The 142,867-nt window shown below is 46.6% G+C and overlaps 6 protein-coding genes and 1 long non-coding RNA gene across 12 annotated transcripts; 4 read left to right on the top strand and 3 right to left on the bottom strand.

Annotated features, from left to right (window-relative positions):
- Window positions 1-47,472: 47,472 nt before the first annotated feature.
- LOC125522417 (tRNA threonylcarbamoyladenosine dehydratase) lies at window positions 47,473-54,326 on the bottom strand. 2 transcript variants are annotated; one of them, XM_048687481.1, is made up of 11 exons: window positions 54,146-54,326; window positions 53,962-54,032; window positions 53,612-53,690; window positions 52,927-53,074; window positions 52,420-52,632; window positions 51,815-51,949; window positions 51,561-51,692; window positions 51,173-51,388; window positions 48,597-48,718; window positions 48,055-48,112; window positions 47,473-47,938 (listed from the first exon to the last, which is right to left on the bottom strand). In XM_048687481.1, exons 1-11 carry the CDS (start codon window positions 54,247-54,249, stop codon window positions 47,828-47,830), a joined length of 1,389 nt encoding a protein of 462 aa, XP_048543438.1. In that variant the 5' UTR covers window positions 54,250-54,326; the 3' UTR covers window positions 47,473-47,827. The 2 variants fall into 2 exon arrangements, with proteins under 2 accessions (XP_048543438.1, XP_048543439.1); XM_048687482.1 differs by having other exon boundaries at window positions 52,927-53,015; window positions 54,146-54,318.
- An 891-nt stretch (window positions 54,327-55,217) lies between these two features.
- LOC125522424 (heme-binding-like protein At3g10130, chloroplastic) lies at window positions 55,218-57,722 on the top strand. 2 transcript variants are annotated; one of them, XM_048687488.1, is made up of 7 exons: window positions 55,218-55,569; window positions 55,674-55,744; window positions 55,873-55,974; window positions 56,080-56,184; window positions 56,360-56,495; window positions 57,279-57,388; window positions 57,508-57,722. In XM_048687488.1, exons 1-7 carry the CDS (start codon window positions 55,290-55,292, stop codon window positions 57,511-57,513), a joined length of 810 nt encoding a protein of 269 aa, XP_048543445.1. In that variant the 5' UTR covers window positions 55,218-55,289; the 3' UTR covers window positions 57,514-57,722. The 2 variants fall into 2 exon arrangements, with proteins under 2 accessions (XP_048543445.1, XP_048543444.1); XM_048687487.1 differs by having other exon boundaries at window positions 55,221-55,569; window positions 57,476-57,722.
- Window positions 57,723-84,984: 27,262 nt separating this feature from the next.
- On the top strand, window positions 84,985-91,786 carry LOC125522019 (putative F-box/LRR-repeat protein 23). Its single transcript, XM_048687086.1, has 2 exons — window positions 84,985-85,689; window positions 90,585-91,786. The coding sequence occupies exons 1-2, from the start codon at window positions 85,160-85,162 to the stop codon at window positions 91,180-91,182; spliced, it is 1,128 nt and encodes a 375-aa protein (XP_048543043.1). The 5' UTR covers window positions 84,985-85,159; the 3' UTR covers window positions 91,183-91,786.
- On the bottom strand, window positions 85,064-89,817 carry LOC125522020. The gene is made up of 2 exons (XR_007289599.1): window positions 88,488-89,817; window positions 85,064-85,837 (listed from the first exon to the last, which is right to left on the bottom strand). It is a non-coding gene; the product is annotated as an uncharacterized LOC125522020 (long non-coding RNA).
- Window positions 91,787-95,826: 4,040 nt separating the features above from the next.
- LOC125521045 (proline--tRNA ligase, cytoplasmic-like) lies at window positions 95,827-120,157 on the top strand. Of its 3 annotated transcripts, none has more exons than XM_048686101.1 (12): window positions 95,827-96,003; window positions 96,669-96,763; window positions 97,257-97,349; window positions 97,922-98,038; window positions 104,504-104,691; window positions 105,303-105,369; window positions 116,205-116,336; window positions 116,417-116,596; window positions 118,685-118,969; window positions 119,079-119,297; window positions 119,396-119,489; window positions 119,611-120,157. In XM_048686101.1, exons 2-12 carry the CDS (start codon window positions 96,719-96,721, stop codon window positions 119,673-119,675), a joined length of 1,485 nt encoding a protein of 494 aa, XP_048542058.1. In that variant the 5' UTR covers window positions 95,827-96,003; window positions 96,669-96,718; the 3' UTR covers window positions 119,676-120,157. The 3 variants fall into 3 exon arrangements, with proteins under 3 accessions (XP_048542058.1, XP_048542059.1, XP_048542057.1); XM_048686102.1 differs by having other exon boundaries at window positions 96,666-96,763; window positions 116,214-116,336; XM_048686100.1 differs by having other exon boundaries at window positions 96,666-96,763.
- Window positions 120,158-124,677: 4,520 nt separating this feature from the next.
- On the top strand, window positions 124,678-129,547 carry LOC125525547 (MACPF domain-containing protein At1g14780-like). 2 transcript variants are annotated; one of them, XM_048690557.1, is made up of 8 exons: window positions 124,678-125,260; window positions 125,883-126,124; window positions 127,650-127,851; window positions 127,949-128,035; window positions 128,112-128,295; window positions 128,415-128,584; window positions 128,660-128,724; window positions 128,813-129,547. In XM_048690557.1, the coding sequence occupies exons 1-8, from the start codon at window positions 125,075-125,077 to the stop codon at window positions 129,429-129,431; spliced, it is 1,755 nt and encodes a 584-aa protein (XP_048546514.1). In that variant the 5' UTR covers window positions 124,678-125,074; the 3' UTR covers window positions 129,432-129,547. The 2 variants fall into 2 exon arrangements, with proteins under 2 accessions (XP_048546514.1, XP_048546515.1); XM_048690558.1 differs by having other exon boundaries at window positions 124,680-125,260; window positions 127,952-128,035.
- A 68-nt stretch (window positions 129,548-129,615) lies between these two features.
- On the bottom strand, window positions 129,616-135,542 carry LOC125525546 (microtubule-associated protein 70-3). The gene is made up of 11 exons (XM_048690556.1): window positions 135,140-135,542; window positions 134,974-135,059; window positions 133,068-133,133; window positions 132,822-132,992; window positions 132,204-132,374; window positions 131,942-132,097; window positions 131,714-131,860; window positions 131,475-131,546; window positions 130,813-131,379; window positions 130,542-130,726; window positions 129,616-130,054 (listed from the first exon to the last, which is right to left on the bottom strand). The coding sequence occupies exons 1-11, from the start codon at window positions 135,300-135,302 to the stop codon at window positions 130,015-130,017; spliced, it is 1,824 nt and encodes a 607-aa protein (XP_048546513.1). The 5' UTR covers window positions 135,303-135,542; the 3' UTR covers window positions 129,616-130,014.
- Between the last annotated feature and the right edge of the window lie 7,325 nt (window positions 135,543-142,867).

The following is a 142,867-nucleotide window of genomic DNA, read 5'->3' as shown; positions in this document are numbered from 1 at the left end:
CCTAGGGTTTCCAACCCTAGGCGCAGGGGGAGGCCCAAGGGGGGCGCACCAGCCCACCAGGGGCTGGTTCCCTTCCCCACTTCAGCCCATGGGGCCCTTCGGGATAGGTGGCCCCACCCGGTGGACCCCCGAAACCCTTCCAGTGGTCCCGGTACAATACTGGTGACCCCCGAAACTTTCCTGATGGCCGAAACTGGACTTCCTATATATAATTCTTCACCTCCGGACCATTCTGGAACTCCTCGTGATGTCCGGGATCTCATCCGGGACCCCGAACAACTTTCGGGTTACCGCATACTAATATCTCAACAACCCTAGCGTCACCGAACCTTAAGTGTGTAGACCCTACGGGTTCGGGAGACACGCAGACATGACCGAGACGACTCTCCGGTCAATAACCAACAGCGGGATCTGGATACCCATGTTGGCTCCCACATGCTCCTCGATGATCTCATTGGATGAACCACGATGTCGAGGATTCAATCAATCCCGTATACAATTCCCTTTGGCAATCGGTACGTTACTTGCCCGAGACTAGATTGTCGGTATCCCAATACCTCGTTCAATCTCGTTACCGGCAAGTCACTTTACTCGTACCGTAATGCATGATCCCGTGACCAACCACTTGGTCACATTGAGCTCATCATGATGATGCATTGCTGAGTGGGCCCAGAGATACCTCTCCGTCATACGGAGTGACAAATCCCAGTCTCAATTCGTGCCAACCCAACAGACACTTTCGGAGATACCCGTAGTGCACCTTTATAGTCACCCAGTTACGTTGTGACGTTTGGCACACCCAAAGCACTCCTACGGTATCCGGGAGTTGCACAATCTCATGGTCTAAGGAAATGATACTTGACATTCGGAAAAGCTCTAGCAAACGAACTACACGATCTTTGAGCTATGCTTAGGATTGGGTCTTGTCCATCACATCATTCTCCTAATGATGTGATCCCGTTATCAATGACATCTAATGTCCATAGTCAGAAAACCATGACTATCTTTTGATCAACGAGCAAGTCAACTAGAGGCTCACTAGGGACGTGTTGTGGTCTATGTATTCACACATGTATTACGATTTTTGGATAACACAATTATAGCATAAACAATAGACAATTATCATGAACAAGGAAATATAATAATAACCATTTTATTATTGCCTCTAGGGCATATTTCCAAAGTCTCCCACTTGTACTAGAGTCAATAATCTAGTTACATTGTGATGAATCGAACACTCATAGAGTTCTGGTGTTGATCATGTTTTGCTCTAGGGAGAGGTTTAGTCAACGGATCTGCCACATTCAGGTTCGTATGTACTTTACAAATATCTATGTCTCCATTTTGAACACTTTCACGAATGGAGTTGAAGCGACGCTTGATATGCCGGTCTTCCTGTGAAACCTGGGCTCCTTGGCAAGGGCAATAGCTCCAGTGTTGTCACAGAAGAGAGTCATCGGGCCCGACGCATTGGGAATGACTCCTAGGTCGGTAATGAACTCCTTCACCCAGATTGCTTCTTTGCTGCCTCCGAGGCTGCCATGTACTCCGCTTCACATGTAGATCCCGCCACAACGCTTTGCTTGCAACTGCACCAGATTACTGCCCCACCATTCAAAATATACACGTATCCGGTTTGTGACTTAGAATCATCCAGATCTGTGTCGAAGCTAGCATCGACGTAACCCTTTACGATGAGCTCTTCGTCACCTCCATAAACGAGAAACATATCCTTAGTCCTCTTCAGGTACTTCAGGATATTCTTGACCGCTGTCTAGTGTTCCATGCCGGGATTACTTTGGTACCTTCCTACCAAACTCACGGCAAGGTTTACATCAGGTCTGGTACACAGCATAGCATACATGATAGACCCTATGGCCGAGGCATAGGGGATGACACTCATCTTTTCTCTATCTTCTACCATGGTCAGGCATTGAGCCGTGCTCAATGTCGTACCTTGCAATACAGGCAAGAACCCCTTCTTTGACTGATCCATATTGAACTTCTTCAATATCTTGTCAAGGTATACTCTGTGAAAGACCAATGAGGCGTCTCGATCTATCTCTATAGATCTTGATGCCTAATATGTAAGAAGCTTCTCCAAGATCCTTCATTGAAGAACACTTGTTCAAGTAGGCCTTTATGCTTTCCAGGAATTCTATATCATTTCCCATCAACAGTATGTCATCCACATACAATATGAGAAATGCTACAGAGCTCCCACTCACTTTCTTGTAAATGCAGGCTTCTCCATAAGTCTGCGTAAACCCAAACACTTTGATCATCTCATCAAAACGAATGTTCCAACTCCGAGATGCTTGCACCAGCCCATAGATCGAGCGTTGGAGCTTGCACACCTTGTCAGCATTCTTAGGATCGACAGAACCTTTCGGCTGCATCATATACAATTCTTCCTTAAGAAAATCATTAAGGAATGTCGTTTTGACGTCCATTTGCTGTATCTCATAATCATAGAATGCGGCAATTGCTAACATGATTTAGACAGACTTCAGCTTCGCTACGGGTGAGAAAGTCTCATCGTAGTCAACCCCTTGAACTTGTCGATAACCCTTAGCGACAAGCCGAGCTTTATAGATGGTTACATTACCATCCTGTCGGTGTACTAGAGTAGGGGTACCCTAGTATCCCGAACTTGTGCACGGGCAGTCGTAGCATCCCGCGGCAAGGCTTGCCGGGTGACCGCCAAGGCCCTCCGTGGTTCCTTTGGAGCCATTCAAGAACAAAGTATCCAAGTCAAGGAGACAAGACCCCGGCAAGAGGAGCTTGCCGGGAAGGCCAACCAAGGCAAGGCACTTAAGGAGACAAGACCCCGGTAAGAGGAGCTTGCCGGGAAGGCCAACCAAGGCATCTCAAGGAACTTGCCGCGACGTGCCACGCGTCCCGGCAAGGCTCGGTGAGCGACAAGCTCCCGGACGCGACAAGACAACGACCGCGGCAAGGCGCTTGCCGCGGCAAGCCACCACTCCGTGCCCGCGCTCCAGCACTTCCACCAACGTGTCGCTCTGGGACCCATCCAGGCGTACGTGGCGGGAGGCTGTGCAGCCAGCGGCGCGCGGTGGCAAGCGGCGCTGACAAGATTGCCATCGTGGCGAGCAGTGGCGTCCCTGACGGTCCCTTTTGCACTATTTAGGCGACGCTGACGGGCATTTAATGCCCTTGTCCCCTGCCGTCAGGGTTAGGTATGATACACTGTAGCAGGTAGTTGTACCAACCGCAACACCTTTCCATTTTTACCCTTGTCTACGTTGCCACCTGTCGGGGACCCCTTGTGCATATAAAAGGAGGCCCGTGCGCAACGTAGAGGGGGGAGGAAGAGAACTCTCACGCTCGGTCTCGTTAGCTGCTGGAGTGTACTGTAGCACTCCACGCTCCCGAGCAAGAACTCAATACAAACCACAAAGCAGGAGTAGGGTTTTACGCATCCGTGCGGCCCGAACCTGGGTAAACTGCTCGTGTGCTTCGCCTCGATCCGCTCTTCATGCGACCGCCGCCCCCGCCGAACCGAAAGGGACTCGGTCCGCCGGTCCCATAGGTGTTCGTGGATTAGTCCCCCGACATCTTTGGCGCGCCAGGTAGGGGCGTCGAGGTTGTGTGAACCAGATCCGGCGTTCATGCGAGTTAGATCTTCATCATCTTCATTGACATGCCGCCAAAGAAGAAGGCTCCGGAGGCGGCTGCTCCGTCCGCGCCGAACCCACCACCGCCGGAGCAAGCGGCTGATGGGGCAGACGCCGGCGGAAGAACGGGCGTCGACGAGGGAGCTCACGGTGCTGCCAGGTCCAAGGACAAAGCTGCGCTGCCCATCGGCGGCGTAGCCGGCTCCCACAACGACCGGGCGCACTCCAAGACCGCGGCGTCCGTACATGCACCGCGCCCATCTCAGGAAGCGCGGGACCGGCAGCGTCATGGTACTCACGGTACCATGCGTTTGCTGGACCAAGATCGAGCTGGCGGATCTCGGAGTGCTCAAGACCAGCATGCACGCCAACATGCTGGCATGAGCGAGGCACGGTCGCCTGGACGGGATACTGCTCCTTCTAACATAGTTAGAAGTCCGAGCATATCCCGCTCCTCGCACCGTTCGCCACCGCCACCCGCCACTCCAGCAGAAGCTTTGGCGCGAGCTCAACTGCTCCTGGAATACCCTCCAACGGCAGACAAGATCGACGACTGGAGGGCCACCATTCAGAGTCTCATCGGCTTCGCCAACGGCGACACTCAACGGCAGCCAAGCACGTCGCAGCCGCGGCAAGTCAGCCAGGCACGAGCCGGTGGTGACAAGACCGTTGGGGGTGCAACCACTGTGCACTCTCCGCCCCGAAGGCCAAGATCGCCGACTCACCGGATCCACCTCGACAGCGACTCCACCGCGTCATCTGATCCACGAGCTCGTCGCGATCAGCGCCAAGTTCTTCACGAACGATAGCAAGAAGACGCTCGTACTCGCATCAAGCGCCGAAGAGAAGCGCGACGTCAATCGGACCAGCGCGCTGGGCCCTCTGTCGACATGCATGCGCCAGGGGAACCAGGCGACTTGCCATACGCGGTAGGTTGCCCTGCGTTTACTCGTGAGCTGCGGCAAGTCCAGTGGCCCAGCACGAAGAATTTCAAGCCAGACGTACCAGAGAAGTACGATGGCAAGTCGCGTCCGTCGGAGTTCCTCAGCATCTACACCATTGCGGTGCAGGCTGCCGGGGGGCGGGACGACAAGATCCTTGCCAACTACTTCCCCCTGGTGCTCAAGCCCAACGTCAGGTCCTGGCTCATGCACTTGCCGGACAACTCCATATCCTCCTGGGCAGACCTATGCCATCAGTTTGTCGGCGCCTTTATAGGCGGCCACAAACCCCATGGCCAAGAGAGTGACCTTCATCTGCTCGCCCAGAAGGAAGGAGAGCCCCTGCGCAAGTACATTCAGAGATTCAGCCGTGTACAGCACAACATCCCAGATGTCCACCCTGCCGCGGTCATCAGCGCGTTCCATCAGAACGTGCGTAACCGCAGGATGCGGGAGGAGATGGCGATGTGCAAGATTAGAGACGTCAATGAGCTGTATGTCCTGGCCGACAAGTGTGCACATGCTGAGGAAGGGAGGAAACTCCCCGGAGAAAATACGGGAGCAGGAGGATCTGACAGCGAGGATGCTGCCCCGACAAAGAAAAACCGGCGGTGGAACAACAGGGAGAAGAAAGGCAAAGATGTGCTAGTCGTTGAGCAGTCCGGCAACGAAGGTGGCGCCAAGAAAGCCAAAGCTGGTAGCTCCGGCAAGGAGATTGCCGCATGCACCAACTGCCAGGCTGTGGCGGCCGCCGACAAGCAGGACGGCACCGACAAGCAGTACTGCAAGATCCACCGCACCAAGGGCCATGACCTCCAGAGCTGCAAGAAGGTCGAGCAGCTTGTCCAGCAGCAAAAGGCTGAATACGAGCGACGCGACAAGGAGAGGGCCCAAGGAGGCGCTGGAGAATCCGGAAAGAAGCGCGCCGGCCGGGGAGGACGCCGCGGCAAGGCCAAGCAGCGGCAAGGTGACAGACCTCCCCGCGGCCGCGACAAGGATGAAGACGACGACGACGACGACGAAGACATGGATGATGTCGAGACCAGTGAGCAGGAGTTCCAGAAAGCCACAAGGTCTTGTGCATTGACGGCGGCGCTTCTCTGCATACTTCGCACCGCCAACTCAAACAGTGGGTGCGGGAAGTCAATGCGGCGGAACCACCTATCGAGTCACCCAAGCTTCTGAAATGGTCCAGCACGCCTATCATCTTTGATATTGAGGACCACCCTGATCGCACAACTGCGGTCGGGTGCTTGCCGATGTTGGTTTCACCAACTATCCGCAACCTCAAGGTCACTAAGATGCTAGTTGACGGCGGGGCCGGCTTGAACCTGATCTCCTCCGCTGTACTCCAGAAACTCCAGATCCCTGACAGCGAGCTTGAAGAGACCGGCACATTCCAAGGAATCAACCCGGGAAGAAGCAAGCCGAAGGGGAAGGTCACGTTGCCAGTAACATTTGGCAGCGAGATGAACTTCAGGACTGAGAGGGTCACTTTTGACGTTGCCGATTTTTCATTGCCCTACAATGGGATACTCGGCCGTCCAGCACTCGCCAAGTTCATGGCAGCCTCTCACTACGCGTACAACATGCTGAAGATGCCAGGCCCGATGAGCGTCATCTCTGTCCCTGGCGACAAGAAGGATGCTCTTATCTGCGCCGATAAGATCTACCGAGAAGCGGCAGCCGCAACAGATCGCAAGTCACTTGCCGCTGAAGCTCCCGGGGAGAAGAAGAAGACCAAGTCCGGCAAGAGTTCTGATGCCCACTCCGGCAAGCGCACCTCTTCGGAGTGCTGCGCTGCCGTCGAGGACGCACCATCGAGCTCCACCGGCAAGTGTAAGAAGACAATGGCAGCTCCGCCAGAGACCAAGAAGGTGTCCGCCAAGGAGGACGGCACTGGTGGTACCTTCACCATCGGTGCCACTCTCGACTCTAAATAGGAAAGCGCGCTCATTGCTTTCTTGCGGGCGAATGTCGACGTGTTTGCGTGGCAACCGTCTGACATCCCCGGTGTTCCCAGGAAAGTAATTGAGCACCATCTTGCCATTTGTCCTCATGCGCGGCCCGCCAAGCAGAAGGTCAGGAAGCAAGCAGTGGAGCGCCAAGAATTCATCGCAGAAGAGATCAAGAAGTTGGAAGCAGCAGGCCTTGTCAGAGGAGTGCTCCATCCTACGTGGTTGGCCAATCCTGTAGTCGTGCGCAAGGCAAATGGGAAATGGAGACTTTGTATCGACTTTACCGATGTTAACAAAGCTTGTCCCAAAGACCCATTTCCTTTGCCGCGCATTGACCAGATTGTTGACTCCACGGCCAGATGTGACTTGCTTTCATTTCTTGACGCATACTCAGGATACCATCAGATCTTCATGGCAGAAGAGGATGAGGAGAAGACCGCATTTATCACTCCATGTGGCACGTACTGTTTCATACAGATGCCTTTCGGTTTAAAAAATGCTGGTTCAACATTTGCAAGAGTAGTCCATGTCGCTCTTGAGCCACAAATACACAGAAATGTGGAAGCCTACATGGATGACATAGTGGTCAAGAGCAAGGACAAGGCAACTCTGGTTCAAGATTTAGACGAGACCTTTGCAAATCTGCGCAAGATCAGTCTCAAGCTTAATCCCGAGAAGTGTGTGTTTGGAGTCCCCTCCGGCAAGCTTCTCGGGTTCTTCGTGTCTCAGCGGGGGATCAAAGCCAATCCCGACAAGATCAAGGCCATTGAGCAGATTGAAGCACTAAAGCGCGTCAAGGATGTACAAAGACTTGCCGGTTGCGTGGCTGCTCTCAGCAGGTTTATCTCTAGGTCTGCTGAGCGCGCCCTGCCATTTTTCAAAGTATTGAAAAAGGCAGGTCCAATGAAATGGACTCCGGAAGCGGAGGCTGCGCTGCAAGACTTGAAGAGATACCTGTCCTCCGCTCCAACACTTGTCGCACCTAAGCCACAAGAGAAGTTGCTGTTGTATATAGCGGCAACCAATCAAGTGGTTAGTGCTGCGTTAGTAGCAGAGAGGGAGGCAGATGACGAGCCAGCAACCACGGCAGGCGCATCCAGCGACAAGCAGGGGGCTTCCCCGAAAAGCTATGGTCCCGACAAGGATGGATCTGCGCAGACGCGCGAGGAGATGCAGAAGAGAATGGTATAGCGCCCAGTTTACTTTGTCAGTTCCCTTCTGCAGGGAGCTAGGTCAAGGTACTCTGGCGTTCAGAAATTGCTTTTCGGCCTTCTCATGGCCTCGAGAAAGCTGCGCCATTACTTCCAAGCACATGAGATCACAGTTGTCACTCGTTTTCCGCTGAAGAGGATACTACAGAATCCAGAAGTGACAGGCAGGATTGTTGAGTGGGCACTGGAACTATCAAGCTTTGGCCTCAAGTTTGAGAGTACTTCAACTATCCAAAGCAGAGCATTGGCAGAATTCATAGTAGAATGGACGCCAACACCAGATGAGGAAATTCCAGAAACGAGCATCCCCGTCAAGGAAGCAAGCAAAGAGTGGCTGATGTACTTTGATGGTGCCTTTTCGCTGCAAGGCGCCAGCGCTGGCGTGCTGCTTGTCGCACCCACCGGAGAGCACCTCAAGTACGTAGTCCAGATGCACTTTCCCAAGGAGCAAGCAACAAACAATACTGCAGAGTATGAAGGCTTGCTTGCCGGTCTCAGGATCGCGGCAGACCTTGGAATCAAGAAGCTCATTGTCAGGAGTGACTCGCAGCTTGTCGTCCGCCAAGTGAACAAGAGCTATCAGAGTCCGTTGATGGAAGCCTACGTCGACGAAGTGAGAAAGCTAGAAGAGCACTTTGATGGCCTACAGATGGAGCATGTTCCAAGAGCTCAGAACGCCATTGCCGATGGCCTATCAAAGTGCGCCGCACTTAAAATACCTGTGGAACCAGGGATCTTTGTGCTCAAGCTGACTCAACCGTCTGTAACGCCATCAACTGGACAGAGCAAGAAGAGGAAGTTGATTCCTGGTGACTATTTTCCGGCAGAGCTTCCCGAAGCCGCCGCCAAGAAGGTCCCCAAGATCAACGCCAAGAGCGCTGAGGAGCAGTCTGCTCTGGCAAGCCCAAGGGTTTGTTCCGTTGAAGCAGAAGCTCCCGACAAGTTTTGCTCCAGCAAGCTGGCCGGGGAACGTCAAGCTCCGGCAGAGCCACAGGTTCTCGCCGTAGAAGCGGATGTTCCCGCAGCAACAGATTTGCCTTTAATCCTTGTTGTCGAGCCACAAGCTCCAGCATGGGCACAGCAGATTGTTCGTTTCCTTCAGACAGGAGAACTTCCCGAAGAGCAAGAAGAAGCGTAAAGAGTAGCCCGGCAGTCAAGTATGTACCAGTTTGTCAACAAGACACTGTACAGAAGAAGACTCAACGGTGTGAAATTGAAGTGTATTCACCGGGAAGACGGACAAAAGCTGTTGGCAGAGATACATGGAGGCATATGTGGTCACCACATTGGCGCAAGAGCACTTGCCGGCAAAGCATTCCGGCAAGGTTTCTTTTGGCCGACAGCCCTCCACGATGCAACTGCACAAGTAACCAAGTGTGAAGCGTGCCAGTTCCATTCCAAGCAGATACACCAACCAGCTCAAGCTCTCCAGACGATCCCTTTATCCTGGCCATTTTCGGTCTGGGGGCTCGATATCCTCGGCCCCTTTCCCCGAGCAGTCGGGGGCTTTGAGTACTTGTACGTTGCACTCGACAAGTTCACAAAGTGGCCGGAAGTGGAACCAGTGAGAAAGGTGACAGCACAGTCAGCAGTCAAGTTCTTCAGGTCGATTGTTTGCCGCTTCGGGATCCCTAACAGGATAATCACCGAAAACGGTACGCAATTCACGAGCCGCACCTTCATGCAGTACGTCCAAGATCTTGGCGCCAAGGTCTGCTTCGCTTCTGTTGCTCACCCGAGAAGCAACGGTCAAGCGGAGAGGGCAAATGCTGAAGTGCTGCGTGGGCTCAAGACCAGAACTTTCGACAGGCTGCACAAGTGCGGAAGAAACTGGATCGAGGAGCTGCCGGTGGTTCTTTGGTCGATCAGGACGACGCCAAATCGAGCCACTGGCCAGACACCTTTCGCTCTAGTATATGGAGCAGAGGCAGTTCTCCCCACGGAACTCGTATACGGGTCACCTCGAGTGCTCGCTTATGATGAGCTTGAGCAAGAGCAGCTGCGACAAGATGACGCGCTGCTCCTTGAGGAAGACCGTCTTCAGGCCGTTGTGCGAGCTGCTCGCTACCAGCAAGCTTTGCGCCGCTACCATAGCCGCAAAGTTAATGCCAGAAGCATCGAGGAAGGCGACCTTGTTCTTCGGCGTGTTCAGTCCGCCAAGAATTCCAACAAGTTGACGCCGAAGTGGGAAGGCCCTTACCGGGTGAAATGAGTCACTAGGCCTGGCGCTGTCTGCCTTGAGACCGAAGATAGCATTCCGGTGAGCAATTCCTGGAACATTGAGCATCTTCGTAAGTTTTACCCGTAAGGCGCAGTTGCGGGAACCTGTTCCGGCAACCACCCTTTGTACAAGTCTTGCCGCTATTGCATGTAATCCTTTGTACAAAGCCGGGAGGCCCCCGTGCATAAGTAAAGCTCATGTGCTCCGCACATCTTGTCAATTTCATGCTTTCTATTTTTTGCATATGTGATCTGACACTTTGTGCAGCACCTACTCCCCGGTAAGCAATAAACGAGCCATAAGGCTCCATATCTTTATTTTCTCTTCTTTCTTTTTTTTAAGGAAAGGAAGGTTCCCTCGCCCACAAGTTTGCCGGGGGGGAAAGGAGAAGATAATAGTATGGACCAGGCGTCGTTCAAGAAAGTTTCACCTTATCGGGAAGCAAACAACAGAAAAGCTAAGTTGCCAAAGTTTGAGCAATTAGATTTTTTAAATTTTTTAAGTTATCTCCCTTGAACGACCGCACTTTGTATGGAAAACCTGTGCGCGGAGGAACCAACTCGTAGCTAGTTGCGCCCTTACTTTGTTTTGAGTCCGCTCAACAACTTAAGTGAGCTGCGACTAGTTGCGACAAGGTTTCTTGTCGGTAGCGGCACCGCCAGCAGGCTGCTGACGTTCCGCACTCAGCGCTCGCGGCTAAGGTACCTGCACCGGCAAGTTCCCTAAAAGCGTAGGGCAAAAACATACAAAGGGAGGAATCAAGTAAAGGGAATAACATTGCAATCATTACTCGGAATAGAGCTATATTACAAGATAGCTTGTCGTGGCTCTAACAGATTGTTTTCATAACATGACCAGCAGCGACAAGAAAAGAAGAAAACGGGTGGCCTAGTCTACGCAATCGCCCTCAATCCTCTTGATCCCGCTCACCTTGTCCACAATGGGTGCGACAAGGGTCTTGAGCGCCTCCAGATCAGCATCCGGCGGCAGGGTCTTGAGGACGTTGGTGAGGTTGAGACCCGGGTTGCGGAAGGCCACCTTCACCAACACCTTTTGAAGAGCTCCCGCGCAGATCTTGCGCGACTCGTCGGCCTGCTGCTTTGGGATCTTCTCCCGGAGCCGCTGGAGGGCCGTCGCCACGCCTTTGAAGAACAAGATGAGCTTGGCGCTGGGTTGGAGGTTCTCGTCGGAGGGATACCCGAGATCCTCCATCCCCAGCACTCTCCAACAGCGCCTTGTCGGCCTTGATCTCCTCCTTCAAGGCCACCTCCTGCTCCTTGGCGCCGTCCAGCGTCTTGGTCAAAGTGGTCAGCTTCAACTCAAGATCTACGTTGGAGTCCTTGGCGGCGCTAAGCTCTTCGCCACTCGCCTTGAGATCGGCCTCCAGCCTTGCCACCTTGGTCTCCAGCTCCTTCTTGGCGGCCTCGGCAGCTGCGACAGCATCCTCTGCTTGCTTAAGGGCTCCGCCGAATTTCAGCTCACGCGCGGCAAGCTCCTCCTCATGGCTATCGAGGTTAACCTTCCGCTGCGCCAGCTCGCCCTCCTGCGCAGACAGCTTCTCAGCGGCAAGCCGCTGTTGCTCTTCAACTTCGGCCTTCTCGAGGAAGAAGGCCTTCTGCTCTTCGGCGAGTTGCTCCCGCTCCTCTGCCAGGGACCGGAGAGTTTCCTGGTGGAGACCCCGAAGCTCCTCCGCGCGCTTCTTGATGTCTGCTCCCGCCTTCGCGACAAGCGCCTTGCCGGATTCCAGCTTGGCTTGCCGCGCGCGGTAGAGCGACAACAGCCTCTGCAGCAGCCGCTCCTCTTCAGGCTCGCTGCTGCTGCTGCTCGGCGCGTCAACCAGCGTCAGCCCAGCGGAGGCGAGCACCTCTCCGTCGAAGCTCTCTCCCTCGACCGGTGCCCTGGAGCTCGATGCCCAGGGGAGGTTGATGAAGACGCCATCGCCGGCCTTCAAGTAGACGCCTGGCTGGGGCTCTTCGGAGCCTGGCGCTGCGGCAGCGGCGGACGGGTCGGCGGTCGACGTAGCGCCTGGCGCTCATGCGGCCTCAGGGCCGTCAGTGCGATCGCCAGACCCCCCGCCTGCTTCTTCGGTGGCACCGGCGTCGTCGGCGGCAACCTCGGTCTCCATCGGCTCCGCAGCAGATGGGTCTGACGGCCGGAAAAGGGAGAAGAGTCAAGCCAATATCCAAAAAGAAGATCAAAAGAAGAAGAACCCAAGGGAAGTCTTGAAGCGAGAGGGTTACCTGTACCGGGTTCTGCAGCCGTGGTCCTCGCCGCCGGAGGGCCGCTGGTGCTGTCCCTTGCCGGAGAGCTCTCCCTTGCCGGAGACTTCTCCCTTGCCGGAGAACTCTCCCTTGCCGGAGGACTCTTCCTTGGCATTTCGGGGGTGGCCTCCGGGCGCTCCTGGTGGGGCTGCTCTGCTCCTATACAAACCAACAGTCACATATCAGCAAATACAGGGTATCCATGCATGCCTCACAGCGGAAAGCGAACCATATACTTACGCTGGGGGCTGCTCTGGAGAAAAGTCGCCGGGTCCGGCAAGGTTGTCCCGGACGCACCCCCTGCTGTCGCAGTGGGTTCGTCCTCGATGATAATCACCGGGACCTTGGCTCTCTTTGCTGCTCTCCGAGCCAGAGTCCTAAAAAGGAACAAGTTCAGGGTAAAGTAAATGAGATGCAAGACAAAACAACAAGAATTGAAGAACTGCAAGTACAACAAGAGAATCTTACTCTTCTTCTTCCTCGTCGGAGCTGAACGCGGAGAAGTCGAAGTCCGGCTCATGCCCGACGCGGGGAGGCGGAGGAGTAGTTTCCCTTGGCCGCTTGGCGGGAACAGTGGCGGTGGTCTGAGACGATCTAGCTCCGGCCGCCGCCGCGACGTGAGAAGCGGCAGGAGCAGAAGCGGTGGTCCGGCTGGACCCCGCTCCAGTTGCCGCAGCAGTGTGAGATGCTCCCGCGGCAACAGTGCTTGCCGCGGTGGAGCGTGTCGCGCGGCGCGGCGGCTATTCACTTGCCCGCTGCCCCGCTACGTCCCCGGCCTTGCGGAGACGCCTTCTTGCCGGAGATGGAGGCTCTGCTTGCGGCGAGCTGCCTGAAGATGAGGAGGAAGAGGAGTTGATCTCCAGCGAGCCGCTCGTATCCTTGGCGGGCTCGCTCGACTCAACGTTATGCCCGGCAAGCTCTTTCTCGCCGACGCGCTCCTCTCGCTCGGCACGGCTTGCCGCCTCTGCTGCCTCTGCCTCCTTCACGGTGAACCCAAATTCGCCCGCAGCTGCGGCTGCCGCCGCCTCTTCCAGCCTAGTGGCGATGCGTGTCATCTCCTCATCGGTGGTGTCGCGGGTGAGGCTATCCTTTTCATCAGAGCGGACCGCCACTTCTACCAAGCCGTCGAAGAACTCCTGCACGACGTCGTCTGCTGGCTCTTGCCAAGTTGGGACAATTCCATGCGAATCGCACAGCGGCATCATTGCACGGGTGCGGTCGAGCGAGGAGTTGTTGCACAGCGGAACGACACCCCCCGGCAACCTGAACACTTCGGGATGTTGAGGGTCGTACTTGAACAGCTCCTGGAGCATCACGTTGAGCTCCAGAACAGTGAGGTTGAAGTTGAGGCCCGGACGCAGCCTCATGATATCCGCCGCATTCTTGAATTCCCAGGCGGGTCTCCCCCGTTCCTGCAGAGGGGCGATGCGGCGACGAAGAAAATTTGCGCCAACGGCACCTACAGTGAGCCCGGCAAGCCTGAGGCGTAGGATCCTGGTGACGGCAATCTTCAGCCTATCATCTTCTAGGGCCACGTCACTCCAATCGCTGCCGCGTGCTACTGGGGTTTGGCGTCGGGCGGTAAACGGCTGCGGGTTCTCCTCGTCAATCCAGCACCAGTCTGCTCTCCATTCCTCCCACTTGCCGCGGAACTCTCCCTCCAGATAAGTGTCCTTCTTGCCGGCCCTTGAGATCCAGGCGATTCCGCCGGATAAAGGCTCTCCTCTCTCTACTCGGGGCATGAAGAAGTGGCGAAAAAGGGCTACATTGGGATGGACTCCGACAAAGTTTTCGCAGAGATGCGCGAAAACTGGCATGGTCAGAACGGCATTGGGGGTGAAATCAAGGAGGTGGAACCCGTAGGTGTTCATGATATCGCAGAACAACTCAGAGAAGGGCGGGCAGAGCCCGCAGTAGAAGAACAAGGCGAAGAAAGGATATCCGTTTGGAGCCGTTTTCCAAGCGGCGGCTGGAAGTACCTTCGTGCGCGGATGCGCTCGCGTCTCCGTCGACCAGAAGAGGTAGTAGTTCTCCCTCAGCTCCCTCGCGGCGAGCTTGGGGGGGAAGACTGCCCGCTCCTTTCGCAGCGCCGCAAGCCGCTGCGCCTCGGTCGACTTCACAACCTTCCCCTTGTCGGCTCTCGGAGCCATGGCGGAAGTGGTGGAGGAGGTCGACGGTGTTGGTGGTGTTGGTGGCGATGGGGGGCGGGGCGCTGCTCTCTTTCAGCTTTGGGAAGACGAGGGAGTGGCGGAGATTTCTGAGATTGGAGTAGCAACCGGCGAATGGGCGAACTACCCCTGTTTCCCCTGCTTATAAGGAGGGAGGGGGCGGACGTTCCGCATTTCCGAATAAAGAAACCACCCACGATCTCTCCCACGATGCCGCATTCAACGCGTGCCGTTCGGGGAGGGCGTGGTGGATACGGAGAGAGATACGGCGTAACCCAGGCCGCGCGTGCCCGTGCCCTGTTTTGGGCCTAGCCCAACAGCCCTCGGCACCGTGTATGGCCCAGGCCCGGGGGCTCCTGTCGGTGTACTAGAGTAGGGGTACCCTAGTATCCCGAACTTGTGCACGGGCAGTCGTAGCATCCCGCGGCAAGGCTTGCCGGGTGACCGCCAAGGCCCTCCGTGGTTCCTTTGGAGCCATTCAAGAACAAAGTATCCAAGTCAAGGAGACAAGACCCCGGCAAGAGGAGCTTGCCGGGAAGGCCAACCAAGGCAAGGCACTTAAGGAGACAAGACCCCGGTAAGAGGAGCTTGCCGGGAAGGCCAACCAAGGCATCTCAAGGAACTTGCCGCGACGCGCCACGCGTCCCGGCAAGGCCCGATGAGCGACAAGCTCCCGGACGCGACAAGACAACGACCGCGGCAAGGCGCTTGCTGCGGCAAGCCACCACTCCGTGCCCGCGCTCCAGCACTTCCACCAACGTGTCGCTCTGGGACCCATCCAGGCGTACGTGGCAGGAGGCTGTGTAGCCAGCGGCGCGCGGTGGCAAGCGGCGCTGACAAGATTGCCATCGTGGCGAGCAGTGGCGTCCCTAGCGGTCCCTTTTGCACTATTTAGGCGACGCAGACGGGCATTTAATGCCCTTGTCCCCTGCCGTCAGGGTTAGGTATGATACACTGTAGCAGGTAGTTGTACCAACCGCAACACCTTTCCATTTTTACCCTTGTCTACGTTGCCACCTGTCGTGGACCCCTTGTGCATATAAAAGGAGGCCCGTGCACAACGTAGAGGGGGGAGGAAGAGAACTCTCACGCTCGGTCTCGTTAGCTGCTGGAGTGTACTGTAGCACTCCACGCTCCCGAGCAAGAACTCAATACAAACCACAAAGCAGGAGTAGGGTTTTACGCATCCGTGCGGCCCGAACCTGGGTAAACTGCTCGTGTGCTTCGCCTCGATCCGCTCTTCGTGCGACCGCCGCACCCGCCGAACCGAAAGGGACTCGGCCCGCCGGTCCCATAGGTGTTCGTGGATTAGTCCCCCGACACATCTGCGTCTGTCTTCTTCTTAAAGATCCATTTATTTTCTATGGCTCGCCGATCAACGGGCAAGTCAGTCAAAGTCCATACTTCGTTTTCATACATGGATCCTATCTTAGATTTCATGGCTTCCAGCCATTTATCGGAATCTGGGCCCGCCCTCGCTTCTTCATAGTTCGAAGGTTTGATTTCCAAGACAGGGTTGCCGTACCACTCTGGTGCGGAACGTGTCCTTGTGGACCTACGAAGTTCAGTAGCAACTTGATCTGAAGTTTCATGATCATCATCATTAACTTCCTCTCTAGTCGGTGCACGCACCTCAGGAACATTTTCCTGAGTTGCGCCACTTTCCGGTTCAAGAGGTAATACTTCATCAAGTTCTACTTTCCTCCCACTTACTTCTTTCGAGAGAAACTATTTCTCTAGAAAGGATCCATTCTTGGCAACAAAGATCTTGCCTTCGGATCTGAGGTAGAAGGTATACCCAATAGTTTCTTTAGGGTATCCTATGAAGACGCATTTTTCTGATTTGGGTTCGAGCTTTTCAGGTTGAAGTTTCTTGCCATAAGCATCGCATCCCCAAACTTTTAGAAACGACAGCTTAGGTTTCTTCCCAAACCATAATTCATATGGTGTCGTCTCAACGGATTTCAACAGAGCCCTATTTAAAGTGAATGCGGCAGTCTCTAAAGCATAGCCCCAAAATGACAGCGGTAGATCGGTAAGAGACATCATAGATCGCACCATATCCAATAGAGTGCGATTACGACGTTCGGACACACCATTATGCTGAGGTGTTCCAGGCGGCGTGAGTTGTGAAACTATTCCACATTTCCTTAAGTGTGTGCCAAATTCGTGACTCAAGTATTCTCCCCCACGATCTGATCGCAAGAACTTGATTTTCCTGTCATGTTGATTATCAACCTCACTCTGAAATTCCTTGAACTTTTCAAAGGTCTCAAACTTGTGTTTCATTAAGTAGACATACCCATATCTACTCAAGTCATCAGTGAGGGTGAGAACATAATGATAGCCACCGCGAGCCTCAACACTCATTGGACCGCACACATCAGTATGTATGATTTCCAATAAGTTGGTTGCTCGCTCCATTGTTCCTGAGAACGGAGTCTTGGTCATTTTACCCATGAGGCATGGTTTGCACGTGTCAAATGATTCATAATCAAGAGACTCTAAAAGTCCATCTGCATGGAGCTTCTTCATGCGTTTGACACCTATGTGACCAAGGCGGCAGTGCCACAAGTATGTGGGACTATCGTTATCAACTTTACATCTTTTGGTATTCACACTATGAATATGTGTAACATTACGCTCGAGATTCATTAAGAATAAACCATTCACCAGTGGGGCATGACCATAAAACATATCTCTCATATAAATAGAACAACCATTATTCTCGGATTTAAATGAGTAGCCATCTCAAATTAAATGAGATCCTGATACAATGTTCATGCTCAAAGCTGGCACTAAATAACAATTATTGAGGTTTAAAACTAATCCCGTAGGTAAATGTAGAGGCAGCGTGCCGACGGCGATCACATCGACCTTGGAACCATTCCCGACGCGCATCGTCACCTCGTCCTTCGCCAGTCTCCGCTTATTCCGCAGCTCCTGCTTTGAGTTACAAATGTGAGCAACCGCACCGGTATCAAATACCCAGAAGCTACTATGAGTACTGGTAAGGTACACATCAATTACATGTATATCACATATACCTTTAGTGTTGACGGCCTTCTTGTCCGCTAAGTATTTGGGGCAGTTCCGCTTCCAGTGACCACTTCCCTTGCAATAAAAATACTCAGTCTCAGGCTTGGGTCCATTCTTTGACTTCTTCCCCGCAGCTTGCTTACCGGGCGCGGCAACTCCCTTGCCGTCCTTCTTGAAGTTCCTTTTACCCTTGCCTTTCTTGAACTTAGTGGTTTTATTCACCATCAACACTTGATGTTCCTTTTTGATTTCCACCTCCGCCGATTTCAGCATTGAATATACCTCAGGAATGGTCTTTTCCATCCCCTGCATATTGAAGTTCATCACAAAGCTCTTGTAGCTCGGTGGAAGCGACTGAAGGATTCTGTCAATGACCGCGTCATCCGGGAGATTAACTCCCAGCTGAGTCAAGCGGTTATGCAACCCAGACATTTTGAGTATGTGCTCACTGACAGAATTATTTTCCTCCATCTTACAACTGAAGAACTTGTCGGAGACTTCATATCTCTCGAACCGGGCATGAGCTTGGAAAACCATTTTTAGCTCTTCGAACATCTCATATGCTCCGTGTTGCTCAAAACGCTTTTGGAGCCCCGGTTCTAAGCTGTAAAGCATGCCGCACTGAACAAGGGAGTAATCATCAGCACGTGACTGCCAAGCATTCATAACGTCTTGGTTCTCTGGGATGGGTGCGTCACCTAGCGGTGCTTCTAGGACATAATCTTTCTTGGCAGCTATGAGGATGATCCTCAGGTTCCGGACCCAGTCCGTATAGTTGCTGCCATCATCTTTCAGCTTGGTTTTCTCTAGGAACGCGTTGAAGTTGAGGACAACATGGGCCATTTGATCTACAAGACATATTGTAAAGATTTTAGACTAAGTTTATGATAATTAAGTTCATCTAATCAAATTATTCAATGAACTCCCACTCAGATAGACATCCCTCTAGTCATCTAAGTGAAACATGATCCGAGTCAACTAGGCCGTGTCCGATCATCACGTGAGACGGACTAGTCAACATCGGTGAACATCTTCATGTTGATCGTATCTTCTATACGACTCATGCTTGACCTTTCGGTCTTCCGTGTTCCGAGGCCATGTTTGTACATGCTAGGCTCGTCAAGTCAACCTAAGTGTATTGCGTGTGTAAATCTGGCTTACACCCGTTGTATTCGAACGTTAGAATCTATCACACCCGATCATCACGTGGTGCTTCGAAACAACGAACCTTCTCAACGGTGCACAGTTAGGGGGAACACTTTCGTGAAATTATTACGAGGGATCATCTTATTTAAGCTACCGTCGTTCTAAGCAAATAAGATGTAAAACATGATAAACATCACATGCAATCAAATAGTGACATGATATGGCCAATATCATTTGCTCCTTTTGATCTCCATCTTCGGGGCTCCATGATCATCGTTGTCACCAGCATGACACCATGATCTCCATCATCATGATCTCCATCATCGTGTCTTCTTGAAGTTGTATCGTCATCTATTACTTCTACTACTATGGCTAATGCTTTAGCAATAAAGTAAAGTAATTACATGACGTTTATGTTGACACGCAGGTCATAAATAAATTAAGACAACTCCTATGGCTCCTGCCGGTTGTCAAACTCATCGACATGCAAGTCGTGATTCCTATTACAAGAACATGATCAATCTCATACATCACATATATCATTCATCACATCCTTTTGGACATATCACATCACACGGCACATGCTGCAAAAACAAGTTAGACGTCCTCTAATTGTTGTTGCAAGTTTTTACATGGCTGCTATAGGTTTCTAGCAAGAACATTTCTTACCTACGCCAAAACCACAACGTGATATGCCAATTTCTATTTACCCTTCATAAGGACCCTTTTCATCGAATCCGATCCGACTAAAGTGGGAGAGACAGACACCTGCTAGCCACCTTATGCAACTAGTGCATGTCAGTCGGTGGAACCAGTCTCACGTAAGCGTACGTGTAAGGTCGGTCCGGGCCGCTTCATCCCACGATGCCGCCGAATCAAGATAAGACTAGTAACGACAAGTAAATTGACAATATCGACGCCCACAACTGCTTTGTGTTCTACTCATGCATAGAAACTACACATAGACCTGGCTCATGATGCCACTGTTGGGGAACGTAGCAGAATTTTAAAATTTTCTACGCATCACCAAGATCAATCTATGGAGTCATCTAGCAACGAGGGAGAGGGGAGTGCATCTACATACCCTTGTAGGTCGCGAGCAGAAGCGTTCAAGAGAACGGGGTTGATGGAGTCGTACTCGTCGTGATCCAAATCACCGATGACCTAGCGCCGAACAGACAGCACCTCCGCGTTCAACACACGTATGGTTGGGAAGACGTCTCCTCCAACTTCATCTAGCAAGGGGGAAGGAGAGGTTGATGGAGATCCAGCAGCACGACGGCGTGGTGGTGGAAGCAACAGTGATCTCGGCAGGGCTTCGCCAAGCTTAGCGAGAAGGAGAGGTGTCACGGGAGGGAGAGGGAGGCGCCAAGGGCTAGGGTGCGGCTGCCCTCCCTCCCCCCACTATATATAGGACCCCTAGGGGGGCGGCCCTAGGAGATCCAATCTCTAAGGGGGGCGGCGGCCAAGGGGGGTGGCTTGCCCCCCAAGCCAAGTGGGGCGCCCCCACCCCTAGGGTTTCCAACCCTAGGCGCAGGGGGAGGCCCAAGGGGGGCGCACCAGCCCACCAGGGGATGGTTCCCTTCCCCACTTCAGCCCATGGGGCCCTCCGGGATAGGTGGCCCCACCCGGTGGACCCCCGGGACCCTTCTGGTGGTCCCGGTACAATACCGGTGACCCCCGAAACTTTCCCGATGGCCGAAACTGGACTTCCTATATATAATTCTTCACCTCCGAACCATTCCGGAACTCCTGGTGACGTCCGGGATCTCATCCGGGACCCCGAACAACTTTCTTGTTACCGCATACTAATATCTCAACAACCCTAGCGTCACCGAACCTTAAGTGTGTAGACCCTACGGGTTCGGGAGACACGCAAACATGACCGAGACGAATCTCCGGTCAATAACCAACAACGGGATCTGGATACCCATGTTGGCTCCCACATGCTCCTCGATGATCTCATCGGATGAACCGCGATGTCGAGGATTCAATCAATCCCGTATACAATTCCCTTTGTCAATCGGTACGTTACTTGCCCGAGACTCGATCGTCGGTATCCCAATACTGTTGGAAATATGCCCTAGAGGCAATAATAAATTAGTTATTATTATATATTTCATTATTCATGATAATCGTTTATTATCCATGCTAGAATTGTATCGATAGCAAACTCAGATACATGTGTGGATACATAGACAACACCATGTCCCTAGTAAGCCTCTAGTTGACTAGCTCGTTGATCAATAGATGGTTACGGTTTCCTAACCATGGACATTGGATGTCGTTGATAACGGGATCACATCATTAGGAGAATGATGTGATGGACAAGACCCAATCCTAAGCCTAGCACAAAGATCGTGTAGTTCGTTTGCTAAAACTTTTCTAATATCAAGTATCGTTTCCTTAGACCATGAGATTGTGCAACTCCCGGATACCGTAGGAGTGCTTTGGGTGTGCCAAACGTCACAACGTAACTGGGTGGCTATAAAGGTTCACTACATGTATCTCCGAAAGTGTCTGTTGGGTTGGCACGAATCGAGACTGGGATTTGTCACTCCATGTAACGGAGAGGTATCTCTGGGCCCACTCGGTAGGACATCATCATAATGTGCACAATGTGACCAAGGAGTTGATCACAGGATGATGTGTTACGGAACGAGTAAAGAGACTTGCCGGTAACAAGATTGAACAAGGTATCGGGATACCGACGATCGAATCTCGGGCAAGTATAATACCGCTAGACAAAGGGAATTGAATACGGGATTGATTAAGTCCTTGACATCGTGGTTCATCCGATGAGATCATCGTGGAACATGTGGGAGCCAACATGGGTATCCAGATCCCGTTGTTGGTTATTGACCGGAGAGTTGTCTCGGCCATGTCTGCATGACTCCCGAACCCGTAGGGTCTACACACTTAAGGTTCGATGACGCTAGGGTTATAGGGAAAGTATGTACGCGGTTACCGAATGTTGATCGGAGTCCCGGATGAGATCCCGGACGTCACGAGGAGTTCCGGAATGGTCCGGAGGTAAAGATTAATATATAGGAAGTATGGTTTTGGCCACCGGAAGTGTTCCGGGCATCACCGGTAGTGTACCGGGACCACCGGAGGGGTCCGGGGGTCCACCAGGTGGGGCCACCAGCCCCAGAGGCTTACATGGGCCAATAGTGGGAAGGGACCAGCCCCTAGGTGGGCTGGGGCGCCTCCCACCAAGGCCCAAGGCGTCCTCAAGGGGAGAGGGGGCAAACCCTAGGCGCAGATGGGCCCTAAGGCCCACCCTAGGTGCGCCCCCCTCTCTCTCCCCCTTGGCCGCCTCCCAGATGGGATCTGGGGGCTGCCGCCACCCCTAGGGAGGGAACCCTAGGTGGGGGCGCAGCCCCTCCCCTCCCCCTATATATACTTGAGCAAAGGGGCAGCCCAACACACGATTCAATCTCCCTGTTGGCGCAGCCCTACCCCTCTTCCTCCTCGTCTCTCGTAGTGCTTGGCGAAGCCTTGCTGGAGTCCCGCGCTCCTCCACCACCACCACGCCGTCGTGCTGCTGCTGGATGGAGTCTTCCCCAACCTCTCCTTCTCCCCTTGCTGGATCAAGGCATAGGAGACGTCACCGGGCTGTACGTGTGTTGAACGCGGAGGTGCCGGCCGTTCGGCACTAGGATCATCGGTGATTTGGATCACGACGAGTACGACTCCATCAACCCCATTCACTTGAACGCTTCCGCTTAGCGATCTACAAGGGTATGTAGATGCACTCTCCTTCCCTCGTTGCTAGATGACTCCATAGATTGATCTTGGTGATGCGTAGAAAATTTTAAAATTCTGCTACGTTCCCCAACAGTGGCATCATGAGCCAGGTCTATGTGTAGTTTCTATGCATGAGTAGAACACAAAGCAGTTGTGGGCATCGATATTGTCAATTTACTTGCCGTTACTAGTCTTATCTTGATTCAGCGGCATCGTGGGATGAAGCGTCCTGGACCGACCTTACACGTACTCTTACGTGAGACTGGTTCCACCGACTGACATGCACTAGTTGCATAAGGTGGCTAGCGGGTGTCCGTCTCTCCCACTTTAGTCGGATCGGATTCGATGAAAAGGGTTCTTATGAAGGGTAAATAGAAATTGGCATATCACATTGTGGTTTTCGCGTAGGTAAGAAACGTTCTTGCTAGAAACCTATAGCAGCCACGTAAAAACTTGCAACAACAATTAGAGGACGTCTAACTTGCTTTTGCAGCATATGCCTTGTAATGTGATATGGCCAAAAGGATGTGATGAATGATATATGTGATGTATGAGATTGATCATGTTCTTGTAATAGGAATCACGACTTGCATGTCGATGAGTATGACAACCGGCAGGAGCCATAGGAGTTGTCTTAATTTATTTATGACCTGCGTGTCAACTTAAATGTCATGTAATTACTTTACTTTATTGTTAAAGCGTTAGCCATAGTAGTAGAAGTAATAGATGACGAGACAACTTCAAGAAGACATGATGATGGAGATCATGATGATGGAGATCATGGTGTCATGCCGGTGACAACGATGATCATGGAGCCCCGAAGATGGAGATCGAGAGGAGCAAAATGATATTGGCCATATCATGTCACTATTTGATTGCATGTGATGTTTATCATGTTTTACATCTTATTTGCTTAGAACGACGGTAGCTTAAATAAGATGATCCCTCACTAAAATTTCAAGAAAAGTGTTCCCCCTAACTGTGCACCGTTGCGAAGGTTTGTCATTTCGAAGCACCACGTGATGATCGGGTGTGATAGATTCTAACGTTCGAATACAACGGGTGTAAGCCAGATTTACACAGCAAAAACACTTAGGTTGACTTGACGAGCCTAGCATGTACAGACATGGCCTAGGAACAGAAGACCGAAAGGTCGAGCATGAGTCGTATAGAAGATACGATCAACATGAAGATGTTCACCGATGTTGACTAGTCCGTCTCACGTGATGATCGGACACGGCCTAGTTGACTCGGATCATGTTTCACTTAGATGACTAGAGGGATGTCTATCTGAGTGGGAGTTCATTAGATGAACTCAATTATCATGAACATAGTCTAAATTGTCTTTGCAAATATGTTGTAGATAAATAGCTCACGTTGTAGCTCCCTGTTTCAATACGTTCCTAGAGAAATACCATGTTGTAAGCACTGATGCGGACTAGGTCCGTAGTCCGAGGAGTGTCCTCACTGCTACACAGAAGGCTTACATCTTTGATGCACCGCTCGATGTGCAAACCCCTACAACGTCGTCTGTGGATGTTGTGAACACCTGAAAGACACATCCTAATGACTACTTGATAGTTTAGTGCACCATACTTTACGGCTTAGAATCGGGATTCCAATGACGTTTTGAACACCATAGAACATATGAGATGTTCCAAGAGATGAAATTGGGATTTCAGGCTCATGCCCGTGTTGAGAGTTGTGAGACCTCTAGCAAGTTCTTTTGCCAACAAGATGGAGGAGAATAGCTCAGCTAGTGAACATGTGCTCAGATTGTCTGGGTGCTACAATCACTTAAATCAAGTGGGAGTTAAACTTCCAGATAAGATAGTGATTGATAGAGTTCTCTAGCCACTATCACTAAGCTACTAGATCTTCGTGATGAACTATGACATGCAAGGGATGGAGTTGATGCCGGAGCTGTTCGCGGTGCTTAAGACCGCAATAGGTAGAAATCAAGAAGGAGCATCAAGTGTTGATGGTTTAACAAGACCACCGGTTTCAAGAAGGGCAAGGGCTAGAAGGGAAACTTCATCGATGGCAAACCAGTTGCCGCTCCAGTGAAGGAACCCAAGGTTGAACCCAAACCCGAGACTAAATGCTTCTATTGTAAGGGGAACGGTCACTGGTAGCGGAATTACCCCAAATGCATGGTAGATAATAAGGCTGGCAACTTCAAAGTTTATACATGTCATTAATGTGTACCTCATTAGTACTCCTGGTAGCACTTGGGTATTGGATACCGGTTCAGTTACTATTATTGGTGACTTGAAGCAAAAGCTACGGACTAAACGGAGACTGGCTAAGGGCGAGGTGACGATGTGTGTTGGAAGTGTTTCCAAAGTTGATGAGATCACCATCGCACGCTCCATCTGCCTTCGGGATTAGTATTGAACCTAGATAAATGTTATCAGGTGTCTACGTTGAGCATTAATATGATTAGATCATGTTCATTGCAATACGGTCATTCATTTAAGTTAGAGAATAATGGTTATTCTGTTTACATGAATGATACCTTTCATGGTCATGCACCCTATGTGAATGGTTCATTGAATCTCGGTCGTGGTAATACACATGTTCACGCCAAAAGATGTAGAGTTAATAATGATAGTACCACTTTCTTGTGGCACTGCCGCTTAGGTCATATTGGCGTAAGATGCATGAAGAAACTCCATGTCGATGGATGTTTGGAGTCACTTGATTTTGGATCACTTGACACATGCGAGCCATGCCTCATGGGCAGGATGACTAAGACTCCGTTTTCAGGTACAATGAAATGGACAAGTGACTTGTTGGAAATCATGCATGTTGATGCGTGTGATCCAATGAGAATTGAAGCGTGCGGTGGATATCGCTATTTTCTCATCTTCACTGACGATTTGGGTAGATATAGGTATATCTACTTAATGAAGCACAAGTCTGAAACGTTTGAAAAGTTCAAGCGATTTCAGAGTGAAGTTAAGAATCATCATAACAATATGATCATGTTCCTACGATCTGATCAAAAGGGGATTTTCTGAGTTATGAGTTTGGCAAATCACTTAAGACATTGTGGAATTGTTTCACAGTTGAAGCCACCTGGAACACCACAGTTGTAATGGTGTGTCCGGACGTCGTAATCGAACCCTATGAGATATGGTGCGATCTATGATGTCTCTTACCAATCTACCGTTTTCATTTTGAGGTTATGCGTTAGAGACAGCTGCATTCACTTTAGATAGGACACCATCTAAGTCTGTTGAGACGATGTCGTATGAACATTGGTTTGGCAAGAAACCAAAGTTGTCGTTTCTTAATGTTTGGGGCTGCGATGCTTAAGGCTTCAACCAGAGAAGCCCAAACCCAAAGCGGACAAACACATCTTCATAGGATACCCAAAGGTGACAGTAGGGTATACCTTCTATCTCAGATCCGAGGGCAAATTGTTTGTCGCTAAGAACGGGTCCTTTCTCAAGAAGGAGTTTCTCTCAAAAGAATTGAGTGGGAGGAAGATAGAACTTGATGAGGTTGTCGAACCTTTACTTCAACCAGAGAGTGATGCAACACAGAAAGATGTTTTCTGTGGCGCCTACGTCTGTTGAATAGGAAGTTAATGATAGTGATCATGAAGCTTCGGATCAAGTTGCTATCGAACCTCGTAGGTCGACAAGGATATGTACTACTCCTGAGTGGTACGGTAATCCTGTCTTAGATATCATGTTGTTAGACAACAATGAACCTACGATCTATGGAGAAGCGATGGTGGGCCCGTATTCCGACAAATGGTTAGAAGCCATGAAATCCGAGATAGTATCCATATATCAGAACAAAGTATGGACTTTGGTGGACTTGCCCGATGATCGGCAAGCCATAGAGATAAATGGATCTTTAAGAAGAAGACGGACGTGGGCGGTAATGTTACCGTCTATGAAGCTCGACTTGTGGGAAAGAATCTTTTCACAAGTTCAAGGAGTTGACTACGATGAGAATTTCTCACCCGTAGCGATGCTTAAGTCCGTCGGAATCATGATAGCATTAGCTGTATTTTTCGATTATGAAATCTTACAGATGGATGTCAAAACAAGTTTTCTTACCAGTTTCCGTAAGAAAAGTTGTATGTGATACAATAAAAGGTTTTGTCGATCCTAAGGATGCTAAAAGGTATGCTGGCTCCAGCAATCCTTCTATGGACTAGAGCAAGCATCTCGGAATCGGAATATATGTTTTGATGGAGTGATCAAAGCTTTTAGGTTTATACAATGTTTGCTAGAAACTTGTATTTACAAGAAAGTGAGTGGGAGCACTACAACATTTCTGATAAGTATATGTGCATGACATATTGTTGATCCGAAATAATGTAGAATTTCTGGAAAGCATAAACGGTTGTTTGAAGAGTGTTTTTCAAAGGAAGACCTGGATAAAACTGCTTACATATTGGGCATCAAGATCTATAGAGATAGATCAAGACGCCTGATGATACTTTCAAAGAACGCACACCTTCACATGTTTTTGAAGGAGTTCAAAATAGATCAGTCAAAGAAGGGGTTCTTACCTGAGTTGTAAGGTGTGAAGTTGAGTAAGACTCAAAGCTTGACCACGACAGAAGAAAGAGGAAGGGCGAAGGTCGTCCCCTATGCTTTTGTCATAGGCTCTATACGGTATGCCATGCTGAAGTACCGCACCTGATGTGTGCCTTGCCACATGTCTGGCAAGAGGGTACAAAGGTGATCTAGGAGTAGATCACCAGATAGCGGTCAAAATTATCCTTAGAGGAATAAGGAAATGTTTCTCGGTTATGGAGGTGATAAAGAGTTCGACGTAAAGAGTTACGTCGATGCAAGCTTAACACCTATCTGGATAGCTCTGAGTAGAGATACCGGATACGTATAATGGAGCAACAATTTGGAATAGCTCCAAGTGGAACGTGGTAGCAGCATCTACGATATAAAGTTTTGCGAAATACATAGGGATCTGAATATGGCAAGACCCGTTGACTACAACCTCTCTCACAAGCATAACATAATCAAACTCAGAACTCATTGAGTGTTAATCACATAGTGATGTGAACTAGATTATTGAGTCTAGTAAACTCTTTGGATGTTGGTCACATGGCGATGTGACCTGTGAGTGTTAATCACATGGAGATGTGAACTAGATTATTGACTCTAGTGCAAGTGGGAGACTGTTGGAAATATGCCCTAGAGGCAATAATAAATTAGTTATTATTATATATTTCATTGTTCATGATAATCGTTTATTATCCATGCTAGAATTGTATCGATAGGAAACTAAGATACATGTGTGGATACATAGACAACACCATGTCCCTAGTAAGCCTCTAGTTGAATAGCTCGTTGATCAATAGATGGTTACGGTTTCCTAACCATGGACATTGGATGTCGTTGATAACGGGATCACATCATTAGGAGAATGATGTGATGGACAAGACCCAATCCTAAGCCTAGCACAAAGATCGTGTAGTTCGTTTGCTAAAGCTTTTCTAATATCAAGTATCATTTCCTTAGACCATGAGATTGTGCAACTCCCGGATACCGTAGGAGTGCTTTGGGTGTGCCAAACGTCACAACATAACTGGGTGGCTATAAAGGTTCACTACAGGTATCTCCGAAAGTGTCTGTTGGGTTGGCACGAATCGAGACTGGGATTTGTCACTCCGTGTAACGGAGAGGTATCTCTGGGCCCACTCGGTAGGACATCATCATAATGTGCACAATGTGACCAAGGAGTTGATCACGGGATGATGTGTTACGGAACGAGTAAAGAGACTTGCCGGTAACAAGATTGAACAAGGTATCGGGATACCGACGATCGAATCTCGGGCAAGTATAATACCGCTAGACAAAGAGAATTGAATACGGGATTGATTAAGTCCTTGACATCGTGGTTCATCCGATGAGATCATCGTGGAACATTTGGGAGGCAACATGGGTATCCAGATCCCGCTGTTGGTTATTGACCGTAGAGTTGTCTCGGCCATGTCTGCATGACTCCCGAACCCGTAGGGTCTACACACTTAAGGTTCGATGACGCTAGGGTTATAGGGAAAGTATGTACGCGGTTACCGAATGTTGTTCGGAGTCCCGGATGAGATCCCGGACGTCACGAGGAGTTCCGGAATGGTCCGGAGGTAAAGATTAATATATAGGAAGTATGGTTTTGGCCACCGGAAGTGTTCCGGGCATCACCGGTAGTGTACCGGGACCACCGGAGGGGTCCGGGGGTCCACCAGGTGGGGCCACCAGCCCCGGAGGCTTACATGGGCCAATAGTGGGAAGGGACCAGCCCCTAGGTGGGCTGGGGCGCCTCCCACCAAGGCCCAAGGCGTCCTCAAGGGGAGAGGGGGCAAACCCTAGGCGCAGATGGGCCCTAAGGCCCACCCTAGGTGCGCCCCCCTCTCTCTCCCCCTTGGCCGCCTCCCAGATGGGATCTGGGGGCTGCCGCCACCCCTAGGGAGGGAACCCTAGGTGGGGGCGCAGCCCCTCCCCTCCCCCTATATATACTTGAGAAAAGGGGCAGCCCAACACACGATTCAATCTCCCTGTTGGCGCAGCCCTACCCCTCTTCCTCCTCGTCTCTCGTAGTGCTTGGCGAAGCCTTTCTGGAGTCCCGCGCTCCTCCACCACCACCACGCCGTCGTGCTGCTGCTGGATGGAGTCTTCCCCAACCTCTCCTTCTCCCCTTGCTGGATCAAGGCATAGGAGACGTCACCGGGTTGTACGTGTGTTGAACGCGGAGGTGTCGTCCGTTCTGAAGGAAATATGCCCTAGAGGCAATAATAAAGTTATTATTTATTTCCTTATAATCATGATAAATGTTTATTATTCATGCTAGAATTGTATTAACCGGAAACATAATACATGTGTGAATACATAGACAAACAAAGTCACTAGTATGCCTCTACTTGACTAGCTCGTTAATCAAAGATGGTTATGTTTCCTAACCATGAACAATGAGTTGTTATTTGATTAATGGGATCACATCATTAAGAGAATGATCTGATTGACATGACCCATTCCATTAGCTTAGCACCCGATCGTTTAGTATGTTGCTATTGCTTTCTTCATGACTTATACATGTTCCTATAACTATGAGATTATGCAACTCCCGTTTACCGGAGGAACACTTTGGGTACTACCAAATGTCACAATGTAACTGGGTGATTATAAAGGAGTACTACAAGTGTCTCCAAAGGTACATGTTGGGTTGGCGTATTTCGAGATTAGGTTTTGTCACTCCAATTGTCGGAGAGGTATCTCTGGGCCCTCTCGGTAATGCACATCACTTAAGCCTTGCAAGCATTGCAACTAAATGAGTTAGTTGCGGAATGATGTATTACAGAACGAGTAAAGAGACTTGCCGGTAACGAGATTGAACTAGGTACTGGAATACTGACGATCGAATCTCGGGCAAGTAACATACCGATGACAAAGGGAACAACGTATGTTGTTATGCGGTTTGACCGATAAAGATCTTCGTAGAATATGTAGGAGCCAATATGGGCATCCAGGTCCCGCTATTGGTTATTGACCGGAGACATGTCTCGGTCATGTCTACATTGTTCTCGAACCCGTAGGGTCCGCACGCTTAAGGTTACGATGACAGATATATTATGAGTTTATGCATTTTGATGTACCGAAGGTTGTTCGGAGTCCCGGATGTGATCACGGACATGACGAGGAGTCTCGAAATGGTCGAGATGTAAAGATTGATATATTGGAAGCCTATGTTTGGATATCAGAAGTGTTCCGGGTGAAATCGGGATTTTACCGGAGTACCGGGAGGTTACCGGAACCCCCCGGGAGCTAAATGGGCCATGATGGGCCTTAGTGGAAAAGAGAAGAGGCAGCCCTACATGGGCTGCGCGCCTCCCCCTTCCCCTAGTCCTATTAGGACTAGGAGAGGTGGCCGGCCCCCTCTCTCTCTTTTCCCCCTCCGCGAATCCTATTCCAACTAGGATTGGGGGGGGGAATCCTACTCCCAGAGGGAGTAGGACTCTCCTGACGCACCCCTTGTGGCCGGCCAGCCTCCCCCCCTTTTGGTCCTTTATATACTGAGGTAGAGGCACCCTAGAACACACAAGTTGATCCACGTGAATACCTTAGCCGTGTGCGGTGCCCCCAGCCACCATAGTCCTTGATAATACTGTAGCAGAGTTTAGGCGAAGCCCTGCTGCTGTAGTGCATCAAGATCGTCACCACGCCGTCGTGCTGACGGAACTCTTCCCCGACACTTTGCTGGATCGGAGTCCGGGGATCGTCATCGAGCTGAACGTGTGCTCGAACTCGGAGGTGCCGTAGTTTCGGTACTTGATCGGTTGGATCGTGAAGACGTACGACTACTTCCTCTATGTTGCGTCAACGCTTCCGCAGTCGGTCTGCGTGGGTACGTAGACAACACTCTCCCATCTCGTTGCTATGCATCACATGATCTTGCGTGAGCGTAGGAAATTTTTTGAAATTACTACGAAACCCAACACGTTCGGCACTAGGATCATCGGTGATTTGGATCACGACGAGTACGACTCCATCAACCCCGTTCACTTGAACGCTTCCGCTTAGCGATCTACAAGGGTATGTAGATGCACTCTCCTTCCCTCGTTGCTAGATTACTCCATAGATTGATCTTGGTGATGCGTAGAAAATTTTGAATTTCTGCTACGTTCCCCAACAAATACCTCGTTCAATCTCGTTACCGGCAAGTCACTTTACTTGTACCGTAATGCATGATCCCATGACCAACCACTTGGTCACATTGAGCTCATTATGATGATGCATTGCCGAGTGGGCCTAGAGATACCTCTCCGTCATACAGAGTGACAAATCCCAGCCTCGATTCGTGCCAACCCAACAGACACTTTCGGAGATACCCGTAGTGCACCTTTATAGTCACCCAGTTATGTTGTGACGTTTGGCACACCCAAAGCACTCCTACGGTATCCGGGAGTTGCACAATCTCATGGTCTAAGGAAATGATACTTGACATTCGGAAAAGCTCTAGCAAACGAACTACACGATCTTTGAGCTATGCTTAGGATTGGGTCTTGTCCATCACATCATTCTCCTAATGATGTGATCCCGTTATCAATGGCATCTAATGTCCATAGTCAGAAAACCATGACTATCTTTTGATCAACGAGCAAGTCAACTAGAGGCTCACTAGGGACGTGTTGTGGTCTATGTATTCACACATGTATTACGATTTCCGGATAACACAATTATAGCATGAACAATAGACAATTATCATGAACAAGGAAATATAATAATAACCATTTTATTATTGCCTCTAGGGCATATTTCCAACAATCACTAGTTTAGTTTATAAAAGAAAACTATAAAAAAATGGAATTGAGTTTATCTCATACGCTTCATCTTTTTAATATCTTTCGTGAGTATGATGGAAAGGAAAATTGTGCTCAAGTGCTAGAAGAAGAAATCTATAAAATGTTTGGCACTAAATATTTAAATGATGAGCATGATTGCAATGTTGTTAGTATGAATTCCTTGAATATCCATGATGCTAATGATATGCAAAGCCACAAGCTTGGGGAAGCTATGCTTGATGAAGATGATATTTTTTGTCCCCCAAGTTTTGATGAGCAAATTTATTATGATGAAAGCATGCCTCCTATTTATGATGATTATATTGATGAAAGTAGATTTGGAGAGGTCATGACTTTATTTTGTGATAAATCCACTATTTTGGAAGAGGTTCCAATTGATTATGAGAACAAAGTTGCTATCTATGATGATTATTGTGATGACTTGTATGCCATAAAGAATAATGATATCCATGAAACTTGTCATCATGATTTTAGTTTTCAATTGGATTATGCCTCACATGATAATTATTTTGTTGAGCTTGCTCCCACTACTATTCATGAGAAGAAATTTGCTTGTGTGGAGAGTAATAAAATTTCTATGCTTGTAGATCATGAAAAGAATGCTTTAGGTGCTGGTTATATTGTTGAATTCATTCATGATGCTACTGAAAATTATTATGATGGAGGAACATATGCTTGTAGGAATTGCAATAATATCAAGTTTCCTCTCTATGTGCTTAAAATTTTGAAGTTTTGCTTGCTTTACCTTCCTATGCTAGTTGATTATTGCTCCCATAAGTTGTTTGCTCACAAAATCCCTATGCATAGGAAGTGGGTTAGACTTAAATGTGCTAGTCATATTCTTCATGATGCTCTCTTTATGTTTCAATTCTTATCCTTTATGTGAGCATCATTGAAATCATCATGCCTAGCTAGGGGCATTAAACGATAGCGCTTGTTGGGAGGCAACCCAATTTTATTTTAGTTCCTTGATTTTTGTTCCTGTTTAGTAATAAATAATCCATCTAGCCTCTGTTTAGATGCGGTTTTATGCTTTTAATTAGTGTTTGTGCCAAGTAGAATCTTTGGGAAGACTTGGGGAAAGTCTTGTTGATCTAGCTGTAAAAAACAGAAACTTTAGCGCTCACGAGAATTGCTGCCATTTTTATTTGGAGAGTGCTATTTAGTTAATTCTTTTTGAAGATGATTAATAGATAAATTACTCAGGTCCAGAAATTTAATTTAGAATTTTATGAGTTCCAGAAGTATACGTTTGATTCAGATTACTACAGACTGTTCTGTCTTTGACAGATTCTGTTTTTCATGTGTTGTTTACTTTTTTTGATGAATCTATGGCTAGTAAAATAGTTTATAAACCATAGAGAAGTTGGAATAAAGTAGGTTTAACACCAACATAAATAAATAATGAGTTCATTACAGTACCTCGAAGTGGTGATTTATTTTCTTATACTAACGGAGCTTACGAGTTTTCTGTTAAGTTTTGTGTTGTGAAATTTTCAAGTTTTGGGTAAGGATTCGATGGACTATGGAATAAGGAGTGGCAAGAGCCTAAGCTTGGGGATGCCCGAGGCACCCCAAGGTAATATTCAAGGATAACCAAGAGCCTAAGCTTGGGGATGCCCCGGAAGGCATCCCCTCTTTCGTCTTCGTTCATCGGTAACTTTACTTGGAGCTATATTTTTATTCGCCACATGATATGTGTTTTTCTTGAAGCGTCAATTTATTTTGTTAGGATTTGCTTGATGTTATTTAGAACAATGTTTTGCATCTTTTATTTCAATAAAAGTGGCACTAATAGCCTTTACTATGCCTATGTTACAAGTATACATGTTGCTGTTTGAAAACAGAAAGTTTACCGCTGTTGCAATAATTCTCTAGAAAATTCAGAATGTGATAAAATGTTGAAACCTTTTGAATATTAATTTCTGATAAATTTACTATAGTGGGAATTTTATTTCATAATTTTTGGAGCTAGGGAAGTATGGATGTTGCAGCATTCTTTACAGACTATCCTGTTTAGGCAGATTGCTGTTATGTTTGCATTGTTTGCATATGTTTACTTATTTAATGATTCTATTTGAGGATAGGAATATTAAATATGCAGAGGCATTTAGTATGCAATGTTGAATAATAATTTAAGGGATTTGCTACAGTAGAGTATGATAAGGTTTTTGCAATGGTTTATACTAACTTATCTCACGAGTTCTTGTTGAGTTTTGTATGGATGAAGCTTTTGAGATTTAGGGAGACCGTGATATGAGAGGAATTAAGGAGACACAAAAGCACAAGCTTGGGGATTCCCAAGGCATCCCAATATAATATTTCAAGAAGTCTCAAGCATCTAAGCTTGGGGATGCCCCGATTGGCATCCCACCTTTCTTCTTCAACAATTATCGGTTAGTATCGGTTGATCCTAAGTTTTTGCTTCTTCACATGATGTTTGCTATTCTTAGATGTTATTTTATTTTGCTTTGCTTGCTGTTTGAATAGAATACCAATATCTGAAATTATTAAATGTTAGATAGTCTTCACATAGTTGCATAATTATTCGACTACTCATTGATCTTCACTTATATCTTTCGGAGTAGTTTGTCATTTGCTCTAGTGCTTCACTTATATCTTTTAGAGCATGGTGGTAGTTTTATTTTGAAGAAATAGATGAACTCTCATGCTTCACTTATATTATTTTGAGAGTCTTAAATAACATGGTAATTTGCTTAAAATCCTAATATGCTAGGTATTCAAGAATAATAAAAATTCTCTTATGAGTGTGTTGAATACTAAGAGAAGTTTGATGCTTGATAATTGTTTTGAGATATGGAGATGGTGATATTACAGTCATGCTAGTTTAGTAGTTGTGAATTTAAAGAATACTTGTGTTAAACTTTGTGATTCCCGTAGCATGCACGTATGGTGAACCGTTATGTGACGAAGTCGGAGCATGATTTATTTATTGATTGTCTTCCTTATGAGTGGCGATCGGGGACGAGCGATGGTCTTTTCCTACCAATCTATCCCCCTAGGAGCATGCGTGTAGTACTTTGTTTCGATAACTAATAGATTTTTGCAATAAGTATGTGAGTTCTTTATGACTAATGTTGAGTCCATGGATTATACGCACTCCCACCCTTCCACCCTTGCTAGCCTCTCTAATACCGCGCAACTTTCGCCGGTACCATAAACCCACCATATACCTTCCTCAAAACAGCCACCATACCTACCTATTATGGCATTTCCATAACCATTCCGAGATATATTGCCATGCAATTTTCCACCGTTCCGGTTATTATGACACACTCCATCATTGTCATATTGCTTAGCATGATGATGTAGTTGACATTGTATTTGTGGCAAAGCCACCGTTTATAATTCTTTCATACTTGTCACTCTTGATTCATTGCATATCCCAGTACACCGCCGGAGGCATTCATATAGAGTCATCTTTGTTCTAGTATCGAGTTGTATCATCGAGTTGTAAATAAATAGAAGTGTGATGATCATCATTCAATAGAGCATTGTCCCAAAAAAAAGGCCAAATAAAAAAAGAAAGGCCAAATAAAAAAAATAAAAGGGACAATGCTACTATCCTTTTACCACACTTGTGCTTCAAAGTAGCACCATGATCTTCATGATAGAGAGTCTCCTATGTTGTCACTTTCATATACTAGTGGGAATCTTTTATTATAGAACTTGGCTTGTTATTCCAATGATGGGCTTCCTTAAAATGCCCTAGGTCTTCGTGAGCAAGCAAGTTGGATGCACACCCACTAGTTTCTTTTGTTGAGCTTTCATATACTTATAGATCTAGTGCATCCGTTGCATGGCAATCCCTACTCACTCACATTGATATCTATTAATGGGCATCTCCATAGCCCGTTGATACGCCTAGTTGATGTGAGACTATCTTCTCCCTTTTTGTCTTCTCCACAACCACCATTCTATTCCACCTATAGTGCTATATCCATGGCTCACGCTCATATATTGCGTGAAGATTGAAAAAGTTTGAGAACATCAAAAGTATGAAACAATTGCTTGGTTTGTCATCGGGGTTATGCATGATTTAAATATTTTGTGTGGTGAAGATGGAGCATAGACAGACTATATGATTTTGTAGGGATAGCTTTCTTTGGCCATGTTATTTTGAGAAGACATGATTGCTTAGTTAGTATGCTTGAAGTATTATTATTTTTATGTCAATATTAAACTTTTGTCTTGAATCTTATGGATCTGAATATTCATACCACAATTAAGAAGAATTACATTGAAATTATGCCAACTAGCATTCCACATCAAAAATTATCTTTTTTTATCATTTACCTACTCGAGGACGAGCAGGAATTAAGCTTGGGGATGCTTGATATGTCTCCAACGTATAATTTTTGATTGCTCCATGCTATATTATCTACTGTTTAGGCAATATTGGGCTTTATTATCCACTTTTATATTATTTGTAGGACAAACCTATTAACCGGAGGCTCAGTCCAGATTTGTTGTTTTATGCCTATTTCAGTGTTTTGAAGAAAAGGAATATCAGACGGAGTCGAAACGAACGAAATCAACTAGAGAAGTTATTTTTGGAAGGAAACACACCTGATGGACTTGAACCCCACATCAGAAGATACAGGAGCTGCCCACGAGGGTGGGGGCGCCCCCCTAGGGCGCGCCCCCTGCCTCGTGGGGCCCCCGTGGCTCCCCTGACGTGCTTCTTCTACCTATATAACTCCATATACCCTAAAACTCCCAGAATGCAGAATAGATCGGGAGTTCCGCCGCCAGAAGCCTCCGTATCCACCAAAAGTCAATCGGGACCCTGTTCCGGCACCCTGCCGGAGGGGGGAACCCTCACCGGTGGCCATCTTCATCATCCCGGCGCTCTCCATGACGAGGAGGGAGTAGTTCTCTCTCGGGGCTGAGGGTATGTACCAGTAGCTATGTGTTTGATCTCTCTCTCTTTCGTGTTCTTGAGATGATACGATCTTGATGTATCGCGAGCTTTGCTATTATAGTTGGATCTTATGTTTCTCCTCCCCCTCTTCTCTCTTGTAATGAATTGAGTTTCCCTTTTGAAGTTATCTTATCGGATTGAGTCTTTAAAGATCTGAGAGCACTTGATGTATGTCTTGCCGTGGATATCTATGGTGGCAATGGGATACCACGTGCCACTTGATGCATGTTAAGGTGATCAACTTGCGAGTTTCGTGACATTGGGAACTTATGCATAGGGGTTGGCACACGTTTTCGTCGTGATTCTCTGGTAGAAACTTTGGGGCACTCTTTGAGGTCCTTTGTGTTGGTTGAATAGATGAATCTGAGATTGTGTGATGCATATCGTATAATCATACCCATGGATACTTGAGGTGACATTGGAGTATCTAGGTGACATTAGGGTTTTGGTTGCTTTGTGTCTTAAGGTGTTATTCTAGTACGAACTCTAGGGCTGTTTGTGACACTTATAGCAATAGCCCAACGGATTGATTGGTAAAAATAACTTTGAGGTGGTTTCGTACCCTACCATAATCTTTTCGTTTGTTCTCCGCTATTAGTGACTTTGGAGTGACTCTTTGTTGCATGTTGAGGGATAGTTATGTGATCTAATTATGTTAGTATTGTTGAGGGAACTTACACTAGCGAAAGTATGAACTCTAGGCCTTGTTTCCACACATTGCAATACCGTTTATGCTCACTTTTATCACTTGCTACCTTACTGTTTTTATTATTTCAGATTACAAATACCTTTATCTACTATCCATATACCACTTATTTCACTATCTCTTCGTCGAACTAGTGCACCTATACAATTTACCATTGTATTGGGTGTGTTGGGGACACAAGAGACTCTTTGTTATTTGGTTGCAGGGTTGCTTGAGAGGGACCATCTTCATCCTACGCCTCCTACGGATTGATAAACCTTAGGTCATCCACTTGAGGGAAATTTGCTACTGTCCTACAAACCTCTATACTTGGAGGCCCAACAACGTTTATAAGAAGAAGGTTGTGTAGTAGACATCATGAACCCACCCCGCAACCACGCCCAGTACGCGCCCTGGGGCCAGCAAGGCGTTGGTTCTCCGTCGCCGCAGCCATGGGGATGCACACCCTCACCGGGCTACGCCGACGGGGACGCGCACGATTGGTTCAACCCCAACGTCACCTTCCCCCATGGACACCCGGCCCAACGGACGCCCTCGCCCGCCTTCTCCGGCATGCAGTACCCTCCATACAACTACTCACCGCCCGCCTACGCGTCCTCCCCGACGCCCCCTGACGGTGTCCTGAACTAGGGGGTACTCACCACATCATCTCCCGATCTGTTAGATTGGGCCGAGGACCCCATGGCCATATACTCATGGGCCAGTTCGGACAGCTGCCGCATACAAGGAAGATTCCACAAGACTTGGCGATCAAGACAAGGTCTCCTCCCCACCGGCGTATTCGGCTAGGACTCTTATTATCCTAGGCCTCTGGTGCATTATATAAACCGAGGCCAGACTAGTCGATAGATCATATACATACAATCATACCATAGGCTAGCTTTTAGGGTTTAGCCTCTCCGATCTCGTGGTAGATCAACTCTTGTACTACTCATATTATCAAGAATAAATCAAGCAGGACGTAGGGTTTTACCTCCATCAAGAAGGCCCGAACCTGGGTAAAACATCGTGCCCCCTGCCTCCTGTTACCATCCGGTCTAGACACACAGTTAGGGACCCCCTACCCGAGATCCGCCGGTTTTGACACCGACATTGGTGCTTTCATTGAGAGTTTCATTGTGTGTTCGGCAAAAGGTTGATGGCTCGCCTGCAGATCAACTGCGACTTCGGCACCTTCGTCACCAGCTCGACTAGTCACCTTGGTTTAACCAAGGACTGCGCCCTACCTCCGATCGTCATGTTCGGATGAGGGCCTTTATAAACATCAACTCCGATCTCTATCAAGATCATGGAGGAATCATCCTGGGAGCCCGGGGGCTCAAGGTCAACATTGCCCTCGGGCGACCGTGCTGTTTTTCTGAACAGCAAACTTGTGTCCGCCGCCACCGCCTCCTCAAGCGTCTTTTTAATGATCGCTTTGGTGGAATTGTGCGGAATTGAGTCTACAACAACCCTGGAAAATTTCGTCGAGTTCCGATGGAGGAATCTCTGGCAATCCACGATATACCGGAGCCCTGTCAAATCTGGACGGGAATCTGGATGAGTTTAGGGCGTGGTATCCAGCTTCTAGCTCGGACGTTCTTTGAAAGATCCAACCGTTGATCGTCTGCGGAATTCCTATATCTACCACCTCTTAAAATTTCAGCTCGATCCGACCGTCCGAACTCCGGGAACCTTCCAATTAGTGCATCACTTTTCGGATCTGTTTTCTGCGCGAAAATGAATGCGACCCGAGTTCATCTTTTTTATGAACAGGATTTCGGATATCCTTTTTAAAGGAAGTTTTGTATGGGGTATTGTGTTTTGTTCCCGAACACATCCCACTAACTTTAAGATCTTTTGAACATGATCTTCAACATCATGCTGGTGTCAAACCAGTCCGGCAATATTGCTCCACGGCTGCCGACCTGCGCTAGACACGTCGTCACTTTGTTGAGCCGAGCTCAACTTCTTCGGATCATCATCTCGGCAAGCCGAACAAGAGTCCGGCATCGCGAAGGATAAATCATCATCAACATCACCGCCCCACGGATTACACGGAGAGGGCATACCGGCATCGCCGCACGGTCGCTTCATCAAGCCGGCATCGACCACGTCACGACCTGCATCGGCAGGGCCGCACTATTGCTTCTTCAAGCTGGTGTCCATCACGCCGACCTACTTCGACTCATCAGCTGATATCGAGGCTTCGACATCTCGGCTGGACCAGGGGCTTCGCCATCTCTTTATCAACCTACTCCGGACACTTCGGCGTCACTAGCCAACCAGCTCCGTCACGTTAGCTGGACCGAGGGCTTTGCCTCGGCGAGCTAACCTTTGCCAGCATTGCCATGCCGTTATTTTATCGCCCATCAGGTAATGGATGTGCGGATCGTGTCCCAATTTTGGGAATCACCTTCCTTCGGATTGCTACAACAAATAAACCAGGTGCTATTAATCCTAATATTTTTTGCTTGTTTGGGTTCATTTTTCCCAAGGAATTATTACTCTGGCTTGTCCATCATATGTACACAGGTCTATCAAATGGTGGCCGCATTAACGACGGTCGCATGGTGGTTCAGTCAATCTCCGTACATAGTCTGGCAAATGCCGCATCCGGAACTCAGACCGACCTGTGAATTCAGGCTTTGCCACGCCTTTACCGCATCACGCCGACGCCCTGCATCGACATTGACTTCAGGGCCAGGCCATATTTCTTTTATTACTCACTTTGCATAAATTATTTATTATGCAACGATTTTTATTTTTTTACTATTATCTCCGGTTTGCATCACTTTTTGTGCACAGGAAAATGATCCGAGTTGGGCAGTATCGTAACTCGGCGTATTGACATACCACGCCACCTGGGCTAGGTGGGGGGCTTCGTCAACACTTCATTACCCCATGCCGGGGACTTCGGCATCACTCTGCCGGCCTGCATTGACCGTGCTATGTCACCACTTTGGCGTGTCGAGCTCTCCGCTCCGCCACCTCAGGACCGGCTTGGGGGATGGAACCTTGTACCGCATCAAGCTCGGACCACGTCGTTAATACCGAACACATTAACCAGCTAAGTTGCCTTCATGCTCCAAGTTTTAAATTTTTAACTTGTGTTCGGTTCGACCAAGCATTATACTTTTTTGGAAAAAAGTTGCTTGTAAAAAATTTCCTTGTCCAAACTTTGTTTGTGACGCATAAATTCAAATACCCAATTCATTTGGGGGCTTCCTTCATGAAGCTTTTCCTCTTGCATATGATTATACTTGTACGGCTTCGTTCCTTGTTCGTGTATTACGTCACAATATGCACCATATTGACTTAAGCGATTTGCAAGCTGGGTTGCCTCGCTCATGTGTTTACCCCTACGTTCCTGATTATTCGGCTAGGGAGTAAAGGGAGCACCTCTGCGATTGTCACGATCAGGTCATCCGAGCCGGACCTCAGACTGGGTGAAGCCGAAAGCTAGCGCTCTTATAGTTTTTAATGATGGTCGGCACACAACGGAACTCATGAGTACAAAAAATCTATTGCACAAGTCTCATAATAACAATGAGCACCGAAGAAAGGTATCGGTGGGGGTACTATTTTCTTCGAAGATACTTCTTACACTTTGTAGTAATATAGCATAAGTTCCCTGAGCGCGCTTTGTCTGTTACAGTCTTATGGCCTGATTGTCTGGTTATTGGAAACACCGTCGATATTCTCGATAGATGGAGTACATAACACTTTTCGGTCCTTGACCGAAGATGGAGAAGCCGACGGTCGGTTAAGACGCGTTTAAAGTTCGGTTGAATATAGATATGATATAAGTACTTCGGTACATGCAATCATTCTTTTACTCAAGTCACTTGAGGGCTCTTAAGTTTATTTGAGCCGTTTTATAATAAGTGTTCTTCTTCTTAATCGTTGCAAAGTTTTATTATTATTATTTATCACTCCTTTTTTTGACACGAGTGTGTGGTCACTAGCCGGGGAGCCTAATTTCTCTCTCAAAGCCGCTAGAGTTTAGTTTGCTAAGCTGGCCTAACGAGAAGTACTCCGCCTTCGGGATAGGAGGTTGAAGCCGTAGGCTGACCCGCTTGAAGTCTTGAGATAGGATGTGTCATGTTAAAGCACGACAGAAGCGCTTTTTTTTCTAAGGCCAATTTTCGGATTGGCACCGAACACTTGATCTTGTTCGGACGTCAAGTTTTTACTGACGTTTTTTGGTTTTCCAAGCTTGTGGCACTTTTAAACTATTTTTGTGTTTTCAGCACAAGTCTCGCAGTGCAACGCCAGACACCTTTAGAGATTCGGCAAAAACATTCTCGGATATTGCTATATATGCATCGGTTTCGAATTGTGTCTTCGGTCAATAGTTGGTTTGCCCGGCTCCTGCGCTTGCCTCCTACGTTCCGCTTTGTTCGGCTAGGTGTGCAAAGGGAGAACCACTGCGATTGTGCTTCCATCTTACATGATTAAGCACCTCAGTGGAGAAAAGCCGAAAACTGACTGTCACAATAAGCGTAAACTGGTCAGCGATCCGATGACGGTGTTAAATGACGGGCCATTCATAACAATGGCCGAAGTGTTTACGGCTTGACCTCGACTGTCGCCGAACACTACTGAGGGCTATTAACTGGCCTCCCAAACTAAATCCTCGATATTTTGCTCTTACATTCGAGCTGAGGTTTCATGATCATGCTTTGCATGACAACCCAAAGAAAGGAACCCATAGCGGGATTATTTTCTTTGGAAGACATTTCTTCTGTTAAATAGTAATGTAACATATCTCTCTGCGTACCTTTGTTTATAAAACCGTATGGCCAGTTTGTCTTGTTTGTTGTAAATCTTTGCCCCCATAAAGGCTTTATAAAGTAGGACAAACACTCCTCGGCTACTGGCTGAGGAGGTGGAAGCCGATGGTCGGTCAACAAAGTTTTGTACAATGCGGATCCGAGCGTTAATGACGTAAAGTACTTGGATACATAGAGTCATTACACATAATTTGTGATTTTACTATGGATATCGATCCTTAATTCGGCCACCCGTGCCCGTATTAAGGCTCGGGGGCTACTGGGCTTCAGGCTTATTATTTACAAATATTAAAGGGGCACATCGATCCCCTTATCTGGTGTTGCCACCCGACCAGTGTCTCGGGGGCTACTGCATTGCCTGTCTAATGCAGAAAATTTTAAGTGTAATACAATTTCCGAGGAGATTTTGATCCTCATGTTGGTCGGCCGCACCTAACCTGAGTCTCGAGGACTGAGCACGCCGCTTTTTGTGTCCCGAAGTATTCAGCCGAGCTAGGACTTGATCCTCAGACCGATTTTGCAAATCAACCTGAGTCTCAGCGGCTACTGGGATCAGCGGTCTTATGTCATCCTTCATGTGCATCTCGGGTTTTAGACCGATACCCACCTTGAGGGCTACTGGCTATATATCTCGGCAGAGAATAAATTGCACCAATCAAAAATATTGACAAAAATCGGCCCACATTCGGGGTGGTGCACCACCTCGGAAGTAGTCCGGCATAAAGCTCGGGCGCTAGTGGCTGGCTCCATAGAAGGCATTTCCGGCATTAAGCTCGGCTAAACTCCTTCAAACTTCTTTGAACCAAGGTGATTTACGACACCTCGGATACAGTCCGGCGTTGGAGCTCGGATACATAGTCCGGCGTTGGAGCTCGGATACAGTCCGGCGTTGGAGCTCGGATACATAGTCCGGCGTTGGAGCTCGGATACATAGTCCGGCGTTGGAGCTGGGAAGCGGTCCGACATTGGTGCTCGGCTGCAAAAGATACCTCGAATGTAGTTCGGCGTTGGAGCTCGGACGCAAGAGGACGCTGCCGCCCGGGAACAACTTCAAACCCGAGGTGTGGCATAAAAATAACAAGGCATTGATAAAGGCCGGAAACTTAAAGGGGCCCTCGGATACCCGACGTGTAAACTCGTCGAATGCATTTCGGTGATCCTCAAGATCGAAGATGAGAAGATTTGTTGAACCAGTTTTCAAGACCGACGACCGAAGATGAAGAACGGTTCGGAAGAATCGAGGAGCGTCCCTAACTTGAAGACCGGTTCAGGGGGCTACTGACGGTGTCCTGGACTAGGGGGTACTCACCACATCATCTCCCGATCTGTTAGATTGGGCCGAGGACCCCCATGGCCATATACTCATGGGCCAGTTCGGATAGCTGCCGCATACAAGGAAGATTCCACAAGACTTGGCGATCAAGACAAGGACTCCTCCCCACCGGCGTATTCGGCTAGGACTCTTGTTATCCTAGGCCTCTGGTGCATTATATAAACTGAGGCCAGGCTAGTCGATAGATCATATACATACAATCATACCATAGGCTAGCTTTTAGGGTGTAGCCTCTCCGATCTCGTGGTAGATCAACTCTTGTACTACTCATATCATCAAGAATAAATCAAGCAGGACGTAGGGTTTTACCTCCATCAAGAGGGCCCGAACCTGGGTAAAACATTGTGCCCCCTGCCTCCTGTTACCATCCGGCCTAGACGCACAGTTAGGGACCCCCTACCCGAGATCCGCCGGTTTTGACACCGACACCCCCTCTTCGTCGTGGTGCGCTACCCTTCTCGCACCTCGGCGACACCGACGAGACCGAGGCCGACATGGATGACATCATCGCGACAGGCTCGGCCACTGCCGCTGCGTCTCCCGGGTTCGCCACCCCGGACGACACCGTGGATCTGAGCAGCGGCATGGAAGGCGAGCTCGGCTACGTCTATGGCGAGGAGGAGCAGGAGGAGCAGGAGGAGGAGGACGAAGAGGAGGAGGAGGAGTCGGCGACTGTTTCGGCGAGGAGGAGCAAGAAGAACAAGCGGGCGGCCAGGTCCGGCGAGCCGCGCATCAAGTGGGCGTCCAAGAAGGAGGAATGCCTCGCCGAAGCATGGAAAGTCGTCTGCCTCGACCCGACCACCGGCACGAACTAGAGCATCGAGACGTACTGGGAGCGCATCAAGGCCGAGTTCAACGAGCGCAAGCTCGTCGACCCCTACTTCAAAGGCGTCTACATGCAGCGCAAGTCGAAGGCGATGGCAAACCATTGGGGGCGTATCCAGGGGGCGTGCAACAAATGGCATGGGATCGTCAAGGAGGTGGCGGCTCGCTTGGAGAGCGGCGCCAGCGTTGAGGATCAGGTATGTCACGCCGGTCTCCCGCCTCTCCTCGCCGTGCGCGCCCGCCAACTATTTGTTCCTCCGCGCAGTTGCTGCGCATGTTCGCCTTGTATCGGCAGGGCAACAACGACGCCGAATTCAAGTACCTCCACGTTTACAAACGCATAGACATGTGCGAGAAGTGGGCGGAAGTCCGGTGCACCCTCGACAAGGCCAAGGAGACCTACAAGCCGGACACGCCGACTATGGGAGCGTCAAAAGGGTGGCCGGACGGCAACAAAGGTGCCAAGAAGGGGAAACACGTCGACGCGGCCACTGCTCGAGTGCAGGAGTCCATCGAGCACTGCCTCGCCGACGCGCAAGCCCGGGCCGTCCTTCGTGAAGAGAAGACTGAGGCGCGGTGGTCGGCATTGATGTCGAGCAGCGCCATCAAGCTCGACCTACTCCGAACCAACGTCGCCGCGAAGAAGAGAAACACCGACCTGGCTTTCCTGCTGGGTGGGGCGGACATGCTGCAGAGCACCGACGAGGCGGTCAAAGCGTGGTACTTGGCGGAGCGGGGCCTCATCCTGAACCAGCTTCCGTCGACGACGACACCCACGCCGACGCCCACGCCAAGCCCGACTGATGAGGCTGCCGAGAACACCCGCAGCACAGAAGCCACGCCGACGCCGTCCAGCGCAGAGACCCCGCCAAGCCCGCGCATGCCGACTCCGCCGACACCGGAGGCAGCCCTCGCCGTCTGATGCGCACGTGCATCCTTTCTTTTTTTGTACGCCGAACTTGTGGCCGCGTGATCGCCGTATTTGTGGCGTCTATTTTATGAGCAAGAATGATCTATGTTTGAATTTGTCACGGCTGGGGGCGGTGCCTGGGGGCGTGGCTAGGAGCTAGGTCGCCCCAGGGACCAACCTAGCGCCGGTTCGCCCCAGGCCACTCTTTTTCGGCGCCCTGGGGGGCTGAATGGCTGGAGATGCTCTTAGCCTGACAAACAGTCGGTTCAATCTGATTCAGGCTCCAGTTCAGGTGCCTAATCAAATACGGTGTAGAACCTTATGGATTTGCTAGTTGTAGGTCGGTGCCTTTTTTTTTGGAACACATCTTTTTTTAACTGGTTTTTTCTTTTTCTTTAGCATAGCCTTTTTTAGAAACTTCTTTTCTTTGGCATAGCTAGGTTGGTGTTTGTTCTTTGGGCCAGGCATGCATGTGTTGAGTTTGGATTGGGACTCTGTCGTAGCGCACTATGCATCATGGTCACTGCCATGTGGACTCAATCCACATGTTAGCGGCATTATAGTATCACAATACTGCATAGGATCTCAACCTGTTGGGTTCTCTCTCTTTGAACTCTGCATGTGTGTATTTTTATGATGAACCATACATCCACTAACTATCATTCAAAACATAATATATTGGCCAAATACAAAACAACATATAATGTGCTTAAAAATGTCACGTATCTGATCTATATTTTTCTTGTAGCTTGATTTTCAATTAATAAAGCCCCAAACAATTGTTAACCAATGCGACAAGCAAATGGCAAAACAAGCAAATGAAGAAAAAAAAGTGTAGCTTGAGCCATCAATGTCATTTTCCACCAATGCGCCCATCATGACTCACGAGAACATGGAGGGGTGCATAGCTGAATTACGGTTATGCCCATGTTCGCTCCCGAGCCAACTTTGGACACGGGTGACATCTATATTCGCCGCCGAAAAGGGCCTCTACCCTCATGTCCTGGATTGAAAGGCACCGCACTATTGGCAGTTTGGCATACGAAATGATTAACCCTAGAACTAGAATGAGTACTTGACAATTGACTACTAGGAGAGGACATCATGAACAGACATCACACAAGGCGAACTCCCTCGTGCAACTCGTTGGTGCCCAGGGCACAAATCACACTCTCTCCAAGATGGGCCACTGAAGGCCTAGTCAGGAACCCTATCCCCTCTAGCACATGCCTGAGGGTAAGGACCGAATGGCTAGCAGGCCACGAGGTGGAGAGGAACGCCAATTTATCCAAATCCCTTGAACATTTACATTGCTGGACACTAATGAATCCAAGGACACTACTTGTTTTTCAACCCGTGATTTTTAGGGAGAGGTGTCATACAGCCATGGCCCAAACAAGACCTAAGCAAGGGTTAATGGAGGAGGGACCTCGACAAAGCCTCCATGGAGGGAGCAGCCACCACTGCCGGCCAATGGTTTCCCTCAATGCTAAGCACATCACTACGTTACCACAGGAACGACGAGGAAGACAAACAAGTCAAGTCCGACTGACAACGTCTATTACGACTATATATTGTGATTTCACAAAAATCAGCATGGCATGATATTTCAAACTATTTCCTTTCCCAAATAATAAGTGCCACACGTATGGCACGAAGCACTCCGGCCTTAACGCTTTTTACTACTAAACTTGCATTCCAAAGAGAAAAAACAAATCCTCCCAAAAAATTGAAACTTGCCATTCAAAAAGAAGTTGTCATGCTTGGCAACTAAAAGTTGCCATCCTCACATCACTAAACTTGCCATAAAAAAGATTCGGAGTTGCCATATATTCATGCCACACATGTAGCACTTATCAAGGTCCTTTCCTTTTTGTGTTCCTGAATTTTTAGAGTTTACTCTACGTTCTCTTGCTCTGCTTCTGCTCAAAGTTGTGAAAACCCAGTATTCTGCTCTCTCAAGTGCTTTTGTTAGAACCATTTCCTCAAGTATCGTACTGCCAAGGGTAGTTTTGCCACCGGTGACGGGCGATAGTTATATGGTTGTACACGTGATGAAAACTGAAATTAATTTTTTAGCTACAAATCAATGGTACTATACTTGTCAGCACAATTATAATGTTGCATTTTTGGAAAGGAGTGATGGCTCCATATGTCTCAAAGTGAAAAGGACCACATTGACTAGAATTAGACACACCTGACTTGGTCTTGGAAAAGGCTGCAGAGTGAAAGGGACTTTTCTATCGAGAAGAAAGATGGAAAGGAATATGGCCTTGGAAAATGAGTAGCACCGAACAAGACATTGTGTCGCCATGGCGAACCCAGCAGCTTTAGTGTTGATTGCAATCCCCTGTCGGACATCGTATGCTCAATATAATCTCTGTTTTGGTTTACATGAGATGATCTCAAACGCATCAAAAAATAACGGGGAGATGATTACAGGAGGATCCTTCCAGAGAAATCGAAACATAATCAACAAGTCCCATTTCTATGGCCAAAACAGAACTTCAGGAAAGTGTGCATCATCTACTTGCTCCTCGTCACCAGTACACAAAATCAGACCACGCAAAACTGAAACCTACCTGCCTTGTCCATGAGCATTCCACGGTTTATGACGGTATAGCAATCATAGAAATCCAATAACATTGGTGACCAGCTCATAAAGCAAACTCCGTTTCAGCTCGTTTCAGGACACGTGAAACCATGGCGTAGAATTCAGGTTCCTCATCTTTTATCTGATCAAGCGTCGTGGATTCATGTGCATCCGCCTGCAGGGAAAGAAAAGGTGAAGCGTAAGAACATGGTACTCCTTTTCCATCTTTGCCATATGCTTGCGCATTAACATCTGAATTCAAATGTCAGTTATCAAGTACACATGATTTACCTCACTGAACTTGAGAAGTATTAAGTTTGACACACCAGCAGGCTTTGATTTGTCCCACCTATAACAAAATAAAGCACCAAAGCAAAACAAAAAAACATGAATTTGTTTCAAAACGGCAGTTTTATTAACACATTAATAATGGAAAGTTAAGTATATAATAAGTTCATTTCCCATTCAGTAAGATTGCTATTGCACATTGATATCGAAATGATGTTGAAGACCATAAGATGGAAGCTTAACACAGAATGAAGTTGGAATAGCACTAAGTTAATGTTAGAAGTTAGCAGTTACAAGGTCATGAGCACGACTGGGCATAATAGTTCGCGGGATCAGCTTACAGTTCATCTCACTGTTCCACAAAACTACAAAAGTGTGTTTGTCATAGTCCACTTAAGTCATTAGCAAGTGGAATCTGCCTGTTACAGCATACCAAATTGTGTTTTTACTGTACCATGTCACTACATAAATACATAACTACCACGAAAACCATGATAATTGTCATGTAAAAGTAAAACCACACTATCAGTTACAGAGAAGCGTACCGAACAAGCATCAGTTCGTTGACAGATCTCCACATTTTCCGGCCAGTGTCCATGTTTTGGTCTCTAGCACTTCGGCCACGCCACAATTCTTTCACAATGTACATCACCTCTTCAGCATCAACCTTTTAACAGATAAAAATAATTTAAAATCTTTCAATGAGACGTCACAATCACATTTTCACAAGTGACGAGGACATCGCTACCATGGAAACAACCAATCAAGAAATGATTATAAAGCAAAGGCATATGATTAGGTGTTGTACAAGAAGTCCTCCCCCACATCCTGAACTCAGATTCAGACTGCACAGACATACCTGACTTCATACGTCTATAACTTTCACATCCTGACTCTGTATTAGGTAATCTTTTTTTGTTGGAATTACTTACCAACCCAATTGGACTCACATTCAAATTCATTCCAAGCATGACGGTATCGCAGAAACAGTCTGATGCAACAGCAGGATCGGAGTCAAAAGGTGTTGCTTCACCTCCACTTGGGCCCACGGGCCTTGTATGGCCTGGGGTACCCTTTGCCTTTGGCCAGCACCCCTTAGTCCATACAAGTAGATCAACCTCCCTAGTGTTTTGTTTCCTTAAAAGTAGTCATTGTTGCAACTTCTTGTACTTTCTTTGTGTCCAACGAACAGGCCAAGACTGCTATCAGAACCCCAACTTTATCATCTTTTTTAGATAATTGATCTTCATATATACTTAGAATATTTCGATTGCTTTTTATTGTAGTTCTTTCTTGTTCTTTGATTGCTTGCAGGGATTAGACCTTCGTGGTCAGAGCGTCAGGCTAACCTTACTTCCAACATTTTCAGTAACCTCCAGGAGATTGGTTTAGTTATTGCTAACACGCAAAGTCGTCACACGTTTGTAGTCGGAACGTCAATGGCGTTAGGATTCCTTCGATGAAATCACACTATCAATTGGTCAGCCACTGCGTATACTATTTTCCGCCCGGGTGTTCGCACAAGGTGTAGATGGATATGCAATGGGATCGATGGACAGTTCATTTTGCTGCGTGGCTGGCTAAAAGAAATTAACTCCAGCACGGTCCTTCACGTTTTCAAAAAGCTACTACTTCAGTTTACAAAGCTTGACGCGTCGTTTCATCGGCCGTGATAATTAACAGCAGTCTGCCATGGTACTCCTACTCGGCGTGATCGACGTCGTCTCACTTTTCTAGTCAGATTGTCAAAGTCGTTCTTCATCCAAATCGACATAGTGTGATTCTCATCAAAAGGTCACGAAAGAATTTGCCAAATAAATATCACGCTGAGTAGGAGTACCATGGCAGACTGTTGTCAATTATCACGGCCGGTGAAACAAAGCATCAAGCTTCATAAACTGAGATAGTAGCTTTTTCGAAACGCGAAGGACCGTGTCAGAGTTAATTTCTTGAGCCAACCACGGGGCGAAACGAAGCATCCTTCGATCCAATTTATATATGCCACGCACGGGCTCTCTCATTGCATATCCATCTACACCTCGTGCGAACACCAGAACGGAGAACAGTATCCGCTGTGGCCGACCAATCGACAGTTTGATTTTCATCGAAAGATCTCGAACGGCATTGACGATCCGATTACAAATATACAACGATGTTGCGCGTTAGCAATCACTAAATCAATCTCCTAGAGGTTACTGAAGATGTTGGAAGTACGGTCAGCCTGACCATGAAGGTCTAAACCCTGCAAGCAATCGAAAAACAAGCAAGAACTATAATAAAAAGCAATTTGAGTATTGCGACTTTGCGAGTATATATGAAGATCAATTATCTCAAAAAGATAACAAAGTTGGGGTTTGATTACGGTCTTGGCCTGGTCGTTGGACACACACAAAGTACACTAAGTTGCAGCGATGATTACTTTTAACAAAACAAAACACTACGAGGTTGATCTATTTATATAGGACTAAGGGGTGGCGGTCAAGGGGGTGGAAGCATGTCCCAAGGCATCAAAAACCCTACCGTAGGTCGTACAAGGCCCATGGGCCCAAGTGGAGTTCATGCAACACCTTTTGACTTAGATTTGACTCGGATTCTACTGCTGCATAGGACTGTTTTTGCAATAGCATCACGCTCAGAACTAATTTGAAGGTGAATCCAATAGGGTTAGTTAGTACACGAGATAGATTTCAAACAAAAAAAGATTCATCCAATTCGGAGTCCGGATGCGAAAGTTATAGACGTCTGCACAGTCCAAATCTAAGTCCAGGACTTGGGGGACTTTGTTCTAACTTTTCTTGGGCCAAAAGTGACGTGAGAGGACTTCAAAGAAATGTACTACCTCCATTGCAAACCATAAGGCGTAGTTTGAGTAAGCACAAGGATTAATAAGCTTATGGAACCAACAGAAAGAGAAGAGAACTGTGCTGCCCCTACTCAAGTACATAGGACATAGAGAAGAGAGATTATACCTAATTATCAGGGTACTACTTATATGCAAAGAAAATGTTGTAAATAAGGGCAAACACGCAAAAAACATCAATAAATGTCAATGCACATCATAATATGAAACTAGATGAAAGAAAATAGACCTCACAAACTGAAAAGGAGGGAGGAGTAATACCAAAACTTGCTCGGCTGACCCATATATCAGCTCCTCATGCTCAAGAAGACGATGGTGAAGAACGCGGTAATGATCCAAATCCAGGTTAACAATTGGTTCAGTTTGAAAATCTAACTGGGCAAGTTGAGTAACCACATAGGAGGCCATAACTTGACCAAATATTGCAGGGATAGTTCCCAGTACTGGGATAATGCGAACCCTGAATCCTGGCACAATCTGCATGAAGATGCATGCCATGTTATCAGTATTATCTGCACTTTTAATATATAGGCGACTAGATGATTTACAGAAATTTAATTAAATCATTGCCATGCATGCTAAGAAAATAAACACTACCGGTCAGTGAGGTAGCATCCTGGTGGCTGGTGCACACATAAAAGGAGCTGACCTGGTAATCTGATGGAGTTTCCTCTTCTTTCGAACCTTGAAAGGGAAGTAGCTTTGCCTTGGGTTTTTCCATTGAAAAAACTACTGGTATTCCCCCTTCAATTCCATGATCCTTCTTCAGCCGATACCGTACCTACAGAAAAGAAAATTGGAGCACCTTATTAACAATTAAAGCACATCCAAAGTGGATAACTTAGCAGCTTCAAAAGGGTCTGAATAGTTATTTTAGTCTTTAGAACTAGTTGTCAATATTACCGCCCGAGAAAGGGGATCATTGCTTGATTCTCTCAAATCCGCAACACGGATTCGGGTCGGGTCTGCTCGAGCTCCAGCTCCCATTGCAGAAAGTACCCTTAACCCTCTGCGTACGCAAGCCGCAAGGAGAGACACCTAAAGATCAATGTATCAACATCTCATGATAATGCACAAAGCATAATATCAAATTAGTTAAGTAGATGAAAACTGAGCCAAGTAACATTTTGCTAAAGAAATTGGGTTTAAAGTACCAAATAGGGCAACTTTGAGTTGATTAATCATTAGAATGCAGCGAGATCAGGAACATCCACCTTTGTGACCAATTTGTTTCCAGAATTAGTTAAGTAATTTGTGATTATCCTACTAGATCATTCCTTCATGAAACTGAAGGCAGTGTTGCGTGGGGGACTCTCAGTTATTTCCTCATGAAACTAAATACAGGAACACACACGCGTAGGATTTAGAGCATAACAACATGAAAAATATAACATACACCTGAATACTGAAGAAAAATGCAAAATGTGTGGAAGGCTAAAGCCAACTATCTAACAAAATAAATCAACATCAGGTTTGGTATCAGAATTATTTAAGTAATATTTGTTTACCTTAGTATCAATGTTATCTATGCAATCAAGAACAAAATCTGGCTGTCCAGAAAGAATTTCGTCCTCAGCTGACGAATCATACAACTGCACTCTTGCTTCTATTTGGCACTCTGGATATATCAATGAGAAATGCTTCTTGAGGCAATATGCTTTTGGGGTCCCCACATCCTCTCTGGTTGCCACAGCATGCCGATTTAGTGATGACAGTGAGACCTTTCAACATATCATAAGTTGCATGTTAATGTCCATCTATTTTGGATGTAGGATATTATTTGCAGAAACATAATGTAAGAATGCCCATTTCATACTACTACAAAAGCCTGATCAGCACTCAGTATGCTTCATAGAAATAAGTTATCACACATGTATCATGATTTTATATGAAACTGATGTGCATCTACTATATGGCATGATGATTCTCTGTGCTTCAAATGGAAATTTTAAAAGCTCTGAATATAAATGTATTAACAAAGAAACGACCCCAGGTTGACATCTGAAAACATATACCTGATCAAAATCTACTAGGAGCAACCTGCCAACTCCAGATCTGAGGAGCATGGAAGCAGCATGACTGCCAACTCCTCCAAGACCAATGACTACAACAAAAGATTCAGTAACTTTCTTCTGAGATTCGACTCCAAAAAATTGTATATTCCTAAAATATAAGAAGTAAACAGGTGTTGGTAACCACAATCAAAACATGAACACAATGAGTGTTTCAAAATGTTTGGGTACTAAAGTAGTCTGAAGATTAGGAAAGGTGGATCACAGATAGAGCATATATCTATAATGTACAAGGAATGGTAAGTTACAGACTATGTGCTGTGAGAATACATATCACTTTCTGCTCTGCTCACATTAATTTAGAAAGGTACAAGGTTGAATATATTGGCAGCAGGAGAAATAGCTCTTTCAGGGTTATATATTCATTCAGTTTTGCTAAAGCACATCTAGATGTGCCATAAGTATTGCACATCTAAGTCATATGTCATTGATCTTACATTAAGATTCGTGTGAATATTTTCTCTCTTTTTTCTTTTTCTCTTTATGCTTGATTCACTCACTTAGATGTGCAATAACAAGAGCACATCTAGATGTGCCCTAGACACACCCTATATTCATTATTAGCTATAACTCTAGCAACAATTGTGAGGAATTCATCAGCTGTGCAATATCAAGTAAGAATCTGAACCTTGTAAGCTGCTCAGCAACAACTTCATCAGAGAGAAGATCCGAGCTATCATGCAGACGTGCTCCCGGTCCAGTACTGCCTGCTCCCAACAAACGCTCTTTAAGACAAAAGTACTCGATAGAACAAGTTCAAAGTGAAATGCCGAAATATCGGAAACAAGTAACTATTCAGCACCCAATCACCACACAGACACAGCAACATAATTATTAATCTGTTCCTACGAGATACCCTAATAATATACTTGGTGCATCACTGGAGAGCTAAATGGACGCCTTAGATTCTCAGCAGTCTCTACAATTACTAGTTCACTATACATTATTCAACCAGAAAACCATTAACCAGAGGTTTACCAGCGTGCGGACCACCAGCACCGCCATTGGATTCCAGCAGCTTGCGCACGTAGCCCTCTCTCCGCTTCGCCCTGCCACCCAGCAACAGGAACAACAATGAAGCAACTGTTCGGCGGACGCTCCCCCGCAGCTCGCGGGGCCAGTCTGGGGTGGGGGTCGCGAGGAGGAGGGTTCGGTCGGTTACCTGGAGAGGAAGCTGAAGACGGCCGCGGTGGAGAGCGCGCCGAATGCGGCGCCGACGCCCGCGACGGCGGCGAGGAGGAGCAGCTGCCTCGCCCTCTCCTCCATGTCTCCGGCGCAGCCGCCTAGAACCCTAACCCCTGCTCGGACGATCAGAAGGTAGAGGAAAGTCTTGGAGGCGACCGAGCCGGCGCGGCCCGATACTACTGATCCGTCTGCAGTCTGCTTCGCGAGCAAACCTCCTTCCGGCCCGGCCCGGCCCGCTCAGTTCATGGGCTTGTTCCCTGTCTTTTCTTGTTCCCTGTCTAGGTTCTTATGGAGTATTGTGGGGTGCTCCTTGAATAGCTAAAGATCTCCTGTGTCTTTCCTTGATTTATGTCAGAATTGGTTGCCTAACTACATCGGCAAAAATAAAATAGTTGTTATGCTTGGTGTTGCTGCTTTGATATGGTCTATTTGAAAAACAAAAAATAAATCATGCTTTCAAGGTGTAAAGCCCAATGATCCTACCGATATTATTATGTCTGTTTGCTCCCTTCTCTATTCGTGGAAAATTTTACAGAAAAAAAGACTACAAAACACGCTACAGCTGGTCGCTAGAAGGATTGTCCAAGTGACTCGGGATGTCTTCAGGAGAGGATATAGGTGGGCGCCGTATGTAAGGAGAATCTGATGAAATCAGTTGCTGGAGGTGCTGATTTGAAAGGCTTGGATCGCTTCTGGCTATCACCCAAAAGAGTGGAAATTTCTGATGCTTGATGCTGGTTATAGCTAGGTTTTGTTCTATCGTCACCTACCTTTATTTTTGCTGTAGCTTTTGTTCCGCCGATCTGGCTCGATGTTATTTAGACAAGTATGCTAGTGCTGGTTGAGTTACTTGTGTGTCGTAGCATCCTGATGTGGTTTAGTGCTAGGGATGTAAAAAGTGTACTGCACCTTGCTTGTAAAAGACTTCATTTTCTTAATGAAAATGGGGTCATGTGGCCCCTCTCATCGAAAAAAAAGTTCATGGGCTTGTTTTAAGAAAACATTTTTATCCCTGGGCTCGCCTCGCCACGTGGCGAGGCGCATGCCACGGCCCCGCGCCCCCCTCCGGCGCCAGAGCTCCGGCTCATTACCACCACGCAGCGCCGCCCGAGACTGATCAAATGGCGTTCCCCTGCTTGCCCGCCGTGCGGCCGCCGCCGCGCGCCGTCCGAGCCCGAGGCGAGCGGCCCCGCGGCCGGCGGCCCGCGCTGACGGTCGTGGCCGCCGGAACCCGCACCAGCAGCGGCGCCGACGCCCGCGGGTCGCTGGTGCTGGCGCTCGTCTCGCAGGCCCTCGCCGCCTCACAGCGCCGCGCCGTCGACCTCGTCACCGAGGCCACCAAATACGCTCTCCCTTCCGGCCGCTTCGAGCCACGGACCCTCGAGGAGGCCCTCATGTCCGGTCAGTGCTCGCCGAAATTCCCTACCCGAGGAAACGCTCCATTTTGCCCAAAAAACTCTAGGGTTCTGGGACTTGCTTACTGAAATTCCCCCGTGCTTTCGCAGTTCCTGACCTCGAGACCGTCCCGTTCCGCGTCCTGAAGCGTGAGGAGGAGTACGAGATCAGACAAGTGGAGGTGATGCTTTGTTGTTATCCACCAAAGTGCTCTTCTATAGTACAGTAGCTAGGAACATGCGTCGAGGAAGCGCGGTCAGTCTTCATACTTAATGAGTGACGCCCTCTTCTGTTGTCAATTCTCGTCAGTCGTACTATGTCGCTGAGACAACGATGCCTGGAAGAACCGGGTTTGATTTCAACGGATCGTCTCAGTCGTTCAACGTGCTGGCGTCTTACTTATTCGGTAAGGTAATTCATATGTTTCCTTCCTTTGCTGTGTTGTGCTGTGAAAGGAATTCATTTGATTAAATGCTTCAACTGAAGGGAAATTTATGATGGTATGCTTCCTTTCAGAACACAAGGTCCGAACAAATGGAAATGACAACCCCTGTTTTTACTCGGAAGGAGGAAGTTCGCGGTGAAACGATGGACATGACCACCCCAGTTATAACAAAGAAGGCATGCTCTATATGACTTTCTCATGAGCCCATTCTTCTGAGTTCTGACTTGTCTCTATTTGCTCGATGAGCATTCGATGTGCTTACGAGTTAGCACGTTATTAAAAACTGATTGTTCAACAAAAATATTATTATAAACTGCCGAATTGAATTTTAACATATGTTGTCACCTGCAGTCAGCTGATGAAAATAAGTGGAAGATGTCTTTTGTGATGCCATCAAAATATGGCCCAGACTTGCCTCAGGCAAAAGACCCATCTGTGACTATCAAGGAGGTGCCCAGAAAAATTGTAGCGGTTGCGGCCTTTCCAGGTCCATCTGTTAACCTCTTTACTTCATTCCAACTTGCATTTTTGTTTCAAATATGAAAAGATGCATTCAATTGCTTTGACTTTTATCGAGCAACTATCTATTTAAATGTTGAAGCAAATTGGTGGTTATTGGCACAACCTTCATGTGTGACGTTAGTCCATTAAAGTTCACGTCCTGTCCTCATTTTCTTTGCTGAAAAAATGAGTAGAAAAAGCAGAGGGGATATTCCCTGAGTGCCTGCATTAGCACTGGCTGTACTATGTAAGCCATCGAAAATAACTAAGAAAGATCTGAATTGTAGCTGCTTCCTGAATCCTGAACTCTGAACATGTACCAAGTACTAGCACCAACATAATACACCTAATTTGGGTCTACTTCCATAATATCACAAATGAAACCTCCAAACCGTGTGAAGTTGTCTGTTCGAAAAGAGGACCACCTACTTTACCCTTCCATCTTAGCAGAGCATTGAATAAAGGTACACACAAATTCTATATCAGTACTCCATCTTTCAACTTATGTTCTTGATAGAGAAATATCAAAAGTTTCCAGCGGTATTATGAACCTAATTTTTTTTATCTCATTCTACTAATTGATGTAAGATATTCAAACTCTCAAATGTTTAGGAAATCATCATGTTTTCAAGGCAAGTTGTAGCAATGACCTATCTTCATTCCTTTTGTATTTTTGTATGTGTATGCCTAGTTATGAGCCCTATCTATATTGCAATCTTTATGCACCACACTAACAGTGATTTTTTAAAAATTCTGTATGTTGAAACAGGTTTGGTTACAGATGATGACATAAGCCAGAGGGAATCCAGGTTGCGGAAATCTCTCCAGAAAGATACCCAGTATCAACTGAAAGAGGATTCAGTGGTGGAAATTGCACAGGTAAAACTTGTTTCAGTGTCCTAGATAACAAGGATTGGTTCGTACTTTGATGTATAGATTAACAAACTGGTTTCGTTGAATTTGCAGTATAATCCCCCTTTCACACTTCCTTTTGCAAGGCGTAATGAAATAGCACTAGAGGTTGAGCGACTGGATAGAGCATCCTGATGTCCAAGATTAACAAATAAGTTGTTAAAATTTCAGGGTGTATGCAAATGTACATTGTCCTTAACATTCTCACTAGTGCAGTATGTATAGTATATGTATATATCTCATTTATATCACCTACATTGGCTAAGGGTAAAATATTATAGGTTAAACTTTGATTTCTTAATTTGTGGAATGAATGTATGATACTCCCTCTGTCCCATAATATAAGACGTTATTACATCCCATATGCGAGTATATTGGATGTAATAATGTCTTATATTATGGGACGGAAGGAGTAGCATTCATGTAGAAGACCGGTTTATGTGTCAAAGCTGAATTTCAGGCATTTTCACAACAATTTTTTTTAACCTGTTCCGAGCCTTTTACAGTTGACTCTGGTCCAGCAAAGTTTTCAGCTCCCCTGTTCTTTATATGGTTTTGTTTTTGACATTGATGAGTCGCTTTTTCCACTCACTGAAACAGTAGTTATTGTGGGCATGTTGACATTATCACTTTGTGACTTACGACCGATGGATCTATTCCAGGTGCATATGTGCTTTCCTTTTTCTGGACATGACAAATGCTATTATTCAGTTAAACTATATGGCTTGTCACTCACAGTACAGATTTATAGGTGACATTCCTCTAGAAGGGTCTTAGTTTTTTTTTACCCTGAAGCCGTACAACAATTGTTCTACGGTAATTTTTTATTAATTAAATAAATATGTACAAATTACAAGGGAAGAGCTCCCTGCTAAACTATCCTATTCCAGTTTTCTCCAACATGGGAAAGTAATGAATCACTTAAGCAAGAAAGACTTAGAGGCCTGAATCAATCCATTGCTCAAGAATGGCAATGTTCTTTGTCTTGGTTCTGTGCTTGACCTAAAAGGTCCTGTTTGAACTTGAAATTCCCAGCCTCCTTTGTTGGTGCTTCGTTTTGGAAAATCTTCCCATTTCTTTGCATCCAAATGTTCCAGCAGCTCATAATGACAACATCCATAGCAATTTGCATGGGGAATGCTTGCAGTAACAGAGTTACTTCATTAAAGACTGAGATCCCTCTTGATCTATTTGGAGCAATGAATTCCCAGCAAGATTGCGCAAAAGGACAGTCCCAAAAAAGATGGGAGTATGGTTTCCTCCATCTGCTCATTGCAAATTGCACAGTTGTAAGATTGCAGGAAGAAATTCTTTCTTTTGAGTAAGCTTCTTGTACTGACTCTGTCATAGAGGAGTAACCGAAAGAATATCGTGTGCCTGATTCTGCTAGCAGCTTACCACAATCCTTGAAACAATGCATTTGCTTTCGTTGGCCCCATGAGGTGCGTGTACATCCGTTTAACTGAAAATTGACCGGGCTTCCAAATGTAAGACCATTTGTCTTCAGAGTTATTGGGGGAAAGTTCAGTTTTGGCAGTAGATCATTGAACTGGTGATAAGCTGGGCCAGACAGAGGAGTGTGGAAGTTCTCTAGCAGCTCAGAGGTCTCTCTGAACTTGGCCAAAGAAGAAATTTCAGTTTTTGCAAATGAATGAAGTTCAGGGTATTGCTGAATCAGTGGAGTATCTTTGCCATTTATCTGTCCAGAAGTGAATAGTGTCTCCAGTTCCAGCAGTGCATGTTGCAGCAGATTTTGTACAAGGGGATGAGCTTTCCACCATGACGAGCCTTCCGTTCTGCCTTGAGGAGGAGAGGAGGTGTAATATGTCTCCCAGAGGAGTTTTACCCAAGGCAAGTTATACTTGTTGAAAAATTTGTGGAGGTTTTTAGCAGAAGAGCCTGATTATGCACAAGATATCAGTCACCCCTAATCCTCCATGTGTCTTTTGCTGGCAGACAACATCCCAAGCTATCATAGCAGCACCTTTTTCCTCAGAGCCAAACTTAAACTGCCAAGGATTTGTATTGCGGACAACATTAACACGTTTCGGTTTATGTTGTCTTGGTTTAGGTTTTGCGTCCAGCATTAATAGGGCTACCGCAATTGCTGTCTTCCAAGAATTCTTTAAACAGGAAAAGAAAAAGGAACATTCAGCTATTACAATTTAAGCTTGAATAAGTCCATCTACTATTTGAGTTCATAGTCGTAACATCACAAGCTAGACTTCAGTGAAAAAGCTGTATGCGAAGTTGGCTCATTTTGGGGGAGCGTGCTACAAAACTACCTTAAGAAATGAAAACCGACGAAAAAAGATGAGTTTACAAGAAATTGGTCACAAGTCTGGCTAAGGAAGTGTAGCAAGTTAGTAAGCCAAATACTTGCTCCGACCCAAAATGCAAGTATGTCTTTTTGATGGTACTTTTGACCGTTAGTTTGTATGCGAAAATGTTGTCTCATATAAGAATTTGTTACACGTTGTAAAAAATATATTTCATAATTTCAGTCAAAAAATCATCATTAACAAAAAAAATATTGATACCCTTATACAAAATCTGCTGCAACATGTATAACTGAATTTTCATATCATGAGTTCTGTTTTCTTTTTGAGAAAAATCGTTAATCTTTATTCAACAATGAGGTTTGTAGGAATTGCTACAGGATGATGCGGTTCAAGCAACCACACATGGCGACCAAAATCTAAAAGTTACGCGTGTCGGCAATTCTTTCTCCAGTGGCTGTCATCGAACCTGACTTCACAATTGGCACTCAAAGTGTCCAAAAAGCAGCAGAGGCTCACCGCACACGCAGCTCTATGCCGTCCGGCCTTCCCGTGACGGGGGCAAAAGCTAGCTCTCGTCCGCGCGCGTAGTCACGCACGTCGGGTCGGTCCATGCCTACCCATGCGTTGTCCGGGCCAGTGGCTACATAGCTCCCGATCGATCGTTCTGCTCACGAGCCCGCTTCCCCGGCTTTCCGCCGCTGGGTTCGTTCGCGCCGGTTGCACCCACCTTTCCCGTGTCCTCCCCGGCCTGCTTCTATCCCACTGTACCAGCCACAGCCAGCCGCATGCAACTTGTGTACGCACGTTGATCGTGATGCACTATTCTGCAATACTCCATCGATCAAGCTTAATAATTATACTAAGATCCATGCTGATTGTTGTCGTGATGGACGTCACGGCAGACTAGTTCCACTTTGGCCAATGTTGAGCCACCACCTCGTGCACGCGCGTACGTAGGTGGAGCTGTTAGGCCAGACTAATTACCTACCGCAAGACACTAATCACTCGTCTTGATGATTAGGTACGTCCCTCTATCGATATATAGTTCGCGGGACGATAAGACAGGAGGGTTGACATATGCATGTGAGCCTGTTAATCTTTTTCTTCCGCGAAAAACCTGTTAATCGATTTAGCACATGCATATGCATTGGCAACATGCCCTGCAACCCCAACGTCGTAACGACATCGCTGCGTGTAGTGCTTACAGTTTTGAATCGCGCCAGAACACAAGGCCCGGCAGGATCACGTACGAACACGTTGTGTGTTCATTATTATGTGGGATATTTGGACGTATGAACGTGGTTTTTAAGCGTCGCCCGGGGTAATAAGGAGATTAGGACAGGACAAAATGAAATGAAAGCATGCTGACGTGCTAGCTCCTTTGGTTTTGTTTAGCACTCTTTTCGCGTGCTTCTTTAGTCTCCTCTTTTCCTTTGAAAGATTCTTTGGTTTGCTTTCAAGGGTTGGGGGTGTTGAGGACGAAATTTTCACGTTAATTAACACATAATTAAAATTGTACTCTCTTCATTCAGAAATACTTATCATCAAAATGAATAAAAAAGAATGTATGTAGATGCATTTTAGTTCTAGATACATTCATTTTTGTTCATTTTGATGGCAAGTATTTTTGGACAAAGGTAGAAAAAGTACATAATTTGTTCTTTGAGTTTTTTGTTCTTTTGGTGGCACAGTATCGTGATGAATATCACACCAGAGTGCCAGACACTCTTTGTGTTTTGTTGTGATATCCAAACATATATTGATCCCCCCCCCTGTCATTTAGCTTCCTATATGATCTGAGAGTCGGGTTCGTGGGACCAGTGGACGGATTCTTTGGTGGAGCAATGCATCATCTCACTCATTGATGGCGGTGGATCTCGGCGGCATGGTGCTGTGGTGACTCGGCATCCGATGCGCGGAGATGGACTCGCGCATGAGGGTGTCGTGGTCTGGCGTCGTGGTGGCGTCGATGGCAGCTAGACCGTGCAAAATAGATGCAGCGGTACAACTCTGAAGATGGATTGGTGGCGGGTGGCTGCGGCAGTCTCATACCCGGCAGGCGTCCTGGTTGAGGAATGTGCCGGACCGGTGGGTGCCCCATACCCGGCAGACATCCTGGATGGGATCTCAGGTCTTAGATGTTAGGTTTGGCTGCGAGGTCTGTTTGGTATTAGGCCCAGACTATCAACATCCCTTCATCAATTGGATGGGAATAGCGACAGATGTTGCCTAAACGGTGGCTTTAGTCTTACTGTTGTATTACTTTGTAATGTCTTGTGTGAACAATTAATAAAATGACTGCAAGTATCGTCCAGATGCAGAGGTTATGTTTTATGGAGCTCGCGGGTTCCAAACCAGTCATGAACTGTCTGTCTGCAGATAGTAGCTCTTTTCATTAAATTGCAGAAGATATGATTATAGATCAATCAATTCCTTAAATATTGGTCCTGAAAGGGCGGCCAAGTTTCTGAACCATTGCTGAAAAGATGGAGACATAGTGCCTGTTCGACAACGGACCGCTCCAGCTATTCCGCTTCGCCCAGCGCTGAAATGTGGAGCCACGAAATGGCAGCTCCGTAAAAATGAACTGCACGCCGCTCCGCTGCACCACTTCAGCTCCGTGGAGTCGGAAGCGGGAGTGTTTCCGAACGGGCCCATAGTACGTTACTCTCGTCTTTTAGCAGAGTTGACAGTCACTTGGTTGGCATGCATGGCGGCATGTCTCCGAGGTAAACTGAACCATCACGATAACAGATGGCGTATGACAGTGCATGCTTACAAGTTACAAGCCAATGTCCCTTTTATGTGATTAAACTACGATAGATCTCCTTTTAATAACATTGCCTGACACAGACGCTAACCTGATAGAATTCCTGCAAAAAAGTTGTGGGCACAAATGAAGCAAATAAAGCAGCAGCTATAAAAGGACAGGCCATTTCCATGTCTACTTAGATATATGGGCGCAGCTAGTAACATGGAGGCACGGACACCACATAGATTAAAGTGCCATTGCCATGAAGGAGACCTGAATTTATGCCTGATCCATTCATTCTTATAACAAAAAGCAAGCAAGAAAAACAAGATAGCAGGCTGCAGGGTCCAAAGAAATGCATTCCGGTCAGCACCACTATGCCAGCATCGATCGGCCCATCGGCTGCATGCGCTGTACGCCACTTGTGTGTGGCTTCGGCCGGTGGCCACTAACTGAGGCAGGCGAAACCAGCTTCGAAGGGGAACGTAATTTGGCAGCCGGGAAAGAGGTGCTCGGAATCGAAGGTAAATTTCAGAGTAGAGCACGAGGTCCTCCGATTCAGGACGATGTCACCTGCCCCGTTACCGCGCTGGGTCCAGAAAGCCATGATCATAGTACGTGAATCTATGCTGCATGGAAATCGTTTAGCAGACGGATGGATGTCGTCGGCCGCAACGACGAAAACCGCCGGAGGAGCTGCAAGCGGGTAGCCACTGGCGAGGGAAGGTGGCCACTGGCTGGCTAGTGCGGGGCTGCCTTCAGGCCCATCTTCCAGATAGCGCCGTCCCTCGCTTTATCACTCTCCTGCAACGACTCACTGACGACATTTTCAGACCGGCCGTCGTTAAAGGCGCATACCGGCCGGATCGGTTCAGCCTGACAAAGCATCACCCTTTTTTTCAAATATTTTGGCATATATTTAAAAAATTGCATGTTCACGGAACGATCCATCGATCCATTTTTCCTGCCAGCTTGACTTGCACGCATCCATCTGCATGGCTTGATCTGCCAATCGGCTCGTGTTGCATGCGCTGACTCTGGATTCAAATTCTTTGAAACGGTCCACTGTAGTTTCAGAGATAAGCATATGACTCCCCCCGCAAAGGAAATAAAGAGAGAGATAAGCGCATGGTTAAATTAGTTGCGTGGAGAACTGAACTTCATGGGTTCATATGCCTGTGTGCATAAGCAAACTTATGGTGATCAACATTTCAACAACCACATGACACGAGGGTGTACGTGGTCATAGACTCCTCGTGGTTATCCGTAATACGTATAGTGTCTTCCCATCCATTGGCCGGGAACCCAAGTGTTTCGTCAACTTGTTGTAAATATAAAGGGAAATGCATGTGATTTCCGTCCGTAATATAGCGACGCCATGTGTTTGCCCGCACGTAGCTTCGCGGTTGGGTGGTTGGAACTGGAAATTTCCCTCCTCCTACAAATCAGGATTGTGAGGTGGGGTTGAGAGGAATATCTTCAATGTCGGGATGGAGCTAGTGATATTTGGGGGCTCTAAAAATTTAGGAGTTAAAAGGGCTATGGGGACGGGTGAAAGTGTGCTAAGGGTATCTCCAACGCAGCTCTTAAAATGGGCATATTATTTGTCCTGGACTCATCCACAGACACAGATACGAGAGCCGGTCAATATCTCTGTTTTTCTCTAAGAACGCCACACTCAAAATAATAATAGAAAATAGCATAATTCATCTGTAAAATAACATGCAAATATCCATAGTACAACAGCCGTTCAAATGTAAATGTTACGTCTAAGACAAACCCAATGTTTAACAAGTTTTTCGAATTCACCAGTTCCAAATTCAACGATACTCGAGTTAGAATCTACATTTCGTCCCACATAATGTGTCCCTTGAGCTTTATCCAGAAATGTATTCACATAAATGGCCTGCCTTCAGATTTGTGGTACAACACGATATCACGTCCAGGCTATGCAACATGATGATTAGAGCGAATTAATGAATTGACAAACACATGGAGCAACACTACTACAAAAATAGCTATAGCTAATATGGACATTAATGGCGCACCATCTATGTGGTGCTCACTGCTATATAGCAATGGCGCACCAGATATGGGTGCGCCATTAGTGACCATATTACTAATGGCTCACCTGGTGTGTGGTGCGCCATTACTAGTTTTGTGTAACACCCCGGATGTAACTTTCCCAATTTGTACTCCAACTCTTGCCGTTTCCGGCGTTAAGTTATTTTATTTTTTTGGGTTCGGGTCTTTGTCTCCGTGTGTTGTTGCCGTTGTCATGCATCTCATATCATGTCATCATGTGCATTTCATTTGCATACGTGTTCGTCTCATGCATTCGAGCTTTTTCCCCGTTGTCCGTTTTGCATTCCGGCGCTTTGTTCTCCTCCGGTGGTCATTTCTACCTTTCTTTCGTGTGTGGGGATTAAACATTTCCGGATTGGACCGAGACTTTCCAAGCGGCCTTGGTTTACTACCGGTAGACCGCCTGTCAAGTTTCGTATCATTTGGACTTCGTTTGATACTCCAACGGTTAACCGAGGGACCGAAAAGGCCTCGTGTGTGTTGCAGCCCAACACCCCTCCAATTTGACCCAAAACCCACCTAAGCCTTCTTCATCATCTAGAGCGTTCGATCACGATCGCGTGGCCGAAAACCGCACCTCATTTGGACTCTCCTAGCTCCATCTATGCCTATATATATATCTCCCCCCATTCGAATCACGGACGAAACCCTAGTTCCCCTCCTCCTCCAGCCGCCGGACAAAATCCGAACGGCCGGACGTGTCCGGATCCGCCGCCGCCGCCACGTGTCACGCCTCCATTGGATCCGCGCCGCCGCCCCACTTCGTCGCGCGCCGCCGGCCCGGGAGGCCCAGGTCGGGCCCCCGAGGCCCACGACCATCCGCCGCCGCGCAGCCCGCTCGCGCGCCGCCCATCGCGCTGCCGCCCACTCACCGTCCCGGCCGCCTTTTGCCCGCGCCGCCGTTCGCCGCCATCGCCGGCCGCCGCACCGCCACTAGTGCCTCGCCACGCCGCCGCAAGCGCCTCGTCGCACCACCGCCTCCCGCGGGCACCCGCTCCCGCGCATGCTCCGGCCGCCGCCCGACGCCTCCGTGCCGCCCTCCCCGCCGACGTCGCCGCCGGCCACCGGCGTCGCCTCCCCTCCGGTGAGGTTCGGGCCGAAGCTGGATCAGATCCACCAAGTCGGTGTACCAAACGCCCTTGCCCCGCCCGGATCCCTCCGTCCCGGGTCGAGCCCGTCCCGCGTTGACTTTTCGCGGAGGTTGTTTTTCTTCTAAGTCCTCGAAATTCCAGATCCAAGTGCGCATGTTCATAGCATCGTATCTTTGCATCCGTAGCTCCGATTCATGCATATAGCATATCAAAATGTTCATCTCAGAGAGTACATCATTTCATTTCATTGCATCATTTTCATTTGAGTTCATCTTGATGCCCGAAATGCTGTTAAAAGAGGACTACTTGAGATAATTGTCAGATCTGCTACTCCATTTAGCTTTTTGTCATTTTTGCCATGATTATTGTGTGCATGATATGCCCTGATGTTCTACATATGTTTTGTTAAGGGTTTTGTCATATTTCCAGAGGTGCAACCCATGTATTTTTGTGATGTGTGTGGTGACTAGCACAAACTTGCAAAGTGGTGCACTCGGTAATTCTGTTTTCAGGGACTTAGCAATTCCACTAAGTCCTTAATTTGTTTATCTCATATGGCCATATGTTCATGTTGTTTCCTAGTGATCCGTGCCTCTTTTGAGGATGATCAGTAAGGATGTTTTGTTAATATTGTAGTGCTCTATCCATCCATGTCTTTGTTTGCAATTATGGAGCAACCTAGCTTGAGTCAATCGAGCTCTACTTTTGCTACTTTGTGAATCTGGGCAGATTGTCAACTTGTTTGCAATTTTACCGATAATGTTGTAGTTGACCCGTGTATGCTATGCTATTGTTCTTGCCATGTATAGCTTGCATTTTGTGCCTTCTTGATGGGTGTATGCTTAGCTTATCATGACTTTCTTCGTAGTGAGTGCATCGAGCTCGTAAACATGCCTACTTGATATCTGTTTTCAGCATGCTCCAGTTTTCACTAAGTCTGTGATCTGATTATGTTTTTGCTATGTTCACATGTTTGCAATTGTATTTTCTGGTCTTTTTTGGCTCAAGGTCACTAAGGGACTTTTGTTAAGCTCTTTTAGTAGCTCCATGCCATGCTTTACTTTGCCATATTTAGGTCCTGTAGCATGTAGTTTTGTTGCTCCGAAGAGTGCTACCTGATCTGAAATTCCAGACAAGTGTTAATTTCACCAAGTCTGAGATCTGTTTGCCATATGCATTTTTGCCATACTTGTTTGAACCTGTTAATGGATGAATTGGCCGTAGCTCAGTGCTAGACTTTTGTTAAGCATCTTGAATGCATCCCTGCCATGTATTTTGTTGTCATGTTTGGGTGCCGTAGCATGTTCATTTCATTGCATTTAGATGGCTACTTGCTGTAAATCGCAGACCGGTGTCATATTTGAATCGCTTGCCATTTCCAAACCGTAACTCCGATTTCGGCGTTCTTTATATTGTTTTCAAGCGATTTCATCTCACCTTTACAGTGGCACACTTGGATTTCCAAGTTGAGGCCAGGTTCTTGCATTTCCTGTCATATCTTGCATATGCATCCCGCGTCGCATCCCGCATAGCATATCATCTTTGCATCATATTGTTTGAGTTGCACGTGGTTGATTGTGTCCTTGTTGCTTGTTTGTCTTGTTTGGATAGAGTCGGGAGACGAGTTCGCTAACGAGGAGCCCGTTGAGTTTGCTTTCGAGGATCCAGTCAACTCTGACAACTATGCAGGCAAGATGATCATACCCTCGAAATCGCTACTATCTTTGCTATGCTAGATTGCTCGCTCTTTTGCTATGCCAATGCTACGATGCCTACCACTTACTTTCAAGCCTCCCAAATTGCCATGTCAACCTCTAACCCACCTTGTCCTAGCAAACCGTTGATTGGCTATGTTACCGCTTTGCTCAGCCCCTCTTATAGCGTTGCTAGTTGCAGGTGAAGATCGAAGGTCGTTCCTTGTTGGAACATTTATTTACTTGTTGGGATATCATTATATTATCTTGTTATCTTAATGCATCTATATACTTGGTAAAGGATGGAAGGCTCGGCCTCTCGCCTAGTGTTTTGTTTCACTCTTGCCGCCCTAGTTTTCGTCATATCGGTGTTATGTTCCCGGATTTTGCGTTCCTTACGCGGTTGGGTTATAATGGGAACCCCTTGATAGTTCGCCTTGATTAAAGCTTTTTCAGCAATGCCCAACCTTGGTTTTACCATTTGCCACCTAGCCTCTTTTTCCCTTGGGTTTTCGGAGCCCAAGGGTCATCTTATTTAACCCCCCCCCCCGGGCCAGTGCTCCTCTGAGTGTTGGTCCAAACTCTCAGCCGCCGGTGGCTACCAGGGGCAACTCTGGGCTGGCCTACCGGAAGTTTGGACAATCTGAGTGTGCCCTGAGAAAGAGATATGTGCAGCTCCTATCGGGATTTGTCGGCACATTCGGGCGGTGTTGCTGGTCTTGTTTTAACCTGTCGAAGTGTCTTGAAGAACCGAGATACCGAGTCTGATCGGAACGTCTTGGGAGGAGGTCTATTCCTTCGTTGACCATGAGAGCTTGTCATGGGCTAAGTTGGGACTCCCCTGCAGGGATTTGAACTTTCGAAAGCCGTGCCCGCGGTTATGGGCATATGGGAATTTGTTTATGTCCGGTTGTAGATAACTTGAGCCTTAATTAATTAAAATGAATCAACTGAGTGTGTTACCGTGATGGCCTCTTCTCGGCGGAGTCTGGGAAGTGGACACGGTGTTGGAGTAATGTTTGCGCAGGTTGTTCTCTAGTTTCTCGTTCGCGCTTTGCCTCCTCTTCTCGCTCTCTTTTGCGAATAAGTTAGCCACCATATTTTGCTAGTCGCTTGCTGTAGCTCCACTTATATTTACCCTGCCTTACCTATAAGCTTAAATAGTTTTGATCGCAAGGGTGAGAGATTGCTGAGTCCCTGTGGCTCACAGATTACTATTACACCAGATGCAGGGCCTGATGATTCCGCTCCAGGAGACGCATTTGAGCTCAAGTGGGAGTTCGACGAGGACTCTCAACGATACTATGTTTCCTTTCCTGATGATCAGTAGTGGTGCCCTGTTGGGGGTGATCGGGACTGTGTCGCATGTTGGGTTATCTTTTATTTTGGCACCGTAGTCGGGCCATGAGTGTTTGGATGATGTAATGTTATTTATGTACTTGATTGACATGGCGAGTGTAAGCCAACTATGTTATCTCCCCTTTATGAATTATATTGCATGGGATGCTGTGAAGATTGCCTAACTTGTGACATATGCCTTTAATGCGATTATGCCTCTAAGTCGTGCCTCGACACGTGGGAGATATAGTCGCATCGAGGGTGTTACATTTTGTCCTGGCCCCACACCCCTTCCCAGACTTAGCAGTGGCGCACCAGGGGAAAGTGCGCCATTACTAGTTTTAACTAGTAATGCACACTAGTAAGAGATGCGCCATTGCTATCTATACGTATGGCGCACCCCTACCAGTGCGCCATTGCTATCACCCCTTATCCCCTTCCTCTAGTCACGTTCTCTCCCCTCCCCTTCCTCCTGACACACCCACCCACCTCCCTCGACATCGATCTAGATCGGAAAGCCCCGGCCACCTGCCTATTCCTCCCCCTCCCTCACACCAGATCCAGGGCAAAGGCAAAGCGAATAGGGCGGCTCCTTCAGTCGCGGCCTCTCCTTCCTCGAAGCCCACGGCCGAGAGCAGACGGAGGAGAGGAGAGAAAAGAAAGCTATCGTGCTCGCGCGACGATGACGACGACGACCTCCGCCGTGGCGACGATGAGCCCCCTCCGCGCCCTCCTCGTCCTCGCCGCCGTCCTCGCAGCGTGCCTCGGCTCCGCGGCGGCGGACCAGCCCGGGTAAGTGCCCCTTGTCCCCGCTCGTTTTCCCTCCCCCATCCGACCGATCGGGAGGCTGTATCTCGACCCCTCTCTCGCCTCACCTTGTGGGTGCAGATCCGTTGAGGGATACACCATCGCCGGCCGCATTAAGATCGATGGTCAGTGCCCTCTCCCCCGTGGTTCGAACTAGACGCATCTGGTAACTTCTGCGTGCGTGGGTAGGCGGGCGGGATCCAGCTTCGTGCTCTGCTCGAACCTGACCAATTTGGTAGAATTATCTCTGGGGCGCGTGATCCAAGTAGGGCCAAGTGTGTCGATGCTACTGATCTCCCTGCTGTACCACTATGCATCGCCGTTGCTTAGGCAGCATGCTTACAGGCACATCACAGCAACTAATTTTATCCAGCTTCATCTTTGAAATCTGAGCCGCGTTGGAGCTGTGCTGTGGCTACTGTTTGTTCATATGCTGCATCCTTTTGTTCTGAGTATCTAAATCAATCAACAGATGTAGGAACATGTTTATTTGTTCATATGCCATGCTTTTGGGTTAATTTGTCTGTCAAATTGATCCATTGGCCCGCTTGGTTCAATTTATCTGATGCCACAAGTGGCGTCATTTTTATTCGGTATGGATTGCCATTATAATGTACGTACTGTTGGGGAACGTTGCAGAAAACAAAAAAATTTCCTACGTTTTCACCAAGATCCATCTATGAGTTCATCTAGCAATGAGTGATCGGATGCCTCTACATACCTTTGTAGATCGCGAGTGGAAGCGTTCAAAGAACGGGGATGAGGGAGTCGTACTCGTCGTGATCCAAATCACCGAAGATCCTAGCGCCGAATGGACGGCACCTCCGCGTTCAACACACGTACGGTCAGCGTGACGTCTCCTCCTTCTTGATCCAGCAAGGGGGAAGGAGAGGTTGATAAAGATCCAGCAGCACGACGGCGTGGTGGTGGATGCAGCAGTCACCGCAGCAGGGCTTCGCCGAGCTTCTGCGAGAGGGAGAGGTGTAGCAGGGGAGAGGGAGGCGCCAAGACTTCAGGGTGCGGCTGCCCTCCCTCCCCCCTTTATATAGGCCCCCTAGGGGGGTGAGCCGGCCCTAGGAGATGGGATCTCCTAGGGGGGGCGACGGCCAAGGGGGTGGAATGCCCCCAAGGCAAGTGGAGGCGCCCCCTCCCCTAGGGTTCCCAACCCTAGGCGCATGGGGGGCCCAAGGGGGGGGCGCACCAGCCCACTATGGGCTGGTTCCCTCCCAAATTCAGCCCATGGGGCCCTCCAGGATGGGTGGCCCCACCCGGTGGACCCACGGGACCCTTCCGGTGGTCCCGGTACAATACCGTTGACCACCGAAACTCTCCCGATGGCCGAAACTGCACTTCCTATATATAATTCTTCACCTTCGGACCATTCCGGAACTCCTCGTGACGTCCGGGATCTCATCCGGGACTCCGAACAACTTTCGGGTTACTACATACTCATATCTCTACAACCCTAGCGTCACCGAACCTTAAGTGTGTAGACCCTACGGGTTCGGGAGACATGTAGACATGACCGAGACGACTCTCCGGTCAATAACCAACAGCGGGATCTGGATACCCATGTTGGCTCCCACATGCTCCTCGATGATCTCATCGGATGAACCACGATGTCGAGGATTCAAGCAATCCCGTATACAATTCCCTTTGTCAATCGGTACGTTACTTGCCCGAGATTCGATCGTCGGTATCCCAATACCTCGTTTAATCTCGTTACCGGCAAGTCACTTTACTCGTACCGTAATTCATGATCCCGTGACCAGACACTTGGTCACTTTGAGCTCATTATGATGATGCATTATCGAGTGGCCCCAGAGATACCTCTCCGTCATATGGAGTGACAAATCCCAGTCTTGATCCGTGTCAACCCAACAGACACTTTTGGAGATACCCGTAGTATACCTTTATAGTCACCCAGTTACGTTGTGACGTTTGGTACACCCAAAGCACTCCTACGGTATCCGGGAGTTACACGATCTCATGGTCTAAGGAAAAGATACTTGACATTGGAAAAACTCTAGCAAATGAACTATACGATCTTGTGCTATGTTTAGGATTGGGTCTTGTCCATCACATCATTCTCCTAATGATGTGATCTCGTTATCAATGACATCCAATGTCCATAGTCAGGAAACCATGACTATCTGTTGATCAACGAGCTAGTCAACTAGAGGCTTACTAGGGACATGTTGGTGTCTATGCATTCACACATGTATTACGATTTCCGGATAACACAATTATAGCATGAATAAAAGACAATTATCATGAACAAGGAAATATAATAATAATCCTTTTATTATTGCCTCTAGGGCATATTTCCAACAGTCTCCCACTTGCACTAGAGTCAATAATCTAGTTACATTGTGATGAATCGAACACCCATAGAGTTCTGGTGTTGATCATGTTTTTCCCTAGGGAGAGGTTTAGTCAACGGATCTGTGACATTCAGATCCGTATGTACTTTACAAATATCTATGTCTCCATCTTGAACATTTTCACGAATGGAGTTGAAGCGGCGCTTGATGTGCCTGGTCTTCTTGTGAAACCTGGGCTCCTTGGCAAGTGCAATAGCTCCAGTGTTGCCACAGAAGAGTTTGATCGGCCCCGACGCGTTGGGTATGACTCCTAGGTCGGTGATGAACTCCTTCACCCAAATTGCTTCATGCGCTGCCTCCGAGGCTGCCATGTACTCCGCTTCACATGTAGATCCCGCCACGACGCTCTGCTTGTAGCTGCACCAGCTTACTGCTCCACCATTCAACATATACACGTATCCGGTTTGTGACTTAGAGTCATCCAGATCTGTGTCGAAGCTAGCGTCGACGTAACCCTTTACGACGAGCTCTTCGTCACCTCCATAAACGACAAACATGTCCTTAGTCCTTTTCAGGTACTTCAGGATATTCTTGACCGTTGTCCAGTGTTCCTTGCCGGGATTACTTTGGTACCTTCCTACCAAACTTACGGCAAGGTTTACATCAGGCCTGGTACACAGCATGGCATACATAATAGACCCTATGGCTGAGGCATAGGGGATGACACTCATCTCTTCTATATCTTCTGCCGTGGTCGGACATTGAGCTGAGCTCAATTTCACACCTTGCAACACAGGCAAGAACCCCTTCTTAGACTGATCCATATTGAACTTCTTCAATATCTTATCAAGGTATGTGCTTTGTGAAAGACCTATGAGGCGTCTTGATCTATCTCTATAGATCTTGATGCCTAATATATAAGCAGCTTCTCCAAGGTCCTTCATTGAAAAACTTTTATTCAAGTAGGCCTTAATGCTGTCCAAAAGTTCTATATCATTTCCCATCAAAAGTATGTCATCTACATATAATATGAGAAATTCTACAGAGCTCCCACTCACTTTCTTGTAAACGCAGGCTTCTCCATAAGTCTGCATAAACCCAAACTCTTTGATCATCTCATCAAAGCGAATGTTCCAACTCCAAGATGCTTGCACCAGCCCATAAATCGAGCGTTGGAGCTTGCACACCTTGTCAGCATTCTTAGGATCGACAAAACCTTCCGGCTGCATCATATACAATTCTTCCTTAAGGAAACCATTAAGGAATGCCGTTTTGACATCCATTTGCCATATCTCATAATCATAGAATGCGGCAATTGCTAACATGATTCGGACGGACTTCAGCTTCGCTACGGGTGAGAAAGTCTCATCATAGTCAACCCCTTGAACTTGTCGATAACCCTTAGCGATAAGCCGAGCTTTATAGATGGTCACATTACCATCCGCGTTTGTCTTCTTCTTAAATATCCATTTATTTTCTATGGCTCGCCGATCATCGGGCAAGTCAGTCAAAGTCCATACTTCGTTTTCATACATGGATCCTATCTCGGATTTCATGGCTTCCAGCCATTTGTCGGAATCCGGGCCCGCCATCGCTTCTTCATAGTTTGAAGGTTCACCATTGTCTAACAACATGATTTCCAAGACAGGGTTGCCGTACCACTCTGGTGCGGAACGTGTCCTTGTGGACCTTCGAAGTTCAGTAGGAGCTTGATCAGAAGTATCTTGATCATCATCATTAACTTCCTCTCTAATTGGTGCAGGCACCACAGGAACATTTTCCTGAGCTGTGCTACTCTCTGCTTCAAGAGGCAGTACTTCATCAAGCTCTACTTTCCTCCCACTTACTTCTTTTGAGAGAAACTCCTTCTCTAGAAAGGATCCATTCTTGGCAACAAAGATCTTGCCTTCGGATCTGAGGTAGAAGGTATACCCAATAGTTTCTTTAGGGTATCCTATGAAGACGCATTTTTCTGACTTGGGTTCGAGCTTTTCAGGTTGAAGTTTCTTGACATAAGCATCGCATCCCCAAACTTTTAGAAACGACAGCTTAGGTTTCTTCCCAAACCACAATTCATACGGTGTCGTCTCAACGGATTTCGACGGTGCCCTATTTAAAGTGAATGCGGCAGTCTCTAAAGCATAGCCCCAAAATGATAGCGGTAAATCGGTAAGAGACATCATAGATCGCACCATATCTAATAGAGTGCAATTACGATGTTCGGACATACCATTACGCTGAGGTGTTCCAGGCGGCGTCAGTTGTGAAACTATTCCACATTTTCTTAAGTGTGTGCCAAATTTGTGACTCAAGTATTCTCCCCCACGATCTGATCGCAAGAACTTGATTTTCCTGTCACGTTGATTTTCAACCTCACTCTGAAATTCCTTAAACTTTTCAAAGGTCTTAGACTTATGTTTCATTAAGTAGACATACCCATATCTACTCAAGTCATCAGTGAGGGTGAGAACATAACAATAGCCACCGCGAGCCTCAACGCTCATTGGACCACACACATCAGTATGTATGATTTCCAATAAGTTGGTTGCTCGCTCCATTGTTCCTGAGAACGGAGTCTTGGTCATTTTACCCATGAGGCATGGTTCGCACGTGTCAAATGATTCGTAATCAAGAGACTCTAAAAGTCCATCTGCATGGAGCTTCTTCATGCGTTTGACACCTATGTGACCAAGGCGGCAGTGCCACAAGTATGTGGGACTATCATTATTAACCTTACATCTTTTTGTATTCACACTATGAATATGTGTAGCATTACGCTCGAGATTCATTAAGAATAAACCATTCACCATCGAAGCATGACCATATAACATATCTCTCATATAAATAGAACAACCATTATTCTCGGATTTAAATGAGTAGCCATCTCGAATTAAACGAGATCCTGATACAATGTTCATGCTCAAAGCTGGCACTAAATAACAATTATTGAGGTTTAAAACGAATCCCGTAGGTAAATGTAGAAGTAGCGTGCCGACAGCGATCACATCGACCTTGGAACCATTCCCGACGCGCATCGTCACCTCGTCCTTCGCCAGTCTCCGCTTATTCCGCAGCTCCTGCTTTGAGTTACAAATGTGAGCAACTGCACCGGTATCAAATACCCAGGAGCTACTACGAGTACTAGTAAGGTACACATCAATTACATGTATATCACATATACCTTTCGTGATGCCGGCCTTCTTGTCCGCTAAGTATTTGGGGCAGTTCCGCTTCCAGTGACCACTTCCCTTGCAATAAAAGCACTCAGTCTCGGGCTTGGGTCCATTCTTTGGCTTCTTCCCAGCAGCTTGCTTAACGGGCGCGGCAACTCCCTTGCTGTCCTTCTTGAAGTTCTTCTTACCCTTGCCTTTCTTGAACTTAGTGGTTTTATTCACCATCAACACTTGATGTTCCTTTTTGACTTCTACCTCTGCTGATTTCAGCATTGCAAATACTTCAGGAATGGTCTTTTCCATCCCCTGCATATTGAAGTTCATCACAAAGCTCTTGTAGCTCGGTGGAAGCGACTGAAGGATTCTGTCAATGACCGCGTCATCTGGAAGATTAACTCCCAGCTGAGTCAAGCGGTTATGTAACCCAGACATAGTGAGTATGTGCTCACTGACAGAACTGTTTTCCTCCATCTTACAGCTGAAGAACTTGTCGGAGACTTCATATCTCTCGACCCGGGCATGAGCTTGAAAAACCATTTTCAGCTCTTCGAACATCTCATATGCTCCGTGTCTCTCAAAACGCTTTTGGAGCCCCGGTTCTAAGCTGTAAAGCATGCCGCACTGAACGAGGGAGTAATCATCAGCACGTGTTTGCCAAGCGTTCATAACTTCTTGTTCTGCAGGGAGAGCAGGTGCTTCACCTAGCGGTGCTTGTAGGACATAATCTTTCTTGGCAGCTATGAGGATGATCCTCAGGTTCCGGACCCAGTCCGTATAGTTGCTGCCATCGTCTTTTAGCTTGGTTTTCTCTAGGAACGCGTTGAAGTTGAGGACAACGTTGGCCATTTGATCTACAATACATGTTGTAAAGATTTTAGACTAAGTTCATGATAATTAAGTTCATCTAATCAAATTATTCAATGAACTCCCACTCAGATAGACATCCCTCCAGTCATCTAAGTATAACATGATCCGAGTTAACTAGGCCATGTCCGATCATCACGTGAGACGGACTAGTCAACATCGGTGAACATCTTCATGTTGATCGTATCTTCTATACGACTCATGCGCGACCTTTCGATCTTCTGTGTTCCGAGGCCATGTCTGTACATGCTAGGCTCGTCAAGTCAACCTAAGTGTTTGCATGTGTAAATCTGTCTTACACCCGTTGTATGTGAACGTTGGAATCTATCACACCCGATCATCACGTGGTGCTTCGAAACAATGAACTGTCGCAACGGTGCACAGTTAGGGGGAACACTTTCTTGAAATTATTATGAGGGATCATCTTATTTACTACCGTCGTTCTAAGTAAACAAGATGCAAAAACATGATAAACATCACATGCAATCAAATAATAGTGACATGATATGGCCAGTATCATATAGCTTCCTTTGATCTCCATCTTGGGGCTTCATGATCATCTTGTCACCGGCATGACACCATGATCTCCATCATCGTGTCTCCATGAAGTTGCTCGCCAACTATTACTTCTACTACTATGGCTAACACGTTTAGCAATAAAGTAAAGTAATTTACATGGCGTTTCTCAATGACACGCAGGTCATACAAAAAATAAAGACAACTCCTATGGCTCCTGCCGGTTGTCATACTCATCGACATGCAAGTCGTGATTCCTATTACAAGAACATGATCTCATACATCACATATATCATTCATCATTCATCACAACTTTGGCCATATCACATCACAAAACACTTGCTGCAAAAACAAGTTAGACGTCCTCTAATTGTTGTTGCATGTTTTACGTGGCTGCAAGAGGGTTCTAGCAAGAACGTTTTCTTACCTACGTTAAAGCCACAACGTGATTTGTCAACTTCTATTTACCCTTCATAAGGACCCTTTTCGTCGAATCCGCTCCAACTAAAGTGGGAGAGACAGACACCCGCCAGCCACCTTATGCAACTAGTGCATGTCAGTCGGTGGAACCGGTCTCACGTAAGCGTACGTGTAAGGTTGGTCCGGGCCGCTTAATCCCACAATACCGCTGAAGCAAAATAAGACTAGTAGCGGCAAGAAAGTTGACAACATCTACGCCCACAACAAATTGTGTTCTACTCGTGCAAAGAGAACTACGCATAGACCTAGCTCATGATGCCACTGTTGGGGAACGTTGCAGAAAACAAAAAAAATTTCCTACGTTTTCACCAAGATCCATCTATGAGTTCATCTAGCAATGAGTGATCGGATGCCTCTACATACCTTTGTAGATCGCGAGTGGAAGCGTTCAAAGAACGGGGATGAGGGAGTCGTACTCGTCGTGATCCAAATCACCGGAGATCCTAGCGCCGAATGGACGGCACCTCCGCGTTCAACACACGTACGGTCAGCGTGACGTCTCCTCCTTCTTGATCCAGCAAGGGGGAAGGAGAGGTTGATAAAGATCCAGCAGCACGACGGTGTGGTGGTGGATGCAGCAGTCACCGCAGCAGGGCTTCGCCGAGCTTCTGCGAGAGGGAGAGGTGTAGCAGGGGAGAGGGAGGCGCCAAGACTTCAGGGTGCGGCTGCCCTCCCTCCCCCCTTTATATAGGCCCCCTAGGGGGGTGAGCCGGCCCTAGGAGATGGGATCTCCTAGGGGGGGCGACGGCCAAGGGGGTGGAATGCCCCCAAGGCAAGTGGAGGCGCCCCCTCCCCTAGGGTTCCCAACCCTAGGCGCATGGGGGGCCCAAGGGGGGGCGCACCAGCCCACTATGGGCTGGTTCCCTCCCAAATTCAGCCCATGGGGCCCTCCAGGATGGGTGGCCCCACCCGGTGGACCCACGGGACCCTTCCGGTGGTCCCGGTACAATACCGTTGACCACCGAAACTCTCCCGATGGCCGAAACTGCACTTCCTATATATAATTCTTCACCTTCGGACCATTCCGGAACTCCTCGTGACGTCCGGGATCTCATCCGGGACTCCGAACAACTTTCGGGTTACTACATACTCATATCTCTACAACCCTAGCGTCACCGAACCTTAAGTGTGTAGACCCTACGGGTTCGGGAGACATGTAGACATGACCGAGACGACTCTCCGGTCAATAACCAACAGCGGGATCTGGATACCCATGTTGGCTCCCACATGCTCCTCGATGATCTCATCGGATGAACCACGATGTCGAGGATTCAAGCAATCCCGTATACAATTCCCTTTGTCAATCGGTACGTTACTTGCCCGAGATTCGATCGTCGGTATCCCAATACCTCGTTTAATCTCGTTACCGGCAAGTCACTTTACTCGTACCGTAATGCATGATCCCGTGACCAGACACTTGGTCACTTTGAGCTCATTATGATGATGCATTACCGAGTGGGCCCAGAGATACCTCTCCGTCATACGGAGTGACATATCCCAGTCTTGATCCGTGTCAACCCAACAGACACTTTCGGAGATACCCGTAGTATACCTTTATAGTCACCCAGTTACGTTGTGACGTTTGGTATACCCAAAGCACTCCTACGGTATCCGGGAGTTACACGATCTCATGGTCTAAGGAAAAGATACTTGACATTGGAAAACTCTAGCAAACGAACTATACGATCTTGTGCTATGTTTAGGATTGGGTCTTGTCCATCACATCATTCTCGTAATGATGTGATCTCGTTATCAATGAGACATCCAATGTCCATAGTCAGGAAACCATGACTATCTGTTGATCAACGAGCTAGTCAACTAGAGGCTTACTAGGGACATGTTGGTGTCTATGCATTCACACATGTATTACGATTTCCGGATAACACAATTATAGCATGAATAAAAGACAATTATCATGAACAAGGAAATATAATAATAATCCTTTTATTATTGCCTCTAGGGCATATTTCCAACACGAAATTGTGGAGGGAGGATGGATCGGAGGTGCAGGAAGGGGAGGAGCTTAATAACTTTGTTTGGTCTTACTTTCAGGAACTGTTTTCTTCGGCCCAAGGAAACCGTACAGCCGAGCTGATTGAGAAAGTTCAGCCCCGTGTTACTCAGGCGATGAGATCTATCCTAGAAGCAGAAGTGACCGGGGAAGAGGTGAAGGCAGCTCTGGATCACATTGGCGATCTCAAGGCACCCGAACTGGACGGTATGCCTTCCATTGTTTACAAAAAACATTGGCACTTCATGGGGGATAAGGTAGTTGAGGAGGTGCTTGCGGTCTTGAACGGAGGTGCAATGCCAGAAGGGTGGAATGACACCGTGGTGGTCTTGATCCCTAAAGTAAAAAACCCTAGCAGGATCAAGGATCTAAGACCAATAAGTTTGTGTAACATGGTGTACAAACTGGTGTCCAAAGTGATCTCCAACCGGCTGAAGTTGGTGCTTCCGGATATCATATCTGACAATCAAAGTGCATTCGTTTCGGGTCGGTTGATTACGGACAATGTCCTTATTGCATATGAAATGTCACGCTTCTTGATGAATAAGAAGAAGGGGAAAGAGGGTATAGCAGCAGTAAAGGCGGATATGAGCAAAGCATATGATCACGTGGAGTGGAATTTCTTGAGGGCGATGCTTGTCAAGCTTGGATTTGGGGATCGCTGGATTGACTTGGTAATGAACTGTGTGAGTACGGTCAGATACCAGATTAGGATTAATGGAGCTCTCACGTCACAGTTTACCCCCTACAGAGGCTTTCGCCAAGGCGATCCAATTTCTCCCTACTTATTCGCCATTTGCGCGGAAGGATTATCTTCGCTGTTGCATGATGTCGAAGCCTCCGGAAAGGTGAGTGGGGTTAAGATCTGTTGGACTGCACCGGTTGTTTCACATCTTCTGTTTGCGGACGACTCGATGATGTTGTTGAAGGCCAAGCAAGAAGAGGCCCAAGCTTTGAGAGAGATCTTGGATTTGTATGAAAACTGCTCCGGACAGTGCATCAACCTAGAGAAATCAGCAATAATGTTCAGCCCCAACACGAGAAGTGAGGTGAAAACTGCTATGAAGGACGCCCTACATATTCAGAGTGAAAAATGGAATGAAAAGTACTTGGGGCTACCGGTTCACGTTGGGAAATCGCGGAAGAAGGCATTTGCTTTTGTCAAAGGGGCTATGACGGGTAGAGTCTATGGGTGGAAGGAGAAACTGATAGCTAAACCTGGGAAGGAGGCACTGGTCACTGCGGTTGCACAAGCAATTCCTACCTTTGCTATGTCTTGCTTTTACCTCACAAAGTCTTTTTGCGAAGAACTTAGCTCGCTCATATGCAACTATTGGTGGAGCCAACAGGACAAGGAGAACACTACACATTGGATTGGGTGGAAGATACTCAGATTGCCAAAGGCCTAGGGGGACTCGCTTTTCGCGACATGCATGGTTTCAACCTTGATATGCTGTCGAGACAGATTTGGAGGCTCATTCAATCTCCGGACTCGCTGTGTGCGCGTATCCTGAAAGCCAGATACTATCCGGGTTGTTCTCTCCTCGAGGCAAACCCTAGAGAGGGGATATCATACTCCTGGAGGAGCTTACTTCATGGCCTCAATCTGTTTCGTGAGGGATATATTTGGAGGATTGGAGATGGGACTAAGGTAAATATCTGGCCGGATCCGTGGCTTCCCCGCCCGTGGTCTAGAGGAGTCATCACACCACGTGGACATTGTCTGTTGGAGTGGGTCAGTGACCTAATCGATCCCGCTACCGGCTACTGGGACGAACAGCTCGTACGGGAGATCTTCTGGCCTGATGATGCAAAACATATTCTGCTTATTCCCCTTCGAGAAGGAGTTCAAGATTTTATTGCATGGCACTTTGACACGAAAAGTATCCACTCGGTTAAAAGTGCATATAAACTCCAAGTCCAGCTGGAGAGGATGAATAAGGATGGAGGAGCGGGAGGGAGCTCAGCCAATCCAGGGAACCTGAACGAGACCAAGGATGACTCATGGAGACGACTTTGGAAAATGCCATGCCCCCGTAACATCCAGATGTTCGCCTGGAGGGTAAAGCATGAGTCCCTTGCTCTTCGGACCAATGTTGCAAGGAGAGGTATCCCCATTGCAGATACGAAGTGCCTTTTCTGTGCACGGGCTGACGAAGACGGGGCTCATCTCTTCATCAAGTGCAAAGAGGTAAAAGGAGTATGGAGGGATCTTACTTTTGAAGGGGAACGTATCAAGATGGAGCAAATCGGGTCTGTGCATGCATCACTACTAGGGAAAACCCTAGTAGTAGTGCGGGTTTTGAGGCTAGCAGCAGCGCGGGTGGCCGCGCTACTAATAAGGCGCTACAGCTAACTTATAGTAGTAGCGCGGTCCTTACCCGCGCTACTACTGTTGACGATATCAGCAGCGCTTTTTATGAACGCGCTACTATTACTTAGCTGTAGCGATTTCGCAGTCCCTCGCTATTGCTATATCTTTCATCATTTTCCCCCCGTACCCCTTTCCCTTTCAGTTTCCCTTTCAGATACTAGATACTAGGTACTGCTAGTAGATATCAAATTCATAAACCATTACTGGGTAGTACTCCCTTCGTTCCAAATTACTCGTCGTGGTTTTAGTTCAAACCACGACGAGTAATTTGGAACGAAGGGAGTACTAGATAACAATTTAATGCATAGTCAACATGCATCCTCAAGCAGTACAAGGTCATATCAAACGATCATCATATGTAGTTCTAGATGATATCGACGACGATCATCATATGTAGTTCTAGATGATATAGCCACACACACATATGTAGTTCTAGATGATATAGCCACACACACATATGTAGTTCTAGATGATATCGAAGACAATCATCATCCTCAAGCCTGGGCGGTTGGTGTTCCTGATAGTAATTAGGATGGCCTGTCCACACGAAGATTCTTGCCATCGAGGAATTTCTTCCACCCAACCGAGTTTAAGTGTGTGCGACCGTCCGTGTCCACGCGGTAAGTACAGGTTGTGACGGAGCCCCTTGCAGTAAGGCGTAGTCCAGCTGAGCCTTCTTCATCAGGCTCGATACCATAACTCACAGATATGCTCTTTGCCAATTTCTGAATAAGAAAAACATTTCAATTAATAAATAGCCTCGCAAATAAGTACATATGGATTATCTACACTATTAATAGTTTCCTTAGATTCTACACTAATAAGCATGTGATCGAACTCTACACTAAAACATATCATCGACTAGATTCCACACAACATACCATATCATTGGACTGTACACTAAGTATTTCATCGGATAATTTGCATTTGTAAGTATAACATACCATATCATGTCGATCAACCATGGTATTTGTCAGGCGGGTCACGAATGGCACCCCGACAAAGTCAGCACGTGGCGGAATTATGTCCCACAGGTTGGACACCTCCTCCTCGCTCAGCCTTGTTCTTTGAGCTACGATGGCTTCATGAAGTGGGTCCTCATCATCTTCATCGAGTGGGTCCTCATTATCTTCATCATCTCTTCGTCATCTTCATCATCTTCCACCAGGTTGAGATAAATGACAGCCAGCTTGGGTCTTTCTGCTCTGAAGGAGAAGCTGATCAACTCACCACCAGTAAGACGCATGCGAGCGAGAAACGGGCCCATCCATCTCCTCCAATCTGCGACATATTGCGTCCTTTCTCGACCTCCATAGTGTACGGCCCCCCAGGAGCCTCAAATGTCACAGTGTCTCCTGTCAGCTTGTTGAATTTCAACCTCACATTGCATGGGACGATCTGTGTAAAATAAGCAAAATGACACAATGCAGTAATGCCAACACTAAAAATAAAATAGTTATTACATTTCATCTAATTTCTTACCGCCGCATGACGAAAACCCGGCTGGAAGTAGATGCCGAACAGCTTGCCAGTTGCAAGGCTGCTGGGCGCACCTTGACTTGCATAGTCGACATAGTGGTGGTGGTGGTGGCGCCATTTTTCCTAAAGCAATATGAGCAAAGGATTAACGATCCACTTCACAGGAAAGAAAAACAGTAGCATGAGATATTTTTGGTTCTTCCGCGAGAAGCAATTTGATGGACAATTATAATCCTAAGATCTAGTGACATATTAGATGACAAGGTACCACCTACATTTTGCCAAAAACTAACTAAATCAACTAAATGAAAATGTTCTAAATCAACTAAATGAAAATGGTGCATACTAAATCAACTAAATGAAAATGTTCTAAATCAACTAAATGAAAATGGTGCATACTAAATCAACTAAATGAACTAGCCTACTAAATCAACTAAATCAAAATGTTCTAAATCAACTAAATGAACTAGCCTACTAAATCAACTAAATCAAAATGTTCTAAATCAACTAAATGAACAGCCTACTAAATCAACTAAATCAAAATGTTCTAAATCAACTAAATCAACTAGCCTACTAAATCAACTAAATCAAAATGTTCTAAATCAACTAAATCAACTAGCCTACTAAATCAACTAAATAAAAATGTTCTAAATCAACTAGCCTACTAAAACAACTAAATCATATCAACTAAATCAAAATGTTGCATATGAACTAGCCTACTAAATAAAAATGTAGCAGGCAGGAGGGAGAAGGAGGGGCGACTCGAGGAGGGAGAAGAGAGTAGGATGGAGGAGGAAGGCGGAGCGAGGAGGGGCCGGCCAGCGGCGAGTGGAGAGGGAGGACGGAGGAGGAGGCTGGTACCGAGTCCAGCAAGGAGGAGGAGGTGACGGCGGCGCAGAGGGAGGAGGGGCGACGGGGGAGGACCGGCGCGGGGGATTGAGAGGGATCCGGTGAGTGTGTGACTGTGAGTGGATCGGATAGAGGAGATGAAATGGCTTAGCAGTAGCGCACTATAGAGAAAGACGCTGCTGCTAAACTACCTAGCAGCAGCGCCTTTCACAAAGAAGCGCTACTGCTATGTGTCAGCATGTAAAAATAGACTTAGTTCAATGTATCAAAAATACATTGATCATCAACTATCTTTTTGTGCACAATCTGATTTGTCAATATGAGTCCTCATCGATTTAGGAACAGGTGAAGACTCATATTGCAGCCACAAATTCTACACATAGAGTTCAATGAAGACCAAGTGTTTGTCAAAGTTTGAGAAGTAACATATTTAAGGTGGTAGAAACTCTCTTCACGAAAAGCAAGATGGGACTAAATTTTTATAGTAAACTTAGCAGTAGCGCTTATTGGCGAAATGCGCTGCTGCTATGCTACGTAGCAGTAGCTCCCGTCGTTATAACGCATTGCTGCTATAGCTAGCCTCGCGGCGGCCTCGTGGGAATTATAGCAGTAGCATGTCTTTGAGCTGGCGCGCTACTGCTATATTTATTTCAGCAGCGAGTTATTCTTGAGCTCGCTACTGCTAATTAGCAGTAGCGCCTTGTTTTAAAGCGCGCTGCTGATAAGATTCTGTGTATAGGTTTTTCTCTAGTAGTGAATGTTTGACTATCTTTGGGGGCTAGATGAGAAAAAACGTCTACACATTCTCATCTTCTGGTGGCTATGGTGGTCCAATAGAAATAAACTCTGGCAAGGAAAGCTGCCAACCTCGGCCCATGATATAGCGCGACAGACGAGGGCCAACGTGTTGGAGTACTGGGAGCTCTTCAGTCAACCAATCGCCAAACCGCAGCCGGACAAGTGGAGACCACCGAAGGGAGCAGGCTACAAGATCAATGTCGATGGATCCTTTGTGCCGGGCCAAGATCATGCAGGGTGGGGCGTCGCGGTGAGAACGACGGAAGGAACACTTGTTTGCGCCCGGGCAGGAAGACAGGAGCATGTCGCTGATGCTTTCGCTGCGGAGATAATGGCCATGTCACATGCTATCAGCACAGCAGCAGATCTGGGCATCGTTTCTGTTGAGCTGGAGACGGACTCGCAGCTTCTGGCCGAAGCTCTCGACATACATGCAGTGGACTCCTCGGCGTATTCTGCGGTTATTGAGGACATGAAGTACCGGCTCAAACTTTGGTTTTCCAATTTTACTATCAATGTTTATAGACGTGCTGCAAACTCCGTAGCCCACGAGTTGGCCAATGTTGGCCGTGAATGTAACCCAAACCGGTTCATGGAATGGGAGTCCGATGTACCTGCCGAGGTGGGCACTGCTGTCTTGGGCGATATGCCTAGGCTCAGTTAAGTAATAAAGCCTTGCTTTGCTCTAAAAAGAACTATTATGTTTTGTTTCGCAAAAAAAAAACTATTATGTTTTGAATGATAGTTAGCGCACAGGGTTTAATCCCAAAAATACACATATACATAGTGCAAAGTGAGAGACCTCAACAGGCTGAGGTCTTATGCGAAAGAAAAAGAAAAATCAAGGCACCGACCTACGCTTATCTCAGCCCATAAAAACAAAACTCGCCTCGTTAACGCTCCGCATCGCGATCCCGATGCAGCCGCCATCGCTCCACCCGCCGCCGCCGGCGGCAGCGGCCAGACCGCGGGGTCGGAAGGGACGAGCCAGCAGGAGGAGGGACCGGACGTGGCACGTCACGGTGTTCAACAACATGCCCGTGCCGTGGGACAGGGACTGGGCGGAGCTTCCCCAGGACGCGATCTCGTGCATCCTCCGTAAGCTGGACCAGGTGGAGCTCCTGCTCGGAGGCGCCGCGGCGGTGTGCCGCTCCTGGCGCCGCGTCGCGCGGCACGAGCCCGAGCTGTGGCGCTGCATCGACGCGCGCGACCTGCCGGCCGTTCCGCCCTTCGGCTGGCAGGCCGTCCGCACCAATCTTGTGCGCGCCGCCCTGCGGCTCAGCGCCGGCCAGTGCGAGGTCTTCGCCGCCGAGCTCTTCGACGATGACCTCTTCCTCTTCCTCGGCGAGCAGTAAGTCTCTCTTCTTGACCCGCTTTGTTGCAAAGGTCTCCTGTTCCTCTTCGTTCATTCAATTCAGTTGCTAAGCAGAATAAACTCAACCGAATTCGCACGGGAGACGTCACCCGGCGGATCGCAGCGGCCGCATCCGTCACCTTCCCTGCATGACACGTGTTTAACCGAGCTCGTGTACTGTCGTTCATCAAACGCGTTTCTGCAATGGTGGCCATGTTTCTGAAACATATACGGTGTCGCAATGATCTACGACTGGTCTATGTTTTGTAACAAAACCTCTATTGCAGAAAATTTCTACAACAAGGCCTCAGTTGCAAAAAAAAATAGGACATCGATAAGAACCAAACGTTCGGTCTGGTGGCCTCCCAGTCCGAACGAGGAGTTCGGTACGATAGGCAGCCCCCTACGAACCAAATCGTTCAGAAGGAGAGGCCTACCAAAAAAAAAGCCCGTAAGAACGAAAAAGCCTTACAGGCCTTTTCTCTGTAAAAAAACCTATAAGAACAAAAAAGCCCTATTTTTGCTATGACAAAATAGACATTGTTCGTTTGCACGAAAAAAAATGCCATGACCTTTTACCATGCTACAAAAAAGTTAACATGCTCATGAGTCCAGAATGTAAGTACAGTAAAATAGTATGGGAAATCTACTAAAAAGGTGTTCAACAATTTGCCATGTTCTGCACCAAACATATATGTTATGTTATACTCAAATTTACCATCTTTAAACATTTTCTACAAAATATGCCATGTTCCCATGGCAGCTAGCAGAAGTTCAACTAGAGATTTATTTCATGCATCAGCTTATATTAAAAGTAAAAAATGACATGGCAAAAATAGAGTAAAAATTGCCATGGCAAAAAAAGTAAAAATTGTCGTGCCATTAAAAGTAAAAACTTGCCATGGAAAAAAGACTAAAAAGCTCATGTCGCTTGTGTTGGCAGGCCAAAATAGGCCCATTTAGGTAAATAAAAAAACCCATCGAAAAAATGAAACCAACTAAAAAACTTTACAGTAAATATCACACAGAAATCTAGATAATTTGCCATGGCAAAAATGGTTTAATTTTTGCCATGGCAAAAATGTAGTACTTTTGCCATGGAAATAAATTAAAAAATATCATGGCTACGCAAGTATATTTAAGATGCTACATAGTAAAATTTGCCATGTTCTATAAAATGTAAATTTGCCATAATATTTAAATTTTAATTGCCATGCTCCTTACAATAAATTTTCCATGGCAACTAAAAATAAAAATTTGGAATGGCAACTTAAACTAAAAATTTGCCATATGAAAATAAAAAGTATTTTTGACATGGAAAAAATGGAGTTAAATTTGCCATGGAAAAAATGGAGTAAATTTTGCCATGTCCAAAAATGGATTAATTATTTCCATGGCAAAAATGGAGTACTTTTGCCATGGAAATAAATTAAAAATGCCATGGCTATACAAATATATTTACCGTGCTACATAGTTAAAATTGCGATGTTCTAGAAAATGTAAATTTGCCATAATATTTAAAACAAAACTTGCCATGCTCTTTACAATAAATTTGCCATGGCAATTTAAACTAAAAATTTCCGTGGCAACTTACACTAAAGTTTGCCGTGTGAATAAAAGTATTTTTGCCATGGCAAAAATGGAGTAAAATTTGCCAAAAAAGGGCATGACAGAAGATGTGGATGTTCTTAACTATTACTAAATTTGCCATGATTACGGAAAAATAATTTGCCATGGTCAATTACTAAATTTGCCATAGTCAATTAATAAAACTTGCCATGGTCAATAAACTAAATTCGCCATGGTCAATTACTAAACTTGCCATGGTCGGACTTAAAATTTGCCACGACCGATTAATAAAACTTGCCATGGTCAATAAACTAAATTGCCATGGTCGAAAAAGAACTTAAAAAGTTCACATGGTCAATTAATAAAACTTGCCATGGTCAATAAACTAAATTTTCCATGGTCGAAAAGGACTTAAAATTTGCCATGGTCAGTTAATAAAATTTGCCATGGTCATTAAGCTGAATTTTCCATGGCCAATTACTAAAATTTTCCACACTCAATTATTGAATTTGCCATGGTCGAAAAATAGTACTCAAAATTTGACAAATGGCAATAAACTAAATTTTCCATGGTAAGAAAAAACTTTAAAAAATGCCATGAACACTTTTTCCTTGAAAAAAAATGCTTTTATGGGACCATATGAATTTTCCATGGCAAATTTGCCATGTGAACACAAGTTAAGTTGCAGTTGTGTTGAACTGAACCTCAATTCAGAAAAATCATTTCTAACAAAAATACAGAAACAAAAAACAGGTTGTCTCAGAAAAATCGTTCTTAAAAATTAGGTACTGATAGCAATCTTACCATCTCACCAGACCAAGAACAGGCTATGGCAAAAATAATTGCCATCACTAGTGGAACAGAGCTATCTAAAAAATGACCAAATAATTGCCATGGGAAAACATCTTAAGTTGCCTCTAGCTAAAATAAACTCAAACTTGGAGATATCAGAGTACTAACAAGCAATACGACTGAAGAAACGCAAAAGATACTACTAGTGGAAAAATGGCAACAAAAATGGCCCTCCACGCACATCCATGGCTCTCTAGAGCTTCACATCTACCGGGTCGGATGATTTGTAGGAAAAGAATCTACACTAAAAGGAATTACAAAAATATGGTTCTTCTAGCTAAAATAAACTCAAACTTGGAGATAACAGAGTACAAGCAAGCAATGCGACTGAAGAAACATGGAAGATACAAGTAGCAGATAAAATGGGGACGCACCAACAACAGAAACGATGAGCTAGCCGCCCGCTCGATTCCCGCTCTACTGCAAGACTGCATGGCCAGCCATCACACAAGGCGCGCCTAGAGGCCGTGCGTCGCGCCATTCAATTGGTCGCCGCCGCGTACCCGTCCAGGCAGCCTCCCTCTCACGGTCATCTGAACCGGTGCAGCCCATTACGCCAGCCCGTCGCCATGTGGATATTATGAAGATTGAAATATACAAAATTTGCCATGTTGTGGAAACATAATGTGTAAGTGAATTTGCCATACAAACTATATATAAATTTGCCAAGTTATGAATGAATTCGATGAACTTCCTAGAGAATAATGCATAGTTGCCATGTCCATCATTTATTGAATAAAAAACTGATGGCAACTTTATTATAAAGTATTTTTGCCATGGCAATTAACATTACCAATGCATACGGTTCCAGCATCAATTTGGTATGTCACCATGTGGATATTAACATTACCGTCGCCATGTGGATATTAACATTACCAATTTGGTATGCTCTCCACTCTAAAATTTCTCCCTAATATGAAGTAGCCATATCATCTGAATATAAATTGCCATGTGCTATCTGAAGACGGAAAAATTCAGACAACAAAATGCACAGCAAAAAAGAGGATCCCGAGTAGGGGGGGGATGTCGCGGGCAAGCGTAGGGAGGCGGCGATGAGGCAGAGGAAGACACGCCGGGAGCCGGCCTGGCCCTGGGCGATGCCGCAGAAGGCGGAAGCGAGGTCCGCAAAGCCAGAATGGATCGGCGTGGTTGTGAGCCGCCGGCTTCAGGTGGGCGGTGGATGTGGTCGGCCGGCCGCCGGCCGAGGAGGCGTGCATCCTTGGTCGCCAAGCCTCGCGGAACGGTGCCGTCGCCTGGGCCGGCGAGACACTCGCCTCCCCTGACATGGGCCGGTGATGGCGCATGGGAGATGGGGTGCGAGCGGCAGGAGGCGCGGGAGACGACGAACATCACCTTGGGAGCGCGTGGGGGGAGGGGTGCAGGCAGGCTCGTAGTGGCCGCATCCAGCAGGGCGAACTTGGTCGCCGACGCCCCCTTCCTCGGTGTTCCAGCCGCGATAGCCGTTGCCGCATCGGGTCCTTCGCGTCGCGCCATCGCCGTCAGCGCAGCACCCGTCGCTGCTGCACCCAACGCCCTCACCGGTGCGAGCAGCTCCCCTGAGGATCAGCCCCCACTCCCGCCGTTGCAATCACTCAGAGTAAAAAGAGGACTGAGAGCAGGGATGAGATGAGTGGGGAGGAGAGAGCGGTGAAAGACGTGGGTGGGGTTCGTTCGGTCGATGGCCTGCTCAGCCCGAACGCTCGACAAAAATGACGTGGCAACCAGAAAAGCTTCAAGATGCGTGCATCTTATCCAACAGGTAAAAACGCATTCGGGCCGAAATCGCAGATTCCGAACGTTCGGCACTTATCTATTCCGAAAAAATAATTCTTTTTGCAACAAAATAGCCGATGCAAAAAATTTCTGTAACAAGACTTATGTTACAAAAGTAATTCCGCAACAAGACCTGTGTTTCAATAAGTGAGGCGTGCGCGACTGCTCGATTCAGTTGATTTGACAGCTCGTGACCCGGCTGATCTTTTCAGCCAGCGGACGCGTAGCATGCCCCAATTCGCATGTCAAATTTATGAGTAAATAGCTAAAAAACATCACAATTGCGCGTGTTGTATAAAAAACCACAATTTCGCTAAAGGTTTGTAAAAGAAACATAAATTGGCATGACAAATTTATGAGTAAATAGCTAAAAAACATCACAATTGCGCACGTTGTATATAAAAACCGCCATTTACTGAAAACATCAATTTTCGGTAATCCGCTTACCGATAACATGTATGCTCATTTGACCACGTTTTGACACGAAATCTGACAGGTGGGTCCCACTGTAAGGGCTGACTTGGCACCAAAATCTTCACACCATTAGTTTGCCGTTAAGCCAGATAAATGGCCCATCCATCAGCTTTTGATCCTCCCTCTCACGCAGTCCGTCGTAGCTGTCCATTTTACATTGTATAGAAACTGCGTTATTAATTCGGATTAGAGAGAGTAGCATTAATGTTAATACTATCTTGCAGGGCACCCTTACTAAAGAGGCTGTATCTCATCAAGTGTTATTACGTCTCAAAGGAAGTATTTGCAAAGGTTATGCGCAAGTTCCCTCTCCTTGAAGAGCTCGAGCTTTCTATGTGGTTTGGTAGCACGGAAATGCTCGAGATCGTCGCTGAAGCCTGCCCACGCCTGAAGCACTTCAGTCTCATAAAAAAAGATCGTTTTTACAAACCTGAAGATGATGGTAATGCTTTCGCGATTGCGAAGATGCACGAGCTACGTTCCTTGTATCTTGATAGCAACAGACTCACCAACAAAGGGCTGACAGTGATCCTTGATGGCTGCCCCCACCTAGAGCACCTTAACGTTTTTGAATGTAAGTATCTCAGGATGGATGATGATCTGCTGGAGAAGTGTTCTCGAGTTAACATGGATGGCCCTCGGTACTCTTTGCCATATCTGCCTTGCAGTTGCTGTTGGAGTCCTGACTATCCGAATCACGAGGATTATGAGGATTACCGCGAGGATTCTTATTACTACCTCGGTGATCACATCGATGACGATGATCTTGCAGAACACGAGAGGCTTCTTGACATCAAGGGCATGCGGAGGTACTTGCCCTAGTGAGAACGGGTTGTTTTGGTTGGAGTTCCCGCATACTGTACTCTTGCCGATGGAATGGTGGTTCGCTGCATCAATTTATTTCCACCACGGCTTTTCTTATCCACCTTTTTTCACCGAAGTTTGATGTCCATTTATTCTTTTCGGAAAAGGGAATACTCAGGCCTCTTCATCATGCGATGCACACAGGCAATTTGATGTCCAGTTTTATTGGAATATATGATTGTTCCCAATAAAAGGAGTGTCAACGATGTGCTTCGTCGTTTTGCTACTGCCAATTGTGCCATGTGAAGGATACCATCATGAAAATTGTACACGGAGGTTCAAGGTTGCTGGTTCTCAAGTTAAACTTCATTTGGTAGACATGGCGACAATCAGGCATTCGTCCATCCGTCCTTGCTCTTCCCCGTCTGAATCAGTGTGCTTTCTTACTTCCTGTACCTCTGGATAGATTTCTTTTATGATTGAAGCTTTGGTGTTCATGGCCTGATCCCGGGAATGCAACAAAGGCGGATCAATCTTAACGCAGTCCGTCGGTCAAATGCTTGTGCCAAGAACTCCTACTAGATGCTTAAAATAATTTGTGCATCCATGCATGTCAAAACTGTTTCCATGTATACTTTTGTCACATATAATGATGCTGAATGCCATGAATTTATATGCAGCGGAAATTACCACCAACATCTCTTTTTTCTTGATGATTGTGACATTCTTTTTCTTAGTGTATTTGTGCATTTAGGAAAGAAGCAAGGAAAAAGTATTTGTCTGGGCTGGCTATGTACGAGACATCAAACCGTCTCCCGGGTCCAAAGTTTCCATTTCCAGGCTTGATAGTCTTCAACTGAAAAAAGTAGGGCGAAGAACTAGTAAGAATTGTGCCTGCCATTCAATTCATGACGTGTGCATGATCTTGTGTAAAACAAAATTACCATCAGTATCTATATCACTCCTTGACCCGTCTCTTGAGGAACTGCATTTTGTGATTCATCCATGTCATCAGTGCCATTTCTATCTAAACTAGTTTTGTGTTTTGCCGGACCAGGATAAGAAATCAAACCAAACAAAGAACATTTCTCTGCTCACACTCTTGAATCTTCAAGGAAAACTTCCTACCAGCTTCTCATTTTCATGTAAAGGATCTGTCACATCTTGTACAACCTGCTTGCCTTCATATTTTTCTTCCTCTTTCTCAGTATCCCGAGCATTACCATCACTCAAGCATTTTTTTCCTAAGCAATGTCAGGGTGTGTTCGGTTGGTGCCTAAGCTTGCCTTGCTAAATATTTAGCTGCCAAAAAATAAGGTTATTCTAGCCTTTGTTTTGGGAAACATATCAAGAAAATTGAAGTAGAGAGGGCAAAAGAGCATTGGAATATCGAAAAATCGGCCACGATCTGAATAAAGACCAAGTTTTCTTGTTTTTTTTCGAGAGTACGCGAATTTGAGTTACAAGAAGACTACAACTTGTTGCAAAAAACGAGCGTAGTTCACACACCACACCAAGGCTAGTCCGAAGACAGCCACCACCAACAACACAACTACAAAGCAAAAATAGCTTGTCCAAAATCAGAGCAACATCGCCGCGTCTCGACCATCGCCGATGACCTCCGAAGACAACACCAACTCCGGGTGAACTTCCCTCGTCGACGTACCATCCACCCTTTGATGCCTAAAAGGAGGTGGCAAGTAAATGGAGGAACTTGATCAGTCCACAAAAGGCACTGTCTTGGATTCACCGGCGATGACGTACATTGCGCCACTGAAGATCGTCTTGGACAGCGGCGAGCGCAGGAAGCACCGCAACATAGAACCTCATGACCATGTCTTCAAGCGCAATGCTCCCAACAGAGTAACGACATAGAGGACGTCGCCATCACGCCGATTCGACTCCGAACCTAGGCTTTCGCCCAAAGACCGCTACCAATCCCAGGCGCGAGATATGGAGATGCCGACACACCTTGGCGACGCCTCCAAGGAGAAGAACGACACCCATGGGCACCGTCATCACTAGCACCGAACACGGGCAGGAATTTCTTCTGGATCGCCGCACACCTTCATCCCTGCCTCTCCGGATTGGGGCCACAGCATCCAAGTTGGCCACTCCGCCGCCGCAGCAGCACTTCGCCATCATAGCCGAGAAGTCGGTGTCCCTCCCAAGACCCGCACAGCCAGGAGCACACAACCATACCACCAGCACCTCCACGGCTGAGAACTCGCCGAGCTCCCTCCATGCCCGACCAAGGGATGCCGGACCACACACCAGCCAACTCCCGACAGACGACTGTGTCACGGCCCAACAGCCCAGATCGGACCCATCCGGCCCGCTCCACCACCTCCAGCACCCACGACCACGAAGACCAAGAGGGGCACCACGACGAAGGCGCGAGGGCCGCGACATGCTCGGCCGCCGCAAGCACAGCCTCTCCTGGCCGAGCACCACCACGCCACCACGGCCGAACCGTGCCGCCGCCGCCTTGACCCACCAAGTCCTGTGTCGTTGGCTCCAGGAGGGACCACCGCGTTGCGACCAACTCCTCCTGTGAGCCCCAGCCGCACACCTCCACCCCACTGTGAAGCTCTGCCGTGCGCCGTCACTCGAGCTCCAGATCTCGCAGCCAAAAACTCCACAACACCCACCACTGCGAGGGGCGTGCCCGACCAGCGCGAGCGCCAGATCCCACCGTCGTCGGCCGCCAACGGGCTTTGCCCACCGACGAGCGCCGACGGCGGCGAGAGGGGGTGAGGGAGAGGGGGCGGCGGTGGCGGCGTTTAGGGTTCCGCCCGAGCCGCCCCTGCGGGGCGACGCGGAGGCGAAAGGTAGGAAGGGGAGAAGTATTCAGTTAGTGAGAGCAGAAGTACCAAGTTTTCTTGTCATGACCAAAATATTGGTAGGATAGCCCTGCTAGAGTCCGAATATATGTCACATCACTCATCTCAGTATCTCAGGCTGACTTTGAAAAAACAGCCTCGCATGCGACATCTGCAAGTTGTTTGGTTGCCTGCATATGCACTTTCTGCATTAGGAGATCAACTTTGGCACGTTGTTTGATTGCCTGCATTAATTGTATCGTCGCATACAACTACATGTTGTTTGGTTGCCTCCATGAGGTATGATTAACAGCTAGCACTTGCACTTAGCACACAGGGTTAAGAGCTAGCAGAGGAAGGGGGAGAAGAAATGCAATGTGCGCCGGACCATGGCGACTGCGGTGGATAGTGGCCGTGGTGCCGGACCATGGCGACTGCGGTGGATAGTGGCCGTGGTGCCGGACCATGGCGACTATAGTGGATAGTGGCACGGCGAGTGACACCGTCGGTGAACTAGTTGCGGTGCTCGCGCAAAGACAGTGGACAGAGGAGGAGAATGCAATGCTCGTGCCATGGTATTGTTCATGAAAGGGGAAGGGTGTCGGCGTTGAGAGGGACGAATAGGAGGGCTCTGAGCAGAGGACAGAGGAGCTCGACATGGCGGCATGAGTGCACTAGACTGCTGTTCAAGGAGAGATGAAGCTACGGTCGTCGAAACCCAAAACTTACAACACAGATATCATGCGGAACTGCGAGATTAGGCTGCTGGTCAAAGGAAATTTCAAACGATCGATCGTGTGCGATGAATATGACAAAATTCGTCCAGAATAGCTCCAAACGGGAACACGAAATAAAGAATTTCCAGCCGACGAAACTACCAACCGATCGCTTGAATAGAACCGTAGCATCGAGGTGCATCTTTTTCGTGTAGAGCTTATCTCAAATCGGAGCACCGTTGTGTACAAAGGGACAAGGAAGAGAGAAGATTAGAGAGAAGCTTACTGGAGGTTGAAGAAGACCTCAGGTAATCACCTCGCATCCCTTCCTTATCCACTCATGCAAGGGCCCGCTCGTTTGCATTTGCCTCGGCCTGGCTCGCAAGAAACTGCCGATCTAAGTATTTCCAGCGAGGCAAGTCCAGAGGTGCTTTAATTTCATGCTATGCAGGCCCAACAATATATGCAGCCAACCAAACAGCCTGTTTCCTTCCCGCGCGGGTCTAGTTGGGCCTCATGCATGCAACCAAATATGCCCTAGGAGCGACGACCGATATTTACCAGATCTGCCAACACCATCTATCTTGCCAAGAAGAAAGAGGCCGGACAAGTAGGGTAATGCTGGTCCGTACGTCCCTTGCGTGACGGTTTCCGTGATTGGCGCTGTGGCGATCGGGAGGCGCTGTGGAGGCGACCCAGGTTCACTCGTCGGCACAGGCGGCAGCGTAGAGAATGTTACCGACCAGACCACAGCCATGCATGGTGATGGATCGCATCGACCGACCGACCTCCCGGGCTATCGATCAAGCCACGGGATCGGGGATCGCAGACGAGCACACCCCCGCCCCGCTCCCCGTCGACGCCATGTTCCCCGCCGGTCACCACCTCGATGGCATGGGAGGGAGTGGGACCCGTCGAAATCCCCTCGCACCCTGACTCCCTCGCCGGTCTCTCGCATGGCCTCGCATCGATCTCCACTCCTCTGCGTGGAGACGTCACCGTACGTCCACCGATGAGGTGGCGGCGCCGCCTACTGCCTCTTGAGTCTTGACTCTCCTGGTCTCCTGACAGGAATTATTTAGTCTTCTTTCTTTCCTTCTTTCTTTCTTTCTTTCCACCACCAACCGTTCCGATTTCTTATTCCTATTTCGGTTCAGTAGCGGACACGGAAGCGGGGCGATATATGCTTCGCGCTCTGCCCTGCAGCATCCTCCGCCCCCTTCCACCCTGAATCAGCAGCAACGCCCTGTCTCCACTCTCCACCTCCCCAGCCGCTACGTGTCCGAGCGCCGACGATCGAGGTGCGGATTACTTGGCTTTATGCCGTCAAATCACCGTGTTTTCTGCTATTTTGGTCGTTGGACCGGTGCTATTCTTTGTCTTTCTGCTCCTTTTCGTTGAGCTTTTTAAGCGGAAGAACTGAACCGAAACAATTCGGCGTATTAGGTTTTCTTCGTAATCATAGTTGTAGAAACAGAGCATGCAGAGTAACTGGACTAGAACATATGTAATACAGCTGGTGTTGAGAGGAGCTTACATCATGTCATCATCAGTACTAGTAACTACTCCCGAGCTGGTGTTGAGAGGAGCTTACATTCGGAGTAGTAAGCATAGGGGTAGGGGATGAAAAGCTGACCAGTTGCTGGTCATCATAAGCTTACAGTATTTTGTCAATGCAAACAAGCTCTAGGAGAAAACTTGCACTGACGATCTTTGTCCCGAGTATTATTCTGTTCTTTTTAACAAGCAGCCTTCAAGATAGTTACTACAAATATTATTAGGAATTTAGGATGGATATTTTGGGTCTGCACAAAGTCCAAACGAACATGATGGTGAAGTACTTTGCAATTTTTCATAATCGAGTCGCCGTCACTACATATACTACACATGTTTCCCCGGTTCTTCGTGAATTCTTCTGTCTTCTGAGCCAACTTAGTTGACATTTGTATTTCATCCCGTGCAGCAGCAGCAGCAGCATCTCAGGATCCATCCATATCCACTAGCAAACTGGGGACGATGGCGTTCAAGAAGGATGATAACTTCGGAGAATGGTACTCCGAGGTGTGTTTTCTTACCTTCTTTGGCCCTTGCCGTCTTGGTGAGGCTTGCCAAGTCGATTTGGGCTTAATACAAAGCGAAAGTGAAGTGTAATATAGGGGCCATGATTAAGGCGCTGAAAGAAGCCCCGGACAAGATTTGATATGATTAAGGCTCCGTTAATATCTGTTATGGTCGATAGCTTAAAATTTGTGACTTCGTCAACAAATACTACCGAGATTGGTTCACTTGCTTTTTTGGTGTTTTGTTACAGTTTTTCCTCTTGAATGCGACATATTACATTGGTTCACCTGTCGCCTTGATGTTGGTGCAGTCGTGCTCTCTGAATTATTCTTGGTTTAATACTCATTTTCTCATTTAGTTCGTTTTCTCGAAAGAGAAAAGGAAAACTTGATTTGCTGTGCACTAGTTGGATGATTCCAGATACCAAAATTCAGATAATATCCCGTTCTTGCTAGGGGGGTCTTATCTGAAGCTTTGTTGTTTCTTTGTGCAGGTTGTTGTTAACAGTGAAATTATTGAGTATCATGACATCTCTGGCTGTTATATTTTGAGGCCGTGGGCGATGGAGATCTGGGAATTGCTGAAAGTGAGTTTTATGCTATGAAATTCAGTTAATTGAGATGTTTTTTTATGGACTGTTAGTATTTTCCCTTCTTTGCAATTAAATACAAATATGCTTTGTTGCAAGTTTTGTAAATGTCATTTTCTGTGGTGATGAAAGAAAGGCATCTCTATATGTAGAGACTTATTTTTACTGCCATCTGAAGCTTGATTTGTCAAGCATATGCCTTGTCTTCTTTCTTTTTAATCATTATTATGGTGATAATTTGAACTTAATTTGTCCAGTTAACTTATCGACATTTGATATGCTGAGCTACAATCCCCCTTACGCACTTAGATATGTGATACCGTATTTATTTCAGCATTAGGAATATAAGTTTCACTTCTCTTCGTCAGTCTATGGCTGTATTGTATTCAACTTTTGTTGCATCAGCCTCTCTCATCAGTACCTTCTAACTCTGAATTATGTAGATTTATATCGTTGGCTGCACCGGAATCCTCATTGTTTGTTTCATATTATTTTATCTTATCAAGTGACATTGACATTATTATTATAGCCCCGTTTCTTTTAATAACCGATATGTAATTTTTGTGCAGGAATTCTTTGATGCAGAAATAAAAAAACTGAAGTTGAAATCTTATTATTTCCCTTTGTTCGTTACTGTGAATGTTGTGCAGAAGAAGAAGGACCACTTTGAGGACTTTGCTCCTGAGGTGTGCTTTTCTCTCTCGTCCCTTACATTCAGTTCTGTATTTTGCCAGTGACTTCATTTGAAGTGACTTTGTGCTACTCGCATATCCAACATTGAAGTGACTTCATTTGTACGATTAACAACTGAAAGAAAAATAATCTGTATGAAATGATGCATACATGATGCTGGAAAGTTAAATCGTTTTTTTCTTCTTCTTTTGGTGTGGACACTGCCCACAAGAAGTGTTTGGTTCAAATAGAATTTCTAAGGGGTACCAGAAAACCAGAGCTTTATGAATCATCTGAAGGATGCCACTGTTTCCTTTTTCTTCGGCTTTGCTAGAACTCATCTAGCTGAGTTTAGTTATGTCTCATTCACTTTTATAGCCATTGGATTGATACTATAAGATGCGTGTGTGCTGACGTGGTTTGTAGTACTATTTCTATTTGTTTTTGTTTTCAGGTGAATGATGTTAGAGTTATAATATAAGTCATGTACCCCTTTGTATTTATCCCGTTGTATAAGGGGTTTCCTGCATATGTTCCACACATGTACATGTATATATATATATCGGCCTATGGCCTCATGGGAATACAAGTTGCATATTCCTAACATGGTATTAGAGCTTTAGGTTTTTTTTTCCGCACGCGCAACTCGTGCTAAGATCCCATCGCGCCGCCGCGTTCTCTCTCTCCGGCTGCGCTGCTCCACACCGTCCGCCACTCCCGCCTAGGCGCCGCTGCTGCGCTTGGCTGCTGCCTTCCTGATCCGCTGCTGCGCTTGGACGCATCCATGCCCGACAGCCTTGTTGGTATGCGCGGGATTGTTGTTCGATCCGTGCGGGGCTTCATCCGATCGTGACTCGTGAGAACAGCTGGAGCTGCCCATCGTGACATGTGCTTCCCCGCATGCACGTGGTGTTCCTGCATGTGACGTGTGCCTAGCCAAGTTGTCCACTTGCTGCTGCTTTCCCACGTGATGATCTTGGTTCCAGCTCCTGTTTGATCTTCGCCCGCATCGCTCGAGGCTTCTTCAGGCTGCTCCCACGGCGCACTCCCGTGAAGGCCGCTACCTCCGCAGGCTCGACTCGGCTGCCCACTGTTTGGATTGATTCGTGCGGCCGCCGGATTCTGCCGTCACCCGCCGGATCTTGCCGGTCCCGTTCTATGCTGGCGCTGTTTTCCTCCAGGCTGGTGTCGCTCGGCTGAAGCTTTGCTTCGTTCTACTGCAAAAAAAAATGTCTGCTGCATCGGGCTATGTTGCTGTCTCTCGCTGTCCGGTGATCTTTGATGGTACTAACTACACCGAGTTTACTGGCTTCATGCGCATTCACATGCGTGGCATCCGTCTTTGGGGTGTTCTTTCTGGCGAGGTCTGTTGTCCGCCACGTCCAGTTCCTCCGGTGGCCCCTACTCCGCCAACTCCATCGGTTCTTCCTACGGATGCTAATCAGGCCGCCAAGGATGCGGCTAAGGTTGCTGATGAGGCTGCTGATCGTGCTTATGATGAGAGGGTTTTGGCTTATGAGGAGGCTCTTCAGACGTATCATGGTGCTCTGTCTGTTTACACCCAGTGGCTTGATGATGATGCTCGTGCTGCAGCTGTTCTCACTGCTAGTGTTCTGCCTCAGTTTGCTTCTGAATTTCTAGGTCTTTCTACTGTCTTTGAGATGTGGACCCGTCATCGTGAGCGCTATCAGCCCTCTGGTGATGCCTTATACCTCTCTGTGATCCGTCAGGAGCATGCTCTTCAGCAGGGTGACTCTACTGTTGATGACTTCTATGCACAGAGTTCTGCTATCTGGCGCCAGCTTGATTCTCTCCGTAGTGCTGGGTGTCGTACCTGCCCCTGTTGCCAGGCTGTCCAGGCCAATTTGGAGTTTCATCGCGTCTATGAGTTCTTGTCTCGGCTCCGTAAGGAGTTTGAGCCCCGGCGTGCTCAGTTGTTTGCTCGTGGCCGTATTTCTCTCATGGAGGCGCTTTCTGAGATTCGTGCTGAGGAGACTCGCTTACGTGGTGCTGGTTTGCTGGAGGTTCCCTCTGTGCTCGCTACTCGTGCTCCTACGCCACTTGCTCCACCGACCCCTTCTCGCTCGAGTGCTCCGCCGCTCTTGCCCACTCCTTCTGGAGGCTCAGGTCGCCCCCGTCCACATTGCGCCTATTGCAACAATGATGGTCATCTTGAGTCTCAGTGCTACACGAAGAAGAAACACCTGCGCAAGGCTCGATCATCATCTTCAGGGACTTCGTCATCTACCTCGACAGCTTCAGCCATTGCTTTGACTGAGCAGGATATTCTGAGACTTAAGCGTCTGCTCGCGGCTTCAGGTTCTTCCTCGACGGGTACTGCCGGTTCTATGACTGATGCTTCCCGCACTGAGCAATCACCCTCTACACAGTCAGGTACATCCCCATGGGTTCTGGACTCTGGAGCTTCTTTTCATATGTCTTCTCATTCTTCCACTTTGTCCTCTCTTCGATCATTGGATTCTCCTATTCATGTCTTCACTGCTGATGGTACTCCACTTTCTGTTGCTAGTAGAGGCAATCTTACTACTCCTTCTTATTCTGTTCCTGATGTTGCTCATGTTCCTCGACTTACCATGAATTTGTTTTCTGCTGGTCAACTTACGGATTCTGGTTGTCGCGTCATCCTTGACGTTGACTCTTGTTCTGTCCAGGACCGTCACACGCACACTCTGGTTGGGGCTGGCCCTCGCCGCCGTGATTCTCAGGGTCTTTGGGAGTTGGACTGGCTTCATGTTCCTTCTGCTGCCACCACCATCGCCAGTTCTTCCGCTTCTGTCGCCTCCGTCACTGGTTCCTTCCAGCAGTGGCATCATCGACTTGGTCATCTGTGTGGTTCTCGGTTGTCTTCTTTAGTTCGTCGAGGCCTTCTGGGGTCTGTCTCAGGAGATGTCTCTTTAGAGTGTCAGGGTTGTTGTCTTGGCAAGCAGATTCAGTTACCATATTCACATAGTGAGTCAGTGTCTAAGCGTCCTTTCGATTTAGTCCATTCTGATGTATGGGGTCCGGCCCCTTTCGCTTCGAAAGGTGGTCATAAATACTATATTATTTTCATAGATGATTTCTCTCGTTACACATGGCTTTATTTCATGACTTCTCGTTCTGAGGTGTTGTCTATTTATAAGCGTTTTGCTGCCATGGTTCATACTCAGTTCTCTTCACCCATTCGTGTTTTTCGTGCTGACTCCGCTGGCGAGTATATCTCTAAGATGTTGCGTGGTGTTCTTGCTGAGCACGGGACTCTCTCTCAATTCTCTTGTCCTGGTGCTCATGCTCAGAATGGTGTGGCTGAGCGAAAGCATCGACATCTTCTTGAGACGGCTCGTGCATTGATGATTGCTGCCTCTCTCCCGCATCATTTTTGGGCTGAGGCCGTCTCCACATCCACCTATCTTATCAATATACAGCCTTCCGCTGCTCTACAGGGTGGTGTTCCTTTTGAGCGACTTTTTGATCGTTCTCCCGATTATTCGATGCTTCGCTCGTTTGGTTGTGTTTGCTATGTTCTTCTTGCCCCTCGCGAACGCACCAAACTGACCGCTCAGTCTGTTGAGTGTGTCTTCTTAGGCTACAGTGATGAGCATAAGGGCTATCGTTGTTGGGATCCTATTGGTCGTCGGATGCGTATCTCTCGAGATGTGACTTTTGACGAGTCTCGTCCCTTCTACCCACGCCCATCTTCCTCGACTTTTTCAGTGCAGGATATCTCTTTCCTCACTTTTCCTGACTCACCTATCACCCCCGCCGAGACTGTACCTCTCCGTTCCACTTCCTCTCCTTCTCCACATCTAGTTGATTTGCAGCCACCATCCTCCCCGGTCTCCTCGCCTAGCATGTCACCGGGTTCTCCACCTTCATCTCCGGTGACTTCCTCCCCTGTCTCCTCTCCCAGCCTGTCACCAGATTCTACACCTTCATCTCCGGTGACTTCTTCGTCGCCACCCCCTGATTCTACCTTGCCGATTCCTCCTTCTATTATTCCATCTTTTCCTCAGCATTACACTCGTCGTCCACGACCAGTCGATGCCTCTGTGGATGGGTCGTCATCTTCCTCTCAGCCTACTTATGGCTTGCGTTCTCGTCCTCGTCCGCCTGTTGATCGCTTTGGATTTCCCACCGCTGGTGCTGCTGTTCTTGAGCCGACTTCTTACCGTCAGGCTGTTGTTCATCCTGAATGGCAGTTTGCGATGGCAGAGGAGATTGCTGCTCTTGAACGCACTAGTACCTGGGATCTTGTTTCTCTTCTTCCCGGAGTCCGTCCGATCACTTGTAAGTGGGTCTACAAGGTTAAGACTCGCTCCGATGGTTCTCTTGAGCGTCACAAAGCTCGTCTTGTGGCTCGTGGTTTTCAGCAGGAGCATGGTCGTGATTATGACGAGACTTTTGCTCCTGTGGCTCATATGACCACTGTTCGTACACTTCTTGCCGTTGCCTCTGCACGCCACTGGTCTATATCTCAGCTTGATGTTAAGAATGCCTTTCTTAATGGTGAGCTGCGTGAGGAGGTGTACATGCAGCCACCACCTGGGTATTCTGTTCCTGATGGCATGGTATGTCGTCTTCGTCGCTCTCTCTATGGCCTTAAGCAAGCCCCCCGCGCCTGGTTTGAGCGCTTTGCCTCTGTGATCACTGCTGCTGGTTTTTTAGCAAGTGCTCATGATCCAGCATTGTTTATTCACCTTTCTCCTCGTGGTCGGACTCTTCTTCTTCTTTATGTTGATGACATGATCATCACGGGGGATGACCCCGAGTATATTGCCTTTGTAAAGGCCCGTCTTAGTGAGCAGTTTCTTATGTCTGATCTTGGACCTCTTCGCTACTTTCTTGGGATTGAAGTCTCTTCTACCTCTGATGGCTTTTTTATATCCCAGGAAAAGTATATCCAGGATCTTCTTGCTCGTGCTGCTCTTACTGACGAGCGCGTTGTTGAGACTCCTATGGAGCTCAATGTTCACCTCCGTGCTACTGATGGTGATCCTCTCCCTGACCCGACGCGTTATCGTCATCTTGTTGGCAGTCTTGTCTATCTAGCTGTCACTTGTCCGGACATCTCTTATCTGGTTCATATTCTGAGTCAGTTTGTCTCTGCCCCCACCTCGGTTCACTATACTCATCTCCTTCGTGTTCTTCGATATCTTCGAGGCACGATCTCTCACCGTCTATTCTTTCCTCGCTCCAGTTCTTTACAGCTCCAGGCCTATTCGGATGCTACGTGGGCTAGTGATCCTTCCGATCGCCGTTCACTTTCTACTTACTGTGTTTTTCTTGGTGGTTCTCTCATTGCCTGGAAGACGAAGAAACAACTTGCAGTTTCCCGTTCGAGTGCCGAGGCTGAGTTGCGAGCAATGGCTCTTTTGACGGCAGAGGTGACTTGGTTACGGTGGTTACTTCAGGATTTTGGTGTTTCTGTCACTACACCGACTCTGCTTTTATCTGACAGTACATGTGCTATCAGCATTGCACGCGATCCTGTGAAGCATGAGCTCACCAAGCATATTGGTGTTGATGCTTTCTATGTGCGCGCTGCTGTGCAGGATCAGGTTATTGCTCTTCAGTATGTGCCTTCCAAGTTACAGTTGGCGGATTTCCTGACGAAGGCTCAGACTAGAGCACAACATGGCTTTTATCTCTCCAAACTCAGTGTTGTTCATCCACCATGAGTTTGAGGGGGGGGTGTTAGAGTTATAATATAAGTCATGTACCCCTTTGTATTTATCCCGTTGTATAAGGGGTTTCCTGCATATGTTCCACACCTGTACATGTATATATATATCGGCCTATGGCCTCATGGGAATACAAGTTGCATATTCCTAACAAATGAGACCAAATTATATCTCATCTAGATGAGTTCTAGGCACTCCCCTTTTTCTTTCTTTCTTCTTTTGGTTAAATGTGAGGTAACTGGACCTGAACCACTCATATTTATTTGTGAAATTTGGTGCACAAGTCTCATGAAGAAACTCCCTGAGCACCTTATTCCTTATGAAGCTGTTGTACTTAGGAAACGTTGTTGTTGTAAAGACAATTTAAATTCAACGAACTCGATAATATCCCTTTATAGAAGACCTTGAATGGATGATTAATGAAGAATGTGTCCTGTCAAGCTGTCAAAACTCCAAACTAGTTTGGTGCTGACTATGAGGCTTGTTTGCAACACGTGTCACTGCCTCTCAAGGAACTTCCACCAGAGTTCAGTCAGACCAATAAGATTGTGTAAATCAGTGGCTGCAAGCCTGTGATTGTTGGCAGCTGTCATTTTTTTTAACATTTTGTGTGTGGCTTTTAGTCCATCAGTGCTTCATAAATATGTTATTTCTTTAATTAAATGTGTGCGATGATCCTAAAAAGCCGTGTCATATTTTTATTAAGCTTCTATTTGATGCTTTATCCATTCTCTTATTGCCCTTTGGTCAGTTATGTAAAAAGGTAAGTACTAAGTAAACCATTAATTTGTTTTCCAGGTGGCATGGGTTACTAAAACAGGAAATTCTGAGCTGGAAGCTCCTATTGCAATCCGTCCCACGAGTGAGACGGCCATGTATCCATACTTCGCTAAATGGATAAGAAGCCATCGGAACTTACCTTTGAGATGCAACCAGTGGTGCAGCGTTGTTCGATGGGAGTGTAGCAATCCAATTCCTTTAATAAGGTAGCTCCTTGTTTGGTGCCTGGTGGCCTATTACGTTTGTGCACTTCTCCCATTCTGCTTATCTTCTGTAGTGCCTACAAGATTGCCATTATTGTCTTTTTAGTTATTACTAGTAATAGTGAATGCAAAATATTCATTTATGTGCGAATGAAATAAATACAATAGCAAAGTGGCTGCTGAAATATTAGTTGCCGGAGTACTAGGGCCAGGGACATCTGTTTCTTTGAATCATAGAATAGCTCTCTAGCAAATACTTTGTTGCCAACTCTGTTTTCTCGAATGTCAACATTTTGAACGAAAGGACCAAAGGAAGATTGGTAAATAAGACTCGTACAACTTGGACTTTCACAGAATTGTTTCAGCCCGGTTACTCTATAATTCCAACCTTATATGGTATCTACAACCACCAATCATATTGTTCTGCTACAATAGCTATCTGATGCTCGCTAACTCAAGAACTATGACAATTTTAAAAAAATCTTCAATATAGTGAAATATTGCAAATTCCATGCACCTTATGTTTCTACAAAGGCGCATGATGATGGCTGCATCCATTCGGACTTTTCTTACCCACATAAAATTCTCTAACATTCTGCAACTGTTCTACTCAGGAGCCGCGAATTTCTTTGGCAAGAAGGGCATACAGTTTTTGCAACTAAAGAGGAGTCAGATGAAGAGGTATTAACTACTTATTTATGTACTGTTTTAATATTGGTTTGTTATGAACTAGCGCTGGTTTACTGGGTTGGTTTTAACCCAATATGAATTATGAAGGGAACAAATGTAGCAACCAGACCTCAAACAGTCTGATCTCTGTGCTCAGGTGTCATCCCTGGATCAGTAATGCTGACACCACACAGTACTCGGAGGATTTATAACAGAGTAGCAATCACACACTTATTACATCGAGTGTCTCAATAGAGAACTTATTACAATAAATATGGCTTAAGGCCATCTAATAACTATAACAGCGGAAGGCTTGGAAGATAAGTGAGTCCATCAACTCCAACGGCATCACTGAGTATAGAACCACGACCTAAAACTCCTTAATCGTCATCTGAAAAGTCTGCAACATTAACGTTGCAGCCCGAAACGGGTCAGCACATGGAATATGCTGGCAAATTAACACATAGAAAGTAATGGAATGAAACAGCTATACTATATGCATATTTGGTTGGTGGAAATCTCTATGGTTACTGTTTTGTGAAAAGCCAATTTTTTCCTACTGCAAAAGAATAAATTTTATTTTACTATCATGGTAGTTGTTAAACATTGAGAATGGTTGACAGCATCCTCAATCCCAATTAAGCATCATCATTAAACAAACCCCAACAAAATTAATTTTTAGAGTAACATGTTGAGATTCACATGATAATCCAAGTACTAGATACTCAAGCTGTCCATAACCGGGGACACGGCTAACCATGATTAGTTTATACACTCTGCACAGGTTTGCGCACTTTTCCCCACAAGACTCGATCGCATTCGTTTGGTTTCTCGCACTACATGGTGTTTGAGAAACGGATGACCGAGACATAGTCTTTTAGAAGCGCTAGCACCTTACGATGGATAGACCGTTACACCTACTTTCCCCTACATCTGCTAGTCTACCCTGTAAGAGTTCGCACGACTTAATCAACTATGCTAGAGCCCATAATAGCTTGTGGCTGCACACTGAAGTTTCTAGTATGAAAAATCTCATGATCCCTTTGGGCCTGGGTGGCGGTCCATAAAGAAAAACAGGCAATCCTGGAATACCCAGGTACCTCAATTCACCCAGATGTGTGTTTAAGTTGCCACCTTAGATAAACCATTAATTAACAAACTCACATCTGTCATGGATATCACTCACCCAATCCATGTCTACTAGCATAGCATGGCAATAGTAAGCAAACGTAAAAGTAACTCCCAAAAGTTTAATAATACAACAGGTAATAGGTACTACCTCAACTACTTCCCATTCCACAATTTAATTAGATCCTAATCATGCAATGTTTGAGGATTGATCTAATGCACTAAAACCGGGTAGTAGGAGGTATGATCAAAGTGTTATTTGCCTTGCTGATGATCCGCGAAACCTAGAGATTCGAAGTAACAGGCGGCGCACTCCGGGTATTCTATCGCAGACAAACAAACAAGTATACAATAAGTATTCATCTAATGCACGGGTAAAACTCAAATAAGAGATCTAACCAGAAGGTTCAACTTAAGAACTCCGGTTTGCAAAAAGAATCAAATCAAACGAAGCAACGAAAGTCAAACGGCAAAAGAAACAAGCTTCGTTTACTATTCTGGATCTAGGGCAATTTTTACAGTGGAAAAAACTTGTTTAAGTTGGTTAAACGGGTAGAGGGTTTCGAGACGAAACTCCAGGCGCTTGAATCGCCTGATTCCGATAAACGAGCGAAAAGTTATATTAAAACGAAAATCGAATCAGGAATCGCGATCAGAAAAATCGCGGATTTAATCCGAGAAAAAGAAAAACGACGAATGTTCGCTAGAACGAACGGACGAACGCTCGCTAAATAAATAAACCGGAAAAACCGATCTATTTTAAAAAAACCGAAACTAAAAAAATAAAACCACGACCCCTTTTTTTCTCTCTTCTTTTTTTTACCTCGGGAGGCGGGTCGGCGGCGGCAGGCGCACGAATCGAGGCGCGGCTAGGGTTAGGGTTGGCGGCGGCTCTGGTGGGCTCGGGCGGCTCGGGCGGCGGCTATTTAAAGGCTGCCCCCGGGCGGAATCCCGCTCGGGTACGGCCCAAAGTCGGTTCGCGTTTTTTTTAATTATTCCGCGCAGAAAAACAAATAAAAGAAATATTAAACGGACTCCAAAAATCCCGAAATAAATTTTCCCGGGCTTCTAAAATCAAGCCGCACAAGGTGAACATTTATTTGGGGCCTAAATGCAATTTTGAAAAACGCACATTTTTCCTAAATTCAAATAAAATAACGAAAAACTTCGAAATAAATTCTTATTTGATTTTATTATTAAATCCTCAATATTTCTTTATTTTGGAAAAGTCATTTTATTTCCTTTCTCATATTTTGATAATAAAAATAATTGATGATAAAATAATTAAAATCAAATGATCCTATTCGCAAAATTTGAGAAAACTCAAATATGAAAATAACGAAATCCCCAACTCTCTCTGTGGGTCTTTGAGTTGCTTGGAATTTCTAGGATCAAAACCAAAAGCAAATAAATATGATATGCCATGATGATCTAGTGTATAACATTCCAAATTGAAAATTTGGGATGTTACAAACCTACCCCCCTTAAGATGAATCTTGCCCTCGAGATTCGGGTTGGCTAGAAAATAGGTGAGGGTGGTCCTTGAGCAAATCTTCCTCTCGCTCCCAGGTGGCTTCATCCTTCGTGTGGTGGCTCCATTGAACCTTGCAAAACTTGATAACCTTGTTGCGGGTGACTCGACTGGCATACTCTAGAATCTTAATTGGTTTCTCCTCATAGGTCAAATCGTTATCCAACTGAATTGCTTCCAATGGCACTGTGTCTCTCAAGGGTATGCCAGCCATCTCCACGTGGCACTTCTTCAACTGAGAAACGTGGAACACATCATGAACTCCTGACAATCCTTCAGGCAATTCCAACTTGTAGGCCACTTCTCCCATACGTTCCAATACTCAGTATGGTCCTACAAATCGTGGCGCTAACTTTCCTTTAACACCAAAGCGCTTTGTTCCCCGAAGTGGGGATACTCGAAAATAAGCTCTATCTCCAACTTCGTAAATTGTCTCCTTGCGTTTAGAATCTACATAACTCTTCTGTCTAGACTAGGCTATCTTGAGCCTATCGCGAATCAATTTCATCTTCTGTTCAGACTCCTTAATCAAGTCAGGTCCAAACAACTGGTGGTCTCCAACTTCATCCCACGTCAAGGGTGTCCTGCACCTCCTTCCGTACAAGGCTTCGAAAGGGGCCATCTTTAAACTGGATTGATAGCTGTTGTTGTAAGAGAACTCTGCATACGGCAAATTCTCGTACCAACTAGATCCATAATCTAGCGCACAAGCTCTCAGCATGTCCTCCAAAATCTGATTGACTCTCTCGGTCTGTCCATCTGTCTGTCGATGAAAAGTTGTGCTGAACTCTAGCCTGGTACCCAAAGTTTCGTGCAACTGATTCCAGAACTTTGAGATAAAATGGGTTCCTCTATCTGATACTATACTCCTCGGAACTCCATGTAAGCATACAATCCTGGTCATGTATATCTTTGCCAACTTAGCACTGGTGTAAGTGGTCTTTACCGGGATGAAATAAGCTACTTTCGTCAACCGATCAACTACAACCCAAATCGAGTCATAGCATGAACGAGTCCTGGGTAATCCCGTGATAAAATCCATGCCTAACTTATCCCACTTCCATTCGGGTATCGGCAATGGCTGTAGCAATCCTGCTGGCTTTTAATGCTCTGCCTTTACTCTCTGACATACATCACAAACTGCTACATACTCCGCAATATCTTTCTTTATTCCGGTCCACCAGAAAATCTCCTTCAAATCCAAATACATATTTCCTGGGTGAATCGAATACGGTGAATCATGTGCCTTTTGCAGAATCAACTTCCTGATCTCCAGGTCATTAGGCACATAAAAACGGTCTTCAAACCATAGGGTGTCGTGCTCATCCTCACGAAATCCTTTAGCCTTTCCTTCGCTCATTTTCTCCTTTATAGAGGCAATCTCCTTGTCAGTCTTCTGAGCTTCTCTGATTTTATCCATCAAAGTTGACTGAATCTCCAATGCTGCTACATAGCCTCTCGGAACTATTTCCAAACATAACTCTCGAAGATTTTCGACTAACTCCCTTGGTAATTCTCCCGTCATTAGGGTGTTGACGTGGCTCTTACGGCTTAATGCGTCAGCTACTACGTTAGCCTTTCCGGGATGGTAATGCAATCTCATATCATAATCCTTGATGAGCTCCAACCGTCTCCTTTGTCTGAGGTTTAACTCCTTCTGCGTGAAAATGTACTTCAAACTCTTGTGATCCGTGTACACCTCACAATGATTTTCAATGAGGAAATGTCTCCAAGTCTTCAGTGCATGCACTACGGCTGCTAACTCCAAATCATGCATGGCATAATTCAACTCGTGAGGTTTAAGCTGTCTTGAGGCATATGAAACAACTCTCCCTTCCTGCATAAGCACTGCTCCAAGTCCTCGACGTGAAGCGTCGCAGTACACCTCATAATCCTTGGTCTGGTCTGGCAAAATCAACACGGGTGAAGTAACCAAGCGTTTCTTCAACTCCTGGAAACTAGCCTCACACTCCTCAGTCCATATGAACTTGGTATCCTTTTTCAACAACTCCGTCATAGGCTTCGCAATCTTTGAGAAATTCTCAATGAATCTCCGATAGTATCCTGCGAGTCCAAGGAAACTCCGGATCTCTCCAACTGTGGTTGGTGCTTCCCACTTGGTCACAGTATCAACTTTAGTGGGATCTACTGATATACCTTCTCCGGATATAACGTGTCCAATCCTACTTCCTTCAACCAAAACTCACATTTGCTGAACTTGGCATACAACTGATGTTCTCTGAGCTTCTCAAGTACCAATCGCAAATGCTCCTTATGCTCCTCTTCACTTTTCGAGTAAACCAGAATATCATCAATGAACACCACGATGAACTTATCCAAAAACTCCATAAACACTTTGTTCATCATGTTCATAAAATAGGCAGGTGCGTTAGTCAGACCAAATGATATAACGGTATACTCGTACAGCCCATACCTGATGGTAAAAGCTATCTTAGGTATATCCTGTTCTCGAATCTTCAACTGGTGGTATCCTGATCGCAGATCGATCTTGGAAAATACCTTAGCTCCTTGCAATCGATGAAACAGATCATTGATCATTGGTAGTGGGTACTTGTTCTTGATGGTTACTTCATTCAATCCTCGATAATCAACAACCATCCTTAACGATCCATCCTTTTTCTCCACTAGAAGTACTGGTGATCCCCAAGGCGACGAAATTGGGCGAATGTATCCTTTATCCAATAACTCCTTAATTTGCTTCTTAATTTCGACCAAATCCTTTGCAGGCATCCTGTATGGTCTCTTTGATATTGGCCCTGTGCCTGGCAATAGCTCAATCAAAAACTCAATATCTCTATCCGATGGCATGCCTGGCAACTCTTCTGGAAATACTTCAGGGAAATCCCTTACCACTGGTACCTCCTCCTGCACAACTCTTGTTAAACAATTTACTTGAGTCCCTTTTGGCACATGTCGGGATACATACTTGATCCTTCTCCCTTCTGGGGTAGTAAGCAAAATTGTCTTACTAGCGCAATCAATGTTTCCTCCGTACATCGATAGCCAATCCATACCCAGAATTACATCCAATCCTTGTGATTCCAAAATGATTAAATCTAAGGGAAACACATGCCTACCAATACTCAATGGCACTTGAAAACATCCTTGACTGGCCATATACTCCGCTCCTGGTGAGTTTACTAGCATAGGTGTTCTAAGAACCTTAGTGGGCAGGTTATACTTATCCACAAATCCCCTTGATATGTATGAATGCGATGCACCAGTATCAAAAAGAACGAGTGCAGTAATTGACTTAACCAAAAATTTACCGATTACGGTATCTGGCTGCTCTTCAACCTCCTCCACGTTAACGTGGTTCACCTGTCCCCTGTTGAAAGGGTTCGGCTTCTTCCCAGAGCTTCCATTGCCATTCTGGCCTTCAGGATATTCATTGGCATAATGTCCGGTCTTCTGGCACTTAAAGCAAGTGACTTGGCTCAGGTCCTTCTTGGCTGGGGTTGATGGGTTGGTACGGTCCTGGCCGTTGCTTCCTCCATTGCCATTACCATTCTTGGCGCCGTTGTGATTGTGCGAGCTACCTCCTCCATGGGTATGCTGAAAATGTCCTCCTGGTCTAGGGGTAAAACGTGGCTTCTGCTGGGCTCCAGAATTGTACTTCCTCTTGCAGTTCTCAATTTGCTGCTGCTTGCCTTCAATCATAAGAGCACAGTCTACCAACTCCTGATAGTTGTTGAAGGTTGCTACCATCAACTGCATGCTCAACTCATCATTCAGTCCTTCCAGAAACTTCTCCTGCTTAGCTGCATCCGTAGCAACGTCATCTTGGGCATAACGTGCTAATTTACTAAAGTCCTCCACATACTGGCCAACTGTCCGTCCTCCCTGACGCAAGTTGCGAAACTCACGCTTCTTCATGGCCATAGCTCCTGCTGAAACATGGGCAGTTTGAAAAGCCTGCTGAAACTGGTCCCAAGTGACAGTGTCGACAGGGAAAGTGGCTGTGAAATTCTCCCACCATGATGCTGCGGGTCCTTCAAGCTGATGTGCGGCAAACTTCACCTTCTCCGCATCTGTGCATCCTGCTGTGGTCAACTCTCTAGCTGTCTTACGGAGCCAATCTTCTGCTACTATCGGCTCGGTGCTACTGGAAAACACCGGCGGATTCAGCCTAAAAAAACGGGCTAAGTGATCAACAGGTGGTGGTGGTTTGTTGTTGTTGTTCCCCTGATTCTGATTCTGGACTAGCAACTGCATCAATGTGTTCTGCTGCTGGATCAACTGGGTGAGCTCCGGTGGAAAGGTAAATCCGGGGTCACATCTCGGAGGCATCTGAGGGTTTAGAAAAGATGAGATTTAGAATAGAGGGGGTCTAAAGAGAAAACACTACCCATATGCACATGTGGCAAAATCAAACAATTCACTTCATTCAATCAAACAAGGGCATACAATCGATCTAACTATCGCAAAAGTGCTTCAGACTACTGTATTTACATGGTGGACTGCTACTACTGATGAGGTGGTCTACTAGAAATATTTTTCGGTTGCAGACTCCATGATATCTGCTCCGGCTTCATCAACATAGTCATCATCGCTATCATCTGGATCCGAGTCGGTGTCGTCGATAATGATGTAGTCTTCCGGGCGAATCTCCTTGGGTTCTTCGTCTTCATCTACTGGTATAGGGCCTCCCATAAATATTCCGATCTTCTTGATCAGATCGTCATTCTTCTCCACTAATACTTCTATTTCCTCTTCATAATCTTCACGTGTAGCCTTGAGTTCTTCCTCCAGTTCCTTGATTCTTGTCCTTGCCTTCTTCAGGTCTATCATGTCGGCGCACATCTGGTTCTCCTGTCGTCGAATGTGCTGGTTTAACTCCTGGATAAAAGCTGCAACTGATCTATCCTTCCTAGTGCTGATCATCTCCCAGTGTTCATCTCGGCGCCCACAAATCTGGTAGATAGTATCCTTGAGATCATTGCGGTAGACTTCTCCAATGCGTCCCATGGCGATGTGAGCTGCCATGCTCTTTCCTAGACTCCAAGTTGGTGCATCAAAAGAAAACTCTATGGGCTCAGTGACTGGCATGAACGTCCTTCCTGGAAGTTGAACTTGAATCATCCAGCGCTTTTCTTCAGGTAAGGTGGCGTTGTAGGTTTCGATGAAGCTTGGTACTCCTATGTTCAGGTATCTAGTGACTTCCTTCAAGTGACGTCCAAAGGGTGTATCGTCATCCGGTTGCGTGAACTTGTTCCTTGCATCCACCATCCTAAAGAGTAGAAAAGATGAGAGGTCAGAAGAGAAGAGAGTGAATAGTGATCTAGGTCTTTAGCTTAGTGGTCGTGTCCTACAGTCAGCGTATGCTCTGATACCATCTCTGTAGCGACCAGACCTTAAACAGTCTGATCTCTGTGCTCAGGTGTCATCCCTGGATCAGTAATGCTGACACCACACAGTACTCAGAGGATTTATAACAGAGTAGCAATCACACACTTATTACATCGAGTGTCTCAATAGAGAATTTACTACAATAAATATGGCTTAAGGCCATCTAATAACTATAACAGCGGAAGGCTTGGAAGATAAGTGAGTCCATCAACTCCAACGGCATCACTGAGTATAGAACCACGACCTAAAACTCCTTAATCATCGTCTGAAAAGTCTGCAACATTAACGTTGCAGCCCGAAACGGGTCAGCACATGGAATATGCTGGCAAAGTAACACATAGAGAGTAATGGAATGAAACAGCTATACTATATACATATTTGGCTGGTGGAAAGCTCTATGGTTATTGTTTTGCGAAAAGCCAATTTTTTCCTACTGCAAAGGAATAAATTTTATTTAACTATCATGTTAGTTGTTAAACATTGAGAATGGTTGACAGCATCCTCAATCCCAATTAAGCATCATCATTAAACAAACCCCAACAAAATTAATTTTTAGAGTAACATGTTGAGATTCACATGATAATCCAAGTACTAGATACTCAAGCTGTCCATAACCGGGGACACGGCTAACCATGATTAGTTTATACACTCTGCACAGGTTTGCGCATTTTTCCCCACAAGACTCGATCGCCTCCGTTTGGTTTCTCGCACTACATGGTGTTTGAGAAACGGATGACCGAGACATAGTCTTTTAGAAGCGCTAGCACCTTACGATGGATAGACCGTTACACCTACTTTCCCCTACATCTGCTAGTCTACCCTGTAAGAGTTCGCACGACTTAATCAACTATGCTAGAGCCCATAATAGCTTGTGGCTGCACACTGAAGTTTCTAGTATGAAAAATCTCATGATCCCTTTGGGCCTGGGTGGCGGTCCATAAAGAAAAACAGGCAATCCTGGAATACCCAGGTACCTCAATCCATCCAGATGTGTATTTAAGTTGCCACCTTAGATAAACCATTAATTAACAAACTCACATCTGTCATGGATATCACTCACCCAATCCTCGTCTACTAGCATAGCATGGCAATAGTAAGCAAACATAAAAATAACTCCCAAAGGTTTGATAATACAACAGGTAATAGGTACTACCTTAACTAATTCCCATCCCACAATTTAATTAGATCATAATCATGCAATGTTTGAGGATTGATCTAATGCAATAAAATTGGGTAGTAGGAGGTATGATCAAAGTGTTACTTGCCTTGCTGATGATCCGCGAAACCTAGAGATTCGAAGTAACAGGCGGCGCACTCCGGGTATTCTATCGCAGACAAACAAACAAGCATACAATAAGTATTCATCTAATGCATGGGTAAAACTCAAATAAGAGATCTAACCAGAAGGTTCAACTTAAGAACTCCGGTTTGCAAAAAGAATCAAATCAAACGAAGCAACGAAAGTCAAACGGCAAAAGAAACAAGCTTTGTTTACTATTCTGGATTTAGGGCAATTTTTACAGTGGCAAAAACTTGTTTAAGTTGGTTAAACGGATAGAGGGTTTCGAGACGAAACTCCAGGCGTTTGAATCACCTGATTCCGATAAACGAGCAAAAAGTTATACTAAAACGAAAATCGGATCAAGAATCATGATCAGAAAAATCACGGATTTAATCCGAGAAAAAGAAAAACGACGAATGTTCGCTAGAATGAACGAACGGATGAACGCTCGTTAAATAAATAAACCGGAAAAATCGATCTATTTTAAAAAAAACGAAACTAAAAAAATAAAACCGCGACTCCTTTTTTTTCTCTCTTCTTTTTTTTTCCTCGGGAGGCGGGTCGGCGGCGGCTCCGGCGACGGCGGCGGGCGCACGGATCAAGGCACGGCTAGGGTTAGGGTTGGCGGCGGCTCAGGTGGGCTGGGGCAGCTCGGGCGGCGGCTATTTAAAGGCTGCCCCCGGGAGGAGTCCCGCTCGGGTACGGCCCAAAGTCGGTTCGCGTTTTTTTAGTTATTCCGCGCAGAAAAACAAATAAAAGAAATACTAAATGGACTTCAAAAATCCCGAAATAAAATTTCCCGGGCTTCTAAAATCAAGCCGCACAAGGTGAACATTTATTTGGGGCCTAAATGCAATTTTGAAAAACACACATTTTTCCTAAATTCAAATAAAATAACGAAAAACTCCGAAATAAATTCTTATTTTATTTTATTATTAAATCCTCAATATTTCTTTATTTTGGGAAAGTCATTTTATTCCCTCTCTCATATTTTTGTAATAGAAATAATTGATGATAAAATAATTAAAATCAAATGATCCTATTCGCAAAATTTGAGAAAACTCAAATATGAAAATAACGAAATCCCCAACTCTCTCCGTGGGTCCTTGAGTTGCGTGGAATTTCTAGGATCAAAACCAAAAGCAAATAAATATGATATGCCATGATGATCTAGTGTATAACATTCTAAATTGAAAATTTAGGATGTTACAATAAATGGCTAGTCTGAAGCAGCGCAGCAGCTGACCTATTTAGCGTATGAAACTATACGATACGAAACGTCTATTATGGATTAAAAAAATATCACTGTTTAAATTACATCACCGGAAAGTTGAAACTCATATAACGTCACTCTTTCATATCTCAAACACAAATAATCTTGTTTTTATGTAAGTAATTTTTCCCAATAACTAGTTGCTCAAGTCCTCGCGTATCAAAGGCATACTCGAATGAATGAAATATTGCTGTGTTCATTATAAGGTGTGTTTGATAAAATGATTCTATGCCAACCTACATGTGGAATTTCAATGTTCACAGTTTTATCAGGTTCTCCGTATATTGGAACTCTACCGAAGGATATATGAAGAATTTTTAGCAGTTCCAGTGTCCAAAGGGAGGAAAAGTGAGATGGAAAAATTCGCTGGTGGACTTTATACAGCTAGTGTTGAGGTATTGATATGAGAACTTTGCTAGATTTAGCTTTCTTAAAGCTGTCCTAGTAAGAAGGCAAGCTGTACGTTTATTTTCAGGCCTTCATTCCAAACACTGGCCGTGGTATACAAGCCGCAACTTCAAATTGTCTTGGTCAAAACTTTGCAAAGAAGTTTGAAATCTTTTTCGAGGATGAGAATGATCCCGCTCAAAAAAAGAAAGAGAAGAACAAAAGGTCCTTGGTGTGCCAGAATTCTTGGGCGTACACCACCCGCTCGGTAATTCTTACCCTCTACTTGATATGGGTTTCTATTTCTTTCTCTGTTTTACTTTCTTCTGAATGCTGAAGTGTTGGAAATGACAATGACGGTTTTCATATATTATACATATGTACTTACCTGATTATACATCTTGCTGGTTGATGTAAATTATTTGATTAGCTTATAAATTCACTTTGTAAGAACAACAGGTGGCAAAATAGGTACATGGCATTTATGACATACTCACTCCGTAAACTAATATAAGAGCGTTTAGATCACTACTTTAGTAATCTAAATGCTCTTATATTAGTTTACAGAGGGAGTACATGCTGTCGATTCTATACATGCATAGCTACTTTCTTTCAAAAGTATCCTCTTAGCACTGCCAAAGCATTCACGTATCAATAGTAGGAAATGGTAAGGTGGGGAATGCTGGTATACATCTGGGTGTAATTTTCACGACGAAAAAAGAACACCCAGTCAGTGCGAAGCCGCGCGTGAGAGCCCGCTCCCCTCTCGCGACCGCCCCGCTCCTAGGGTTCCCTCGCCGCCGCCGGCGGCGCGGGGCCGCCGCCGCGGCCAGAGCCCGCTCCCCTACCCCTCCCTTCCCTTCCCCGTACCCCCGCGTCGTCTCCCCGAGTGGGGCGACCGGGGGCCCCTTCGTCGCTCCTCTCCAGCGCCCCTCCCCCGCCCCTGCCTCCTCCCGCCGCCGCCAGCGAGCGCCACCGGGCCTCGGCCGCGTGGTGCTGGCGGCGGCAGGCCTACCCTTTCCCCGCGCGCGGTTCCCTCCTGCTCGAACGGTGGTGGCCTGCGGCGGTGCTCCTCGGTCTGCATCGGTGCGGCCCCTCGGTGGTGGTGCCGCGGGCCCGGTGGCTCTCGACGCGGCGGTGCGGCCGGTGGGCGGCGCGGTGGCGTTGTGGCTGGTGGCGCCCGCCCAGCCCAGATCTGGGCCCTTTTGGGCCCATCTGGGTTGGGGCGGGCCGGTGGCTTGGTGCTCGGCCTTTTGGGCCCATCTGGGTTGGGGCGGGCCGGTGGCTTGGTGCTCGGCGGCGAAGTTCCTTGGTGGTGGCGGTCTCGGGCGGTGAGGACTTCGTTGGCCGGCGTGCTGCAGCGTGGTGACAGGACTGTCCGGGTCCATGTGGGCTCGGCCGGGCCATCGAGGCCTGGCAAGTCCTCGTCGCCGCGTCCGGTCGGCTCCGCTGTGGCGGTGGAGGCTGTCCCCTCCTTCCGGTCGAGTTGTGGTCGCTCCCGTGGCTGGTGTCTCCTCTTCCTCTCCAAGCCTCGTGTTGACAGCTCCAGTGAAGCGGGGAGGGTTGTCCGGTAATCATGGTGGCACAAGCTGGTGGGTGGCTGAGGAGGTGGTGCATTTCAAAATGCCTGAGGTGGAGGTGGTGGTTGTGGATCGGGAGAAATCCCTGTCGGCCTGGCCGGCATCGATGCGATGACGCCTGCGGGCGCCGTCGGACCTTCCTGAGGGGCATCGGGTATACCCCTTCCCCACTATCCCTCGCGTACCGGGGGAAACCCTAGAACTTGTTCGGGCAACAGCGGCGGCATCGTCGCACTCCCTCTTGAGGATGTTGCTTGGGGCGCAGCGCTTCGGGATGCTGGGAGCGTGGTGGTACTTCTTCGGAGGGTGCAGCGGTTACCGGACTTCCCTTCTTCGTTGATCTGCCGTGTCGGCATTTATTTCTCTTTCTTCTTGTTGTTTTTCTTTTGGGCTTATCTGTGCTGCGGCCCCAGCGAGTTGGATATATCGGGTGTTTGCTTTATAATATAAAGCGGGGGGAAACCATTTTTCTTAATTTTCACGACAACTGTTTTTGATATTGTAACTAACTAGACACTTCTGTGTAGTGGCAGCTGGACAGTTGGTAGTTAGTGTTCTGTTTTATTTTCTCATCAAGTTGAGAATTTTGGTGCTAATTCAGCGGGCTGTGAATAACCATGTGGTAATCTTGGCAATATTGTGGGGTGTTCTATATGTTGTCGGAAAATGTATTGCATGTGTACAATTATTTTGTGTCTGAAATATCCCATCCGAATGTTCCACCTAAATTATGTTCAGATATCTAATAATATGCAGCACTTATGGTCTTCTTGCAGATTGGAGTGATGGTGATGACCCATGGCGATGACAAGGGCTTAGTGCTGCCACCAAGGGTGGCACCTATCCAGGTCATAGTTATTCCTGATCCATTAGAGGATGCGGACACGACGGCTATTAACGAAGCATGCGAGACGATTGTATGCACTCTAAACCAAGCTGGGATTCGCGCAGACTTGGATACTCGTGAGAACTACTCTCTGGAATGGAAATATTCTCACTGGGAAATGAAAGGTGTTCCCCTGAGAATCGAGATAGATCTGAAAGATCTGGCAAACAAGCAGGTACCTGGAGTTGTCAGCATACAGTTTTTTACAGAGTTAACAAAGATTTGTCATCATGTCATGAACATCCATTCTGCGGGTTATTCAAACACATATTTTGTCTTTTCAGGTGCCCGTCGTCCGGCGAGACAATGGTGCAAAGGTTGATATTCTTTCGACCGATTTGGTTGAGCATGTAAAGGTGTTGCTGGATGGGATTCAAGATAGCTTGTTTCAAACAGCCAAGCAGAAGAGAGATGCTTGCATTGAAGTCGTCTACACTTGGGACGAATTCACAGCAGCTTTGAATGACAAGAAGCTGATCTTGGCTCCATGGTGCGATGAAGAGGTAAGTGAAGGCCTTCTCCACGTATATTATATTCTGCATCGTTGTAATAGGGTTTCCCCTCAGCATGTTTATCACTCAATTTCTTGCCTTCGGTGCAGGAGGTTGAGAAGGACGTGAGGGCTCGGACCGAAGGCAATCTCGGCTCTGCCAAAACATTGTGTGCTCCATTCGATCAACCAGATCTTCCAGAAGGTATATACGGTATCAGATTTCCTAAAATTTCAGTGCAGGTGGGCTACGTTTTAGGTTTCTGTTTTGCTGATGTTCGTGGCTCTGATCGTCTGCATGTGGTATTTTGCGCTGAAATTTTCAGGAACTGTGTGCTTTGCTTCTGGAAAGCCCGCCAAGACCTGGTCGTTTTGGGGCCGCAGCTATTGATTGAATCTTCTCCGTGTGTGCCATGGTACCGCCTGCCATGCTGCGGTTCTTTGCCATTCCTTGCCGTTTGGAGAGCCCATTGATTTTGAATAGGCCTGCAATCTTGGACTTCACGCACCCGCGCACGCACACATGCACACATATTTAGCATGTGGTGTTGCTTATTACTAGAGGCTAATGTGCGCTTCGCCGCGCCGTTCTTCACCTGTAGGATTAACTCTTTTTTCTATGTTGGCTTGGGTTTAAATTATGTTATGTTCTTTCATCCATATATATGGTGTTGGCCTGCTACTGAAGACAATATTGTTCTGAGATAAGAGTGAAGTTGTTAGGTGCATTGTTGTGGAGTCCTTCCATGTTTCCGCCTCGGTGTCAGTTGATGGTGGTTGTATGAGTCCCTTGAGAGCTCTCATTCCACGCTGAAATCGTGGAATTGTTGTTATAAGGCTCACATGGGCCGGCACATGAAGCTCTCGGCTTGGCTCGGCTCCCTATTTCACTTGTTCTCTTAGTTTTTTTCAGTCGCTCCACTGCTAGCTCAGAAAAAAAAACGGTTATCGTACTTTTTACTTAAAGAAGTTCATTACATCAAAAGTTTATGTACTTTAAAAAGATCTTGGATTTTTATAAAATGACTGTGAATTTAAAAATATCCGTGGATTTCAAATAACATACATGAGTTTGAAAAAATTGAAAATTTAAAATGTTCACAAACTTACAATATGTTCATGAACTTTAAAATTATTCACTAATTAAAATATGTTCATGAGTTCAAAAAAATAATAGTGATTTCTTTTAAAAAAAGTTCAATGTCTTTAAAAAATCATCCTTTTAAACATATTCATGAATTAGCATGTGAAAGCTAAAAATAAAAAGAGAAGAACAAAGGGGAAAAGATAAAACAAACAAAAAACAAAAATACAGGAACTAGCCAAAGAAAAACTATTAAAATTGATGAAAAACACAGAAAGGTGAGAAAACAAAAAACCAGGCAATATCTTCTCAAAATAATAATAATAATAAAGGTCGGCTCAGTGACACACACCATTATAGGCGGTGGCCACTGTTGAATTATAGATGGGCCTTGGCCCATATAAGACAATAATTCGTGGTCAATCTTTTATGGCCATGTAAGTGCATGACAAGTGGTGTGAAGTTTAGTACCACCTCCCAAATTGAGGAGAGTTGAGGCCTCTTTATATGGGCTGCTCTACCACTTGCCATTCGGAACTTGAGAAGAGTGGTACACGTGTGATCCTCCTATGCCGCTGCCCACCTCATCATGTGCATGCATCGTGTTTCATGAATCGAGCCAAGCTCAGACCTATGCTTGCGCTTTACTTTTGTTGGGAAAGGTTAATTAATTCCGAATTAATTAGCGAGTCGTTCACAAATGCGACTCAATCGTGGGTCTAAGCCCAGGCCCACGACTCCCTACTCGACGACGTATAAATTGGAGGCGCTTGTGGGATGGATTATGTGGATTAAGATGATCTTCAGCTCAAGATGTTCTTCAATTATGTTACATGGGGTGTCTTAAAAGCAATTTCACTGCAAAAGAGGTGTAAGACAAGGGATCCTTTGTCATCACTGACCTTTGTTTTGGCTGCTGATCTTTTGCAAACAGTAATGGAGCAATGCAGGCAAACATCATCCAAGCATCGTTACCCTATCAAGCAAATCCAGATTTCTGTTATTCAATATGTTGATGGCACAATCCTCATTTTGCCTGCTACTCAAAGCAAAGTAATGCAAGTGAGCAGTCTGTTAGGTCACTATGCTTCTCAAACTTGTTTAAAGATTAACTATCATAAGTCAATTATGGTACCTATTAATGTCACTGAGGTAACTCTGACTCAACTTCTCAATGCTCTTGGATGCAAATAGGGGAGTTTTCCTTTTACTTACTTGGGAATGCCTCTAAGTGCAAAAAAAATTAAGATTGAAGACTTCCATTTGCCAGCAAATTGAGAGAAGACTTGCAAGGTGCTCCACTATGCTATCCTATGATGGTAGACTTTAGCTCGTCAAATTAGTGTTTTGAGCTCTAAATATTCTTCATGAGCACCCTGGCTCTTCCAGTGGCTATCACAAGCCACATCAACAAGTATTTAAGACACTTCCTATGGAGAAAATTTGGTCAGGGCAATGCTAGACTTGCACTAATTTCTTAGAAAAAAGTGTGTAAGGCAAGGTTTCAAGGAAGACTAGATATCTTGGATGTTGCTCCGCATAACAAAGGCCTCATGATGAAAATATGCATAGATTATTTAACAGGGGAAATCTACCTTGGGTTAACGGTTAACCTGATCTGGGAGACCTATTACCTATAGACCTCTCTGGTATTAGGATGGAGGGCTCAAGTTGGTGAAGAACCACCTGAAACTTTTAAACATGTACAAAAAAAATTCTGAATGGAAAAATTGGCAATGGACAAACCATACTCCTTTGGCATGACCGGTGGCCAGGGCAATCTTTGATTAATAAATATCCAAAGCTGCATTCTTTTGTCAAAAATGATTCCAAACTGTTGCAAGCTGGATAACATCTGATGACTAAACCCAATTTTTTCATACACCTCTGTCAGCTCAAGCCTTCCTTCAGTACATTGAGCTTCAAGGTCTGATTGATCAGCGCAACAACTTTTGGGTACAGGACATTGCAAATGTCATGGGGGGAACAAAAATACTCCTAAATTAAGATGTATCAGAACCTATGTGCAAATGAGGAGGAGCACATTTTCTTCAAATGGATTTGGAAAAGTGCAAACAAACTAAGACACATGATTTTCCTCTGGCTTCTCCTGCATGATAGAGTCAACATCGGGAATCTCTTAAGAAGGAAAACTTTCCACTTGGAATTTTACGAATGTGTTTTCTATAATGAAAAATCTGAGGAAAGTGCAAGGCATCTCTTCTGGGATTGTTGTTTCTCTCAAGATTGTTGGACCAACATCATTCCAAGCAAAAAGATGGGTATCTCTAACTTTGATGATATACTCCTAGCCCACCAACTACTTCCAAGGAAAATTGCTATTGATGTCTCATACAAGGATGTTGGAACATTTGGGATCCAAATAAATGGCAAGGTCTTCAGAAATGAAGTCGAGACTGTTACCTGTTGGAAATTCAAGCTCAAGGAAGATGTTGTACTGTTGGAGCGGATAATCAAGGCAAAACATTTAAATACTTTGAAGGGATGGATTAGTGCACATCTATGATGCTGGCACTTTGAGAATCAAATCTACTAGATAATTTCATGTTCCCAAGAGTAGGAATTGGTTGAACTCAGTATTTTTTCTTTAATTTTATTGTTGTTTCACTTGTTCCCAGTTATTTTCCTTTACAATTATTTGTTCTACGGTTTGCGATTCAAAAAAACTTGAGGTGAATTCAAGAGAATTTCAAACACCTTTCGGTAGAGTATTAGCTATTGATGAGGTATGTGTTAGTCTAGTAGAATAATGGACATTCTGCCTTTATAACATAGTCTCAACGTACGTTATGATTTGTTATGAATGTTTAATTGGCCATTACACATACGTATATTTATATTTATGTGTCACCTCTGCTTTGAGAAATTTTACTGGTGAATTTATGAACCCCTGTAGAATTTCCTACATAACAAACTTCTTCAAGCTACTTTTACATGCACTTTTAGTTTCTGTAATTAATTGATCTGAAATTATAGAAACACTTATATTAACATCATGTGCCCATAACTTATTGCAACTAGCAATGCTAGTGAGGTTCGCAACCTGACCAAAACCGTTGGAAGCACAAGTGGGTTCATTTTTCACGTGGCATGATAAATTACAATATATGGTGCAAAATATAAGTTTGTCTAAAAATGGTTCGGTGTTATGATATCCACTTTCAAATGAAGAAGTCAATTAAATTCAGAAACACATCAATCTATTTCCAACTAAAATGAGCACTTGCCATGTTTGAATTAAAAATGGGAATTTTCATATCAGAGTCCCTCTCATACTGCAAAAAAATCTAAGACTGGTCCGTCAAACCTAATGCCATATTTTTCTCAAAAAGGATAAACTGAAACCATATGATTGGTCTGTGTCAAAACCATCGAGCTTTACCCCGATCGAAAATAACTTTGACAGTGATGTGGCCACAATTTTGCAGACCTAGCAAATCCAAACAACACAATACTTGAAAGATAAGTGAAAAAACAAGAGAACGTATGGAAAAAACATGTTTATAGAAATTATTAACAAAGCACGTTTGTCCTAAATATTCTACAAAAACACATATATGGGCTTCAATTAATTTCGGAAGGTTGTTTAATATGCGTTTTACAAAATACTCCCTCCGTCCCATAATATAAGAGCGTTTTTGACACTACACTAAAAACGCTCTTATATTATGGGACGGAGGGAGTACAAGTTAGTCTAAAAATGGTTAGGTGATACGACGATATCCGCTTTGAAATGAGGAAGCCAATTAAATTAGAAAGCGCATCAATCTACTTCCAACTGAAATGAACACTTTCAAACTATCTAGCCACAAAAGAATCATGAAGCGCTCGATACAAAGAGCCAGGGGAAATGATGAGGGAGCGGAATCAATAGAGGTGCAAAATTTATATTAAAAAAACAGATCAACCAAAATGTCATAAATTTCAGAGATTGCCCGGGACATTTCCAAATTGGAAATTCGAAACCATGCATAATTTTCACTCCGAGATGCCTAGTCTATGCTTTGGAACAGCTTCAGCAATTACTATGAGGCGACGAGTACGTGTCCACCACTAGTCACTCTGGGGAATTGAAACGGTCTTCATAGGGAGTTTCATGTGGGAGCCAGGTCTCTGTCACCACGAAGGCCCGGAAATCAATTCAAATCCGGTGTCCACATCGCCGCAGAATGGGGAGTTCCACGCTTTGGCGGTGCCCCATCGAGGAGGGGCACAAACTAGTCCCCAAGAAATAATAATAAGCAAGTAAAAGGTGTTCAATTCATTCAAGAAGAAGACGCCAAAGAAAAAGGGAACGAGAAATAGCAGCCATGACCATGGCGCCGCCCCCCTCCCCCCTCCGCTTGCTCCCGCCACTTCCTCCTCTCTCTTTATATATATCTGCGCTGAGACAACAAGTGCCAATTATGCATCGGCAGCTCCAAATCGGCCATCGCAGTCTCTGGCCGCTTCCAGGCAGCACCAGCCAAGCCACGAGAGACGGACAATTGGACATATCGCATGCGCTTGACGCCTTGAGAAACCTTCGTGGATTGATCTGGTCCATTTTGATTGTGCACCTAGCAAGCAAAGCATAGGCTGGTTCTTTGAGCAGTTCATGGTGGGACGAGCGATGGCCAGGGCCAGGGCGGTGAGCGGCGGCGGCGGTGGCGAGCGCGGTGAGCTGCCTCGGCACGGGGGTCGACATGGCGGGCGACCTGCGGCTGAAGCACTGCAAGGCCGCGGAAGGGTGCCTCGTCGCCCGGAGCGGCGGCAAGGCGGCGGCGGTCCCCGTGCCGGGGATGGGCGCGGTGGCCGACGTGCCGGCGGACGTCATGTGCGGCAAGGGCAACCGGGTCAGGATCAGGTCCGACGTGCTCGAGTTCAACAAGGTTTGTTACTAGCTGCTGCTCAACTGCACCTTCCTCTCCTCCTTTTTTCTTGAGAGGCCCTCTAATTTTCTACTCATGCCTTAGAGTTGGAGGAGAAGAAATTTGGCTAAAATGATTTAGTATGAAAATGGAATTTGTTGAGCTGTGTTCAACTGTTAGATCTATATGCACCAAAAAAATGTCAGATTGATAAATCAGAGATGATAAAAATTAACTAGTCAAGTCATGAAACTATTGACCAAGATAATTCATTATCATTCTAATCCAGTTCCCTCGCAATCCCACCCGAGTACTCAACTCCTCGCCCTGGTCAAATTTTCCGACCAAACAAATCAGAGCAGCATGACGAATTACATTATCTTGTATTGACTTTCTAGTTGTCTTGAATCCTGGAGTTCTTGACTAAGCCAAACGCGACGGAACAGTTACTACAAAAGAATACACTCTAGCAGAGAATTCATCAAAGTTTAAAAATAATGGACAATGGCAAACAGCGACGGCCTCAAAATAAGACTAAAACCGTTATATTCCGCTATTCAAAACTTTGAATTTTTGTAAGGAAATTAGAGAACGCGTTCGTGACCGTGGATTGAATCTTGACCCCGCGCGCGCGTGGGTGCAGATGACGGAGCTGTTCAACGGCCGGAGCTCGGTGGCGGGGAAGATCCCGTCGGGGCTCTTCAACGCGTGCTTCGGCCTGGACGGCGGGTCCTGGGCGCAGGACGCCTCCAGCACCAAGTGCCTGGCGCTCGACGGCTACTTCATCTCCCTCCTCGATCTCCACCTCGACTGCCGGCCGCTCGCGCTCGCCGACCGCGTCGTCGCCGACGTGCCCGCCGCCTGGGACCCGTCAGCCATAGCAAGGTACTCTACAGTCTACATAGTGTGCAATGCATACATGTGAGCAGCTCCTGCTTGACCGTACTTGGAAACGAATCATGCAATTGACGAGGCGATCAGCTGTGGACGGCGACCTCCTCGTCCTTTGCCAGGATAGTGCAAGGCCGCCCACGACACTCGTGCCCATGTGGTGTGAAAGATCGTATGCGTGCGCGGTGGAAAATTGACGCAGGGCTTGACTTGTTCAAGTCAAGGTCTCGAATTACCTTTCACAACTTTGTGGGGCCTAATAGTATGTGAACCCTGATCATTTCACCCTCGAGAGTCATGGAAGCATGATGCATCAGATGATGTTTTGTCAGTCAGGACTTAGGACTCGGGACTCAGGATTCAAATTATCAGCTGATCTCCACACTTTTTTCGAAACGGAGACAAAAGATTTGCCTCATCGATTAATTAAGCAGAAGAGAATTGCCCGGTTAATTAAAGAAAAACCGGACGAAAACCGATACAGACTCACCATATGTGGACTACTCACAGAGCATGCAACCCCATAACCACACGATCAACCCGACAACCAAAACCAACACGCAAGGTCCATCAACCCTCACACTCTTACATCGCAAAGAAGACCCCAACGAGAGTACCTCGCTAAATACCATGCTCATCACCAAAATCCACTGAACCATCAAGCTGCTGCGGACACCTTTCCTGTGGCGCTACTCTTCTTTGCATTGCTCCTGAGAGCCTCCTCCACAATCGTCTTGCCAGATCCAAGGCTAGCCCTCTCCAAACGTTTGAGCAAACTGTGAATCTCAATCTCGAAGAGAATCTCATCAACCTTGTCGCGCACAGACGCCTCGTGCCTCACAGCCACATGCAAGCCGGTAACCGCAACGTCGGAACCTCCACGATCCACAGAGGCGAGCGGCTGGCTGGGCGCTGAAGGATCAGGCGCCAACATACTGACCGCCTCACCATCATCAGCCACGGGTACCACTGACACAATGGACTCAGGTGCCACCGACACAGTGGACTCAGGCGCCTCCAGTTGCTCACATGACAAACGAGAATCATGTCCCTCACACGAGGTCGCTGGCGCGTCGACCTCCATATGCTCCACAGACAGAGGCAAAGCTGGTCTCACACATAGTTGTTGAAGCTCGGGCATGACCTGCAGCACAGGGGTGACGACCTCGACGATGGCCTCATCCTCAACAGTAGCCGACACAAGGGGCAAGACAAACACCGGCGAAGAACTGGCCCCAGCACGAGGGGAGAAACAACCGAAGAGCTTCGTCCCCTTGTCTCCCACGGAACCAACACCAGAAACAACAGGAGGTCGCGGCGTCAGAGCAGTCGGCAACAAAGCCGGCACGAGGGAGAGCTTGGTCAGAGTAGCCTCCGCCCGCTCCAGAAAACTCTCAACACGTGCCATCTAGCCTTGCAACATCTTGGACTGATCTGCCAGAGTGGACTGTAGCTGATCTCCACACTAATAAACTGCATGAAAACTAACCCCACTCCCACTCTGTGAATCTGTGAGCAGTTTCATCGAGAGGTACGGGACGCACATCGTCGTCGGGGTGAGCATTGGCGGCCAGGACGTGGTCTACGTGAAGCAGGACAAGTCGTCGCTGCTACCGGAGTCCGAGATCAAGGAGCACCTGGAGAAGCTAGGCGACCAGCTCTTCACCGGGACATGCCCCATGCCTCCTTCACACAGCAAGTCCAGAGATAACAAGACCAAGGTCAAGAAATTTTGTTAATTTTCTGACCATCCCAAACTGAAACTATGATTACCTCAAGCGAAATGTGCTTAAAAGAACTCCATGATTATGACTGCAGCAGGTCCCTGAGGCCTTCAACGTGTTTGATGCCCAGTTAACACAGCCGAGGGTTGAAGGAATGACTAGTCAGGTCGCATGCAAAGAGGTACACTACTACTCCAAGTTGCAACTTATCAACAGTCATGAAGCAGGTCGTCTTTGCTGATTTTCAGCTGATGCAGGGCGTGACAGTGATATACTCCAAGAGGGGAGGGGACACGGCGGCGAGGAGCCACGCCGAGTGGCTGCTCACCGTGCCGGCAAAGCCGGACGCCATCGGCTTCAAGCTTGTGCCCCTGACATCCCTTCTCAAGGGAGTGTCAGGCTTGGGCTTCCTCTCGCATGCCATAAACCTCTACCTGAGATGTAAGACCTCTATCTACTCCAACAACATTTTTGGTCTAGCAGTTTCATGGAAAATCACCAGAGGAGAGAACGTCTATGTGCAGCTAAAAATGCTTAACTATGTCACTGATCTCCAACAGACAAACCCCCGGTAGAAGATTTGAGGTACTTCCTCGACTTCCAGCACCACAGATCATGGGCCCCTGTGCTCAGTGACCTACCCCTCGCTCTGTGTTCGAACCGGCAGGGCGCGAGCCAAGCCTTGCACTTCAGCCTTGTGGGATCAAAGCTCCATGTCAACTCAAACCAGGCAAGAAACCATTCCCCTTTGCTTCAAACCATCTGCAAATCCAATGGAGATGCATGCTCACTCAACTAAATGCAGGTTATCATTCCAAACTTGCCGGTCACCGGGATGAGACTGCATCTAGAAGGCAAAAAGAACAACAGGTAGCTGTGCTATCTGCAGTTTGCTGTAGCAGTATGTTCAGTTTTCTTCTATTGGAATGTTGACTGAACATCTTCATGTCATGGTCAGGCTAGGCCTCCACCTGCAGCATCTGGCGAGCACCCCAACGTTCATCAAGGGACGGCGGGACAAGCCGCCGATATGGCGCGGGTCGGAGGCGGTCTCCGACGAGCCGGTGCAGCGGCGGATGTTCGCCCGCGTCTGCACCGCGCCGGTGAAGTACGACCCCAACTGGTGCAGCGCGCACCGGCGGACCGCGTACGTCGTGTCCGGCGTGCAGCTGCACGTCAGGGCCCACGACTCGACCGCCGTGCTGCACCTCAGGCTCCTGTACACCGAGCTGGCAGGGTACGCCGTGGTGCAGTCCAAATGGGCGCACAACACGGCGAGGCTCTCGGGTAAAGGGAGCTTCCTGTCCAAGTCGTTAGGGGCGGCGGCGTCTTCGGGCGCCGCTGAGAGAGACCGGCAGGAACCGGCAAGAGTCAACGTCGACTCCGGCGTGTTCGCCGGAGGGCCGCCGGTGCCCGTCGGCGACCAGAAGCTGCTCAAGTTTGTTGACACGTCTCAGGTTACCATGGGGCCGCAGGACGCCCCTGGGTACTGGCTGGTCACAGGTGCAAAGCTTGATGTCGAGAAGGGGAAGATCTCACTCCATGTCAAGTTCTCACTGCTGGCTCCAGTTTCTTGACAAGCTGCTCCAAGAACTGTACAGTATCAGACTTGCTATCTTTTGTCATGCATTCTTTCAGAAATTTGTACAGGGAATCAGACCCAGGGAAATCCAATGGGCAACATTTCTATTTCTGATTGTCAGGCTGGAATGTAAATCAACGACGAGTATTGTAATGGAATTTCCAACCAAAACACCATGGTAAATAGAGGAGAACCAATAATCATGTGAGAATAACAATATATTCACAACCTGGGCAGCGGGGGTATGGAGGAGCAGAACCAAGCAAACACTCTAGCTACATTACAGATGGGAGAAGGACGTGGAGACCCGTCCAGCCTATACAAAAGCATCAGGTGCATCGACGACAAAACGAGGGCGAGCCGTAGGGGGTTAGACCTCGCCTCAGGGCCACCTCCTCTACGGTAGAGAAGCAATCACGTCAGATCCGAGCCTACTGCCCTTTCCCCGGCTCCCAAGATTATCACAGGGTCATCTGTGCTATCATCTCAACCACAAAACTAATACGTAATGGAACGAAACAAATACAGAGCGAAATGGACTCTATGGAATAGTACGCCGCCTCAAGTTAGTGCCGCCGTCATTGGAAGTTGCGTGCCAACCCACTTCGTGTTGCGCTTCTGCACACAAGGAACAAAATTCACTGTGGGTTAGAGGAAGAAACTGTATGAAGATGTAATTTCAGGAAGAGGGTGGTAAAAGATGAAGTCTCCTTCAATTTTTTCAGTTTCACCACATAGTAGTTGAGCTTATAGGTACGACAGACTTGAGAGCTTTCTCCAGTATCAAATTTACCAAGTGGCAAAATAATTCTAAGCTTTTGTTGTAAATGTAGTTCTGTACACCTGAATAATTCACAATTTCACATGTTTTCCTCGTATATTTTTTTAGTGGCATGACATCGTAAGAGAACTAATCACTAAGAGCAAATATGGACATAAAATTGCAGGTGCAACATAACAAAACTAAGATCACTTGGTGATGGAAATATTAAACAGAAATTGCTACTAATGTCACACATGGCAAATCATCATCCCAAGAATGTCATTTGAACTATTTCAATCAGAATAAGTTCCTGAAAACGTTTAAGAATCTGTGAAGATGTACCTTCCAGGAAGCAGTTGAGAACTCCCAGACCCTTTTGAGTTACCAAGCCGCCTGGCTTTGATTTCTTGGTCCTTATCGACACGCATAGCTGCAACTTCTTTCTCCATGGCAGCAACCTCTCGCCTCATCTTTTTAGCCTCCACTTCCATGGCTTTGGTTAAGGTATCAACTTTCTTTGCTAACATCTGCAAGACAAAAGGAGATAATAAATAACTTTATAATGTCCGCATCATGTCCGCACAAACTGCATAAATAAGAAATGGTTGCATACTTCAATGGCATCATCTTTGTCCTTTAGACTTTGATCTTTTTCATGGCATGCTTTCCTCAAAGATACCACCTCCTTCTGCAACATATTATACAGGAAACCAGAGACCATTTCAATTGAGTTGCTATTTGTGGTTTCATTACTTCTCTGATCTGCATTGCTATTTGGACTTTCATTAGTTCCCTCATCCACAGTCCCTTTCCAACCATCATTCGCTTCACGATCTTTAACTGCATCTGTAGATTTGTTAAGTAAATGTGATCCATTCCCATGGACCTTTCCCCTGTCTAGTGACCTAGTTCCACCATCAAATGACTTTGAAGTTCCTTTAGCGTGTTTTAGTATCAAGCTGCTGCTAGAAGAAAGAGAGGATCTTGAATGGAAAGATGGAGATCTCCTTGTTAATAAGCCATTTGGTGAGACTTTAGACATATTATCTGCTCCGCCGAGTGATAACCGACGGGAAGGACCGTTGCTGAAACTCTTCCCTTCAGTAGGCGGTCGACTAGAGCCACTTGGTGGCCCTCGCAGTCCATCTTCCAAAACTTTCAGGCGCAACTGGTATTTTTCCTGAGTTTATGAAGAACTAACAAGTTTAGCCTGTCTGAACAATTCCCTTAACAAGTTCTAGCTCACACTGAATTAAAACAGAACGGTTTGCAAACCTTAAGTTGAGCTTCAGACCGTGCTGTTCGTTCTGCAACAGCAAGCTTATCACGAAGTTGTTGCATTTCACCCTGCAGAAACCCCCCAAAAAAGGTAATTACAGGTTGCCACATATGATTTCGATAAAAGAGCCAGCAGGCAAAACGTTTAACTTCACCAAGAACAAGCATATGCCTGCATCTAAGCAAACAATGCACATCAATAACAGAAAGGCATAAATAAATCCTACTAGTCTCACCTGCATGAATCTGCGCTCTTCAAGCCACTGTTTAACTGGCATCACTTTATCATTAGAATCTTTCCACTCATTTGCTACCACCACAGCAACCCTATTTGCTGTAACTTTCGCACGAGCAAGTTCACGGTCAAGTGTTTTTCTTTCGTCCTGACAAAATCATGAACATAACTAGGTATCAGCCAATTAATATTTGATGGCAAAGGCAACAATTTAAGGGTAGTTTGTTACATTCAGCTCCTGCACTTTGCGCTGGTAATCTCTAACAGCATTGGCAGCTGCACCACCTGCAAGAACAGACTCTTCCAGCTCCCTCACAGTTTGACTAAGCTTTTCAACTTCTGCAACCTTTTGGCGATGCAACTTATCCAATATCTTATTTTCTTCCTGCAATGCATAAAGTAAACAATTCAGCATTTTCATAGCTCTATTGCTATATGTTGGAAGTTATTTACTCCAGATGGCCAAGAATACACTACATGCACCCACATACATGACAGATCTCAATTTGCTTCATCAAATCTTGGTTCTTGTTTTGCAAGTCATCAACCATAGCAGCTTTTGCCATTGCTATTTGCACAGTCCTTTCTGCTTCCAGTAGTGCTGCCTCCTTTTGTTTTGTTAGTCGATCCAAGGCTCTATTATCCTCCTGGAGCTTTGCAATCTGAAATCAACCAAGTCAATTTCATAGTTTATCATCTCTTTTGTTCATGTGAATGCATGACTACTGGAAAGTTGCAATTAGATACTCCCTCCATATCACAAATAAGTGACATTTTGGACGTTGACACAGCCTTCGAGATGTAACTTTGTCCACTAACTCCTATTGTAATATATGTATAAAAGACAAGAAAAATATAGTGCTCTAGAAATACCTTTCGAGACAATTTACACATGATTTTCAAATTTCCAATATGAATAATTAAAATGATATTCGCAGTCAAGGTTCAAAAAAAATCACTGGAGACATGTCCAAAACATCACTTATTTGTGACAAGGAGTAACCATCTAGGTGCATTGGAGGATGAAGATTGTGGGCTGTTAGGGAGACATTATAAATTCATGACAAACACAAAAATAGAAGGGGGGATATATGAAGTAAAAGTAGAACCTCTTGCCGAGATAGCTTTAGCTCTGCTTCAAGTGGGGCAAGAATGGCTTCAATTGGTGGCATGTCATCATCCTTTTGAGCTGCATGCACTCTTCGCAAAGTAGCTTCTGCCGCAAACTGAGCAGCCATTGCAGCCTTTTTCTCGTCATTTATCTTCTTGACTTCTAGATTCTACAAGTTTTATTCTCTATATTAAAGCACAATCAAAAGACAGAGAATAGCAAAAGATAAGACATAAGACAGTACTTTGTTATCTAGGTGATATTCTGTCAACTTGAGCTTCTCGTCCATCCTCTCCAGCTCATCTGTAAGCTGCCACACAAGATTACAGTCATGTTAATCAGAGAAAGTAGGTAATCATCGTCAGGTTTATGGTTAATAAAAAAATAATTAGTATCAACAAGTAATTCAGCGTTTTAACTTATGAACTTACACGAAACAGAAAAAATATTCAGTATAATATGAGCTGCAATAACTTATACTCAAACTTGTTTTCTAATTCATAGTTCTCTAGTCAGAGGATTTCAAGCCCTAAGTTTCAATCCATAATGATAGGTTGACAACAAACAAGTGAAATTCAATACAGGTATACACAAGCAGTTTAAGTTCTTCGACGCCAATTTATAATAAGAACTCATTGTCCACCAAAAAATATGCAATCATCGATAGTGATTCACATAAAATAAAAGGACTACTAGTGCATTATGACATTCGAATGGTCAAGAAAATGAAAATAATAATCAATGGCACATCATAAATATTTTATATTTCAAAGTTTGTTAACATGAAAGCAGGATATAGTATGCCAATGCACAAATATATAAGCTCCTCTACCTTATCTATGGACCATGGAATGTATTGAAACCCAAGAGTGGAAGAAAGCTGTATTATTCAAGTGCAACTGAAGAACTCAATTCGTGAAAAGCCATGCTACCATATTTGACCAATTAACTCTTGACGCCAAAAAAAAATATTGATAAAAGAATAACAGAGAGCGAAAGTAAGCTATAAGCATACAGTAACCCAGTCATAGTAATCCTAAGAGTTGGCAACAAGAGCCATTAGGCCCTGTTTGGTTCGGCTGTGGATTTCTAAAAGCAGCTGTGAAAAATCTGCTGCGGAAAAACAGCTGTGGAAAATCTGATGTAAAAAATATGTAGGTCATTTGGCAAACCAGCTGATACAGCCTTTTCAGATTTTGGCCCGCAGCGGAATCAGATTTTGGAAAGCACGTCCTGGGCTGATTCCGCTTTTGGTTCAGATTTTGGCAGCGGATTTCTGGAATCGGATTCTGCTGGGTTCGCCCTTTGGTTCAGATTCCGCTGCGCGTCGATAAAAGCTGAACCAAACAGGGCCTATGTCACAAGAAAAGAAAAGCCAGGCACCTCCTATACAACAGTTTGGCAGCATAAGTCCCCAGTTAGCAGAATGATTTCATTGTTGTTGAGCATCTAAGCCCATTCACATTCATTCCTTGCAAATCTAAAAATCTAGTTTGATAACCTAGCACACGGTATATCGAAATGAACCAGAATTCAGTGACAGCACACGCAGCAAGAGCCATGAATTAGCATACTGAAGTGTCCATTCTAAATAAATACAAGACCAGCAAAAAATCGAACAGCTTTATCTTTTTACCACAGGTGCTTCTGGCATTGCTTAAGAATGAAGTCATGGAAATTTGGTAGAGTTGAGCACCGAAATACCACAAGTACAGCCCAGAAAAATACAAGGCACAGGACCACTAAAAAAATATGAAGCATGAAAAACAAATGGCTATATTCCATTGCTAAGAACAAGATTAAAGATGGCTGTAGAAACACAAACACCTCCTATACGACAGTTGACAGCATAGGTCCCCACTTAGCAAATCGACTTCATTGCTGCTGAACACCTAAACCCATCGTTGCAAAACTAAAATTTTGGTTTGATAATCTAGCATTCAGTGGGCCAAAATGCAATGACAGTACAAGGTACCTCAACACCGCAACAAGAGGCTAGAGCCATGCAATTAGCATACTGAAGTGCCCATTCTAACTAATAACCTAACCGAATTTGGCACTTCCCCGCAATCCCTGACATCAATTCCAGCCTAAAATAGCAGATACCGCACCTCCGTACCACAAAATCCCAAGAGCAATCGGCAATTTACCTCCTCCACGGCCTTCTCCCGCGCCCTCTCGGACAGCCGCAGCGCGCGTATCTCCGTGTGCGCCTCCCCGAGCTCCCGCTCCTTGTCTGGCACCACAAACCAGCAAAACAGTCAGACCCTATCGAAAACACCGGAGCGAAACGGCAGGGGCAGATCAGCAGCTCACCCCTGAGCTCGTTCTCGAGGCGGGTGAGCTCGACCCGGACGGGATCCGAGCCGTGCATGAGCGCCATGAGCTCGTCGGCGTCGAGGCTGGCCCGCACGGCGCCCCTCCGCCGCGAGAAGCCCCTGGGCGCCGCCACATTCCCCTCCTCGCCGCCGTCGGCCATCTCAGATCTGAGCCCCGGCGGGCCGCCCCGGCATGCAGGGTCCGCCGCGCCCCCCGCGTCGGAGGGAGCCCTCGCCCCGCCGCGCCGGCGAGCCTCCCCCGCCCTAAGCGGCGAGCTCGGGGAGCGCCCCTGCCGCGCGCCGGGATCGGGGAAACCCTAGCTGAGCTCCGGCGCTTGCTCCTCCTCTTCCCCCCGCGTCACTGTGCGTGTGCTGTCTGCTGTGCGTGTCTCGCTTTTAGTAGTTGCGGTTGTCTTGCTCTTAAGTGGCGCGTTTAAAAAACTCGGGGCAGGGGAGGTCGGGGGGAAGGGGCTTTTTGGATTATCTTAGTAGTATAAGCGTGTGGGGTTTTGAGAGCGATTAGTGGCTTGATTTCTTTTTCATGGAGGAGGATTAGGGTGGTTCACAATGCTATTTTTAGAGACGGAGATGGAGTGTATTGTTACTCAAGTGTCTCCCTCTCTATTTGAGCCTTTGTACTTTATTTATTTTTTAGTTTTTTATTTAGGATTTTTGTACCTTAGGTTTCTTTTGAATGGGTATATTTATATCTTAAAAAAACACTTTGAATATGGAGGGCAACACATGGTAACTTTGGCGGTGGTGCTCTGCGAGCACAAGTCTCGAGCTTAGGTGTGAAGATCATCCGTTTGGACTTGGATGGTTGCACCTGGCAAAGCGATGTTTACGCATCACGTCCTTGTTGAACAGTTGAAGGTGTTGTTTTCGAGTTTGCTCAGACGTGCATTTCAGGGTGAAGACCTAATATATGATCCTTGGTGGTGGGCCCGGCGACGACTGACGCCTACGACCGCTTCATTCCTAGGGGATTGCTTTTGGAAAACGTTTCCCGTGGCCCGTGTGTTGCCAAGGACGATGGATGGTGTTCCCTTGCAAGTCGCTCATCTGGTCGACTCTCTTTGTTTTTCCTTATTTTTCTAATTTTCTTGGCTTTGTGCATCCTTGATGTCTTGATTTAGTCTTGACATTCTGTCGTCATGTAAGGTAGGTGTAATATGAAAGAAAAATATCACCCTCCCACCCTGCACCCGCGTGCGACGAGGAGGGCAGCCCTAGCAGATGTAGCCAGGTAGTCCCTACACCATGTCTCCCCTCCTTCGCTGCGGCCAGAGGGCGCGGTTGGGACCGGACGCCGGCACCGGCGACGAGGTCTACTCGTCTTCCCCCATGGCTGGCTCGACGCAGGACATTGTCGTGGTGATGGGGACTGCTATGTGGTCGCGCGCCAAAGCTTGAAGGGGCAACAGTGTGCCCGTGATGCAACGGGGAGCCTGGAGGTGGTCAAGGTGGTGCATGCCTGACGGGTTGGTGTCGGCGGGCGCAACAGGCTTCGGCGGCGGCGGCTGGCCAGGTTTGGACAGACGGGTGACGCGAGCTGCGGCGGCTTGGGCTGTTAGTTGTTGCCTTGGTGGTGGTCGAGGACAATGGTGCCCTAATGTTGGTTGGTCATGGCGACCTTGTGGCATGTGGCTGGCATAGTCCGGGTCTCCGCCTCTCTCTATGGGTGCATGGATCATGGTTTGACGGTGAGTTGGCAGTCCTCGGTGGTTATTGTGGGGGCTAGCGCTAGTATGGGGGCTTGGAGGTGGTGGTGGTCGGCGCGAGCAACGTTGCCCGTCGACCAGACGTGCCAGTTCCTAGGAAGCCCCTGTTGAGATCTGGACGGTCAAATCTGACGGGGCGATGCATGACACTCCCTCTGGTGGTGCTACCAGGAGGTGGCTAGCGGTGCGAGTCTGGTGTAGGACGCCCCTGCCCAGGACAGGCTTTTCCACTCTCGCAATCCAGTGTTGGCTGGGCAGCCATGGCGGCGGTCCTGGATGGCAATGCCCCCTCCGGGAGGCCAAGTGATGGGCCATGAAGGTTGTTGGTGAGGTATTTTGCCTCCACTTCGGGGTGACATTCATGTGTTTTGGCATCAGCGGGAGGTTTGGAGTGAAGGAAATATGCCCTAGAGGCAATAATAAAGTTATTATTGAAGGAAATATGCCCTAGAGGCAATAATAAAGTTATTATTTATTTCCTTATATCATGATAAATGTTTATTATTCATGCTAGAATTGTATTAACCGGAAACATAATACATGTGTGAATACATAGACAAAACAGAGTGTCACTAGTATGCCTCTACTTGACTAGCTCGTTAATCAAAGATGGTTATGTTTCCTAACCATGAACAAGAGTTGTTATTTGATTAACGGGATCACATCATTAGATGAATGATTGATTGACATGACCCATTCCATTAGCTTAGCACCCGATCGTTTAGTATGTTGCTATTGCTTTCTTCATGACTTATACATGTTCCTATGACTATGAGATTATGCAACTCCCGTTTGCCGGAGGAACACTTTGGGTGCTACCAAACGTCACAACGTAACTGGGTGATTATAAAGGAGCATTACAGGTGTCTCCAAAGGTAGATGTTGGGTTGGCGTATTTCGAGATTAGGTTTGTCACTCCGATTGTCGGAGAGGTATCTCTGGCCCTCTCAGTAATGCACATCACTTAAGCCTTGCAAGCATTGCAACTAAATGAGTTAGTTGCGGGATGATGTATTACAGAACGAGTAAAGAGACTTGCCGGTAACTAGACTGAACTAGGTATTGGAATACGGACGATCGAATCTCAGGCAAGTAACATACCGATGACAAAGGGAACAACGTATGTTGTTATGCGGTCTGACCGATAAAGATCTTCGTAGAATATGTAGGAGCCAATATGGGCATCCAGGTCCCGTTATTGGTTATTGACCGGAGACGTGTCTCGGTCATGTCTACATTGTTCTCGAACCCGTAGGGTCCGCACGCTTAAGGTTACGATGACAGTTATATTATGAGTTTATGCATTTTGATGTACCGAAGGTTGTTCGGAGTCCCGGATGTGATCACGGACATGACGAGGAGTCTCGAAATGGTCGAGACATAAGATTGATATATTGGAAGCCTATGTTTGGATATTCGGAAGTGTTCCGGGTGAAATCGGGATTTTACCGGAGTACCGGAAGGTACCGGAACCCCCCGGGAGCTAATATGGGCCATGATGGGCCTTAGTGAAAAGAGAAGAAGGCAGCCCTACAATGGGCCGCGCGCCTCCCCTTCCCTTAGTCCTATAGGACTAGGAGAGGTGGCCGGCCCCCCTCTCTCTTTTCCCCCTCCGCGAATCCTATTCCAACTAGGATTGGGGGGGGGAATCCTACTCCCAGAGGGAGTAGGACTCTCCTGGCGCGCCACACCTTGGCCGGCCAGCCTCCCCCCTCTAGTCCTTTATATACTGAGGCAGAGGCACCCTAGAACACACAAGTTGATCCACGTGATCTATTCCTTAGCCGTGTGCGGTGCCCCCAGCCACCATATTCCTCGATAATACTGTAGCGGAGTTTAGGCGAAGCCCTGCTGCTGTAGTACATCAAGATCGTCACCACACCGTCGTGCTGACGGAACTCTTCCCCGACACTTTGCTGGATCGGAGTCCGGGGATCGTCATCGAGCTGAACGTGTGCTCGAACTCGGAGGTGCCGTAGTTTCGGTGCTTGATCGGTTGGATCGTGAAGACGTACGACTACTTCTCTACGTTGTGTCAACGCTTCCGAGTCGTCTGCGTGGGTACGTAGACAACATCTTCTGCGGCTATCACATGATCTTGCGTGTGCGTAGAATTTTTTGAAATTACTACGAAACCCAACAGTGGCATCCGAGCCTAGGTTATTTATGTTGATGTTATATGCACGAGTAGAACACAAGTGAGTTGTGGGCGATATAAGTCATACTGCCTACCAGCATGTCATACTTTGGTTCGGCGGCATTGTTGGACGAGACGACCCGGACCAACATTACGCGTACGCTTACGCGAGACCGGTTCCCCCGACGTGCTTTGCACATAGGTGGCTTGCGGGCGACTGTCTCTCCAACTTTAGTTGAACCAAGTATGGCTACGCCCGGTCCTTGCGAAGGTTAAAACGGAGTCTATTTGACAAACTATCGTTGTGGTTTTGATGCGTAGGTGAGATTGGTTCTTGCTTAAGCCCGTAGCAGCCACGTAAAACTTGCAACAACAAAGTAGAGGACGTCTAACTTGTTTTTGCAGGGCATGTTGTGATGTGATATGGTCAAGGCATGATGCTGAATTTTATTGTATGAGATGATCATGTTTTGTAACCGAGTTATCGGCAACTGGCAGGAGCCATATGGTTGTCGCTTTATTGTATGCAATGCAATCGCGATGTAATGCTTTACTTTATTACTAAACGGTAGTGATAGTCGTGGAAGCATAAGATTGGCGAGACGACAACGATGCTATGATGGAGATCAAGGTGTCGCGCCGGTGACGATGGTGATCATAACGGTGCTTCGGAGATGGAGATCACAAGCACAAGATGATGATGGCCATATCATATCACTTATATTGATTGCATGTGATGTTTATCTTTTATGCATCTTATCTTGCTTTGATTGACGGTAGCATTATAAGATGATCTCTCACTAAATTATCAAGAAGTGTTCTCCCTGAGTATGCACCGTTGCCAAAGTTCGTCGTGCCCAGACACCACGTGATGATCGGGTGTGATAAGCTCTACGTCCATCTACAACGGGTGCAAGCCAGTTTTGCACAGCAGAATACTCAGGTTAAACTTGACGAGCCTAGCATATGCAGATATGGCCTCGGAACACGGAGACCGAAAGGTCGAGCGTGAATCATATAGTAGATATGATCAACATAGTGATGTTCACCATTGAAAACTACTCCATCTCACGTGATGATCGGTTATGGTTTAGTTGATATGGATCACGTAATCACTTAGAAGATTAGAGGGATGTCTATCTAAGTGGGAGTTCTTAAGTAATATGATTAATTGAACTTAAATTTATCATGAACTTAGTCCTGGTAGTATTTTGCAAATTATGTTGTAGATCAATAGCTTGCGTTGTTGCTTTCATATGTTTATTTTGATATGTTCCTAGAGAAAAATTGTGTTGAAAGATGTTAGTAGCAATGATGCGGATTGGATCCGTGATCTGAGGTTTATCCTCATTGCTGCACAGAAGAATTATGTCCTTGATGCACCGCTAGGTGACAGACCTATTGCAGGAGCAGATGCAGACGTTATGAACGTTTGGCTAGCTCAATATGATGACTACTTGATAGTTTAGTGCACCATGCTTAACGGCTTAGAATCGGGACTTCAAAGACGTTTTGAACGTCATGGACCATATGAGATGTTCCAGGAGTTGAAGTTAATATTTCAAGCAAATACCCGAGTTGAGAGATATGAAGTCTCCAACAAGTTCTATAGCTAAAAGATGGAGGAGAATCGCTCAACTAGTGAGCATGTGCTAGATTGTCTGGTACTACAATCGCTTGAATCAAGTGGGAGTTAATCTTCCAGATAAGATAGTGATTGACAGAATTCTCTAGTCACCATCACCAAGTTAGTAGAACTTCGTGATGAACTATGATATGCAAGGGATAACGGAAACGATTCCCAAGCTCTTCGTAATGCGGAAATTGACGAAGGTAGAAATCGAGAAAAACATCAAGTGTTGATGGTAGACAAGACCACTAGTTTCAAGAAAAGGGCAGAGGGAAGAAGGGGAACTTCAAGAAGAACAGCAAGCAAGTTGCTGCTCAAGTGAAGAAGCCCAAGTCTGGTCCTAAGCCTGAGACTAAGTGTTTCTACTGCAAAGGGACTGGTCACTGGAAGCGGAACTACCCCAAGTGATTGGCAGATAAGAAGGATGGCAAAGTGAACATAAGTATATTTGATATACATGTTATTGATGTGTACTTTACTAGTGTTTATAGCAACCCCTCAGTATTTGATACTAGTTCAGTTGCTAAGATTAGTAACTCGAAACGGGAGTTGCAGAATAAACAGAGACTAGTTAAGGGTGAAGTGACGATGTGTGTTGGAAGTGGTTCCAAGATTGATATGATCATCATCGCACACTCCCCTATACTTTCGGGATTAGTGTTGAACCTAAATAAGTGTTATTTGGTTTTTGCGTTGAGCATGAATATGATTTGATCATGTTTATTGCAATACGGTTATTCATTAAAGTCAGAGAATAATTGTTGTTCTGTTTACATGAATAAAACCTTCGATGGTCATACACCCAATGAAACAAGTTCATTGGATCTCGATCGTAGTGATACACATATTCATAATATTGAAACCAAAAGATGCAAAGTTAATAATGATAGTGCAACTTATTTGTAGCACTGCCATTTAGGTCATATTGGTGTAAAGCGCATGCCGTTTAGGTCATATAGGTGTAAAGCGCATGAAGAAACTCCATACCGATGGACTTTTGGAACCACTTGATTATGAATCACTTGGTACTTGCGAACCGTGACTCATGGGCAAGATGACTAAAATGCCGTTCTCCGGTACTATGGAGAGAGCAACAGATTTGTTGAAAATCATACATACAGATGTATGTGGTCCGATGAATATTGAGGCTCGTGGCGGATATCATTATTTTCTCACCTTCACAGATGATTTAAGCAGATATGGGTATATCTACTTAATGAAATATAAGTCTCAAACATTTGAAAAGTTCAAGGAATTTCAGAGTGAAGTTGAAAATCATCGTAACAAGAAAATAAAGTTTCTACGATCTGATCGTGGAGGAGAATATTTGAGTTACGAGTTTGGTGTACATTTGAAAAATTGTGGAATAGTTTCGCAACTCATGCCACCTGGAACACCTCAGCGTAATGGTGTGTCCGAACGTCGTAATCGTACTTTACTGGATATGGTGCGATCTATGATGTCTCTTACTGATTTACCGCTATCGTTTTGGGGATACGCTCTAGAGACGGCCGCATTCACATTAAATAGGGCACCATCAAAATCCGTTGAGACGACGCCTTATGAACTGTGGTTTGGCAAGAAACCAAAGTTGTCGTTTCTGAAAGTTTAGGGCTGCGATGCTTATGTGAAAAAGCTTCAACCTGATAAGCTCGAACCCAAATCGGAGAAATGTGTCTTCATAGGATATCCAAAGGAAACTATTGGATACACCTTCTATCACAGATCCGAAGGCAAGACTTTTGTTGCTAAATTCGGAAACTTTCTGGAGAAGGAGTTTCTCTCGAAAGAAGTGAGTGGGAGGAAAGTAGAACTTGACGAGGTAACTGTACCTGCTCCCTTATTGGAAAGTAGTACATCACAGAAACCTGTTTCTGCGACACCTACACCGATTAGTGAGGAAGCTAATGATAAAGATCATGAAACTTCAGAACAAGATACTACTGAACCTCGTAGATCAACCAGAGTAAGGTCCGCGCCAGAGTGGTACGGTAATCCTGTTCTGGAAGTCATGCTACTAGATCATGATGAACCTACGAACTATGAAGAAGCGATGGTGAGCCCAGATTCCGCAAAGTGGCTTGAAGCCATGAAATCTGAGATGTGATCCATGTATGAGAACAAAGTATGGACTTTGGTTGACTTGCCCGATGATCGGCAAGCAATTGATAATAAATGTATCTTCAAGAAGAAGACTGACGCTGACGGTAATATTACTGTCTACAAAGCTCGACT

The sequence above is a fragment of the Triticum urartu genome, chromosome 7 (genome assembly GCF_003073215.2).
Source record: "Triticum urartu cultivar G1812 chromosome 7, Tu2.1, whole genome shotgun sequence".
In the NCBI taxonomy this organism is placed as follows: Eukaryota; Viridiplantae; Streptophyta; class Magnoliopsida; order Poales; family Poaceae; genus Triticum; species Triticum urartu.
This window is presented reverse-complemented; position numbering and strand designations above follow the sequence as displayed.

Excerpts from the sequence above, each read along its gene's own strand:
- LOC125522417 (XM_048687481.1), bottom strand. The coding sequence starts at position 54,249 with ATGGAGGAGAGGGCGAGGCAGCTGCTCCTCCTCGCCGCCGTCGCGGGC. Across the intron at positions 53,691-53,961 it reads TGCTGGTGGTCCGCACGCTG|GCAGTACTGGACCGGGAGCA; the intron begins GTAAACCTCTGG and ends TGTTGGGAGCAG. Across the intron at positions 52,633-52,926 it reads TCCTAGTAGATTTTGATCAG|GTCTCACTGTCATCACTAAA; the intron begins GTATATGTTTTC and ends ATATGTTGAAAG.
- LOC125522424 (XM_048687487.1), top strand. The coding sequence starts at position 55,290 with ATGGCGTTCCCCTGCTTGCCCGCCGTGCGGCCGCCGCCGCGCGCCGTC. Across the intron at positions 55,745-55,872 it reads ACGAGATCAGACAAGTGGAG|TCGTACTATGTCGCTGAGAC; the intron begins GTGATGCTTTGT and ends AATTCTCGTCAG. Across the intron at positions 57,389-57,475 it reads CAGTGGTGGAAATTGCACAG|TATAATCCCCCTTTCACACT; the intron begins GTAAAACTTGTT and ends TTGAATTTGCAG.
- LOC125522019 (XM_048687086.1), top strand. The coding sequence starts at position 85,160 with ATGCGAAAGAAAAAGAAAAATCAAGGCACCGACCTACGCTTATCTCAG. Across the intron at positions 85,690-90,584 it reads TTCCTCTTCCTCGGCGAGCA|GGCACCCTTACTAAAGAGGC; the intron begins GTAAGTCTCTCT and ends ACTATCTTGCAG.
- LOC125521045 (XM_048686101.1), top strand. The coding sequence starts at position 96,719 with ATGGCGTTCAAGAAGGATGATAACTTCGGAGAATGGTACTCCGAG. Across the intron at positions 97,350-97,921 it reads AGATCTGGGAATTGCTGAAA|GAATTCTTTGATGCAGAAAT; the intron begins GTGAGTTTTATG and ends ATTTTTGTGCAG. Across the intron at positions 118,970-119,078 it reads AAGATCTGGCAAACAAGCAG|GTGCCCGTCGTCCGGCGAGA; the intron begins GTACCTGGAGTT and ends TTGTCTTTTCAG.
- LOC125525547 (XM_048690557.1), top strand. The coding sequence starts at position 125,075 with ATGGCGGGCGACCTGCGGCTGAAGCACTGCAAGGCCGCGGAAGGGTGC. Across the intron at positions 125,261-125,882 it reads ACGTGCTCGAGTTCAACAAG|ATGACGGAGCTGTTCAACGG; the intron begins GTTTGTTACTAG and ends GCGTGGGTGCAG. Across the intron at positions 128,296-128,414 it reads CATAAACCTCTACCTGAGAT|ACAAACCCCCGGTAGAAGAT; the intron begins GTAAGACCTCTA and ends GATCTCCAACAG.
- LOC125525546 (XM_048690556.1), bottom strand. The coding sequence starts at position 135,302 with ATGGCCGACGGCGGCGAGGAGGGGAATGTGGCGGCGCCCAGGGGCTTC. Across the intron at positions 131,861-131,941 it reads GCAAAGTGCAGGAGCTGAAT|GACGAAAGAAAAACACTTGA; the intron begins GTAACAAACTAC and ends TGATTTTGTCAG. Across the intron at positions 131,547-131,713 it reads AAGAGCGCAGATTCATGCAG|GGTGAAATGCAACAACTTCG; the intron begins GTGAGACTAGTA and ends GGGTTTCTGCAG.